The 144,179-nt window shown below is 38.6% G+C and overlaps 2 protein-coding genes and 1 non-coding gene across 5 annotated transcripts; all 3 read right to left on the bottom strand.

Annotated features, from left to right (window-relative positions):
* Positions 1-216: 216 nt before the first annotated feature.
* On the bottom strand, positions 217-288 carry Trnat-ggu. Its single transcript has one exon. It is a non-coding gene; the product is annotated as a tRNA-Thr (tRNA).
* Positions 289-46,949: 46,661 nt separating this feature from the next.
* On the bottom strand, positions 46,950-75,005 carry LOC125232513 (fatty acid synthase-like). 3 transcript variants are annotated; one of them, XM_048138214.1, is made up of 39 exons: positions 74,820-75,005; positions 73,299-73,491; positions 72,660-72,783; positions 71,576-71,779; positions 70,403-70,519; positions 69,861-70,024; positions 69,292-69,434; positions 68,518-68,721; positions 67,988-68,174; positions 67,355-67,517; positions 66,759-66,928; positions 66,366-66,517; positions 65,755-65,938; positions 64,690-64,838; positions 63,884-64,065; positions 63,006-63,125; positions 60,478-60,587; positions 59,762-59,952; positions 59,289-59,446; positions 58,672-58,917; positions 58,078-58,198; positions 57,761-57,880; positions 57,179-57,294; positions 56,765-56,912; positions 56,167-56,344; positions 55,457-55,566; positions 53,641-53,805; positions 52,920-53,092; positions 52,531-52,674; positions 51,891-52,106; positions 51,583-51,691; positions 51,089-51,230; positions 50,433-50,580; positions 49,995-50,139; positions 49,509-49,685; positions 49,043-49,145; positions 48,615-48,820; positions 47,893-48,036; positions 46,950-47,228 (listed from the first exon to the last, which is right to left on the bottom strand). In XM_048138214.1, exons 1-39 carry the CDS (start codon positions 74,982-74,984, stop codon positions 46,989-46,991), a joined length of 6,231 nt encoding a protein of 2,076 aa, XP_047994171.1. In that variant the 5' UTR covers positions 74,985-75,005; the 3' UTR covers positions 46,950-46,988. The 3 variants fall into 3 exon arrangements, with proteins under 3 accessions (XP_047994171.1, XP_047994172.1, XP_047994170.1); XM_048138215.1 differs by having other exon boundaries at positions 46,950-47,271; positions 47,936-48,036; XM_048138213.1 differs by lacking the exon at positions 46,950-47,228 and having other exon boundaries at positions 47,614-48,036.
* A 17,194-nt stretch (positions 75,006-92,199) lies between these two features.
* LOC125232687 lies at positions 92,200-140,033 on the bottom strand. The gene is made up of 2 exons (XM_048138442.1): positions 139,326-140,033; positions 92,200-93,276 (listed from the first exon to the last, which is right to left on the bottom strand). The coding sequence occupies exons 1-2, from the start codon at positions 140,031-140,033 to the stop codon at positions 92,200-92,202; spliced, it is 1,785 nt and encodes a 594-aa protein (XP_047994399.1).
* Positions 140,034-144,179: the final 4,146 nt, after the last annotated feature.

Raw genomic sequence — 144,179 nt, 5'->3', positions numbered from 1 at the left:
ATCGTGGTCGCGCCGTACAGAATTCTTCTTGGCATCCGTTGGCTTGTTGGTTGGACGACATCCGGAAAATTGCGAGTCACAACTGGATGAGACTAGCTCAGGATCGGGACAAGTGGCGTACTAGAAGCGAGGCCTATGCTCATCAGTAGGCGATAAGGGGCTGGTGAACATGAAATAAATGTTATATACAAAGAAAAAGTGACCAAGGCCTCCAAGTGTCCCGAGCTGGAATCGAACCAGCGTCCTCCGTTTACCGGACGGATGCCTCAACCTCTCGGCTATCGGGTCACGAATCACGAAGGCAAGGGTCGAAAATTCCAAGTATATGACATTTTCGAAGGCTTGTATATGACATCTATTTCATGTTTATGAAGTATAATAGTAGTGTGACTACTTAGAGTATGATGATGTTGGCTATACAGAGTAGGGCCTGCAACAAAGGCGAAGAATTGAACTGTAGGCTATTCGCCTTATACTGATCAACATTTGTTCAGTGACTTAAAAATTATGAAGTCTTTAAATTTTTAATTTTTCATACAAAATAAATATTACCTTCAATGTACGCCATTATTGTTGTCATTGACGTTTTCTGTCACACTTTAGACTTAACAGAATTCGCAATACATTACCTCTTAGAAAAAACTTTCAAGGGTGATAAAAATCAAAATACAAGTTATTTTTAAAAGTCGCCGACCAAATGTTAATCAGTATAAGGAGAATAGCTTAGAGTTCAATTCTTCGCCTTTGTTATAGGCCCCACTCTGTATAGCCAGTTCGACTTGCAGTCTTTAAGCAGTTGGAATGACAAACCTCTACAGAACTTAGTCATGCGCGATTTAGGTCGACAAATGAGCAAAGTTGCCCGTTTTGTCAGCGGTCAGCTAGTAAAAACTAACGACGGGGTTGCCATGGGCTTTTTGAGTTGTTCTGAGACCTAAAACTGTGATCGTTGTAATAAAATGTTTAGTTTACTTTCAAAACTTATCTCCAAACTCGACAACAATTGATAATCAACTTATCCTACTAAATCAAATTACCCCATAAATTTCCAATAATACTAGATCAACTCAAATATTGTATTTATCTATAGCAGTTCGTAGCCGAATGCATTTCTCCGACGTCGAAAGCGATACGCCGCTGGCTCTTTCGATAAGATAGATATCTACAGCGCTTCGTTTCACGTTTTTTTCTGCCAGTTCGGGCAGTTCACCAACTGGGTCATTTTTTTTTCAAAGTTTCCATCCCATGTTGCAATTTTTATGTGGTTTCCACTCAGAATCGCGAGCTCTTTCAATCGTAATAGGGATAAAAAAGTGTCCCAAGGTTTTTTCCTCCATTCCGTTACCATTTTTCCATACATTTTGTATGGTGGTAATGGAATGGAAGATTTGAAAAATGTATCGAAATCTTGGGACATTTTTTTCCTATCAGGATCGAAAGAGCTCGCGATTCAGAGTATGTATCGGTAAAAAAACCCTCGCTTTGATTCATGTATTCAACAATTGGAACCACTCTACAACCGTGGGGTGGACCACTGATTAGTAACGTCACCAAAAAATGGCCCCAATTCTGACGTACAAAGATTCTCAAAGGGAAGCAAATGATATCAGAACCTCTTCAGGTAAATGCGACAGAAAGTTGAAAGAAACCTTAGGTACATCCAGCAAGTTGGTTGCTGGTGTCGTTGCCGAATATCAACCGAAACATCGAAACGCAAGTAATCTGGCTCTGTCGCACCAATACGCAGACGTACGTTTGTGATTCGGCACAAAAATAAGACGGACAAAAATCAATAATAATATCAGTTACATAACATGGGTCAAATTGTCCAAAATGATATTCCGAAAGTTTTAACAGGGAAGCTGTCAGCATGGCCCTTGCCCCGGCTGCTGACGGCACCCTGTTACTAGTCCTACCGTATTTTCTATTGTTTTGTAACTAATTTTATCATCATCGTTCTTGCGTTATACTAGCATTTTGCCACGGCTCATGGGAGCCTGGGATCCGATGTGACAACTAATCCCAAGATTTGGCGTAGGCACTGGTTTTACGAAAGCGACTGCCATCTGACCTTCCAACCTGGGTTCGAATCCGAATTATTTGTGTGATGAGTCATGTATGTTTTCTATGTATATAAAAGTATGTATTTATCTATTTATGTATATCGTCGCTTAGCACACATAGTAAAAGCTTTGCTTAGTTTGGGACTAAGTTGATCTGTGTAAGGTGTACCCAATATTTATTTATTTTATTTTATAACCCAAAGGGTAACAAGGCCCTATTGGAATTAGTTCGGTTTCCTCACGATGTTTTCCTTCACCGAAAAGCGACTGGCAAATATTATTAAAATTATGACATTTCGTACATAAGTTCCAAAAAATTCATCGATACGAATCGGGGTTCGGGCCAAAGACCTCCGGATTGAAAGTCGCACATTCTTTCCGCCAGGCCATTATATTTTACTTGTATATCTATTTATCCCATAGCGAAACCAGGTGGTTTTGACTTGCCACGAAAACTCTGGTGTCGAGTGAACAGACTGAGGACTGGTCACGGGCGCTGTAATTACTTCCGCCATAAGTGGGGTTGGCGGGACTCTGCGCTCTGCGAATGTGGTGAAGAGGCTCAAACCATTGAGCACATTATACAGCGCTGCCCTCTGCATGCTTACAGCTGACGCAATCTCGTGGCTTGGGACCCTGAATGTGGACTTATAATTCTAGCTACATATTGTTTGAAAGTTATGTAAATGCGCCATACGAATAAATAAATAAATCTATTTATAGCTTACCAAGCCTAAGAAGAAAGAAAAATAAAGATAATATCAGAAAGAGGAGTAAAGCTTCAGAATTTAATTCGATTAAAAGCTAAGATAACATTGGCTAAGCGCAACCAAGCCTGAATATTACCCAAGTAATATTGTGAAAGTTCAACAAGTCTGAATAAAAGGCCATAGATATATCTAGCACGAGCGAAGTACGAACATCGCACAAAGAACTTTCAATATTTTCCGGCCTAAAGCGGAAAAGCGTTTTAACCTAGCCGGTGTGGTTCAATTCATGAGCGGAGCGGGTTTGAAACTATTTTGTTTGCCAGAACATTTTGTAAAACGAGGTTTGTACGTCATTCGCACTATGTGAGTGCACTATTATTTTTTAATTAAGTATATCTAGCCATTCCCATTACCGAACAATGATGTTTCAGACTTTAGGAATGTTGCAAAAAGTCGAATGAAATGTACACGAATCAGTGCCGTCCTTGCCTATTGACATCAACACAACACCTTCCAAATTTTACATCATTGGGAAATGATCATAATTATATTCGCTATGTTTGTTTGTTTATATTGTTTTGTTTCGAATATTCATCGAACAATCATTTTATTTTGTTTCGTTTCGAATATCGAACGTTTTAAAATTGAACCGATTGACAATCACTTGTTTATTATATTCTGTACAATATTGCAGAAAACGTAGGTATTACATGGAAGTAAATAACTAAAGTATAGTTAGCGCAACTAAATCACAACAAGGGTTCGGCTAACCGGGGTGGCTTTAGGAAATTTTGGGGTCACATTGATGGTATTTGAATGGCCTTCAAATGAACATTATTCATTATTTGATGAATTTGTTCGTGTAACTAGTTAGATCAATAAATATTCCTGTCAATCTACCATAGAAATCGAATTAACTTGCAGTATGACTTTAAAACTCACTTTCCATCAGGTGCGACTAAGGTCAATCACTGGCCAGTTTATAATAATAAAAAAAAAACCCATCAAATCTAGGAAGAACAGGCATTTTCTGGGCGAGCTCACTCCATCGTGGGCCACGTCTTAGTCTTTGGCAAAGCCGGGGCCAAGAGTAAGCCAATTTATAATAGTAATAATTAAAAAAAAAAATCTAACGCGGCCTCGCGCTTTAAAGCCACTCCGATGCGATCATTCCATATATTACACATGTTATCTTTAAGATTACCTTGTACATATCACCATTATCAACAAAGAATTTTATTCTGACGATTTCGCTTCATCTCATCACTCGCGCCCCGCACAAGTGTGGAAAGAGTTCCCGTATAATGGCGGCCGGAGCGAGTCGGGTGATAACACTGCGCGAGCTGCTACCCGAAGAGCTTGGCTGATGTCGACCCTTTCAGCTCAAGGAGAACTTCTTACAAGGTTATATAGGGTGTTACCAAATTAGTTACGGATATTTTAAGGGACGTTCATGAAAATGAAATGAAAATGAAAAATCGTTTATTGGTCACAGATATTGTGTTACAAAGTAAGAAAAGGTTGGGACCTCCTATTAAGTACATATCGTCGCTGCGCGTGAAAATTTCGCTATACTGTGTTTTTAACCTACTTTACAGGAGACACAAAAAACTGTTTATTTCGGCAATTATTGAACATAAATAAATCAATATTTTTATGGCATAAGTATTTTCACTTTTGCATACATTAAGAAATAACTTGAAATTATATTTCAGTTATTATAAGGTTAAAAAAATATTATATCAATACTTGTAGCAGGAAACCCCGCTCTTCCAGCGGCAAGGTAAGGGTTCGATGAAATCAAAACAATTAACTTTCACTAGAAATCAAAACAAAAAAAAACAAGTGTTTTTTTTTTGTTTTCATTTCCTTAACAATTTTTTTTTACTAAATAGCCATGCTCTATAATGTAATCCTGTCAGGATAGGATGTTTAACACTGTCTCTCATGTCACGTTAACAGTGTCTAGAGAGATCTCATTTAAATATTTTATTAACAATGTGTTAATGGAAATTGAGGACAAGGAAGGCCGACCCCAAGTAAATGGGAACAGGTCTAGCAGGAAGAAGAAGAGTGTTTTAACATAACACATTTTATTTCCGTGACTAATAATTAATTATAATAATACATACTTTATACATAAACTGGCAGTGGAAAACATACTATATACATACCCATATAACCATAATCGGTCGCCGTTCCTACGCAAATCCTCCTATTTTGTGTACACACAGGTCTTCGGGTCTCAATGCTTAGTCGCAGTACGACGTTTAGTCGCGGCGACCCAAATGGGGACGATTGGTAACAGGCACAAATGGTCACAGAAGTGACAGAAGTGCACTACGCGTGCACACATTGTTACCGTTTGGCGACTACTTTCCCAAAATCATTCGTTCATTTCATTCTTTTCAAATGGCGACTGTCAGAGACGTCAAAGTAAAAAAAGAAATAAAATCATTTGACATTAAAATGTAATGGCGTAAGAATTTGTTAAAGATAAATATTGTTTGCATTTGTAATATAATGTGGGCTAATTACCATGGCTCGAGTGATTTCATAAAATAAGTCTAAATTTATCAACGCGCCATCAATTTACCTCAGTTTAACCAGTAATAATATTATTGACTACTCGGTGTTTGCGTGTTATGTATATTGATTGGTGAAGTTTTAGTGCTCCGGTGCATATACTATACTGAAATAATAAAAATAATGCCTAGAAAACCAATAAAGTTGTTAAAATATGGATTAAGACGGTAATATTCCATGTAAAAAACAGTCGCCAAACGGTCACCAAACGGTCGACAAACGGTCGCAAAATGGTCGCTGCGTACACGCGTGACCGAAAGCAGTGAATATTTATTATATTTTCAAAATGGCTTCTTGTACCTATTAATTTTTTCCAGGTATCCTCAAACTTTATAAACAATTAAATATGCCGTCGTACTCAGTTGCCCTCACTAAAGAAGATTAAAAAAATTGTAACGTGCGTACCGAGCTGCTGGGTTGTAAAGGATCGGGGATCATATTATTATGGTCTTCTATAGAGCAACTGCAGGCATTGCATTTTGCGGCATTTCACAATTGACACTTGTTAAAGTAGTCGTCATTAATATTACTATCAACATTAATTTCAGCGATCTGTACTTCTTTTGTCAAGATTTTTGTATAGATAAGTGTCTACAAATTTGTAATGTTAAAGAGACATAAATAAAATGTAGTAAGTAACTCTACTTACACAACAACTTACTTACTTATCTACAAGTATTTTGTTTGGGTTACAAAAAAAACACATCATTTACTCAAATGATGTGTTTTTTTTGTAACCCAAACAAAATACTTGTAGATACGAGTGCGGAAAAGAGGAAAATCGATACGAGTAGCGATAAATTAATACACGAACGAAGGGAGTGTTTTAAATCGACACGAGTTGTGAATGTCCTTTTCGCACGTGTATCGTACGACGATTTTCAGTACCTAAATCTAAGCTAAGAGTTTCGACCAGACAAGAAATGAATCATTGCTTGATTTGCTCGCACTACTGCGTTAAAAAAAGCAGCATCTGTACTGAAAAAAACTATCATTGCGCAACAGAAATTCTATTAATATCACAGTAAATACTCTATTTCATTTGATTCCTACTTTTGTTGTGTAAAGCAACACTACACTTCATTTTTATCAATAAGAATTAAAAATTATATATTTAATACATTAAGTAACTATAAAGTGCTTATCTATTTGTATTATCATTCTGCACTTTTCTTACTTTCCCACATTTCTATAAAATGTCGAAGAGTGCTTAAATGGTCGTCGTCGTTTATTATTATTTAATTCGCTCATATTTAAATGATTCAAAGCAACCAGTCCACAACTTCACAAGACAGTTTGAGAAACCTTCGTATTTCAGATTGTCATTTGCGGATACAGTGGTTTAGGAGCAGTTCGGTAATCAGACCTACACATGTGTGTACAAATTCTGTCAATGTCACTGTCAGAAACCGTTCTGACAGTGACAATGACAGCCACAAATTCGTCCACATGTGTTACCGTTATGTGTGCAAACGTCGACTAATAAAGTGTCGTTAAAAGTCATTCTGACAGTGACATTGACAGCCACAAATTCGTACACATTTTGTTACCGTAACGAGTGCACACGACGACTACATTTTGTTATTGTATCAATACGGTCGCATTGTTTGCACGACGTTACCACGCGTTATGTCACATTTGACAGTTAGTTACTGATTTGAAGATTTTGCGACTGAAATGGTTGTATGGGTAGAGTCCATCCCTTCAACTATCTCCACTTAAAAAATCACGTCAAATTGGTCGCACTGTTTTGCCGTGAAAGACGGATAAACAAACAGACATACACAGTTTCCCATTTATAATATTCAAAATATATGGATTTACACAATGCTATGAAATAAATAAAATTGTTTACTCCCGCATAACATCATTTCTCCAGAGACAAAAACTCGAACAAAAAACGAAATCTACATAACATTAAAATAAATGTTAGAAAGATCAAAATAGAATTCTAGGATACTTTGACTGGGAACCAGGGGAATTGTATTTTCTTTGGCGACAAGAAAATCGAGAAACTGAGAGATCCCGGGTGGTCAGAATAAGGAATGTCTTCAGAAAATACGGAATAACGTACATGTTAGATGATATATCCGTCAAGAAAAAACGGAATAAAGTATTTATAAAATATATCAGAGGACACCTTACACAGAACACCTTACCTAAAGTAAAATTCATAATCCTACGGACTAAATTGACAAATGACTGACAGGTAAAATGATACCAGGAACAGCAAAATTAAAATAGGGAAGGGTATATGTCGATAACAATATATCGACAAGTTGTAAAGTACATACAACAGACAAGTTTAAATCAAGAATAAGTATATTAGTTTCAAATAAGAGGTACACATTTTGGTTTGTTCTATGTATCTTCGAGGTAGTGGATCCATCCACTACCTCGAAGATGCATTTTTGAACCATGCATTTTTACCCACTAGTTTATAACATAAAACGGTTTCCGAGCCTGTAGGTAAAAAATAAACTACCATGTTCGACGATAATACTGTCACGCTATGGCAAGTATATCATAAATACAAAAAATAAATATTATAGAGACATCGTCACTTTCCATCACACAGAACAGAATACACAGAACACACACATCATTCTTATACAGAATTATATAGATAAATATCTATATAATTTTTGAATAATATTACTGCTGCTTCGAAATAAAAAAAAATATCTCTAATTAGCGATCTACAGACCTTTTGATCTGTCGAAATCACAGAAAAAGTTGGTATATTGATTAGCCGATCAAATTGCCAATTTCGTTGTCCCGTCTGGGTACACCTTAAATCTACGATGTAATAATAATTTTAATATCGATAAGAACGACACTGGCCAAACTGTGGCAACATTCGTTCACACTTACTTGTCAATTTGGTCCGTAGGATTATGGATTTTACTTTAGCACCAAACTAAGCAATGCTTGTACTACAATATCCCTATACACATAGAAGACATCCATGACTCAGGAATATGTTCATCACAGAAATGAATGCCCTGACCGGGAGTCGAACCCAGGACCATCGGCAAAGGCAGGGCAGGCAGGGGTCGGTAGTGATACACAGATAGAAAAGATATTTTAATTTAAGACGGAAAACTCTCTCAAACACTGTTATTTAAAAGGAATAATATAATTCTTCATCTAATAACATGGTCTTAACCTAAAGGGATATTCCTTTTTCAAAGAAGAATCAAAATTGTTCAGTCGTAACTTTATATACATTTGGTACAAATAGGACAGATTTGAATCAAAGAAGTATTTATTTGCAACAAAATATTACACCGTTTTAGTATGAATATGCTAGTTCTTAAAAAACGTCTTTGGTTCAAGTAACCTTTATCAAAGCAAAAATAAAAACCTGTTAAAAGAAGATTCACCACAATTTAACTACAAGAATTCTGCGTTTTTAATAGGAAATCATAATTTCTTAATTTAACTTTTACGTTCTACAGTCAAGACATAAAAGTTTAAATAAAAAAAATACACGGTTTTACGTCAAGATTTAGTTCAATCTTGGCTTGATTTTAATAGTTCTTGATTTGATGCTTTGCAACTCCATTCAAAGTTCCAGAATAACTTAAAACAAAAATAAACACAGATTTATGTCAAGATTTATTAAGTTCTTGGCTTTGTGTCACAAATTCTTGATTTAATGTCTACAAGCTCCATTTGAGAATCAACAAGTTCAAATCAAAAAATATCAAGGTTTTACTTCAAGATTTAGAACAATCTTGGCTTGATTATAATAATTCATGGTTTGATGCTTATAGACTTCATTCATAATTCGAGCAGGTTTTAAATAAAAAATCAACACGGACTTAGGTCAAGATTTATTACATTCTTGGCTTCATATCACAAATTCTTGATTTAATGCCTACAAGTTCCATTTGAGAATCAACACGTTTAGATCGAAAAATAATAAAGTTTTGCTTCAAGATTTAGTTCGCGCGCCGAGCGGCGACACCGGTTTAGTTACCAAAAAACCCGCTAGATGGCGCTGAACCCAGCCCATAGAATTCGTACATCGCGGTGTTAAGATTTTTCCCGATTTGGTTAGGCTCGCCGGTTGGAACTTGATATGTATCGAATCATAGGAATACAAATTCCGACATAATAGCCCCCTGCTTCCCTCTGGGAACTACGCGCTATTATTGAGGACTATCCTAAACGTGCTTCCGCTCCAGTTCTCTCTCTCTCTAACTGGCTGGGGAACTCGTCTTCGTTCTGAGTTATAAGCTTGTAACGTACGGGTTATTGAAAATAATACACACCTCTCACGTCATTTCGGCTTTCCCTTCTCTCCCCGCGCGCACCCCCGCTACAAACATTATTTACTCAATCTAAGAAATATAAAATTTTATTTCAAGAAATTATATATTTTAAATGAAATAAGATAAATTACATCCAAGAAGTAAGTATATTTGGTTTAAGATACTTACTGTTTCACCCCAAGAAACATTAAATCTAACTTCAAACATGTAAATCTTCATCTAATACCGTCAGAACTTTTAAAATGAAAAATGTATATATTTGGTGTAAGTAACTAATTGTTTCACCCCAAGAAACATTAACTTTTACTTTAATTATGCATAACTCTTAACCGAAAACCGTCATAACTCTTAATACAACAATTTTATTACTTAGAACCAAGAAATATTATACTTGTTTTTAAGAACTTGCTGATTTGCTTCTGAGTAATAATTATCACTGAACAAAACGTTTACGCTCTTGGAATAAATGATTAAGTTTTTAAAAAAAGATTGTTTTGCTAATCATGTTAAGATATAAAATGGTTAGTGCAAGTAATAAACATCGAGACATTTTATGTTTTATATCAAGTAATTAAAATCTTCCTGATATGGGAAACTGGATATCTCTTGGTTCAAATAGGTTTCTTTGGTTGAAGAGATATTTTCTATCTGTGTACCGACTACGCCAGACCGATGGTCAATAATAGGCTACTAGACTCATATCTAATTTGGCACAATAAATGATTGTCTTCTGTAATATTTGACATAAGAAACCAATATCTAATGATTTTGGGTATTAAATGTATTTTTAATTCAAAAATGAGAATATTTTTTTTTTAAATTTGGCCGCCGAAAACGCTGTCGGCCGTGTAGTGACATCATAGAATTCATGTCAAATCAATCACTGACGTAATGACTTTTGCCTTGTACTTAAAGTGTCAGAAAGTGTTGTTTTCGCACTGAATGACTTCATTCACAGAAAATCTATAGATGACATGGCTGATGTTGTTTTTGCCTGATTACGTAAAAATATTCTTTAACAATATTTTTTGCGGTTTATAAGTCATAACAAAATATAGTGATATTATTTTAGGTTAATTGGACAGTAAGTAATAAGACAAACTTTAAAAAAGGGTCAAGTAGCCTATACCCGTACGAAGGATAATCGATTGATTGATTGATGGAATATTAGGTATATCATAGGTATACATATTATACATAAAATTCTTCCTATAAATTGAAACATGAAGATCCTTCTGTCAAGATGAGCCAAATATAGGTCACCTTATTCACGATGACGACGATGATGACGACTTGACGACCGGTCTGGCACAGTCGGTATTGACCCTGCCTGCTACGCCGCAGTCCCGGGTTCGAATCCCGGTAAGGGCACAGATATTTGTTCCTGAGTCATGAATGTTTTCTATGTACATAAGTATTTCTATATTATATATATTGTTGTCTGAGTACCCACAACACAAACCCTCTTGAGCTTACCGCGGGACTCAGTCAATCTACTTATGTAAGAATGTCCTATAATATTTATTTAATTTGAGATGACGTACGAATTTGACAATACCTAAGAATATGGAAGTAATAACATTAGTACTTAGTCAAGTTGATTTGACTGACATCTCTCGATGGAAAGATATGGGTCAAATTATCAAAAATGAGGTTCAATTTTTTTATAACTTTGTATGGTTTTAAACATACATTTAATAAGGTACGCAAGCAAATGGGATTTCATTGTTCAAGGACATTAAAAACCAAATTTCATTATTGAATCTGCACCGTGTCCCAGATTTAACATTGGCATTTTACTAAAATACTTACATCACACCGTCACTTTCAAAATTTCATCAAAAATCCGTAGTGGGTCAGTGATTCGGAAAATGTCAACGCAGGGATGCGCTATGCACCGCGAGTGTGTGGAGTACAGTGTTCCATAACTCCGGGACATGGACTAGAAGTACTGGAAATGACATGAAATAAGTAGGCGAAAATTTAAATTGAAAAATTTGGGGGAAAGAGCCTGAAAGAGCTGTAAATAGGCCAAAAAAGACAAATGTATAAAAATTGGTTGGTAAACCAAACCCGTATGGTTATTTGAAAATGTCAACGCAGGGATGCACTATGCACCGCGAATGTGTGGAGTACAATCAGTTATTAATACCTTATTGAGATGAATATTCCTACATACCTATTTGTATTTGGACTTGACAGTCCAGCCCGCGCGACCATATTCCGGTCAACCGTCCGGGTTTTTAAGCGACGCGCGCAGCGCGCTGCGCATTCACAACTTTTTACAAAAATGTCTGTATCTTCTAAACTACACAAGGTATAGTTCAAAAAAAAATACTTCGGTATAAATGAACGTACAGTACTTGAAATAAAATTATAGTGATAGTAAAATATGTATGATTATATACTATAAATCAAGGTTAAACTTATGTAATCGAAAAAAAATGAAGAATTTTTTTATTTGACTATTACTTAAATAACAGTGACAAGAACAGTACCTATAGTTGTTGTAAGTTTGCAAGTTTTAATTGCAAGTCGGTAAAACGTTCTATAAATGGAGTAAGGGAATTGTGCCGTACTTGTGATGTGATTGCGCTACAGGAAATATGGTTGACAGAGGAGGAGATTCCTTATCTAAGCACCATAGATAGCTTATTTGGATACACAGGAACATCGGCAATGGACACGTCATCGGGAATCCTAAGAGGCAGGCCGTATGGCGGTGTGGCTTTGCTATGGAGAAATAGTGTGTTTACCAACGTATCAGTGATAAACTGTCATAGTAAAAGAGTATGTGCGATTAAGGTGTCAGTGAAAGATAGTCCCATAGTTATTATGAGTGTGTATATGCCTACGAATTCAACTATTAATCTGCCGGAATTCACCGACTGTCTGGGTACGGTAAGTGCTATTATAGAAGAATACGACGTAGATTCTGTGTATATTTTAGGAGATTTTAATGCGACCCCGGGGGAGCTCTTTTATACAGAACTAATGCATTTTTGCGGTGAACAAAATTGGTCTTGTATTGACATTGATACTCTAGGTTTAACATCAAGTACCTACACTTTTATTAGTGAAGCGCACGGGACGCCTAGCTGGCTCGACCACTGTATACTGACCCAGGCGGCGGTGAATTCTGTGCGTAATGTATATGTTAAATACGATTGTTTCTGGTCAGATCATTTTCCTTTAATTGTTGAGTGTGATTTGCGAATTGTGTCACCTAAACAATCAAATGTAACCGTGACGGATAAAAAGGTTGTGTGGGGTGAAAGAAATGAGAAGCAGATAGCATTATATTGTAAAGAGGTACATATTAGACTAAGATGTATAGACTTTGATAGGGAATTTACTAAATGTGCAGATTGTTATTGTAACGACATCGCTCATACACGTGCCTTAGACAAAATGTATAACAATATTGTGACAGCATTATGTGAGGCAGCGGTCTGTGGGAGGGGTAGCAGATGTAGGGGGTAAAGGTCCACGTGTGGTGGGATGGAATAAACACGTGGCCGATGCTCATCGGGTGGCTAGGTTGAGTTTCATAGAATGGGTTTCTTGCGGAAGGCCTAGATCTGGCACAGTATATAAGGAGATGTGTGACAGTCGTAAGGTGTTTAAATCAAGACTGAAATGGTGTCAAAACCACGAAGATCAACTTAAAATGAACGCCTTAGCGGAACAGCACTCTAAAGGAAATTTTCGTGGTTTTTGGAAAAACACTAAAAAGATGAACGTGCGGCCTGGCCTCCCGATGAGTGTTGACGGGGTGAGTGACTCGAAAGGCATAGCAGAAGTTTTCAAGGATCACTTTCATGTACAATCACCGTTGGGACTGTCGTGTATTAAACCCGGTGCTCCGACCATCAATGACGCAGTAGGGATAAGATTTACAGCCAAAAATGTGGCTAATGCTATTAAATCGATCTCAAGAGGTAAATCTCCCGGTCATGATGGTCTGAGCATTGAGCATCTTCAGCATGCTGGTCCACACATATCACGAGTCCTAGCAATGTTCTATAATTTGTGTATGAGTCATTCATATCTGCCACCAAGCATGCTGAAAACAATAGTGGTGCCGATAGTGAAAAATAAAACTGGTAATTTGTCAGATAAGAGTAACTATCGGCCCATTTCTCTTGCGACAGTCATTGCAAAAGTTTTTGACGCTATGCTTAATACACAGTTAGGCAAATACTTAAAGCTACATGATAACCAGTTTGGATTTCGACCTCAATTGTCTACAGAAAGTGCCATACTGAGTCTTAAACATACTGTCAAGTATTATACTGACCGAGAGACCCCGGTATTTGCGTGCTTCCTTGACCTCTCCAGGGCTTTTGACCTGGTGTCCTACGAAGTGCTATGGAAAAAGTTGGAGTCGATTAACTTGCCGCTAGAACTAATTAATATCCTTAAGTACTGGTATGGACATCAGGTAAATGCTGTCAGGTGGGCAGGAGCAGTGTCTGACGAGTATGGGTTGGAATGCGGGGTGAGGCAGGGCGGTCTAACTTCTCCCGCACTGTTCAACCTGTATATGAACGACTTAATTGAGGCGCTCAGCAGTCAACATGCAGGATGTCAGGTAGACGGGGTCTGCGTTAATAATTTGAGCTACGCAGATGACATGGTGCTGTTGAGCGCATCAGTCTGTGGTCTCAGGCGGTTGTTAAAAATATGTGAAGCGTACGCAGTCAGTCACGGCTTGAGGTACAATGTGGCAAAAAGTAAATACATGGTCTTTGAGGCCCGCAATAGCGATGTTTCAAATGTACCTGCCGTTAGGCTTAACGGAACCCTTTTAGACAGAGTTCAGAGTTTTAAGTACTTAGGGCACATTGTCACTGCGGACCTCAAGGACGATGTTGATATGGAACGGGAGCGGAGAGCGTTGTGCGTCAGGGCGAACATGTTGGCTCGCAGGTTTGCTCGATGTAGTAGTGAGGTGAAGGTAACGCTTTTTAAAGCGTACTGCACCTCGCTGTACACGTGCGGCCTGTGGGCGGACTACACGCAGAAGGCGTACAATGCTCTCCGCGTCCAGTATAATAACGCGTTCAGGGCGGTGTTGGGGTTACCCCGATACTGTAGCGCCTCGGGAATGTTTGCGGAGGCCCGCACGGCCTGTTTCCACACCACCATGCGATTGCGCGCCGCTGCGATGGTGCAGCGCGTGAGGGCCAGCTCTAACACTGTCTTGGCAATGATTGCTGACCGTCTTGACTGCCCGTACATAGTCCACTGTTGTAACAGGCATGTACGGACTGGGGTCGGTTAATATTTTTTTTTTGATGTAAATATAAATGTAAATTGTTTTCATTTTAATTTAATTTAATGTTAATTAGTAAATTTAATTTAATGTAATTTAATTATAAGTTTTTAATTTAATTTATTTATAATATAATATAGTATGGAATCAACCTGTATGAGCAATAATTGGCTTGAAATAAATGAATTTTATTTTTTTATTTATTATTTATTTAAATTACAGGAAATTTTGAGCGATGACCCCCTTTTTTATTACGTATTAGAGAAATATACTATTTTACCTTTATAATGATACCACAACCAACACATACAGTTCTCATGAAGATATCCAAAAAAAATTAAACAAATTCAAAATCAAACACAAACACGCGGAGTTTGACAAGGCACTGCCGAATTTATTTTTTCATTCACTAAGTAACGAGCGTACACTGCCATCTATACTTTTTGTAACAAACTATGTAGTTAGGCTACGATATTGTATCAAGAGAATAAGTAAATAATGCCGCAATATTTCGCTAGATGTCACTTTAATCAACTGTGTCTCCATCCCCTCTTTTGGATAGTAAGGTATCGTAGGACTGTCTACCGGAATTTTTTTTTTGGATACTATGCTATCGTAGGACTGTCAAGTGGTTAAGAAGAATCTTAAGCTAAACTAAACCAAATACAAATAGGCCGATATGTACCTAATGAAAATTAATTTCTTTAAATCTATCTATTGCAAATAAAACTTCGGTGTTACCTGTTTCATGTCATTTCCAGTACTTGTAGTTCCACTCACCGGAGTTATGGAAAACTCAATACTCAATACTCAAAGCTTTATTGCCAATAAGGACAAATCCATGCAGTAGTGGATACACAGTATCAATAGAAATTGATTCGGCGTCTATAATTTTTAAGCCACTTCTTTCTTCTTTACATCCGTGTCGGCATGCCACAGCTTGGCAAAATGCCAACGGCTTTAACCCCCACTATCTCATGTTGGGTCATTTATTCTACGATAACATAGGCACAAATTAACCAAATTACTGCTACCCGCCGTCACATGACTGTTGAGCGCTGATGAGGTACGGTGTCAAGAACTTCGTATAGGTGAAAAACTTAAGAAAGTCACCTGTTGTGTGTGTGAGTGACGTGTTCGAATAGGCGTTTGTTTTGTTTGTGTTACTAATTTTAAATATGTGTTCTCTATTCGAACACGTCACTCACACATACAACAGGTGGCTTTCTTAAGTTAGTGTTTATGGTTTTTCATTTAGTAAACTAACAATAAAATCAAAAAGTTTGTATAAAAATTAACGAAAAAGTTATTTTTTTTATTCCTATTTTGTTACCAATTTTTTTTTGATGAATTGAGATTTTGGTAAGTTTTATTTTTTCATTAAGGTTTTCTAGTATCCATATTTTCTTAATTATACCAATTATCCTGTATATATATGTTACGAAAGTCGACTTATATTACTAAATGTTGGTAACATAACCACAAAATTAAAATTTTGAAAAAACCCCCGACCGCGACATAGTGGACCGATTTTCATGAAACATGGCTAAGAACACTCCCGACCAACTCAGCTTTCAGACAAAAAAAACTAAACCTAAATCGGGTCATCCGTTCGAGAGCTACGATGCCACAGACCGACACACACACAGACAGACAAACAGACAGACAGACAGACAGACGGATGGACAGACAGACAGACAGACACGTCAAACTTATAACACCCCTCCGTTTTTGCGTCGGGGGTTAAAAATAGGATCAATTAAAATTTGCTGACGTGGCTATGTACAAACTTTTTGAGAACTGGAATAAGGTAATTACATATTACCAGACCGCAGCTTTAGCATAGGTTTAGTGTACTAATACGATTCGAATCGGGCAAGCTAATTCTTTTGTATGTCTAAATTTTCGCAATTCTTAACCGATTCTTGTGAATGGTCTGACCGAATTCTATAAGTATATGCTTGTCGATGTCGTTGCGAACTATCTTTACTTTAGTTACTTTATTAACAAATAAGTCTAAGTAAAATTTACTGCAACATTATGCTGAGTCGCGGCCCTTTTTAATATCCACATGTTTGATCCAATTATTTTAATTTTAACATTGTAATAATATGAGTTTTCAATGATTCACGGTTATTTTCATTAGACTTATATTGACCGGGATATAGACCGTGATTACCTTTTTAACCGTCGCCTCATATCTCAAGAAGGACGGTTATCAAGTAGTCTGTATGTTTTTTTTTTTTATTTTTTATGTTTGTTCCTCGATATCTCCGTCGTTACTGGACCGATTTTGAAAATTTTTTTTTTGATTGAATGTATATGCATACAGATTGGTCCCATTTTTCTCAGAACCCAGTTCTGATGATGGAATCCTGGAGAAATCGAGGGAACTCCTCAAATCTGAAAGGCATACATATGGTGATTTTTGTGTTTTTAAAGGAACAGCATGCATTTAGGTACGGAACAGTGACATTTAGTGCAGTGGAACTGCTGATGATGGCCAGAACGGAACTCTTCAAATCTGAACGGCACGCTTATAGTGACTTTGGTATTTTTATACGAACAGCATGCACTTTCGTCCAGAACAGTGACATTTGGTGCTGTGGAATTTCTGATGATGGTCAGAACAGAACTCCTCAAATCTGAACGGCACGCTTATAGTGACTTTGGTATTTTTATAAGAACAGCATGCACTTTCGTCCAGAACAGTGACATTTGGTGCAGTGGAACTGCTGATGATGGCCAGAACCAAACTCCTCAAATCTGAACGGCACGCTTATAGTAACTTTGCCATTTTTATAAGAACAGCATGCACTTTCGTCCAGAACAGTGACATTTGGTGCAGTGGAATTTCTGATGATGGTCAGAACCGAATTCCTCAAATCTGAACGGCACGCTTATAGTGACTTTGGTATTTTTATAAGAACAGCATGCACTTTCATCCAGAACAGTGACATTTGGTGCAGTGGAACTGCTGATGATGGCCAGAACCAAACTCCTCAAACCTGAACGTCACACTCATAGTCAAGTGACTTTGGTATTTTTGTAAGAAAAGCATGCATTTAAGTTCAGAACAGTGACATTTATTTAGTTATGTTTGTTAAGCATAAGTTTTGAAGTCAAAGTTTGTCAAGCTTCGATTTCTTATAATATAATCGGATTCATGAGGAATTGAGGAAACTCCTCAAACCTTAACGTTATACGTATATTCATTTGTGTTGCCATCTAATAATTAAAGCATTAAAAGCAGTTTTAAAAAATACTTACACATTTCTACATAATCCAACATTCGCCAGTAGCTTTCACCAGAACCCGAAAGGCGACGGTTTTTTTTTTTCTTAAAAATTATTAATTTTTGTCGAGCTCCCGATATTTCGACGCAGTTGCATGCATCATGATCACGGAAAACTGACGGAGGCGGGTGGATGTTAAAGTTGCATAGACATGATCATGATGCATGCAACTGCGTCGACATATCGGGAGCTCGACAAAAATCAAAAAGGTAATCCCAGTCAATATAAGTCCAATTGTAATAATATGATATTAAATAAAGCCTTTCTATGACTATGTCTAAATGACTGTGTCCGATTGAAAATAGTTCAAAATACAATAAATACAATCTTAATTGTGTTCCTATATTATGTAAAGGCATTGGTACGATTTCATACAGTAAATATACTGTAGATGACATCGTTATTCACTTTTACACAGTTCCCAAAAACATTGTACATAGCCGCTTCAGCAAATTTTAATTGATCCTATTTTGTTACCAACATTTAGTAATATAAGTTGACTTTCATAAGATATAATATATGTACACAAGATAATTGCAGTTATAATTAAGAAAATATAGATACAAGAGAACCTTAATGTCGAAATAAAACAGAAAAAAATTCAATACTTACATCAAATAAATCTTGGTAACAAAATAGGAATAAAAACAAATGATCTAACTTTTTCCTTAATTTTTGTACAGACTGAAATAAAACTATGAAAACGGATTATATCGCGTATACTGAATTTACAATTCATCCCGACGTTTCGAACACTTTACAGCATTCGTGGAGGAAAAATTACAATTTCCTCAGTCACCCGTTGACAAATGCTGTAAAGTGTTCGAAACGTCGAGATGAATTGCAAATTCATTATACGCGATATAATCCGTTTCCATTGTTTTATTTCATGAGTGACTATCGCGGTAACCGAAGACAATATTTTGTACAAACTTTTTGAGAACTGCTGTTTTACACTTTACCTACTGCTTTGGAAAAAGATTCGTCATCACATCATAATATAGCCTAAAGAAAGACCGTTACAAGAATTATCAATTTGTCTCCAAGTCCGGTCATAATAACTATATTCATAGCTACATTTCATAACTTCGCAGATAGTGCCAACATATATTAATGTTATATTATGATCATAAACATATTCGTGACAAATAACGCTGTAGCCAGTAGATTGTAGAAACCCTTAGATGGTATGTGTATGTGACGTCATCATGGCACCATTTTTCTATTACGACAATATTATGACTGATAGCCAGTTGGTCACCAAAAGTTAATATAATTTTCTTAAAGTTAGAGTGAGAAAACGGTACCACTGTACTAAAGATCGAGTGCAGTTGCTATGTATTTGTCTCTTTCCGTATAAAGTATGCTTTATGAAGGTGCGTTTTCACTTAGTGTTGAGGTGCCGTAGCCGAATGGCATTTCTGCGACGCGAAACGCCACCAAAACGTCGCAGAAATGTAGTCTGGCTCTGTCGCGCCAATACGCAAGAGCGATAGAGATAGATAGCTACGGAAGAGATATTATCGTGAGCGTTTCGTGAGCGTTTGTACATTCGACTACGCACACAGAATACTTCAGCAATTCCCGAAAAGTTTGTACATTTGGATCACGTCTCCGATTTTGATAAAAATTGGTAGGCTGATAGAGTCCATGATGCTGAGCAAGATCCACTAGGTTTCCCAAAATGTCCTAGGTTGTTTGTATGAAACTTTCCTTTTTTGTTACCGAAAATATATAGAAATCTGGTAACAAAAAAGGAAAGTTTCATACAAACAACCTAGGACATTTTGGGAAACCTAGTGGATCTTGCTCAGCATCATGGACTCTATCAGCCTACCAATTTTTATCAAAATCGGAGACGTGATCGAAATGTACAAACTTTTCGGGAATTGCTCACTTAGAGTTGACATAAGTTTACTTCGTTCCGTATTTTTTTCTACGTCTATGGTAGCCACCATGACTTACTCGTGTGGGTTATAAATTAGCACGCTGTTCGGGAAAATGCTTTGAAAATATTGTTTTTCTCATATATTCTTTGCCGCTGGATGGTTGCTGCGTTCTAAGGAATAACAATAGCTAAAAATGAGCGTTTTTTAAACCCCGACGCAAAAACGACGGGGTGTTATAAGTTTGACGTGTCTGTCTGTGTGTGTGTCTGTCAGTCTGTCTGTCTGTGTGTGTGTCTGTCTGTGGCATCGTAGCTCCCGAACGGATGAACCGATTTCGATTTAGTTTTTTTTTTGTTTGAAAGCTGAGTTAGTCGGGAGTGTTCTTAGCCATGTTTTATGAAAATCGATCCACTATGTCGCAGTCGGGGGTTTTCCAAAATTTTAATTTTGTGGTTAGGTTATTTAACTGCCTTGTTTAATGGAACATAAACGTTAAATGTGTGTGATTACTTACTTTGTTTGGATTATAATATTTTCGTCTGAACCACTGTCATCATTTTGAAGTGAATCTTATAATGCGACTTCAAACTGACAGCCTAATGCCCCCGTTTCATATTTGCCGAATATTTTTATTTTATTTTGTACTACTATTGATCATGTCACATATTACTTAGTAGTATCAACAAAGACATAAATATGTAACTTTGTATAGACAGATAAAGTCTAAGAAAAAAACGTACCTCAAAACCATACAGAAAAAGGTACGGTGGCCTAGATGGCGATACACCTTTAGGGGACGCTCGGCTAGACGGCGCTAATATTAATATTTGACCTAATTGTCAAAACTGAGGTTCAAAAGTTTTAAGCCTGTGTCGAGAGATGGCAGTCTATTCACTGTGATTACATATATTATTTTACTTTGACAGTAACTCTCTATAATACTCGATCCGCTTTCAGTTTTTATTGTGTTGAAGATAGAGTCACGTACTTTATTTTGTGAGACGCCTCTTTGCCGTGACCTAACCGCTAAGTGACACTTTGTTGTAGGTATACTCTTTTTAGTTTTCCTGAGTGTTTCAGGTTCTGCGATATTTAATCCCTTTTTAGATACATTTGTACATTGTGTCGAAAAAAAAGGGCTGCCGTAATATCTATTACATGAAAACTAAGGTCAATTTACAGAAGGGTAAGTTGAAACAACGTCAATATTGAGACATCTTGTTGGTACTGTGTGCTTAAATGAAGCTGCTAGCTTTTGCGAGTTGCTAGTGGATGTGCCTGTATGTAGCAATTCGTTCCTATTATGGACATTACATCCATTGGTATACCTACATATAATTAGAGTCAATCTGATTTTATATTCAATTGTAATAATGTTTCCAGTATAAATCCAGTGATATTCCGCTTTGTGTGGCACAGCACAGCGGATATCATCTCGCTCGAATCTAAAGCATAACCCAACTGGGGAAGTACCTCCGCCTTACAGAAGACCGCAGTCAAATACCACTAGACCCTACTCATAGTGTTGTGTTCCTGCCGGTGAGTAAGGCTGCCAGAGCTCAACGAGGGTGCGGTGTGCTGGTGACGGAAGGATCAACGGAACTAATTTGTTCCGTCTATTGTCCTTTGAGTCGTAGGCAACCCGAACCCTCCTTGGAACTTGTACACTCTTTTTTCCTGTGTACTTAACACAGCAAAAGGGAGTGTACAAGCTTCTAATGGGTTGGCAACGCGCATGTGACACTCCTTGAGTTGCAAGCGTTCATAGGTTACGGCGACCGCTTTCCATCAGGCGGACCGTGTGCTTGTTTGCCACCAACGTAGTATAAAAGAAAACTTTAGCGAGTTGCTAATGATTATGGATGTGCCTATATGTAGAAATTTGTTCCTATATGTATATCCATTGGTATACCTACATATAATTAGTGTCAATTAATCAGATTTTATATTCAATTGTTATAATTTTTCCAGTATAAATGCTTTGGCTCCGGCTGTAAATTTAAGTATATTGTAGTTATGTTGAATAAATTAATAAATGTTATCAGACAGTAAAAAAAATGTTTCAACTTACCTCTTACTTAAAAAATACAAGTGAGTTAAAATTCTCATTATTTTCATTTTGCCTTATGAAAACATATATTTAAGGTATATAAAAAAAAGATATTGTCCTATTAAGATTCACCTACTTTTATCAATTTTAAAAAAGTGCACTTTTTTTAAAGGACAAAACACGTGTTTCCCTCCTAGCTAGCAGGAAGTATTTAAATTAAAACCTTCACTGAAATTCTGCTTAAGCCAGGCATCTGCCAAACATGCAAAATCGTTGCCTTAATATTAACATCTCACTTCATCCTCATGCAAGCTTAAGGACTCTTTACACGCCACGATATCGGTACGATACATCATAAAAAATAAGAGTTACTTAGTTCAATAATTCTACAAATGATAATGATGACGATGTGATCATGTTATCCCTCACTAGGGGCATAGGGGTTCTTAGAAGAATCTTTCACGATCCTGGGCGGCTAATTCCAAACCTTCCCAGCCTAGTCCACTTGCGCTAGCCTCCTTCTCCACTGACCGCCTCCTCGTGGTACAAGGCCATCCCGACCGTCTACTGCCAGGTGATTGCCAGCAGAGACCCTGCTTGGACAGGTGGTTGTCTGCTCTGCGTAGCATGTGCCCTATCCATCGCTATTTCCGTGCGCATATTTCCTGGCCTACCTATGGGTTTTTGTCCCGTCCCATTATACAAATGAGGAACGTATAAACTTTGCAATTGTCCTTAAGATTATTAGTGAATCTGGATTGTGTATTTAGCTGCCTTCACTGAGTCATTAATTATCAATATATACCCTGTAAATATGTAAATAGCAATTTTGTGAAGGGAACTACCATAACAATAAATTCGAAATTTATGAAAAATCGCTTGAGTCGGGAGAATCATACATTGCCAAAAAGATCATCCGTTATTCTGATTGTACATTAGAGAAAATGAACCTTATCGTAACCCTTTCAATCTGCCTAAAATACGGCTCGTATCACACGGTTACACCATACACACTAACTGAGCTTTTCAAAAACAAAGGAAAAACGAAATCAAAATCGGTTCATCCGTTCAGGAAAACTACCATAACCATAGACGAAATATAAGAAGATCATACCATCCCATACATTAAAATGCGACCGGCTAAGAACGCGTATACACTACACCACACATAGATGACACCACAAAAAAATGTCTTATAGCCTTCGATTATACTTGTAGATGGCTTTATTTAAATGTCATTTCTGACACAGATTTATTGCTCGAAAGTAACGCCAATCTAGAAATAGTCGACTGCAACAAGGCATAATTTGAAGCTTTATCACTTACTTATCCATACAAAATTGGGTACCAAATGGGACCGCTAGGCAATAATTTATAACCGAGAGAAACTTAGCCCTTAACATATCGTACCAGGTAAGTGTAAAGAGCCCTGTTTGCACGTTAAGTATGAAATGCGATTAGACCTAACTTCGGCTACGCGTTACCTCCCCCGATTGTTCTAAGCCACAAGCCATATTACCTTATCTCGTATGTTATATATAATTCTAGTTAGAGTTCAAAACCTCTACCAGGAGTTTTTCACAGTTTATAACACTTTCCCCGCGTAAGTTATTTTAGGGGGAGGAAATATCTTTGTTAAAAATTTCACCACCAGCCCCCTTTTCTCCCGTGAGTGTTGTAGAAGTGAGATAAATTGTGATATGAGCAATGGGCTGGCAACCAGTCACTGCAATTTCACAGTTTAGTTTTCTTTTAATACCATTATTACCTAGAGTGGCGTTGAAACTTGAACAATTTTATAAATATTTACATGTAATTTTTGATTTTAATAAGTAACAGTTTGGGGGCACTGTAATTTTATTGAGTAAAATCTACCACATGAAAAATTCATGGTAAGGGTCAGTGAACCACAAGTGCCCTACTTTACGAGTAGTAAAATGAATGCTATAGGTAGTAGGAATGCATATTGCATAGTTTGCTCATGATTTTGGTAAGCCTGAAGTATGTTGATGTTTCTCCAGTCCGATAGACATAGATAGCTACGAAACAGAGTTCGCAGCCGAATGGCACAAATGCTCACGAAACGAAAAGCTCGTAGAAATCTATCTCTATCGCTCGTGCGTGTTGGCGCGACAAGCCAGACTACCTTCCGCGGCGTTTCGTCTTCGTTTCTCGTCGCAGAAATGCCATTCGGCTACGGCACCAGATATTATCGTAAGCCTCTGTGCATTTGACTACCTTGGTCTGGATATCGTATTTTTTTCTGTATGTCTGTATGTCATAAAAGAGATTAGTTTTGCAAAAAAAAATGCGTACCTAATATTGGGTTGGTAATAGGGATTGCAATCCGGTATGATTTCCAATCCGGCCGTATCCGGCCGGATTTCGACCCCAATCCGGCGGATCCGGCCGGATCCGGCCGGATTGGCCTTGAGGACTAAAGGTACCCAAATATTACATGTTTTCACCATAATATGACAAGTATGATGGATTTTGCATCACGATTAATAAACCAACAGTTTAAAGGCTTAGAAATAGAATAGAATAGAATAGAATAGAATAAACGTTTATTCGTGAACACAGGTAAGACAAAATAACATAATAACAACAAGACAGAAAGGAATGAAGTGCCAAATCAACTTGTTTACCAGTTAACAAGTAAATTTTACTATAATAATCAGTCGCAAATCAAATTATTTCGTTCTTTTGAAACTTTGATAGGATAACAAAATTATTATTAGTGTAACGTTTTACAGTAATAGGTACCTATAGAGCTTTTAAGATACGATAAAGAGCGGACATTATAACATACCTACAAACATACATGTGTTATGAGATCAGTATTTAAAAAAAAACCTGTATTGTGTTATTTTACAGGTAACTTTACTCACATGAAAAGAAGAACAAAAAAAGTATCACAATCATATTAAGTAAGCATAACTATTAAAAGTCAGCGTTAACCTTTTCTCAGTCTGTATATAAATATCCAGTATCGGTTAAGAAAAACTACAGTAACTAAATTAAAGCCAGCAAGAATAATTGACCTTAGTAAGTATTATTTGCTATTGCTGAATCAACAATCTTACTGGTTACCTTTTAAAAATGTTCATTTTTAAGCTTTTAATTTTATTATTCTCGTAGCAATATGCTCTCATACTTCTCATATTATGCTGAAAACATGTTGTTGATCTTGAAGTCCTACGTCACCACAGAGGTGCAAAGGGCCTTCACGAGCTCGCGCCACGCTTTCCTATCTTCAGCTACCCTCGTGGTCTCGCTCCAGCTCGACCCGGTCGCTCGTAGTCCATCCTCAACGGACCGTTTCCATGAGTTTCCAGGGCGCTCGGAGCTACGACTTGCATTTTGCGGTTTTCAGCCGAAAGCAATGGTTGCGTTATTTCGTTCCCCTCTTTGAATAGTGTGCCATCCATGTTCCTTTTTGTGTCGCGGTTAGCTGCTATATACTCCCATAGGTCTCGATTTCGGATAGTGTCTGGCCAGAAAACGCGAAGGATCGACCTCAGACCATGGTTATTTGTCACTCCACATTATGCATCCCAACAAACAATCCCACAGATTCAACTACGGATTACGAAACGGAAAGTGTAACGCGTTGCTTGAGCACATTATTTGACTTCCAAACGGCCTTCTAATGCAAAGAACATACGTACTAAAATATTTTTTGATTGGAAATCAGACCGGATTGCAATCACCTGTTGAGCGACGTTCAAATGTTGCCGTAAAATTATTTCTTTTTGCACTATTTTAACATAATTATCGTGTTACATTACCGGATCCGGTACCGGATCCGGCGAATTTCACCGGATCCGGTGGCATGAAAAAAGCACCGGATCCGGCCGGATTACCGGATCCGCCGGACCGGATTGCAATCCCTAGTTGGTAAGAAAGTAATGAGCGATCGATTGAATTCCACATAAAATTTTTGAGAGAGTCTTCTTTCTTTGATAGAATCTTCTATGTTCGAAAGTATATAAAGGGCGAGTCGCACAGTTTCTCGTCAGTCATTCACTAGCTGTCGCCGAGCTAATATAAGGAAGAAAATGGACGAATTAAAAGTGCATGTAAGGCATTGCTTACTATATGAAATTTCAGTCTGGCCATTCATCCGCCGAAGCAGTGCGTAATATATGTCAGCGTGTTTCTCCTGAAGTTGTGTCTGAGGCCACGGCGAAACGATGGTTCCAGCGGTTTCGTAGTGGCGACTTTTCATTATCAGATCAACCTAAGTCTGGTCGACCGGTGAAGATTGATGTAGCCAAATTAAAAACCTTAATTGAAGGAGATCCGAGGCTAACGAGTCGTACTCTTGCTACCGAGTTAGGCTGCTCTCATGTCACCATAGAAACACATTTACACGAGTTGGGAAAAAACTACAGATACAGTGTTTGGATACCGCACGAACTTGATAGAAATCAACTAAACCGCCGTGCCGATATCTGCATACAACTTCTGTCTTTTCGCCGCACATTCAACTGGTTGGACCATCTTAATCACTGGAGATGAAAAATGGGTCTTATATATAAATCACACACGCAAACGCCAGTGGCTAGCTCCTAACGAAAAAGGAATAGAGGCACCAAAAACAGAGCCTCACCCGAAAAAAGTTATGCTGTCCGTTTGGTGGGATATTCATGGTATTATTCACTGGGAACTCCTACCAAGTGGAATGACTGTTACCGCATCAGTATACTGTAATCAGCTTGAAAATTTAAACCAAAAAATCTGTCAGAATCGTCCACAGCATGCTAAAGTTTTTTTCTTACACGACAATGCTCGCCCACACATTGCAAAAGTGACTCGGCTAAATCTATTGGAGCTAGGTTGGAAAGTGATACCTCATCCACCGTACTCTCCAGACTTGGCACCTACGGATAGAGATGGATCGTGGGTAAATACCCAATCTACCCACCCAGGTATTTACCCGGTAAATACCTATCTACCCGGTATTTACCCGTATCTACCCAAATTGACGGGTAGATTCATTTCATGTTGGACATGCTGATTTGTGTTAAAATGGAGATAAATACTAAGTTAGTGGTTGTAATTTTTATACACAATTTAAAACAAAACTGTTCAGTCAAATAGACAATTAAGTTAACAGAAGTTTTAATGTATATTTTTAAAAATAATTAAAAAAAATATGTTTTATGTGTGCTTTTTAGATTGTATTAATTAGTCGTATTTATACGATAAAGATAAACTTCCTAGTACTGGTTGGAGGGGGTTATGGTGGGGTTAGGGAGGGTAAAATGTATTTTTTTCATATTTCATGGAAACTGTCATTAATATCGTATGAGCTTGAAAAATATTTTTTTTTATATTTTTATTCACATATGTTTATTTACAGTTTTAATTTATCAAACTTATAATTTATACTAAAAGCATTTGAAATTATTTCCTTATGTCAGAGAATGATATTACACGATTTTTATAGTTGGAGTGATACACTAAAATCACATTTTATCTCATAGCAACCTATTCGTTCCCAATTTGAATAAACATTATGTGTACAATTACAAAGACTGACTTAAATTAATCTATTTTAACCCAAACACCATTTAAAAACGTCAAATTTGGAAGAAAAATGAAAATACCCGCGTATTTACCCGCGGGTAGGTAAATATCGGGTATTTACCCGGTAAATACCCACCGTCGGGTATTTACCTGGGTAGTTACCCATCTCTACCTACGGATTACGCATTGTTCAGATCGCTAAGCAATGCCTTGAATGAAAAAAAGTTTGATGATCAAGCCCATCTACGACAGTACATAGCTGAGTTTTTTGAATCTAAACCTAAGAACCCGAATATTTTACGACATCCACACTGATGCGCTCATTACTTTCTTACCAACCCAATTTTTGTATGCGTTTTTTATTTTTTTTTTTTTGGGATAGGACGCAAACGAGCAGAAAGGTCGCCTGATGGTAAGGGATCACCGCCGCCCATGGTCATCCGAAACACCAGAGGTGTTGGAGGTGCGTTGCCGGCCTTTAAGATGGGTGTACGCTCTTTTCTTGAAGATTTGAAGGTCGTATCGGTCCGGAAATACCGCAGGCGACAATTCATTCCACAGTTTAGCTGTGCGGGGCAGGAAGTTTCTGGAGAAACGCACAGTTGAGGACTGTCAGCCATCTAAATGATGACGATGGAAATGTTGTCGCGTAGGGCGATGGCGGAAAGAAGCGGTAGGGATTAATCCGAACAATTCCTCGGAGCACGTTATACATGCCGATAGAAAATGCAGAGCGAGGCCACATCTCTATTTGGTCTTATAAGAATAGCTTCTTATAATGTTCTCGTGTTCATTATGTAACTCCTTGTTTGTCAATTTCCATTATAAACATTTGCGTTCGTGTCTGTTTGTTCAGCAAAATGTTCGTCAACAACTCTAAACAAACGTGCATACTCGCAAATTGAAGATAGATATTTCTGTAGCAAATTTTACTTGTATCTCTCTTGTTCGGTAGCTTTACCACGAGTTTAAAACCTAACAACAAAATTAAAATTTTGAAAAAACCCCGACATAGTGGACCGATTTTCATGAAACGGGCCATTTTTTTCAAAGTTGTCCACCCCATTTTTTTGTAACATGGGTATTTTTTACGCGATTCATACTCAGAATCGAGAGCTCTTTCGATCCTGATAGGACAAAAAAATGTCCCAAGATTTACATAAATTTTTTCGAACCTTCCATTCCGTTACCGCCATACAAAATGTATGAAAAAATGGTAACGGAATGGGAAAAAAACCTCGAGACACTTTTTTCTCCTATTAGGATTGAAAGAGCTCGCGATTCTGAGTGGAAACCACATAAACATTTCCAAATCAAAAAAAGATGGGGTGGACAACTTTGAAAAAAATGGCTCAAACATGGCTAAGAACACTAACTGAGCTTTTAAACAAAAAAAAAACGATCAAAATCGGTTCATCCGTTTGTAACAGACCGACCTCTACAGTCAATAATTTAACGTTTTAATTCAGTTAGATAATTTAACTTGTCAATATTGAATTTCGCGCGTTATCTTGGGATTGTAGACGTGACGCTCAATTGAACGCCATCTATGAATGGTGTAGGGAACTATTAGGTCGATTCGTTTTGATTCATTATTTGCTACCCTGCGGAATTTACGTAAACATTTAAAATAAATTATTTAATCTAATCTTTGTTCAACAAAATAATTACTGATCTGAAAATATTGGACATTTCTGTTTTACCGACCTTCTTATTAAAGTTATGCCGGGAGATCGATTAAAATGCGCGGGAACTATAACCACCAATCATATGTTAGCGTCGAAGATATTAACCAATCAGGACGCGGTATTTTGATAGGACCTATTAGGAATTGGTAGGAACTACGGGGAGCAACCGAGGTGATAAGATGGATGACACGGGGGAGTTAGGGGCTTTTTCCGTCGGCAGAGCGTCGAGACAGTAGGGAATTCTGTGAGTGTTAGTTTGTAAGGAAAACGTGTAATAAGCTTGTTCACAGATACGAGGTCTAGCATCCGCCATCAGAAGATTCAAAGGATGAAGAAAACCAACGGCTGTGATGGGCGAGACATTGCATGCGGCATGTCGTGGCAAACTGAGCGTTGGCGCGAAAGACAGCATCATGCCGCCATGAGGTTTCAAAAGAGCTACGTTTCACTGGTTCCGCCGGGGTTACTGTGAGTGTTCAGGTTCCTTATCTATTTCCTTTACAGCACACCATCTGTAAGATCTGGGTCACTGTTGAATAGTCTGCAGCCATGTCGGTTGAAATGTAAGTTACATAGTTAACTATGGGCGTAAATATCTACGTGCTACCTATTATCTTCGTGAGGAATTCCAAAGACAGCGTGGCTATCGAGGCAGCTTCCACAACGACTACTTATCATTAGCGTCATGATTACTGTGAGTATTCAGTATTATTAAACCTGAAGGCATGCTGACCGAGACACGTCATATAGTCCTAACATGGGCGCGAGTATCTAATTGCTATCGCCTTGTGAGGGAGACTAGGACAGAGCTTGTGTCAAAGATAGACGGCACATGGTTGGGGCTTCTACATTCACGTGGGCGAGTGGAGCCACGTAAGTCTACCTACTTCGAGGTGGACGTGACATTGGATAACACTGGCATGGTACGTTAATTTAAATATTGAGTTGTTGGTTGTTAATCAACTTTGTGCACATCCATAGGTTATAATGACCGCGTATTTATTAGTAGGATTGTATTTGGTTTGATATAGTTCGTCATAGCATAAACAAAACATAATGGGCGTAGTGAAAACAGAACGTAATATTTGTCTTGAATGAATGGCGGGTAGTTCCATAGGTCACGTTAGCTTATACCTTGTATTTTGCAATAAATTAAATCTTGTTGATTGTTTTAGTTTGCCAGCTATGCTATAACGTTCGAAGTGAATATTCTCAGTTTAGTTTGATTTTTTAACAGTGTAACGGATACTTGTTTGTGTTTTGACGATTTATAAATAATATACGTGGGTCGGAGTTCGGGAACGATTATGAAGAGTGAACGTATTATTGGGTTAGTGCGTACAATCGGAGTTGAAAGTAAGTCTCAAAGTCATCATTATCCTCCTTGCGTTATCTCGGCATTTGCCACGGCTCATGGGAGCTTGGGGTCCGCTTTGACAACTAATCCCAAGATTTGGCGTAGGCACTAGTTTCACGGAAGTAAGTTTCAACGTCATCATTATCCTCTTTGCGTTATCTCGGCATTTGCCACGGCTCATGGGAGCTTGGGGTCCGCTTTGACAACTAATCCCAAGATTTGGCGTAGTCACTAGTTTCACGGAAGTAAGTTTCAACGTCTTCATTATCCTCTTTGCGTTATCTCGGCATTTGCCACGGCTCATGGGAGCTTGGAGTCCGCTTTGACAACTAATCCCAAGATTTAGCGTAGGCACTAGTTTCACGGAGTAAGTTTAAACGTCATCATTATCCTCCTTGCGTTATCTCGGCATTTGCTACGGCTCATGGGAACTTGGGGTCCGCTTTGACAACTAATCCCAAGATTTGGCGTAGGCACTGGTTTCACGGAAGTAAGTCTCAAAGTATGTATGTTTATAGTAATCTGTCCCTTATACGCGTAGAAGCTGTAGAGGAATAGTACTATCATAAAAACCGGTCATGTATTTGCAACCTTTTTAGTATTACTAGCGATATGATTACCCGCGTGATTTTGTAATATTTACCAGGGTTTGTAGAAGTAAATTGCAATCATGTGTGTGTTATATTTGGTAATATGTTGTAGAGTAGGTGTCTATATAGTTACGTGTACAGATATGGTAGAAGTAGATAGTCTATAAATAGCGGCAGTATGCTTGCAGCCTTCTGGTGCTACTAGTGATTTGTTTATCTGCGTGATTTTTATAATGGTTACGACATAATTATTACATTCAATTTGATTATAGAACTGAGTAGTGTATGTATGGTTTTCGGTGGTTTACTTAAATTGTAGATGTGTCCGATAAAGTTTTAGGTAGCGTTAAGTTGTTTCATTCAAACGTCCATAAATTTATCAAGTAGTTACTTTAATCGTAATATCACCTAATATAAATAAACGTAAATAAATAGTACCTATAGGATTTGAAATAAACGGACGTTGTAGGTAATTGCAATCCTTTATTTACTATATTATTTAAATTGTTTATTTCTCAAATTCTCGGTCCATGGGCGAGGAGAATCGACGAGCACATCTGTCAGCGGATTACAAGTTCTCCATTCTACCAGTGTATCGAGAGGCCTTGAGGACCCTTCTACATGGACATGCGAGTCTACATGGATGTTCCTGGGTGCTCCAGCCTGCGTCACGTTATCGTCCTCTTGGGCCGACTACAAAATACATCAGGCCAAGGTGCTCCCCGTCGGCATCTAGCCAAGGCGCCGTGACTAGGACGTGTAAATGCAAAATGGAGTATTACCGAAGACAATACAAACGGTGCGTTGGTTCTGAATTGATATTTCTCTTAATCATGATTGATTGATTTCATATTTTGTGTAAAATTTGACATACTCCCCTAGGTCGTCATACTGAGCATAATCTAAGCCTGGATCGTGCTGTAAACGGTAATTTATTATTTATTTAATTAAGAGAAGTAATTTAATATTGATGTCCCATTTATGGTATGATTATAATTTATAATTAAATATCGAAATGATGATCACTCTAGGGTGTAAAGGTAATGCCCATATTCTTAACCATCTTATTACATTGTGCAGTATTTATAGGTTTCACGTTTTATTTTAATCGGAACTATCAAACTAAACTAATAAAATAAAATAAATAAATAGATATTATGGTACACTTTTACAGATTAGTCCTGCTAGGTCGAAGGATTGTCTTGTGGGAACTCAGACAATGACTTATATATAAAATATAAATACTTACATACATAGAAAATATCCCTGACTCAGGAACAAATATTTAGATATGTTATAAACACAATTTTATTTCTATTTCCGGTTCACGAGCGGTTGCGGGTGCGAGCCTGATGCCATCGGCGACATGCAGAGCTTTACTACGGCGCTACGATAGGCCTCCTCTGCCACGACGGGCGTCAGACGCAAGTTTCTTTACAACGAGCTACGCGTGAGCCACTCCGTCTTCATCGTCATGAACCGTGAGATCTTCGGACAGCGGCCGTCAACCCTGACGCTATAGTCTATGCGGCGACCTAGATGATTTACTTGCGTAGAATGTAACTATACCGCGTGTTCCGAGATTTTAGGCGGGGTAGTTTTGACGTTAGGTACGTTTTATTTACTTAAATGATTAGATTGATTGCGGCATATTTGTTTAAGATTAAGACACGTGTTAAGCATATTTGTATATTTCCATTATTGCGGTTCAGCCACACACGTATTTATTAATGATAATTATTGATTTACATGTCTAGTCATTGACTGTGAAAGTAGACGTTTCTCATGACAAATGAAGTTATTCCTGACTCTATTATTGATATTGCGAGACCCTTTGATTATCTGGTAAAGCCATCTGTTTGATAATTAATAATATTTGACACCTACTTAATGATCATGATAACGTATTCATTTTAGATGTAAGATGTTAGGTACCATATAGTTATGTAGGCGTTTATCCAATATATTTCGTATCCAAGTTCTAATATAGCAATTCACATTTATTTCACTATAAGAACAATATTCAAATACACACGAGTACATACATAGCTTCAAGCTATCCATATATCTATATTTCGCACACGTTAATTCAGCTTTGGCTGGTTGCGAATCATGAATCATTTGCAGTGCATTACAATGACATTGCTAAGGTGTAATGTTATATTTATTATTAACGCATCATTCATTAAACAGATTGGCATAGATATTTATGGTCTTACGTAAAATTCAATTTCGAGTCAGCATGATTCGCAAACAGCTATTATGCTATGAAATTCAGGAGTCATGAAATGCTATTGTGGGTGTGATATTCGATCATTCGAATTTTATACGTACCCAATTCACGTGTCATATTGAATCGTCATTTGACTGAGACTATATTTAATACATATTTAATATAATTTTAGTACGCCCGATACGTCCATTCGAAAAGTATATTATATTTATTTACTAACTAATTTGTAGTTGTTGAAACCGGTCACAGTGGCTTTATTAAACACGTGGCTGTTTTAACAATGAGGTATTTTAGTCGTTATTGGAATTGTCCTTAAGTTGATTTATTCCAGCAATGACAAGGTTTTGAGATTACCCATATTTAATTATTTGAATGTCGCTAAGCAACGGTTTTCATCCACGTTGATGGAATACGTCATGTGTTTTATTATAGGGCCCGTCCTAGATGTCTAATAAATGGTCAAACCTTTGGTCTGTCCTCACAGGTATATCCTGTGTATGTGTGTGTTATTAGGGGTGTCAAGTACATTGTTTGTGTAAATTTAATATTCATACAAAACGTATACATGGCGCTCCCCTCTAGGGACATGTTCCCGCTGAGGGACATGCTACGAGTGTCAGTATTGCTGCTCATCGGAATGTGGCGAGATCCGTATTAATGACGGCTATGTCTTTCCAGATCCTTCTGAGACGTTTATTGTCCTCACAGGACGAGAAGTTTGGGTATTTCATTTGCTGGTATAAGCTAGCTTGTATTGGAGTCAATGTAATACTCAAATGATTGGTGGTCTGTTTATCTTAAATTTTATTAGACAACTAAACGACATTGAGGATTGCTTCGGTATGACTCGGTGTTGGGGACAACCAACCGTGTTTTATTTAGTATGATTCAATATGGATTTAAACCGTATTTTACACACTTAGCTTTTCTTATTTTAATGGGTAAAGGTAACAGATTCTTATTCAACTGGCATAATTTAATAAACAGTTATATTGCGCGATGTTACAGTTGATAACATAATGAAATGGCTGATCTCATGATATCAAGGGCAACGCTTATATTATTGTCTTGTTTATGATCGTTCATGGGTGCTCATGTCACATACTTACTTACTTATTTGGTCCCGGTTTCAGTACTTGATAGTCTGGACCTTACGTGACGTATTCCATGTAGGCGACGGGTCTACGGTATTGCAGACGGTGCGGGTCCAAGTGACTATAATACCATACGTATGGATACTTTCACGTAGGGACTTGCGGCTCCGACATATTAACAGCACCCATAGTAACGATATATGCATGATAATTTTATGAGATCTCAAGGTTTGCTTAAAGTTGACTGCAACCAGCTATTTTATATAACGATATAAGTTTATTTTAATATAGTCGTGATAAGCCAGATTTATCCATCGATTTTATGGATTTTATGACATATTTGTGTTATTGATACTTCAATCAAAATAAACACTAATCTATTTTATATATTAGCTGAAGAATATTTCAGTGCAATATATTTTAGAAGTATATAAATCTGAGTCCATCTGGTTTTAATTAAGTTATACTTTCATTCGCGTAATGTTTCAATGATACCATAATGAAATGGCTGATCTCATGATATCAAGGGCAACGCTTATATCATTGTCTTGTTTATGAACGTTCATGGGCACTCATGTCATATATCATACTTTTATGTCCCGGTTTCAGTACTTGATAGTCTGAACCTTGCGTGAAGTATTCCATGTAGGCGACGGGTCTACGGTATTGCAGACGGTGCGAGTCCGAGTGACTATAATACCATGCGTATGGATACGTTCACGCTAGGGACTTGCGGCTAGACATATTCGTAATGCCCATGAACGACTTATGCATGATAATTTTATGAGATTTCAAAGCTTGCCTTAACGTTGACTGCAACCAGCTATTTTATTTTAAGATATAAATATTCGTTGGCCTAATCGTGATGAGCCAGATTTATTCGTCGATCGTATCGACATTATAACATACTTATATGTTATTCAACTTAAACTCAACAATGCTAACATATTTTATGTATTATCTGCATAATTTTACCTAATTTAATTGAATTATTTCCCAGTTGGTCTTCCCAGGTTAATCATTTAATATCTTCATGGTTTTCTTATCATAATATCTCCCACAATAGCATTTTATAAGATTTTAGTTTCGTTGATTATGCCATATAGTTAGGAGTATAGAATTATACATTTGTCTGTAATTAATAATTAATTAAGTCACCTCTAGGATACGTATAATGCTTGTTAGAACATATCACTGTTTATATCGCTAGCATGTCTCACACCTCAGGAGCTTTGGTTACTAGTTGCCATAACGTAGTCCATATTACCCTAGATGATTTTGCCATATATTGTTTGTGTATTTTAATATGCTTTACTTCTTTATCCGTAACATATTTTATTATGCTTGTGTACAGGTTAAACTTGGGCAGTCAGGTTTTTGTTTCCGTCTACTTTTCCTGACGTAGGTACTTGGCCCTAGTAATGAAGGCGGTGTATTCAAATAGGTCCTAATCAGACTAAATTGAATACAGAGTTATAGTAATTATTTTCTGACAAAAATATAAATGATTATAAATACAATAAATCGAAATGTTTTAGTATCCAATCTTTTGTTTATTTTATACTCCATCCTCGTAGCTTTCACCCTCGTAGCTTATATACCTAATTAATATAATTTTAACTTTGAATTAATGGTAAGTATTAAAGGTTGAGTAGAGTCAATAATTTTATTGAAGTAGCTTTCTATTAGTTCTTTGAGCTTACCCTGGGTAAGACGTTACACGTTCAGGAGCTACAATGCTATCATGCCACAGACAGACACACACACAGACAGATAGACAAACAGACAGACAGACAGACACGTCAAACTTATAACACCCCGTCGTTTTTGCGTCGGGGTTTAAAAATAATCGTGAATCATTCAAAACTCTCTGTGTCAGTACGTCTTCTACTGATCAAGACTACTTACTGAAATAGCATGACCATGTTCGTACGTTTCCGTCAAAATACGAAGGAAATTCTTTTCGCACTACATCTGTAACTGGGACATTTTTTTTAAAGTTGTCCACTCCACTTGTTTTGTAACATGGGTATTTTTTACGCGATTCATACTCAGAATCGCGAGGTCTTTCGATCCTGTTTGGAGAAAAAAATGTCCCAAGATTTTCATACATTTTTCAAACCTTCCATTCCGTTACCGCCATACAAAATGTATGAAAAAATGGTAACGGAATGGGAAAAAACCTTGGGACACTTTTTTCTCCTATTAAGATTGAAAGAGCTCGCGATTTTGAGTGGAAACCACATAAAAATTTCCACATAAAAAATCCAAAAAATAAGTGGGATGGACAACTTTGAAAAAAATAATTTTTAAGAAAAAAAACCGTCGCCTTTCGGGTTCTGGTGAAAGCTACTTGCGAATGTTCGATTATGTAGAAATGTGTAAGTATTTTTTAAAACAGCTTTTAATGCTTTAACTATTAGATGGCAACACAAATGAATATACGTATAACGTTAAGCCTGTGTGGTGACGGGTTAAGAATTTCACCACCCCTTTTCTTCCCGTGGGTGTCGTAGAAGGCGACTATGGGATATGGGTTAAATTGTGGCGTAGGCGAGAGGCTGGCAACCTGTCACAGCAATGTCACAGTTTCGTTTTCTTTCAACCCATTATTTGCCAAGAGTGGCACTGAAGCTTTAGTAGTTTCATGTGTTCTGCCTACCCCTTTATGGGATACAGGCGTGATTGTATGTATGTAGGTATGTATGTATGTTAAGGTTTGAGGAGTTTCCTCAATTCATCATGAATTTGATTATATTATAAGAAATCGAAGCTTGACAAACTTTGACTTGAAAACTCAATATGCTTAACAAACATAATATGTAAATAAATGTCACTGTTCTGAACTTAAATGCATGCTTTTCTTACAAAAATACCAAAGTCACTATGAGTATGCCGTTCAGATTTGAGGAGTTCGGTTCTGACTATCATCAGTAGTTCCACTGCACCAAATGGCACTGTTGTGGGCGTAAGTGCATGCTGCTCTTATAAAAATACCAAAGTCACTATATAAGCGTGCCGTTCAGATTCAGGTTCTGACCATCATCAGCAGTTCCACTGTACCAAATGTCACTGTTCTAGTGTTCTTATAAAAATGGCAAAGTCACTATAAGCGTGCCGTTCAGATTTGAGGAGTTTAGTTCCACTGCACCAAATGTCACTGTTCTGGACGAAAGTCCATGCTGTTCTTATAAAAATACCAAAGTCACTATAAGCGTGCCGTTCAGATTTGAGGAGTTCGGTTCTGACCATCATCAGCAATTCCACTGCACCAAGTGTCACTGTTCTGGATGAAAGTGCATGCTGTTCTTATAAAAATACCAAAGTCACTATAAGCGTGCCGTTCAGATTTCAAGAGTTCCGTTCTAGCCATCATCAGCAGTTCCACTGCACCAAATATCACTGTTCCGTACCTAAATGCATGCTGTTCCTTTAAAAACACAAAAATCACCATATGTATGCCTTTCAGATTCGAGGAGTTCCCTCGATTTCTCCAGGATTCCATCATCAGAACTAGGTTCTGAGAAAAATAGGACCAATCTGTATGCATATACATTCAATCAAAAAAAAATTTTTCAAAATCGGTCCAGTAACGACGGAGATATCGAGGAACAAACATTAAAAAAAAAACCATACAGACGACTTGATAACCGTCCTTCTTGAGATATGAGGCGACGTTTAAAAATGGCCCAATTCTCCTAGAATACTATAAACGTACAACCATAGCAACTATTGACAGTAAAATTAATATCAATAATTATTTCCATCCCCGTATCTCTGAACTTGATTTAATTTCCAACAAATTTGTTATATTACAAAATTGAGATAACAGCCCGGAAAAGCCCTTGATTGTACTCCCCTTTATTCCCCTTCGCGAAAATTTAATTAAGTCGCAAGGTTTGTTTTTAATCAGAAGTTTATAAGGTCGAGTTTTGAGTGATCGAATTAGTCGTCCCGTGTCTGCAAACGATCACATCTCAAGAAATAATTTCTTTGGGGAGAGGGATTTGGAGGAATTCAGCCCTGTGCGATTGCGGCGAGGAAGACCAGACCATGGAACACATTATCCAGCGCTGCCCCCTTCGTTCATATCGAGGGCTGCCAGAAGACAGGCTGCATGTCACACCCGATGCAGCTGACTGGCTCCCTGAATATTGACATTTAAGACGCTAACAACACCCAATGGCCTTGTCGCTAGCGTACGAGTACACTGTTATTCGTATGGGAGTAACGCCGTGGCTTGCGTGGGCGACGGTCGCGCGATGGTCGCGCGACGGCGATGCGACGCATACGAAATCAAACCTTATCAATATGGAAGTATGAGACATGACGGCGACGGTCGCGCGACGGTCGGGCGACCGTCGCCCACGCAAGACACGGCGTCAGTGAGAGCGCAATGTCACTAAAAGATGCACTAGGGATGCATTATTTGTGCAATATGTTTCGTTAGTGTTTTAGTTATGTATATTTTTGCTATTATAATTTTAATTAAAGACAACTAAGTGAATAATTGTACGCCATAGAATCGTTTAATGACAAATTCGAGACCAATCTTTGCATTTTTTTTTCTATCGAGCCGATTTCATTAAATCGTGTATCGAGTACGGCTTTGTTCGTTGAAATATTATGAATAATAACATATAATTTACTTGCCTTACTAAAACTAACAGTTTGTCTTAAAAAACTGCGCAAGTAACATAAATTTTGCGCAATTGGGTGTTGTCAGCCCCTTAAAATGTAGAAATAATTGCCTATTTTTAAATTGATGCCATACATTTCTTTGAGAAATCGCGTGTCAAAGTTTCGACACATCATCATCCTCCTTGCGTTATCCAGACATTTGCCACGGCTCATGGGAGCCTGGGGTCCGCTTTGACAACTAATCCCAAGATTTGGCGTAGTTTCGACACAGAAAAAAAAGTGCGTCAGTAAAATAGCTCTAACTGGGTTACCTACTCATTTAATATTTGGGCTTGGCTTGTTCCTCAAAATAAACTACTTCAATTTCGAGTAACATAGTGACCTATGGTTGATTGGTAGACAATGCCTTAAGACATTAAGCCATTTGTACTTTATTTTTTAATTGTGCAATAAAGTTTAAATAAATAAATAATAAATAATGAAATTCCATTAGTATAGGAAATTTTTCTATATGATAATTGGATCACATTTACCCTTAAACTATAAGATAATATAGGATAAGATAAGTTAACAACTCAAAAAGTTTGTCAAAATTTTGTGCAATATGTCCACAATTTAAAAATAATTATTAAAGGTTTAAAACGAGATATTTGGATTTGTCGCTGCATTGCAGGAAAGACGTGTATCTTTCAAAAAAGCTTTCAAGGGTATTTTTTCATTTTTTTCCGAATTAAGATCATAATTTGAATGATTCTGAACCCGAGTCTACAATAATCTCAAAAATGTAAAATTTTGAGATGTGGCCGTCTGACGAGCACGGAACGTAGTGTTCTGCGACAAACTGAAGAGAACTTGAGAAGTGATATTCGAATTTTAACTTTAAAGGTGAGTGTGGTTTTAGTTAGTAAGAGGAATTGCTATGAAGTTTTGAAGTTGTCACTTATTTGATTGACTTTATACTGCCGTAAGTTTTGTTACCTAACGAAACGAAGTCGGAGCATTACAGGAGCACACACACACACACACACATTTCTCTGGTTTAATTTTTGCTACTAAATTGTTCGTGATATTTTGGGCTGTCGCTATAACGCCGTGTCTTGCGTGGGCGACGGTCGCGCGACCGTCGCCGTCGCGTCTCATACTTCCATATCGATAAGGTTTGATTTCGTATGCGTCGCATCGCCCTCGCGCGACCATCGCGCGACCATCGCGCGACCGTCGCCCACGCAAGCCACGGCGTAATAGATTTTTATTGATGGTACTAATTTTTTTGACGTTCGACATTTTTGTAATTTTACTAGCATGCATGTAGCCGGGCTTGAACCAAAAGTATATATAGCTTTACCAAAGAAAATTGTTATTTACTGTTTAATGTAGACATTTGTGTTATTTTTTTTGTATGTTCGCGATAAACTCAAAACGACTGATTTAATCGAAAACGCAGTCCAAACCATTTCAAATACAACAACGGGTCAGTATAACTAAAAAATTAGTCTTTTGTGATAAACAAGGTTCAACTACCTAAAATAAGACCCCCATTTCTCATTCCTTACCCTAAATAACAATAATCTATTGTTTTCCCATAAACGACAACGCTATTATCAAAACTAGCCAATAAAACATTCTCTAAAACATCGACGGAACCAGAAACAATACGCATTAGGTCGCCAGTAAGTCTACTGGAAAATAGGCATTTGTAATAAATCTTCTGCACATAGACATAGGAAGAAATATAGACAGAAGGCTTTATTTAATCTAAAGAATCTGTCCATCGTGCGTAGACGAATGCACTAACGTTAAACGAAACGCTCACGAAACGAAATGCTCGTAGATTATCTCTAACGCTCTTGCGGATTGGCGCGACAGAGCCATGCTACCTTTCGCGGCGTTTCATTTTCCAATGCTATTCGGCTACGGGGCCTGCCTAGCCGAAATGACAATTGTTCACGCTAGACGCCTATCGAACCGCAGTCTTACTCTGTCACGCCAATATGAAAGAGCTATTTTGAAATAGCTACGATAACGATATCGTAGCAATGTGCATTTTGGGTACGTACACTTTCATGAAGCAAACCATTTACTGAAAGAGACAGATATCTTCACTCTACTCGATTTTCAATATTGTGGTACCGCTTTATTTCCCGTAACCAAACATAAGTAGGTATATTGAAAATTATTAGAATGTTTGTTTGATTAACATGCAGAAATGTATATAGAGATAAAGACCAGCTGGCTATCATTATTCAGTCATTGTCGTAATGGAAATGTGGTGCCATGATGACGACCCGTCTAAAGGTTTCTACAATAATATATATGTCTAAACAGATGTCCTCACTCGCTTGATAATAGATTTTTGTCTAGTGTGAACCAAACTAGACTGTGTGTGTCGTAGATACAATACAATATCGAATGAAACGTTTGAAGTGGAGATATTTTGTACTACTTTTTTCATAGCCGGACTAATGAAGAGTCTCGTGTCATTGAAAGACTTTTTTGCTTGGAGTTTTAGTTTATTGCGGAACTACTAGCAATGAACACTAATAGAGGTTTACAGAAAGTTCTCGATTTTCCAAGAATTTCAAAACGATTATAATGAGGAGGCACGCTGACATTTTATCCCGCCAGGCGGCGCCTGTGCAAGTGCCTAGGCATGTCACTGTCATTCATATGTGAGAGAGAGAAAAAAACATTTCTTCTTAATCTCACGTATGAAATTCTTTATTTGTGCAATGGACTAAGGGTGGTGGCATAACCTTTGAGTGTGCCTCCTCATTTAGTAATGAAGCTAGAACAATTACATGTACCCTGCCTACCTCATTTGGGAATACAGGAGTAAGTTCATGTATAAATAAATGAATGTTATATGATATTCTTACACAGATTGTTTGAGTGCCATGGTAAGCTCGAGAAGGCTTTTATTGTGGTTAGGGTACACGTATATTTTGAATCTAATTATAAGACGATAGCTCTCACAAATAGTTTATTGTACGAGGAAAGTTCAAAGGAATCCTTTTAAAGAGTACAGCGACAAATACTTCACGTTGAAGTAAAACTGTACAGGGTGGCCCAAAATTAAATTGACAACGAATAGGGAAATAAACCAAAATATCGAAGTTACTGAAAATATTTTTAGGCCTATACAACGTGTTTCCGGTATCACTCAAAACCTCAGACACCCCAACTGATTTTTATTTTTTTAAACTCATCTAGAGTATTCATCTTTTAATCTGATGGTTACTTTTTTTTTTAAATTGAATTTTTAATTTTCTGTACAACTCTACTTGACTTTTAGCTCTACACTCAATAAAATAATTGCTAACTACCATCATAAACCATTAAACTATTTATTTGTGTACGTTACTGCAATGACATAAGGTTTACCAATCGATTCTACTCTCGATTCTGAACAAACGGTTTTCAGGTTTTTAGTGTTAAGTATGCAATATATATGTCACCGTAAAATTTTAAAAACCGTTATTTTATAATTTCACTAGCGAGATTATGAACTAACGAAATATTGTGAACCATAACGTACAGTTCACAATTTGACGGATTATTTTTACGTTAGATTATAATCTAACGAAGCGAAACCGTCAAATTGTAAACTGTCATGGCGTCGGAACGAAGCTAGCGCTCTGATTGGTCGGTTTTATAGTAGTTCGTTCTGTGGCCATAGAGTGACTGACACAAATAGACTCTGCAATCACAGATGTCAGTCAAAAACCTCATTAAACTTTTATCATCAAAATTCGATATATGTTTAAGGAAACGGTCGAACTTGCCAAAGAAACAAAATTGTCAGTTACTTTACTTGTTATGTGGCGGCTTGTGATTTAATATTCAGTTTTCGAAAAAAAAACCGTTAGTTTATAATCTTACTAGTGAGATTATGGACTGACGAGTTATGGTGAACCATAACGTTCACAATTTAACGGATTATATTTCGTTAGATTATAATCTAACGGAGAGACAGCGTCAAATTGTAAAGTATCATATGCGTCAGGAGCTAGCGCTCTGAATGGTCAGTTTTTTGTTAAATCGTTTTGTGCCCATAGAGTACCTAACATAAATAGACACTACAATCACAGACGTCAATTAATATATCAAAATTGTATATTTTAGTACACATGGTGCAGTTTTATGGCACTATTGCGAAATGTGGTTAATTATGTGCCTATATCGAAACTTTAAAGGGCCATATGGCCCTTTAAAGTTTCGATATAGGCATATATATATATATGTATGGACTGAAAAACGTCGAACGATACAAGTGCGAAAAAGAGGAAGTTTGAAACGAGTGTCGATAAATCAAAACACGACTGAAAGAAGAGTAACGTACTATTAATGGACATCTATGATTGTAGTGTCTATTTATGTTAGGTACTCTATGGGCCCAGAAAGATCTAACAAAAAACTGACCATTCAGAGCACTAGCTTCTGGCGCATATGACGATTTACAATTTATCGGTTTCTCTCCATTATATTATAATCTAACAAAAAATAATCCGTTAAATTGTGAACGTTACGGTTCACCATAACTCGTCAGTCCATAATCTCACTAGTAAGATTATAAACTAACTGTTTTTTTTTAGAAAACTGAATATTAAATCACAAGAATTATACGAATTAAGCCGCCACATAACAAGCAAAGTAACTGACAATTTTGTTTTTCTGGCAACTTCGACCGTTTCCTTAAACATAATATCGAATTTTGATGATAAAAGTTTAATGAGGTTTTTGACTGACATCTGTGATTGAAGTGTCTATTTGTGTCAGTCACTCTATGGCCACAGAACGATCTACTATAAAACCGACCAATCAGAGTGCTAGCTTCGTTCTGACGCCATGACAGTTTACAATTTGACGGTTTCGCATCGTTAGATTATAATCTAACGTAAAAACAATCCGTCAAATTGTGAACTGTACGTTACGGTTCACAATATTTCGTTAGTTCATAATCTCGCTAGTGAAATTATAAACTAACGGTTTTTACAATTTTACGGTGACATATACACCGTGTTTCACTTATTTTTACATTCACCATGGACAGCAGTGATATCTATTTCGCAAGGTTTGCAATGTAGACCAATTTTATTGTGTAAAGACATTTTTTCCGGATTCATAAGCTCGATACGTTTCAGCCTACTTACGTAAATTCACCTAACTTACATACAACATACATACATACATACAATCACGCCTGTATCCCATAAAGGGGTAGGCAGAACACATGAAACTACTAAAGTTTCAGTGCCACTCTTGGCAAATAAGGGGTTGAAAGAAAACGAAACCACCTAACTTAAAACTATAAATTACTAGCTTTTGCACGAAAATTGGAATATTACATACAAACTTCCACTCCCACATTTTAGGGAAGTGGGGGGTAAGAAAGGGACAAAAAGTAGCCTATGTCACTGTCCATCTTTTAAACTATCTTCACTTCAAAAATCACGTCAATTCTTAGCTCAGTTTAGCCGTGGAAGACGGACAAACAAACGGACACACACACTTTCCCATTTATAATATTAATATGGATAGTTTGTAAAATTCTTAAAACCTTAGCCCGTTTATTGATTACAAAAATTAGGATATTTTACAAGCTATACGTGCAATAAGTTAGACGAAAGTTATACTAGAGGTGCAGCGGCATATCGTTATTTTTTTGTTCTAATATTTGCGTTTGTACTATAAAGCCAAAGGAGGATATTTAGAAGACGATTCGATTTATTTGGTCAAAAATTATTAAGGTTTGACAGAAAAATTATTATACAAACATTTGTCAACGTATTTTTGGGCCACCCTGTATATTGGACGAGGCTTCTTTTTGTAACGAACGTACACTTTTTGTAACGAACTGAAAACGAGCTCTAGTTACACCTTGAATTCTAGCTACACTTTGAAATCTGAATATTAAAAATGCTTTGTTTGTTGTTAACTTTACCGCCTGGTCACGACTCTGCGCGACCTACTTCGGCGGCGACTATAGCCTAGAAGGTCTTACGGCTCAGCCACGACATTGGTCTAAGCGCGACAGCGGTAAGCGGCAGCCATACATTGGAGCGAGACACAGCGATGGGACTTTTCATTCGTACGTATGGCTGCCGCTCACCGCTGTCGCGCTTAGACCAATGTCGTGGCTGGGCCGTTAGTGTGGACGCTCGGAGCGAAGCGATTGGCGGGGCGAACCTTATTGCTATCATGATAGTTGCTTTTTAACTACACTGAGACTTTAGCACGTGCTGTGGAAACGGGAGCTAACCGCGGCGAATAATAGAAACAATGGCCTTTGTTTAGCAGATTAGGGCAAAACAAGGCAAGTTCATCTCAGAAAATTCATACTATAAATGAATTTGCACTAATTTGCACACATTAATTTGCACAAGTCAAGTTCAAGTAGCAGAACAGGCGAGCAGCATCGTGTGATTTTACACGACCCATTTCGAGCCACTTTTGACCCCCTCATAACTACTGAAATCAATAACAAATGACTTATTATATAAGTAAGTGCAAGTTAGCTCAGTCAGGTCACACCTACACAGGATACTTACCAATACCTATAAGAAACGAACAACAAACTTGGACAGTTTTATGTTCGCATTCCGAACATCCTTTACGAGTCTTTTTAAGTTGTTGCTCTGCAATTCCATTTGAAATACTACTGCTTTTCAACAATTCGTTTTTACACTTTTTCAGTGTTTTTGAAAATAGAGAATTGTTGGCCCAGTGCGAAATAAAAGGACAAGTGACAAAATTGCTACAGGAAATGCGACTGAAAGTGACCTGGGGGTTGCCATGAAGTACCTACTAAATCCGCTCTTTTTACGCAGAGAGAAAGGACACAGCTATACCACACAGTTACATAGTTCCATCCTACTCTCTTAACCTAAACTGGTCGACTTTAGTACAAACAACTCTGATATCAATTGCACCCAAGTGACGACCAGAATGTAACTCAAAAATGGCTAATAAATATAGCTTAACATAAAGAAAAAATCATTTGATCGATAAAACAAACTATATTCCATAAAGCTACACACTATTCACTCTTCCTGAAATAAGATTCCGAGCTCATCAAATAGGTTTGGCACAGCGTCTTTTTACTGAACGCCTGCTGCGTCTCTTCGTCAAGGTATTGGTTTATGATGGCAGCGGAGCGCAGGTCTTCCGCGGCGTGGGAGAGCGGGGCGTGGAGGTCGTGTACCGCGAGGGGCTCACGCGTGTGACGCTGCAGGTCTAAGGCGTCGAGGTGGGAGGGCGAGGGGGAGCGGAGGACGACCACGCGTGACTGAAGGGCGCGTAGCTCGGGTTTGATGTAGTTCCTCGCTTATGAGGCGCGCGTAAATTCCATTACGAACATTCTTTACGAGTCTTAGTACTAAGTTAATGCTTGCTCTGCAATTTTATTTGAATCTTTACGCACTGCTTTTAAGAAAATAGTTTTTTTAATTTTTTTATTGAAAATAGAGAATCGTCGGCTCAGAGCAAAATAATCAGTCTAGCGACATAATTGCTACAGAAAAGAGGGAAATTCTAGTGAAAGCATATTCTGATGTCAACTGAAAGCAAACGACGACTTTCTAGATAATTCAAAAATACAATATTATCCCAACAAGGCTTACTAAATAAATATGCTTAATGTAGTAAATAAAAATCATTTCATCGTGTTAAAAACAATTGTATTTTAGAAAGCTACAGACACTATTCACTCTTCCTGAAATAAGATTCCGAGCTCATCAAATAGGTCTGGCACAGCGTCTTTTTACTGAACGCCTGCTGCGTCTCTGCGTCAAGGTATTGGTTTATGATGGCAGCGGAGCGCAGGTCTTCCGCGGCGTGGGAGAGCGGCGCGTGGAGGTCGTGTACCGCGAGGGGCTCACGCGTGTGACGCTGCAGGTCTAAGGCGTCGAGGTGGGAGGGCGAGGGGGAGCGGAGGACGACCACGCGTGACTGGAGGGCGCGTGGCTCGGGTTTGATGTAGTTCCTCGCTTTTGTGATTCGCGCGTAAATTCCATTACGAACATTCTTTACGAGTCTTAGTACTAAGTTAATGCTTGCTCTGCAATTGTATTTGAATCTTTACGCACTGCTTTTAAGAAAATAGTTTTTTTAATTTTTTTATTGAAAATAGAGAATCGTCGGCTCAGAGCAAAATAATCAGTCTAGCGACATAATTGCTACAGAAAAGAGGGAAATTCTAGTGAAAGCATATTCTGATGTCAACTGAAAGCAAACGACGACTTTCTAGATAATTCAAAAATACAATATTATCCCAACAAGGCTTACTAAATAAATATGCTTAATGTAGTAAATAAAAATCATTTTATCGTGTTAAAAACAATTGTATTTTAGAAAGCTACAGACACTATTCACTCTTCCTGAAATAAGATTCCGAGCTCATCAAATAGGTCTGGCACAGCGTCTTTTTACTGAACGCCTGCTGCGTCTCTGCGTCAAGGTATTGGTTTATGATGGCAGCGGAGCGCAGGTCTTCCGCGGCGTGGGAGAGCGGCGCGTGGAGGTCGTGTACCGCGAGGGGCTCACGCGTGTGACGCTGCAGGTCTAAGGCGTCGAGGTGGGAGGGCGAGGGGGAGCGGAGGACGACCACGCGTGACTGGAGGGCGCGTGGCTCGGGTTTGATGTAGTTCCTCGCTTTTGTGATTCGCGCGTAAACCGCCTGTATGAGCAGGCGCGCGTACTGCATCGAGTGAGGTACGCGTCCGCGTAGTGCCCTCACGCTTTCTTCCACCTGTTGAATAAAACAAATTGTATATTAGATAAAGTTGAATGTTGTTGCACTGCGTGCGTAGCCGAACGCAGAAACGCTCACGAAACGAAACGCTCGTAAATATCTATCTCTATCGCTCTTGCGTATTGGCGTGAAGGAGCCAGACTACCTTTTGCGGCGTTTCGTTTTCGTTTCGCGTCGTAGAAATTCCATTCGGCTACAGGGCCTGATTACATCTGACTCTTTTAAATACTCTAATCTTAACCCTATTTTTAAAAGGATATAAAAGTTACTTCATGCCGCGTCTTAGCATACCCTAACAACAGGTTCATCCATAAATATCTCTAGTGTGTGAAATTATAGTTTGACTGATTATTACTCACAAAGTACATCTGAATGTCTGAAAAGTTACACCAGTTTGACAGGATTGGCTTATCAAAGGCCTCGAAGAAAGTTTTTCATCTGGTGCAAATATTTACACATCCAAATGACTTTTGAAAACAAAATATATCAGATCTTGAAGAATTTACCTGGCTATTTGTATCAATTATTTACTTTCTAAAGCAACCTAGATTGCCGAAAATTAAGTTACAAATTACCTTTTCCGACCACGTCGGTGCGTCGCGTAAAGCAGCATGTAGCTGCGTCGATGAATACCCCATGAGTCCACACATGTGCCTCGCCACTGCCTCTTGCAGTGCTGACTCCGATTCGTCTCCTGAACACGCCACATACATCTGACGCTTCAGCTCGGCCATTAATTCATCTGGCCCGCCACCGAGACAGAATACTGTACCCGTCATGCCTGAGGAAGAAAAATTTTCATTTTTAACCGTAGTACAAGGTCGCGGATATTAGTGGCCCAGCAGGAGGTACAATAAACAGCTGTCGCTCTTATCCAAAACAGATTTATATAAGTTACATTTTGTCCAAGCCACGGACCGCACAAAACAGCACGTAGGTAAGACTTAACATATAAACAACAGTAAACCATTTCCCAAATCCATAAGTAATGAAAAATATGTACCTTGATCTTCCAGCGCTGCTGCGATTTCAAAAACGGACAGTACTCCAAGTTCGTGACCCACCAGGTAAAACTTTTTATTCTCGCCTTTTTTCTTCAGGATCATCTAAAAAAATACAATAATACATTAATTATTATATTGCAATCGATGTATCTTATACTCGTATTCGGAAACCCACAATACCGATTACTGTCAACGGAGAGTCAACGCGAAACGTCAAATTGGTCGTGTCGAATTACCCCCCTGTTCTGCTTTCTTATTAGGAGCAGAGCACTTAGTGCCTTTTCTCCTTCCACAAAAACTTTAATGGTCAAGACCACGTTTCAAGTATATGCGTTAGGAATTTCAAAAATTAAAAAGTTGTAAAGTCAGGATTAGGAGTCGGGTTTTAATGTAGCAGCATCTGGTAGCAGCTCTCACTGACACATTATCAAAATACCTTAAAAAAGCCACTTAGTTATTTCTTACCGTGGTATATCTCTTCGTCATGTCTTCCAGCGACTCGTCAGGTTTATCCAGACCGGGCTGCAACACGACTGCTGCCAGCTTCAGTCGTTCGCATAGATTAAGGTACCGTTGATGTAGACCTTGTAGACCTGGGACTATGTACAGGCATGATTCGGATGCGTCGAACTCGTCGACTCTCTAAAAGAGAGTTGAAACAATTTTATAAACTATACACATACGAGATTACATAAAATAATATCGAAACAAATCTTTTTGTTATTTAGAGAATTCTGATATTCCGTCTGCTTGTTTTTATTATCTTTACAGTCCGAATTCTTATGGCGACCCTGCCATTTTCAATAAATCTAAACATTCTGTACAAAATTCATGTTATTAAGAGTTTCTTAACCGATTCTCGTAAAAGTTTGTGAGAATCCTTAGTAGGTATAATATATGGGAGATGGTTTTACTCCTTAACAATTTTTATATGATTTTTTTTGTACAAACCATATCCATGCCTTGTGTGAGTGTGTGCATCACTACAACATTGATAGTAGCATTGAGTTCATCAGTATCGATGAAAGGAATAAGAGCAGTCAGGCCTTCAACTGGTGTATTTGACACTTTTAATGTTTCCTCCATTTCTCGTATTCTAAAAAAAAAACAATGATATTATAGGAAAAGAGACAAAAAATTTAACGTCCAGTCAATTAATGCAAAAATGTTTCTAAAAAAAAGATAATAAAGGAAAAGAGATAAAAACAAATGGATGCTGATACGCAATAATGAGTTATCCCACATGATTTTTGCAATAAAATGTCAACTTTAATCGTCAAATTTTTGAGTTGACATCTTATTGCGAAATGCATGTGGGACAGATAACACATTATTGCGTTTCAGCATCAAAATAACATCCAGCAATTAATGCAAAAATAATGTACCCACTTTTCTACACTGAGTAACGGAATGTCGTCTTCAGGGATATTGATATTTTGCTTGTCTCTCAGATACACCCAAAGTTTTTGAGTTGAGTCTTTGGTAACACCCAAGTCTAGTAAAGTTTTGTTACCATCATGTCCAGTTATTGTGATATCTGTAACAGATTTATAAAATTGAAATTCTAGCTGAAAATAATACTCATTATAATGACGCTGAATCAAATATTTTTCGGAAAGACAAAACTTTAATATGAATAAATGGGATTTAACTGTAAACTTTCCTTGATCTCATCGAAATTATATCTCTTTATATTAGTTTATATGTATATTTGTATAACCTGCCTTTCAGAAAAATAACTACTTATCTATAAAAAACATTCGATAAAAGTTGTTAATATTTCTACGAATTGGAAAATTCTGTATAGATAAATTCTAACGATTATTTGTGTCGCTTAACTTTAAAACTGGGTAAATCCATTCTGCTATAAGGTTGATTATCTTTCAGTTCATATTCTATTTTTTATATATTCAACCTTAAAGCAGAATGGATTTACCCAGATTTGTAGTTAAGCGATACATTTTCACGTCGGAACGTTATCCAGAACCAATTTTCCAATGCATTTACTTCGATATAATTTTTATTTTCTTTGATTAATTACGTACCAATTACGTTTTCTATTTGTTGTGTTAGAGATTCTTCGGAAGCAGGAGGATACTGAGCAAAGATGATTGGCTGTTTAGTCTGTAACCCGCGCTCCGTTGCATTGACTATATCACTGTAACTGGCCGGTATACTACCTTGAATCTGTAATAAATGAATAAAGAAATAACCAGAACATACTACATATTCATATTCATAAATTAATGAAAACACGATCAAGTCTATCGGAAGCTGGGGATTGAACTCGGCTAACTTATTCACTATACCGTCATCATGTAGTATATCATCATAATCGAAATTTCTCCAGTCTATTTAGGCGCCTTTGAACAATTCAAAGAGCGAGCAAGTTGTAGGTATACAGTGCCAAAATTTCTAAGTACATTTTAAACAGATAGGTATATTTTGGTTTATATCACGAAACCGGATATCTACACAGATAAATGTAATAAATACACTTATAGTAAAAAACATACTTTTTATATTATGTTGACTGTACCTTTGTGTCTATAGATACGGAAAGCATCATAGCTGGGAATCCGTCTGCTGCTCTTGATACACAAACTTTGTCTCCTACAGAATTATTGATGCCAATGACTACGAAGTATCTGCAAAGTATTAAAACAATGTAAGGTCATCACTTCATGATAATCTGAAGAATCATAGAAATATGAAATCAAGGTCATTACAACTTCTCTGAAAGTCTTCTCTTTAGCGACAAGGTCGCATGTTGTTTGTCTCTACACATTATCAACATTTTTTTAGCTACATAGTTTACTAAGGTGTGCAATTAAAAAGTATACTTACTTGATAGATGACATTTTTCTAGTCTCTGCGTCCAAATTATCCAGCAATGCTTTATAAATTTCTCGCGTCCGATCATTGATCTGTTCAGAAATTACTACAAAGACACCTTCAACTGGACCTAGACTTAAGCTTTGCTTGACTAGATTGGAAGCGCAGTCTTTGTGAGCAAGGTCTTCTGAGGTCGTTTTGATGTTTACACCTATTTTTTTCCACTCCCTGTTAAAATGTAAGGTTAATTGATTTCTGAGGTTAATTATCACAGCTTTCACCTAAAAAAAGTAGCTCTAAAGACACGGATAATAAAAAAAGTACTCGAACTAACAGTCACTTGAATTGTTTTCTGTTGATCGTGTTTTTGCTTTTTATGCACATGATACTTTTTAAAAATTCAACGAACAGTGGCCCGTTTCTCGAAAGGTACAAGTCTTATATAAGTATTACAAATGCCTTCAGCAATCTTACGCAAACAACTTAATTAATGTAAAATGTCTGCGAAGCGCGATTTTAGTAGTGAAACTTCTTGTTATTGGATTTGGTTTTATAAGCTCATCGTTACAAGCAATTTACGGAGCCACTATTTTATGACATTGGTTTGTTGTGAAAATTCGTTTTCTAAAGGGGTTTCCTTTGAAATACTTACTGTACTTGTCGTGCTAGCCGGTCAGTCTCGTTCAACTGAACATGGATGTTTCGCGCACCACGTTTGACTAAGTGAGCGGCGAGGCGTGTTACAAGCGACGAGTCACCTATCATCAGCTGGCTGCGTGTTCCGGAGCATACGAGACTGTGAAAACAATGAATGAGATATAACGTTTCGGAAGTTTGTTCAGTTATTATAATTATCCTTAGGAATCTCTAGAATAGGCTTTAGGAATTTTATATATTCTACACGAGAGGTCGCCTCATGTATGCAACAGCACTCTCCCAGACGCCCCAAACCCAGGGTGGCTGGACCCCGGACTCAACCAGCACTGATGCCCGCTACTACTAGATGTTACAGCATCTGTTTAAGAGTAATGTATACTATACCCAGTGTCTAAACGAGATGTCGCCTCATGTACGCGTAACAGCACTCTCCCTAGATGCGCCCCACGCGCTAGGGTACGGAACGCGCGCTTGGCGTCTTGAGGCGCGTACGTCACGCGTGACAACGGCTGAACCCAACCGGCACTGATCCCCTCAGCTACTAGACGTTGCAGCGTCTGTTTACGATAATGTTAGACCAATTAGTGAATAAATACAGTAATTATTTTTTGTAGATATTGAGCAATACATTTCAACAGGAAATTGATATGTTTATGGTTTTTAGCAACGCAACTTCGTGATTAGACAGAAAAGAAACCAGACACAATTCAATTAAAAACAAATCATCAAATATTTTCTATAAATAGTCACAATAAATAGATAATAAACTGAAATAGACATCAAACAGAAAAGAAAACGTAAATGGGTTGTAGTGGTAAAGACGTTAGCCGCGTAAGGTTAGCTGGGTTTGAGTTTTAGAAGACTAGGTCATTTTTTCCTTGGTGTATACCTATTTCAGTTTTTTCACGTATGACGCTAATACGTAGCAGTGTTTCTTTAAGATAAGACTAATTGTTTGACTAACTTTTAATGCATCAAATTGCTTCTATGCCTTTTTGTAACTTTAGCTGTAAGTTTTCCTAATAATAAAAAAACCGAATTAAATAAATATGAGATTCTTGTTACATTCCCATTATTTACTTCAAAATTTAAATGTCAAATGTACCTGGAAAGTTTCGACATCATTATGCTCAAATAGGGAAGAAAAATCCACGCGGAAATAACTCCTTTCATGAGTCAGTGAGAACATTTTGAAGGAGAAGTTTTCATTTCTTTTCACTTGATGGATGTCCAGCGTAAGTCCCAGTGGCCCACAGCACTGTATGTAGGCCTGAAAGTCGAAATAGTATATTTACAAAGTTCGAATACCACTTTTAGCAATTAAGTGATGGGTTGATCACAACTGAACTCATACCTCAAAGTCAACTTTTACAACACGCACGGTAGAAAAGGAGGTCGGGTATTTTTAATCCGTCACCACCTCAGAGGAAAAAATTCTATAGAGAGGACAAGCCGCGCGCGGCCTGGTCGCAGATGTAGGCCCATTGGGCCTACACCGCCGCCAGTTCGCCGTCCGCTGTCATCGCGTGTACACGCGCGCTGTTCACCGACGAAAAACGAGTTTCATCCAAAATGCCGAAGTGTGCAATAATAACTTGCAAACATCGCAGTGACCTGAATAATTTCCAAGCCGATAGGATAACATTTCATAGGTAAATACTATTTATTTCCTTTTATTTCACATAAAACACGAATTAAACGTAATACTCCGAGTTGTACCATGTAACCTTACGTTTGCTTGTGCTTTAAAACGTTAATTATACATTGCGGCTACACAAGGAACATATTGTAAACAGTGTAGTGTTTTGCGCCGCAATGAACGGTGTACAAAACGATTCACTCAGTGAGACATTTTTCTCGGAAACGAGGCGAGGCGTTCCCGCTATTTATCGTTGTGTGCGTGCGCGATCGCGCTCGCTTATCGTTCGCATGTACACAACCATTGAAATGATGCGCGTGTATTGTGCAATAAAAGCGTCCAGCTACAAGTGTGTGTGGATTAGGTGTGTGCGTGCATTATCTTTACAATTACTGGTGCTTTGTGTGGGTTGCGCAGACCTTGCGACAGGCGTATTCTATACAAATCGCCCGGCATGACCTATCTCCCGAAATCTGTGGTCACCACACAGTTACAATTTCATATATTATAATATGCATGGCGGGAATACGGCAGACCACGTCAGCGTGCAGGATAACCTGGACATTTTGAATGGCTTTGCCAGAGGATGAAACAGAGACGAATGGAAAAAGGGGGAAGAGGTCTTTGCCCAGTTAAGTAGTGGGTCACAGTGGGCTCCGAATAATTATAATGGCTAACATTGTGGGATGTTGATTTTAAAATCGTTGTCCCGATAGTCGTTTTTAACGAACGGTCTTACAGCGAAGTGTTGCCAAGATCTTGAGAAACTCTTGCAGAGTGGTTAGATTAAGGGTCAGATGCAGAAGGCGGTTCCTATCACTACAGCCCTAATCACCGGCAGCTTGGACACTGCTGTATGGTTTTATGTATTGTTTTTTTTTTTTGTATTGTTTATTACGTGTTTTTATATTTTACTTTTAAAGGCATGCATATTTTCAAAGACCAAGCCGCTTGCTCGGCCACCTGCACAGAATAGGAGATGATCGTGGTGTGAGAAAAGCATATGTGGGACACCCGGGTGGAAAAAGTCTGCGTGCCGTCCCCGATATCACTGGTGCGAGGAAGTCCTAAAAGACGCTGCGTGGTCAGCCCCAAATGGCATGAAGTGGCGCAGGACATAGCAGAAGGGGGATGGCGGGTGGGGGGGCTTGTGTTGGAGGCCAAGATCCTTTTTGGGTCGCTGAGCCAACATCTTGAAGACATCTTGAAGTAAGTAAGCCGAAGAAAAGTGAATAAATGGAATAATGGCTAATAGCTATAACGTGTTTGCCATCGAACTTACATCCTTGTATTGCCCCCTACTGCATATGACAATGTCACAGCCCATGCCGTTCGTCTCAGATAATACTCGGTTAACAAACGCATCGTCTCGGCAGCAAATGATGTCATCAGCTGAAATTTTACAGATTAAGTTTAACCTAATAAATTGAATACAGCAAATATGTTGCCAAACTCAATAAAATTAAAATAGACAGTGTATAAGTGAAAGTAAATAAACTGCCCTGCTCTTGCGCTTCGCTGGGCTTGTCTTGGCGGGGGCACTACCGTGCCCCCAGATACGAAAACATAAAGGTAAAGAATCGACTGGTGACAAATTTCAACTTCATTATTTTTCTATGTTTCATAATTTTTACATTATTAAATACGGCGTCGATTGGTCACATATCGTCACTACTTTTAAAGAAACTTGTATCTTCGTCTGTCAATGAAAAGAAAATTGTAGTAAGTATGTATGGAATGCATATAGACTTACTGCGTTTTAACTTTGAGGAACAGCGTGAGATACGAGATTTTTTAAAAGTAGTGACGATATGGCATGCCTGTTCCTAGCCCATCACCAACACCATAGTTGAAAGTGTTGAAACCATATCCCACAATAAAGGGGTGGTCAAATTCTTAAATCATCACCACACGAGGAAAATAGGAAAGTAATTATCAAAGTTCAGGATTCTTCCTTGTCTGTCTCCTCCACTTCATCCACGCCGTACATACCGTTTAACTTAGGGAACACTTTTAACAGGAAGTTCTTCTTCAATACACTGCTGACAACCACGAAGACCCGGCACTGAACGTGCAGAGCCAACGCAATAATGGCCTGTCCCGTCGCGCCGGACCCGTCGCTCACCAACACGGTCATATTTCGATATATTTTCTCTGACGTTTTAATGGTCTGGGAAAACGAAAATCATGAGATATTTTATACTGAGATAAGATCCATTTATTCACAAAATGAAAAAACACATGAACTGCTCAAGTTCCAGTTCCACTTTTAGCAACTAAGGAGTTGGAAGCTATCGAAATTGTGATATATTGCAATGACAGGAATCCATAACCCGAAGGTGGGTGGGCTTCATTATTCACGTGAACTTCTTCATTGTTCACATAGAAATGAAAGCTTAAATCTAAAATAAGCCCTTGAGACATTATACCAAGGATTCCGGAGACTCGCTTAGCAATGATAATACGTTGTGCGAAGAAGTCGGGCAAATAACACAGTTGAAGGCGTTTATGACTGTTTACCATCAGGTAAGCCATAAGCAAGCAAGCAAGTTGCAAAAAAATGTTACAGTGCATAAAGAATTTCACTTACAAGGCAGTAGAGAGCGTGCGCATAAGCAAATGGCACTGTAGCGGCGTCCTCAAGACTCCAGTGCGCTGGGACCGGCCACAGAAGATGTGGTAACGCGCGAGCTTGCTCACGCGCCGCGCCGCGCATCAGACCCATTACTCGCGTACCACTGTTGAGACAATTTTACATTTTATTATTTTGGCCTATTACTATGTATTATAAAACTGAGCAGTGAGTAACTACCTTCGATCTGAAGATAAGGGTAGAAACACATCTATCAGCACCGAACCGCATGACTAATCGCTCGTTAATATGAAGACGCTACGCGTTACTTTAATAGTGTTGTGTTATACTTCGCTTAATTTTCAAATACGAAATTAACGTCAATTTTGTTGTAAAGCCATACTATGGTAATATTGAAGAAATAAGACTTACTCTTCAAGAGTTCCGCTGAAATCCATCCCATAAACACCATCACTAGACTCATGTTGATCAACGGCCGGTTCTTTGACTTTCAATATATCGGAAGCATTCAGACCAGCAAAGTGGACCTGTATGAGTAAATAAAAAGATTTAAGTTCATCATTATCCTTCAAATCAAGAGTGAACAGGCATCTTCTGGGCGAGCTCACTCCATCGTAGGCCACGTCTTTGCCTTTGGCTAGTCTGTGGTCAAGAGTAAGCCCATTTATAATAATAATAAAAAAAAAACATCGGATTAGCAGGCACTAGGCTAGACTGGTCGACTAATTTGAAGCAAACATGAAATAAGAGCATTTTTTATAGCTGAGTGGATCATTAATACAATTTAAATATTTTCGTATACGTCAAATAAATGGAAGTCGTGACACTCGTGACATTACACTTCATTTTCATAAAATAAATATGTTCTTGCAAAACATTAAACGATTTATAATCTGGATTAGCTAACAATGTTTTGTGTTCATCTGTTATATTGACTTAATGCAATTTGTGAGAAAGGGATAAAACATATTTAAGGGGATAGATCTTTTGTACCTTTACTGGAATGCCAGGACCTTCTGAAGCGGGTGCTTCTACCCAATGTAGAGATTCCAAATCTCCAACTGCACTGCTTCTCAATACTTTTCCAGTTCTGGATCTTTCACCATTTTCAACCTGTATAAAAACAGTTGAATCGAAATCCATTAACTTGTAACATTATTTACGAGTGTAATGTACTGATAATGACCGAATGTTTGTCTGGAGGATATTATTTTAAAGCGATAAGCGTATTATTGACTTCTACGTCTTTTGTTGTCTTATTTTGATTTTTTGGTTTAGGTATGCAATAAATGATTTACAAAATAACTTACATTTACAGCGTCTTTGAGTTGATATTTCTGGTCAAACTTAGATGTATCAAAAACCAGAGCATCTTGGTCAGATTTTACAATATTACGGAAGTTTATGCCTTTCAATGTAACTCCACCGCATCTAAAAAAAAGAAATTTATAATATTTTGGAAACACAGGTAGCAAAAAGAGACTTAGTAGAAAATATAACTATTCTGAAATCTAACAATTGACAATGACTGCAAAAAAAACTAGATAACTAACGCTAAGAACAATAATTTCAAAGATAAGATGTTTATTTTGAACGAAACTACAATGATGCTACCCTCGTTTTAAACTGACACTAAATTGAAACTTTCCATAAACGATACCGAACTTTTTGAATTGAATTACTACCAAACGTGATAGGTTTGCACAAAATTGTTACACAAACAAGAAAAATCATAGAACTACCTGCAGGGTTAGCATAATGGTTGCCGCGAGAGTACGTCGCCGCGAGATAGACTACCCGACCTTATGTCATTAATAAGGTTAGATGAAGACGTGTCATCTATCTCGCGGCGACATACTCTCGTGGCAATCATGTGCTAGGCCTACTGTCTTGCCAAAAATTACCTGGTATAATCGTGAACCGTAGACACTTCAACCTTCAAATCTGTGTCTATTTCCACAGTTTTAGTATGAATATCTGTCTTTATGGTAATCTCCCTGATGAACGCCGGCTGTGAGATGTGGTCATGCGGCTGGCGAAGAGCGTTGAGCTGCAGCAGAGAGTCCAAGAAGGTCTCCCAGCGTCCGTACCAGGGCACACGGGCCGCAGTCAATGAGGAGTTTACTCCGCGGATCCCACGGAATTCGCCCCTGGTCGAAATATTTTTTTTTAACATTCAGATATACCAATGAAGAACACCTTATGAGCTTCATAATTCATAATGCAAGAATCGATATGGAGAAATTTTTTAGATCGAAATATTGTGCAGGAGAGATCGTTTATAATCAAAAAACCAAAAATTTTTGTCTCGCTGAAGAAGAGGATCTTTCTGCAGCAGAAAGTTCTACTTTAGAAAGTAGAATAGCTTTCTACGTTAGTTAGGTATGTATTCATACAATGGAGTAAGAAGTGGCGAAAGTATTTACATACTTTATAGTTAAGAGTGTTTTAGATTAACGGTATTGTAGATTTAACAAAAAAAACCTTTGACAAACTGTTTTTAAATAATTTTCATACTCACTGATACAAGTAACCTCGCTCATTAAGAATGTTGTATATTTCATCGCGCCCTAGTACAATATCTGCCGTGTCTTCAGAATCTTCAATAGCAACTTCCTCTTTCTTGGTTTCTTCCAAAACTATATAACCTGAAGCTACTTTTGAGATTCCGTCTTCAATCTGTTAAAAACACACGCTTAATTAGTTACATGTCAACATTTACACTATCAAAATTTGTCCGCTTGTTATATGCTTCTACCATTATCCAATTGTTATTTTTATAGGTACTAAAGATTACCAACAAAAAGTATTCTGTCATAGGCGTGCTATCGATGGCGTTTCTGTATGAGTAAATTTCCATGAAACATCGAATGATTTGTAGAATTATACTACTCTGGAGTGACCACGATCTCTGCAGTACTGGCGCGAAATAGGGCAGAGTGGCACCCTCTTGTGTCACAGATATTATTTTTTGTGTGAGTCTATATAAATCACCTCGAAATGTCCAGACCCCCGCTGCAAGGCCACCGTGAGCCGCAGCAGCCGCGAGTTGTGAAGCACGGGTTGAGCATGAAGTATGACGTCACGGAACGTGGCGGATGTCTCGCGGAGCGGCGCACGCGCAACCATGGCCAGTGTGTCCCAGGCACAGATTAGGGCGGAGGCAAATGGGAACAGCGTCTTGCCTGTTGATTATAACAAAGTTGTGTTAGTTAGGTTTAAAATTTGCACCATTCGCAATTTTTGCAATATTTCCATTAGACATAATCACGATTTATCGGGTTGTACGGTCAACCAAGAAAGTGGTTTACCACTTTTTGACTCTATTTGAAACACATAAGGTCGAAAAATGGTAAACCACTTTTTTGGCTGACTGTACTAATATCATCATACGTTTGCCCTTATACCATTAATTTGGGGTCGACGCAGCATGACAATTGTCTTCCACTTCTTTTTTTTTAGTAAAAATATGATCGATTATCAAATCGAGGATGAAGTCCAACCAAAGGGTGCCACAACTTTGGTTGAATTTGATTCTCGAAATTAGATGGAGGAAATGATTATTAGTTAACAAATTTAACAGACACTAATGAGTTGAATTCTCAAAATATGGTTTCCAAAAGTTTCATCCTGTGTCGAAATAATAAATTGAATCATATACACTGGCACTACAAAATATTCCTATAATTATAATAATTTGTATTGCATACCTTCAATTTGATGACCATGTAAATAAAGATGTTCAGCGTCGTGGAGGGATATTTTAAAAATACACGTAGAAGATGCAAGTCTCTCTGGACTAGCATATGATGGGGACAACCTGTAAAATAATAAATATATCAATACACACAATATTACAAGAAACTATAAACATAATTAATATAATATTATGTCGGAGAATGCAGACGTTATAAAGCAATTTTATATATTACTAGTTAGTTTATCTATTTGAATAATATATAACGTTTATGGGAAGAGTTTGTATAATTTAATTTACAACCAGAATTTTGTTTCTCGAAGGCGTATCCGTTACGTTCCATTGAGAAATATTGTTTCTCGGTGGATTAAAAAGTAACTCAGTGGAGCGATAAAGCCGCGTTATAAGTACACATTTATATTTTCACATCATGTACATGAAAAAAAAATGTATCGTCACTTTTTTATATGGAAGTTTAATTATTTTCATGAATGTGATGCAATATACAAAGAAAACAAATTACTAAATTAAGGGCCTCAATTTTCATACGTGAGGCGTAAAATGAGTCCAAAAAGTAAATATTTTGAAGACACTGAATATGTACACTTTTTCCGAAAAAGGCTCAGTTAATTAAATTTTTTTTTATTTGAGATATTAACATCCACGTAAAAACAGTTTGCTTAATTGTTGGACGTAGTTAAATTAGCTCCATGTTAATCGCACCCTTAGTTTTATGTTACGTTCCACTGAGAAATTGTCCTAGCAATTTCTTAGATGTAAATTTAAATTTTTATAAGATTTTGTTAACCTTACCTACCTGTGAGTATGATATTATATAAATCAAATTTCAAATTTCAAATTCATATTATTTATTTATAAGGTACAGACAGACATTTACAAAGTTTTGTGCTTAACCTAAGAATATGTACTATCAGCTGCAAAAGTGCATGGAGAAGTTATGAATGAATTCATTGATAAATTCGCCAGGCACTTTTGCAGCTGATAGTACATTTAACAAAAACAAATGCAGGTACCTCAGGTAGGAAATTTACAGATCAGGTTACTCTGGTTCCTACACTAGGCTCAGCCTGTCTCGTAGGTAGCCAGACTCCAATGAGTTAATGTCAAAATTTTCGAATTTACAGAACTTAGCAGCGAGGCATCCTACAATTAATTAAAGTTAAACTAAATTAAACTAATCAAGACAGCTAACAAAATATAATCTAATTTTAATTTTAATCTAGTGTGCACATGTTGTGTATATGTGTGTCGGTGTGTGTGTTTGTGTGTGGGTTGAAAAGTGTAGAAAAAGGTTATTTGTCAACTTTTAGAAGCTTCTCCATATCTTCATAAGAAAGTGAACTGAGCCATGTGGTCACTTTTTTCTGAACTTCCCTAACGGTCAGTTTTTTTATGGGGATTTGATTACTGACTTTGTTGTAAACAAATGGATGGATGAAGTTAGGTAGACGTTGGGCGAAAACTGATGCAGTTGGGGGGACTGGGACTTTGAAAGTGCGTTTTTGTAGCATGCAGTTGTAGTTGGGAGACAACAACACTGCTGCGTGAACCTTGGACACCACACGCAGGATAAAAATTCCCCGAACGCTGAGGACTTCCAGGTCTTTGTATACTTGCTGGGTAGGGTATCTTATTGGTTTTCGAAGGGAAACCTTGATAATAGCTCTTTGGGCCCTTTCCAGCATGAGCATAGAAGTTTTGCAAGCCCCATTTAAAAAGCAATGTAGACTAGGGTGGTTCACGAATGTATGAAAAAAAAGAGGTTTTTTATTTTCGCTCCACAGGTTTTTTCTTGTTCTATTATGATCAAAAATTGATATGTTATGATTTGCAAGTCCCATTAGTATGGAAGTCGAAAATGTTCAAATTGTAAAATCAGCAAATATGACCAGCGCAATACAAACAAGACTCATTTTGGAATTCGTATTCCGGTGTATGTACGTACCATGTCACATTTAGTGTTTTTAGACATCAAAATGCTAAAAAATGCACAAAAATTGGCTAAAAACAGTTCATTGTTGACTTTTAAGGCTACAGGCTCTAACTAGTCCATCAACATCGCACAAAAAATAAAGTCCAATAATTATGTTATCATCGAAGATAAAATGCCTATTTTCTAAAAGCTCAAAATTTTTTACTATTTTGTACCAAAAATGTTGAAATTTTATATGAAACCTGAAAAATCGTCAAATCATAGCGACCCCTAAACACTACTTTATCTCGCTGAAATTTTCTATACAGACATTTGGGATCAACTCGAGTAAAAAAAGCCCTGTGGAAGAAAAAAAATTAAAAAACATATTTTTTGAACCACCCTAATGTAGTAGACGTTAACGGGCCGAAAGGCGAGCGGTGCGGGCAGTGCACTGAGTCTAACCGCCGTGAGCACTCATGCCTGCTGATGACGGGTCTCCTAAATGACCAATTATATCGCAACAATCGCAATATAATAAAATGAGTAAGTATATCCGTTTATTTAAATCTTAAATTTGGCGTGTTATTGTTTTACCAATGTCTTACCATTTTTCCTGATGAGCCCATTCAACCAAGTGCGAAAGGTGAGGTGTTCCCGTGGAGACAGGGAACTCGACCTTTGGATACAACTGGCGAATATCAGGGTAAAATCCCTCCATGAACAACCTGAAAACAACAAATACATCATTAATGACAAAATTTTTTTTAGAAAAAAGAAGAATAAGATTTTTAGAAAACAAAAATCTAAAATTCTTCAAAATTTTGAGATTCTAGTGGGTCAGTACACCTTATCGAGTCGATGCGTCCCTATCGCATTTACAAATAGTGCGAAAAAGACGGCCTGATATGATAGACTTCATCACGCGACCGCTAGGTCTTAGACATTAGTTCACAACTTACTATACTGAATACCGAATTTGATGGCAGCAAATCACAAACACGTGGCATAAAACTTTTCAGCCACAAACTGAATAACAATCAATTAGGTACCTGTACCTACTATGTGTATAATTATAATTATGACCTTCTTATGTACCGGACTGTCCGAGATAAAGTCTAGTACCTACCTAAGTTAAATTCATGACTAGTTAAATATAAAACAATATACTCCCAGTAAAACACCAAGTTCCTCATCAAAAACATCAGTTCTGATTAAAAGAAAATTGGAGAACAAAAACTGTGGCAAAAGACTTACTGTACAAGTCTCACTGTACCTTCAGCAAGAATCTCGCACTATCCACATGTCCTCGGCGAGTCAGCGGCACGTTTGCACACGATGCCAGCGACCGCTTGAGGATCGCTTGCAGCAGCAGACCGTGTGGAGCCACCTCCACCAGCACTGCGTTCTTTGGGATCAGTCCTGATGTCTCTTCGAAGAGTACTGAACTCTGTAGTATTCAGATGACAAGCATATAAAAACTCACTGTCCAATAGCCTCCAGCAAGAATCTCGCACTATCTACATGTCCTCGTCTAGTCAGCGGCACGTTGGCACACGATGACAGCGACCGCTTGAGGATCGCTTGCAGCAGACCGTGTGGAGCCACCTCCACCAGCACTGCATTCTTTGGGATCAGTCGTGACGTCTCTTCGAAGAGTACTGGTTTCTGTGACATTCAGTTAAGCGTTAAGAAGAGTAGCTGCTTGAAATAGTTTCACAGGTATTACGATATCGATTAATCGGAAAGAACAAGAGATCAAAAGCAGAAAGTAAAGCCTGACCAGGAATATAATGAGCATTGTCAAAAGGGCGCTGTTTATCTCATGTATATTATGGTGACAGTTCAATATACTATGAAAATAATAGTTCTTTTGAAATTCCGGAACATGGCGAGTAGTCATATATTTCTGGTCTGGTCGGGCTTTTAACCTGTTGGAACCAGCACCTTGCATAGAAGTTGTCTGTGCTTAAAAATGAAAAGTTGCAAAGCATCCCTAAGGGTTTTCAGATATACCAAGGCGCCTTGAAGATGCCCAACAATAAGAGACATCATCATATTGGCGTGCCTTCTTAGGCTTTTTGATTAACCCTTAAATGCATGACCTTGACAAAGATTTATTCAAATTTGAATTTTGACATGCTGTCAATAGAGTCAAAAATGCATGATGCACCTAAACATCACTATACATTTAAGGGTTAATAGATTTGTAAATAGATGAAGCCTAAATATCCACGAAACCTTTCTTTAAACCAGTTTTCTAATTAGTGTAAGTATTGCTATAGTATTCACCAATAGATTGTTAGTGTGGTACTCAGCCGATGAATATTTGGCAAGATCTTCCTCCCATCTATCCTGTGGTACTGATGTCGAAACCCATCGCTCGCTTCGGAGCTTTGGTGTCGTAATAACCTCCTTCAAGTACTTGAGCAGTCCAGGTCCTAATACAAAAAAAAGTGTATTCAAAATGCAATAAAAGGAGGATAGGCAGTTTTGTATGGACACTGGCCTAAAAACCAATAATGACAAGTCATATGTCATTTGAAAGGTTTTTTCATATTCTACAAATTTTTGTATGGCGGGAAATCTTAAATCGCTGTGTGAAACAAGTTATGGCAAAATAAAAACATTCCATCAATAAGTATTTTTTTACTGTTATAGGGTTTTTGTTCTGTGCAACGGTTTTTAAACGTGTTATCATATAAATAAACATAAGAAAACAACTAAATATCGATATGCCATCAAATAATGACCACTATTTTTCAAGCAAAAGGTTCATCAATTATAAGCCGTGTTAAGTGCCCAGCTGGAGGAATAAATAGTTCGTGTCTTCCTGCACCAAGGTACCAAAGATAACTTTTTTCACACAAAGATTTGGGATTACCTGTCATAGTAAAAGTTTTAGAACTTAGAATAAGCTATCCAGTGACATATCGCATGTCCTTATTGGTCAATAGGCCAATTAGCCCACCCTCCTTTGTGACATATTGATCAAGTTTTGCTATGGGACTAATGAGACCAACCCATAAACCGCAAAAAATGTTTAACCCATAGAAAATGTCAAATTCGGATAGCCAAAATAAAATATGAAACAGTCACTTTGTTTCTTGACTACTTCGAGTTTGATCCAAAAAAAAGCTTTAAGCAAAGTCCATTATAATTATGTAATCAATAATTAATAATAACGCACCAACTGATGCAAGATGTATACCATGTCTATCGCAGTTAGATTAATCAGATTAATCTCGTAAACCCTTGAATTTTACTAAATGAAATACCAGGAATAACGTTTGGAAAATTAATTCCAGCAACTAGGAGTAAATCTGTGGATTATTCCAATTAAAATTCTCTAATCACCTGCTTCAGCAATGTATCTTGAATGATAGGCGATGTTGGAACAAGGGACCTCCTTGGCAAAGAAGCTCTTGGCTGTCAGATCGGCAACGAACTGTGTCATGACGTCAGCCGGGCCTGAGATGGTACTGGACTCGGGGGAATTGTGGCAAGCCACCTCGATCTCTGGCGGGACCATCTTGGACACCTGTTCAACATTTCGTAATAAAAAAATATGAGTAAAGACATTTGTGACAGACACAAGTGGTAATTACAGGAATTAGCTATAACTTCAATGCCAAATTTTTATCACAATTGCTCAAATAATGTGTTACTACATCCTGTGCTGAAAAGTACCCTGTACCTGTACAATTCGCGATACTTTTCATATAATTAACAGTAACAGGACATAGTCGCGCATATTTAAGTAAGTTTTAAAACTCTTGACGTTTCGAGGATGGCATTGTTTCCGTAGTCAAGAATTAGAACAACGGTACTGAATATTTTAAAAAGCTATTATTTCCAACAGAGTATACTTATGTAACTTTTTATACAAACTAATATCGTTAAATAATTTGTTGAGTCATTTGTTTTTCACTTTACTTATTGTTGATTTTATGTAACATGATACAAACCTCCTCGAACCCTATGCCGACAGCAGCCATAGATCCTTTTATGAAGGGAGTTTGAACAGATACGAGACCGCGACTGTAAGCTGACAGAATCATCTCCTCGGCCGTCAGACAGCCATCGGCGTACGCGCACCCTAGCTCGCCGACACTGTGCCCTGTAAAATTCATTAAGTCATCATCGTAGCCTCTCCAACGCTTTCCGTAAAGCAACTAACAACAATGTAAGGTAAAGAAACGAGTGCTTGACACACTAATTCCCAATAGATGACACCCCACTGTCATATTATTTATTGACAATTGCTTAAGATTGAATGTGATATCTAATGGGACACATTCGGGCACTGGTACTTTTACTTTAACAGGCTATTACATGGAGTACTAAAACTTGGAACTCACCTATAATTTTGTCCGGTACTAAACCCAATTCAAGGAGTATATCGGTCAGACCAATTTGGACAGCAGCAATCCCCACGAAGGAATGCAAAATATTGTCGAAGATAGTTTTGTCAGTCGAAGTTATTATGTGCAGAATATCGATTCCTTTAGGTTGTAATGCTCGTTGGCATCTGTAAATAAAACGATTCTTAATTTATTTTGAACAATAGCTACTGATGACGCATCGCGTGTATGACAATGACGATGGCGAATAATTAAAAAAAACTACTCTATTACTTTTTCCTGGCATTAAAATTAATCAAATACAAATGTAAACATCTAAATAACTAAAAATCTATGAAATAATATTCAAAATGAGAAGGTTAGCGCAGTATGCAATGAATCTCAATAGGCGAAACAATGTTAGTGAATGTTAATGGATACCGAGGGAGGGGTAAAGTCAAACAACGATGCATAGATTATCTGAAAGAGGATATGAAAAAGAAAGATGAGAGTGCTAAGATGAAAGAAAGAAGATAATGGAAGAGGAACAACCGACCCCACAAAATGTGGGGTAAAGGTAGGAGCAAGACGAATAGCTAAAAAGAAAGATTTACTTCTCAATAGCGGCCGCGAAGATAGGTATGCGCATGAGTTGTGCGCCCATTCCCACCCATTGGGAACCCATACCGCTGTACACGAACCAAAGAGGACGGTCTCCGCTGTCGAAATATGTCGCCTTCTCGCACAAACTCACGGTTTTTGATTCATTGTCTGTATCTATTAACAAACAAGAATAATATGAAGTTAATTCGCAAAAGTACATGAAAAGAAAAGTAAACGTTGATACAATTAAAATAAAAGTTAAGAGTTGTGACGTAGAGCGATGGCTTGGCTTGGCTTGGTATGCCAAGCTAGATGGTAGCGATTTTGACATCCCAGCCGCGCCAGTGCAAATTATATCATAATTATAATATCTAGAGATAAATATTTTACCTCAAACTTCTATAAAATTATGTCATTTATTCAAGCCATGGGTAAGACGGGGCTTTGAAAATTGTTGCATACTTAGCTTTGCCTCTGACTCTGTCAAATAGTCAAAGATAGGGGCAAGGTAGACAAAGACAGAGAAAATATACTATTGACCAGATATTACCTCTTATGTTCATAATCATGAGATTAAAATAGATAGTATGCTTTAAGGCAGTCGATAACTTACTAACTAACCTATCAATGTATACATTTATTACCTAAAATGGTGAATCCTCTGCCCAAATGACCATTTAATCTAGAAGAGTGAATATTCTGAATCAACGCCAGCTCCTCGGGGTCGATAGGTTTTGATTTCAGAGCTTCTATCACTTTCGTCACAGCAGAGTCTGTCCGGCTAGATATTAAAACCAGGCGTGGAATGTTGCACTGGTATTTAGACAAGTCCTAGAAAATTAAGAAAAAAAAACAATATGCACATTAAACAAATTGTATTATTAAAACTCTGGCCCAGGATTTGAAGGAGGCATTTGGAAAAGGATTGACAATGACCCGAAGCACAGTAATAAAATGATGTACAGCTGTACAGAGCCCTCTTTCGCCAAATCAGGTCATTAAGTTGCTCAACACAATACATGTGTTCAAGAATCGTTCAGCAGCATTCACTGATCTGGTTTTAATTGTAATTTAAAAGTTAAAAATTAAAAATTCATTTAAATACCGTTTTTATAAAAATATGTTTTACTTGTGATATGTAAGAAGTTAATTTTTTTCTGGCAGAAATATATACCTTAGGCTTGTAATGTCCATGTAAAAGTACATGGGAGTTGATGCCAGTGACAGAGAGACCGTTGACAGCAATGTAAGACCTCGCTGTCGGTTTGTGGTCTCTCAGGATCTGCAGGCGACCCTCTCGTAAGGCAGCCACGTCGTCTCTCGGCTGTTCGCAATGCAAGTTGCCTGCTAGTTGACCGGTGTGGTAGCCAAGGAGCACCTGATACAATTAATGATCCGATATATAGATTAAAATACTAGAGTCAGACTATTTGCAACGAATTTGGAAGGCCTTCCTGTAAAGGGCTACAAGGGTTATAATTTTTAACATAATTATTAACATTTCATCGAAGTCTAATTTTTAAAATTTCAACACTTACACCAGCAAAACTGTCAACATAGTTACCAAATTATCTTGAAATGATTCTGTAGTCGAATGTAGTGTGACATTTTTAAAAGTTTATTTATTTATTTTACACAAAAAAAGTACAATTGGCGGACTTAATGTAACTTTGTATATGGTCTTGATTGATGTTTCGAGTCGTATGCGCAGAGACACGTAGTTGTAGCCTTCTAAATAAATATCGGGGGACACCTTAGCTATTACCATTGTAACCGGTATCTAAATATTGAAAATATAAGTGACAAAAGTAATTAACGAGAAATTTCGATAAAAGCAGAGAGTAGCGACTCTTATAACACACCTACCTGTCAATGTTGTTGTCACGCATGATATGCTTTATGACAAAGATATAACTGTTATATCAACAGCAGGAAAAAAATCTCAAACCTTTGTGATCCCAGCAATACCCGAAGCAGATTCCAAGTAGCCCACATTTGACATTACACTGCCGACGTAGAGAGGATCACTGCGTCCTTTGCAGAACACATTATCTATTGCTTCCAACTCTGTCTTGTCAACATCAGCGTCACCTAAAATAACGCGAGTATATTTAAAAAATATATAGACAAGGACACTATTTAAAGTATTACAACAATGTGAAATAAAGTTTTAAATGAGTAATTTTAAGTTATCGTTATTTTTGCTTGGCAAACTATTTAATATATCGATAGCCTGGTGACAAGCAATCACAGCAGTGACACGCAAAATAAGAGGAAGGTTATAAATAAATTTAATACAGTGATTATTTAAGAGGCGATTCTACCAGCCAATACTAAAAATGTAGCAGATCAAAAGCTCATTTTAAAGTACCTACTAAGAAAGTATTTAAGATCTTATTGGTTTTATTTGCAGTAAAGGTCTCAGGATTTGAGGTGTAATTCCAGATGTAAATGACTTTATCGCATATGAAGCACACAAATTCGTCACGCATAAGCCACATTGTATTCAACTTATACCTGCTCCAAAACCTTCCACATATTCAACTTCACTAGGAGAAACTTTGATTTCATCATAAAATTCCTTGAGGAATTCGGTGACTTCTTCCGTTGTTCGCTTCCAACTTCCAGGATGTGTTTTAGCGATGTACTTGACTTTGGAGTAAACTACGTCAGCATAGATTCTGTAATTGTCAATAAAATTCATTTTCTCGGTACCGGTTCGAAGTCCAGAAGTCCTGTCTATGAGCTTTTTTGATATTATAAATAGGTTTACTCCTGGCCACAGACTAGCCGAGGCGAAGAGTTTGTCCAGAAGGTGCCTGTTAACCCGGGATTTGAAGGTTGAGCTAGATTTTATAAGCTTGGAAAAGACGCTGGCAAGAAATTCCATTCCTTGGAAGTTCGTATAGGAAAAGAAGAAGTAAATCGCTTTGTGTAATTTAGAGGAAGATCTACCAAGTGTAGCAAAAACCAGGAAAAAAAAGGACGATTCATGTTAAAACGGTCAGTCAGGACCTTATTCTATCTAATATTTATATGAAAAGTAATAATGAACATACCTCAGAGCGTCTTTAGCCTTTTGTAAGAAGAGTACATTAATGCCTTCAGATCTAACACATCCATCTGCTGATTTGTCGTAGGATTTATTTTTACCATCCTGGGATAGAGAAATGGATCTGAAAATGAAATGTTTGTTCATATTAACGTAACTAATCAAATTTAATATGCGTGAAAAACAGTCAACCAACGAGAAACTACCTCTATTTGTTACCAGATTATTTCAACTTTAAGTATGGTTAGAAATTTTTAGTAAGATAGCTTTAAAAATCTTTTGAATTCGCTAATTAGGTGTAGATCGTCATCATTCATCATTCTCTTGCCCTTATTCCAATCACTTGGGGTCAGCGCAGCATGTCTTCCATACTTCTCTCTATCACGCGTCACCTCATTATTAACTTGTTTTAGTTCCATATCATGTCTCACTCATTCCATCCACCTCTTCCTAGGTTTTCCTCTCCCGTTACTTCTACCACCTTCCACATTCATGCGTGATATCTTTCTCGTAACACGCCTTTCATCCCTCCGCATTATCTACTGTCTACTATCGGTGCTACTTTCAGGCTTCCTCTGATATACTCATTCTTTATCTTATCCGTTATTGTCACGCCACACATCTATCTTAACATTTTCATCTCTGTTACATGCAATATCTTTTCATCCGTCACTTTTAGGGCCCAACACTCTGATCCATACATGACGACAGGTCTGATGACTTATACATTTTGCCCTTCAGTCGAAGTGACCATCATATGAGGTATCTCCTGCTACCTTTTACGTAAAGTAACCTTGACGATCTCTTTATGTGTGCATATTTTTGTTAGTTTTTAATTAAAAATAAGTATGGATATTGAGAAATAAATAAATCTGAACCTGAATCTGAATCTAACTCATTAACATTTAGAATTATTCATTAACACTTAAAATGGCTATTGACGAAGATTTTGACGTCAAGACATTTGTAATTAAAATAAGTTCTGTTCCACTGTGCCACTCATGATAATTAACGGGCTGAACGTGAAAAGTGATAGTTGCTAGGCTGCCAGTCCATTGCCCATATCCCAGCAGGAGTATGGGTTTAATCCTACAATTAACTTTGACGACACTCACGGGAGAAAGTCGGTGGGGATCTTCTTAACCGTCGCCACACGGAGCTCATGTTCTTTTATATTTACCTGCCAAAATGAATGGAAGTCTGCGGATGCAGGCATATGTTACAGCCGCCCACTACAGCCGCCTCGCAGTCACCCCGAGTGAGCGCCTGATAGGCCTGCTCCAAGGCAACTGCGGAGCTGCAGCAGCCACCGTCGATGGCCAGCGACGGGCCTTTTGCGTTTAGCCAGTAGGACACGCGGTTGGCAAACATTGATTTATTGCACCTGATTACAAAAAAAAAAAAATAAACCCATAAAAAAATGAGCACATAAAACTGCAACTCTTAGCAATTGAAGTAATAAAAAAACTAAATTGGAAAAATGCTCTGACAGATTGCTAACACTTTTACAAATATATGACTATTGTCAAGAGGGCGCTGTTATTCTGATGTAAGCACTGACAGTTCAGTAGTAGGTAGTAGTACGAAAAACATAGTTCCAATAAGTTCCGCAACATGGCGCATCATAGTCATATATTTCTGGTGGGGCTTTAACCCCATGTTGAACATAAAAAAATTATAGTACATTACTACAGAGGCCGGGACAAAGGGGGTTGCCGGCCGAAGACATATAGACAGACGGATAGGTCTGAGGCGGGCAACCCCATTTCCCGCCGAGGTATGTATAGTGCTTTTCTCAAACATGGTATGAAATAAATAAAGTCTACTGAAAATAGTAACTCCTAAACGGTGCGTCGTAGCGCAAAAATAATCGAATTTTCGTTCCCCTTTGATACCCCGTATACGCTTATAAAAAAACAAAAAGTTAAAAAAAAATTCAAAAAAAAAACGAAAAAATTTTTTTTTGTATGAAAACGCACCCAAAATCAAAAATATTGTCTAGGGCTCGTACCAGTTGCAGTTGGCACGTCTATAAAGCCCCTTATAGTTTTTTTTTTAATTGGCTAAATACCTGGATGTTATGTCACAATTATCTGTGTTTGGAAATTAAAAAAGAAGACTTTGCCGGCCTTGGCCTGCAAGGTTTGTATGAAATTTCATTATCTATCAATCGTCCTAGCCGCACCTGCAACGTCATACTTCGCTGCCAATTATAAGGCACATAACATCAATATTTCATACCATGTTTGAGAAAAAAATATTACCCAGCAATCCCTAAACCGGTTTTGCCTTCAAACCCGCTGTAAAAAACGACTTTTTCAGTTTCCGATAAGCAAGTTCCGACGTAAACGCCGATCTTTTTCCCTGATAGCTGCTCGGGATTTACACCTGAAATTATAAGAATCTTGGAAATAAACGCAAAAATAAAATACATACACACTTATGAAAATGAACACCAGTTACAATTTTAACAAGAGTAGACAATTAAAAAAGTGGCAACAATTTTTACTGCGTAGGTATGATTTTTTTTCTTGACAGTAGTCAGAAATGGTAGCCAATTTTTAAATTGTACAAGGAAAGAGTTGTTTCCCCAAAATAAATTATAATTTGCACCTTTTCTACTGACAAAATAAGTGTTTCAGAGTATACCTCTAGTATCAACACTAGGAGATGGTGGAGTTTCTAAATCACAAATTTAAAAATGGATATCCTTATTTAGATACCTATACAGTGTATTTGGCACATGACTCGAAAAAAAAAATATTTGGGGGTTTGTGGTGTGTTCTTCTTCATTTTTGTTCTTATAACCTTGGTCCCGGGAGCGACGGTTTTAGAGATAAGATTTTTTTCCTTATTCATCAAAAATCTGATATATCTTCTGAAAAATTCTGTATCTAACATACCTGCATCATATATAGCCTGGTACACTTGTTCCAGCAGTTTCCTAGACATGGGGTCCATGTTGATTCCCATACGGTAAGCCACTCTAAAGAACTGGCCGTCAAAGAGATCTAGAGCAGGTAATATACCGACGTGGTTTGGCACCTCGGGGTGGTTGTAGTCCCAACGCGGTTTGCTATCTGCTATAGGGTCCACCTGAATTATCATAAAATATTCATCATCATCCAAGTGGGAAAGGGGATATGAGAAAGAAAGAAGTGAAGTGAGATCACAGTCGCAATTGAATGGTTAAATTCGCAGTCATGGACGGATGGTCGGCTGGCGCAATTGGTAACGCATTGGACCGGTAATTCAAGGATGTGGGTTCGAGTCTCACGTAGGCCAGTGTCGATCACTGTTGATTTTTTCATTGCGATTGATATCTGCATTTATAATTTGCGAAAGAAGAGAGTGTTGAGATGACGCAAGATGGAGGAGAATGGAAGAGGAAGACATGTTGTACCGACCCTATCATCATCATCCAAAAATCGCTGTTGGCCTAGCGGTATGAGCGACGAGCGTGCGACTTTCAATCCGGAGATCGCGAGTTCGAATCCCGTCATTTGATTATTTGCCAGTCGCTTTTTGGTCAAAGAAATAGTGAGGTAACTGGACTAATCCCGATGAGACCTGGTTACCCTTCGGGTTGGAAGGTCAGGTGGCAGTCAAATCAAGTCAAATCTTGGAATTAGTTGCAGAGCGGATTCTAGACTCCAATGAACCATAGCAAATGCCGGGATAACGCAAGGAGGGTAATGATGATTCACCGCCTGTTGTCTGCGTCTATTTATAATCATTTGTTTTGTCTCCACTGTATCTTTTGCTGAGGTGTGCCAATAAAGAGTATTCTATTTATCTATCTATCTATCATTGTTATCCAAGTTAACCGATTAGATACAAAGCAGTGTCAGAGGGAGCCACAACGTTTTTCACTAAACTAACAACTCTGAGAAGTTTAGTGCGTATAAAATTCAAGTTATTAAAGTCGGATCTCAAGTCGGAGAGAACATTTGTGAGTGTACACGGAAAAACGTCCCACTTTATCAATGGCTATAAAGCCGCTTTGTCAGTTTATTCATATAAAGATACAAGTAAATCTCGCCTTAATGGTAACCCACTTTGCCGGTTTTACTAAGCACACTCACATTGTTTTTACTTTTGAATCATGTTAAACTTAAGTAGCTTCGTTAACAGACGATTTTTCTTGTTAAAAAAGTAATTGTAATATTATTATTAATAAAACACCAGTTTTTAGCACGGGAGGAAAAGCATTGAAAAGGATAACTAAATTAAATATTAGAAACTACGGCTTCGCTCGCGTTAGAAAGAGACAAAAAGTAGCCTATGTCACTCTCCATCCCTTCAACTATCTCCACTTAAAAAATCACGTCAATTTGTCGCTCCGTTTTGCCGTGAAGGACGGACAAACAAACAGACACACACACTTTCCCATTTATAATATTAGTATGGATAAACTAGCTAACCTTATTATACAGGACATCAGCGAGATCCTTAACATGAAGCGATCGCGGATACGATCCTGACATCCCTGAGATGACGACGCGTTTGTCATCCTGATTGGCATCTTCGCTAGGCACACGATTCTCCTCAATGTTAACTTGCGGTATTTCGTGTGGCGTCGGAGCCATTTTGCAAACACTTTTAATGACCGAGAACTATGGGGTAGTGAGTAGTCTAATTAGAATCTGGTCTTTTATATGGGTAAACAAATTGTAGTGACAAGGCCGATTGAATAGAATAATAAGTTATACAGCTTGTTACTTTTTTTACTTAAAAATCAAACGAAGAAAACTGATATTTCGGCTCAGCCTTCGGTTTTAGACACTTTTACACTTGCCCTTTGGGCACTGTCATCCTGGACACTTCGAGCCTTTGCGGAATTCAGCCTTCGGTCTTCGCATTTGTAGACATACTGTTGTTCTGTATTCGAGCATTGACTTCTTGGACCATTCGGAGCTTCGGCATAGGGTTGCAAAAAAACTGTTTTTTTTTCTGGCTTGAAAAAAGAAACATGAAAAAAAAAACCGTAAAAAAAATTGGTTTTTTTTCTAGAGTATGTTTTTTTTTCTAATGGTCAAATTTCAAAATTTGCAGAACAGTTAATACTTTTATACTTTATGTTAACCATTAAACAAATTTAATTTAATAACTTTAATTTCTGGTTTTATAAAACTAACATTTACACAATCTGTAGTTAGTAGTTATCGCTATTTATCGCTATTTATTAGTTTTAAGTGTTTGTAACCCATAACTTTACATGCATGCCTGGATTCTCTGTAAATGTAAGTTGGTTAAATAAATAATAATAATATCCCAACTGAGGGGGGACTGAAATCTTCTCGAGGCTGAGGCGTAGGGTTAAGCCGGCGTAGCTTTAGTTGACGTTCATATGCGCAAATAATGAAAAATAAATATTTCATTTTCATTTTTTTTTTTTTTTCATTTACTGTTGGCAACACCACCGCCTCTCCACGCTCCACGCCGCATCGGGGAGACCCCAATAAACGTTTCTATACTGAATGTTTCTACTCTGCCTGCTAAGTTCGAATCCCGGTAAGGGTATTTATTTGTGTGATGAGCACAGATGTTCCTGAGTCATGGGTGTTTTCTATAAATATTGGGTTGGCACAAAAGTAATGTAATGAGACACTTGGTTAACGTTTTATATTTTTTATTACTATTACAATACAAAAAGCTTAGTCGATGATATAATCACCATTAGCATCTATGACTTCTTGCCAACGATCCGGCAAAATTTGGATGCCTTTCGCCCAGAACTCTGATGGCTGTGCCTCGAAAAATTGTTGAACTCCACCTGTACATCATAGAAATCATTGAATTGTTTACCCCGCAAATGTCGTTTCAGGGATCTAAACAAATGAAAGTCTGATGGTGCGAGGTCTGGAGAATAAGGTGGGTGGGGTATCGTCTCCCAGCCCAAGTTCTGCAGCTGTTGGCGAACGGTAGATGCGACATGAGGTCGAGCGTTATCATGTAGTAAAATTACAGTGGCTCGTCTTCGTCGTTTTTTCTTGATAGCAGAAGATAGTTCGGTGAGCTGTGTTGAATATTTGTTAGCGTTTACAATTTAATTGTGTAATAGTTCATGAAACAGCATGCCTTGCGAGTCCCAGAAACAACAAAGCAAAACTTTTAAGCGGTTCTTTTGACTCAGCTTCGGTTGAGTTGGTGGCGTTTCTTCTCGAGGCAGCCAAAAAGCACGACGTGTATCGTTCTCATAATAAATCCATGATTCATCTCCCGTAACCACATCAGTCAAAAACTCTTTACGTCGGGGTCGCAGCAAAAGTGATTGACAGATAGCGACACGGACTGCACGACTGGCGTCGGTAAGGATGTGCGGTACCCATTGAGCCAAAACTTTTCGATACCCAAGTGCAGATGGATAAGTGCTTCCGCCAATTCACGAGTAGTATAGCATCAGGATTCGACTGTAATTCGCGGCGTAAATCGTCATCATTGAAAAACTGACTTTCAAGGCTCCGGTCTCCTGATTTAAAACGGTCAAACCATCTGGATACCGTGGCATGGCTTGTACTTCCAGCGCCCAATGCAGTGTTGATATTGTCAGCCGCAGCCCGCGCACTGTGGCCTAACAAGTACTCGTATAAGTAAAGTGTTCGAACTTGTCGCTCGTCCATTTTATTTCAATCTAACTAAACCAATCACGAGGGCGGCTTTATATACCCTCACATAAGAAGTACCTAGAATGTTCTACAACATACTAGAATATTTTCGAAAACAATTAACTTAAGAAACGAAATGTATAGAGTTTTGTAGAGTGTGTCATTACTTTTGTGCCAACCCAATATAAGTATGTATTTATCTATTTAAGTATGTATATCGTAGCTTAGCACCCATAGTACAAGTTTTGCTTAGTTTGGGGCTAAGTTGATCTGTGTAAGGTGTCCTCAATATTTATTTATTTAAACTATTTTTGTTACGTCCTGTATACGACACTCGATGTCTAAAAAACAACATACTAAAATAAATTACCTAACCACCAAATAAATCGGTTCATGCATTACTTATGACTAAATGTTCCAATTATGTTAATGATTACGTCTGTAACTGTTTGTTATTCTAAACCTTGAACAAGTTCAATTGTTTTTATATAATGTTACAGCATATTATGCTGGGAATCGTTTTCCTTGATGTAGGGAACAAATCAAATTATTTTATTAAATATTTTTTGATTTGTTTTTTTAAGTAGTAACACTACTATATATAAATTATAAACTGAAATAGATACCACACACTAAAGAAAAAGCGATCAAGCCCACTGGTGGCGAAGCCGGGAATCGAACCCGGTTCCGAACCGGGTTCTAACGCGGCTGACGTGCTAAAACCGTTACACCACCCCGACCGCCTCGTCGTTCGTCGTTTTCCTTGTTTTTCATTAATACAATGTTTACCTGCCTTTGGATTAATTGTATTAATGACCCATTTTGACATAATGTAACGTAGTGTGTATTATTAATATTCTCAGTATTTATTTTCTTTCTTAGGCTAGGCTATTTATAATATGAATATAAAAGTAAAATACAAAAACACATACAAAACAATATAAAACACATATAAACACATTATAAAAAACCTAACCTAGGGTGCCGCCAGCAGCGGGGCAGGGCCCAAGCTGCCGGTGGTTAGGGCTGCAGAGAGAGGAACCGTCGAACTATCCGCGCTGTGTCCAAGATCACCGCCTTCTGCATCTGGCCCTTGATCCAGCCACCTAGCGACAGTCTCTTAAGATGTTGGTCGAGACTCTTCGCTATGAGACCGTTCGCTGAAACGACTATCGGAACAATGATCGTTGATTCAACATCCCACATGGCGGTTATCTCGTGAGCCAAGTCTAGGTACTTACTGGACTTGTCCTTCTCGGCTTTCACGAGATTCTCATCATGGGGAATGGTGATGTCAACGAGCACTGCCCGGCGTTGCAGTCGATCTATTATCACAATGTCAGGCTTATTGGCTACAATAGTCCTGTCAGTGATAATAGATCGATCCCAATAGAGCGTGGCACGACCATTTTCGAGAACTGGCGCAGGTAAGTACTTATAGTACGGTACTTCGCGGTCCACAAGGCCGTATTGAAGAGCAAGTTGCTGGTGAATAATCCTGGCTACGAGATTATGTCTGTGCAAGTACTCGCCGTTAGCAAGATGAGAACAACAGGATTTGAAGTTTAAGTTTTCGTCAATAAGTAGACCGAGGTACTTGATAGTGTCAGCACGGCATATTACGTCACAAGAACATGATAAGTTATCAACATTTCTGCAATTATGAATTTTAATGTATTAGAGAACAAGAAAAGAACTCTCACTCACTCCACCTTATTTAAATAATTATACTTTTAAATCTATGAACAATGAACATTGACTACACGTGCTCGATAATGTATCCATACTAATATTATAAATAGGAAAGTGTGTGTGTCTGTTTGTTTTTCCGTCTTTCACGGCAAAACGGAGCGACGAATCGACGTGATTTTTTAGGTGGAGATAGTTGAAGGGATGGAGAGTGACATAGGCTACTTTATGTCTCTTTCTAACGCGAGCGAAGCCGCGAGCAAAAGCTAGTTGATTATAAACATACATACATAAACTCACGCTTGTGTCCCCAAAAATAATAGTAGTGAATAATAATAGAGTTATGAGGTTAGAGACATTTGGGCCATTTTTTCAAAGTTGTCCACCACACTTAATTTTGGAATGTTTTATGTGGTTTCCAGCACTTTCAATCCTAATAGGAGAAAAACAGTATCCCAAGGTTTTTTCCCATTCCGTTACCATTGTTTCATACATTTTGTATGGCGGTAGGTAACAGAATGGAAGATTTGAAAAATGTATGGAAATCTTGAGACATTTTTGTTCTTCTATCAGGATCTAAAGACCTCGCAATTTTGAGTATGAATCGCGTAAAAAATACCCATGTTACAAAAAAAGTGAGGCTAAATATAAATAAATTAGATATAGGCGCATTTCAAAGATCTTAGCTATACCGATCTCAGAAGAGGCAAAGGAGGATATCGTCACTACTTTGAAAAAAACTTGTATCTTCTTCTGTCAATGTATGTAATAAGTATGTATGGAATGCATATAGACTTACTGCGTTTTAACTTTGAGGTGCAGTGTGAGATACGAGATTTTTTCAAAGTAGTGACGGTATATTTCTTTATTGATAAATATTTAATTCAATATACTGTAAGCCCGTAGATGACTGTAATTTAGTTTAAGTTACGATGGAACTGGCTTAAATGTTAAGATTAAAATTCCCGAAATAAATAAAAGAAAAAAAAAAAAAAAAGTGAGGCCAACAACTTTGAAAAAAAATGGCCCATTTAATCAATATACGTATACGGTTGTACTCACGACTGTTGCGACATGTTTCGGGTCATTCAGGAGACCCGTCCTCAGGCATGAGTGCTCGCGGCAGCGGTAACACAACCGAAGGGAGTGTTTTAAATAGACACTTATAACGAATTATTTCTTTGCTATTATTTGTTTTCCAATTATTTCGAATTACGCAACTATGGGAACAAATCAAATTATTTTAACAAATATTTTGATTTGTGTTTTTTTATGTAGTCATACTACTATACATATATAAATTAAAAATCGAAATAAGATGTCATATATTAAAGAAAAAATGACGAGCACCACCAGTGGTGAAGGCCGGATTCGAACCGGCGTCTTTTAGCAATCCGGGCCAAACGCCATGAACCACTAGGCCACCTCGCCATAAATTAGCGGAAGCTGTCAAAATTTTTCTTCTATATGTCATCTTTGTAAGACTAGGCGTCTTTGACCAACTCTAAGGGCAAGAAGTAGGTGCTTGCACCTCCTATACGAAACCTTTACAGGTTTACGATATAGCTAGAGAGACTGGTGCTGCCATCTCTATACGCAACTAATGGAACAAATCAAATTATTTTAACAAATATTTTGATTTGTGTTTTTTATGTAGTCACACTACTATTATATAAATTAAAAATCGAAATCCGTCGAAGAAGCCGTCGAAATTTCTCTTCTATATGTCATCTTCCGCTCGACGGCTTCCGCTGTGGCGAGGTGGCCTAGGGGTTCATAGCGTTTGGCCCGGATTGCTAAAAGACGCCGGTTCGAATCCGGCCTTCAGTACTGGTGGTGCTCGTCATTTTTTCTGTAATTTATGACATCTTATTTTGATTTTTAATTTATATAATAGTAGTGTGACTACATTGAAAACACATATCAAAATATTTGTTAAAATAATTTGATTTGTTCCCATAGTTGCGTATAGATGGCAGCACCAGTCTCTCTAGTTATATCGTAAACCTGTAAAGGTTTCGTATAGGAGGTGCAAGCACCTACTGCTTGCCCTTAGAGTTGGTCAAAGACGCCTAGTCTTACAAAGATGACATATAGAAGAGAAATTTCGACGGGTTCCGCTGTGGCGAGGTGGCCTAGTGGTTCATGGCGTTTGGCCCGGATTGCTAAAAGACGCCGGTTCGAATCCGGCCTTCACCACTCGTGGTGCTCGTCATTTTTTCTTTAATATATGACATCTTATTTCGATTTTTATTTCGAATTATTTATTTGTTTTCCAGTTTATGTGTCTTTTTTAAGTTACGACCATTTCTCAAAACTGACAGTTACAAGTTACAAGCGGAAGTCTTTTCCAACTTGTCATAATATTATACATTGACTACTGCTTGTAAATTGTAACTTGTAGCTTCGAGAAATGGGCCCCTCATTAAGGTTCTAATTTGCGAACTACTGCGGAAAAACAAACTATATTTACCTACTGAACAACAATTTTTTGGTTGCCTTAAACATGCCGATGCCAATTTAAATAATATTAAAGAAAATGAAAAATATTTATTTCTTTAAAACATATATTGAGTCATTGACAATGATCTCCTAGCAGGTACCTATACAATACCTGTCAAGAGATCCTGTAATTTTAATCATGTAATTGAATATAATTTCAAAGATAAGTACTTATCTCCATTTTTTAGGGTTCCGTAGTCAACTAGGAACCCTTATAGTTTCGCCATGTCTATATATTGTTGGATAGGTATTTAAAAATGAATAAGGGTTTGCTAACATCGTTTTTTGATAATATTTATATTTTCGGAAATAATCGCTCCTAAAGGAAAAAAAAGTGCGTCCCCCCCCTCTAACTTTTGAACCATATGTTTAAAAAATATGAAAAAAATCACGAAAGTAGAACTTTATAAAGACTTTCTAGGAAAATTGTTTTGAACTTGATAGGTTCAGTAGTTTTTCAGAAAAATACGGAAAACTACGGAACCCTACACTGAGCGTGGCCCGACACGCTCTTGGCCGGTTTTTAATTTAGATTTTTAGCAGACGTTAGGACTAAAACGTAACGGAGTGCTATTTCATGAAAATGTGGGATAATAATACCGTCCCAGTTTAATGACCGGCAAAGCATACGTACATCATTAACTACTTTCAGTCTAGACGGTTCAGGTCAAATAGAGGTCAATCATTTCCGTGCCTAACAGTAGTTACAATAGACATTAAAATTACAAAAATCTAGAAGTTAGCATATTTTCTAATTAACTTTCCTGTAGAAAGGCCAGGGTACCTAGCCAATGTCAAACGCTTACGTTTCGTCATAGATTCAATATAACGTCCCCTTACTGCAAATACCGACTATGTGCAAAAAAGTGATTTTGAGATATTGCGATTTTAATATTTGAAGGTACGATTTCATATGATAACATGAAAAAAAATACTATTTGTATACAGCATTCTACAGCCCGTATTGTCTTGTTTAATACTTAATCGTAAAAAATATCCAGGCTGTATTTGATTGCCGATAAAACAACGATTTAAAAAAAATAGTAGCAAACTTAGTTGGTTTTTCCTGTAGAAATAAAAATGTGTATATTTATCTTATTTATACATATAAAGCAGTGTTTCCCTTTGATTAAGCTTTGCTTTTCATACATTTTACTTATGATTTGTAAAAAAATAAAAAATATACATAAGTTTTGAACTTATTTCAAAATATATTAAATATTCTCACAAACATAGGCGGTTTTAGCTGCAGGAAATATAGCTGCTCTAATTTTATGTTACAAAACTTCACTTATCATTGTTAATTAAAGTGGTACATTTGTAATAAAAAGTTTTTTAACATTACTAACCATTAATAATACTTTATTTGAGGTTTTGAAGGGTTATTCTCAAAAAAAATTTTTTGAAAAAAATCCTCTTCAACCGGTTTTAGGAGATTTTTCACAAAATACTTTAACCGATTTCAATAAAATTTAACAAAAAGTAACGCAATACCATTCGCTTGAAATCACAAAAAGAATTTTACAAATCGGTTAATGCGTTTTTGGGTAATAGCATAATATGCATAGGTACTTACTACATACTAGTTCACTGTCTCAGCAATCCGAAGTCCGCCATAATTTATGTTCAAAATTTCAGTATCTACACTGTTACATTTAATATAGGTAAATAGTTTTTGTACGCTCAATAACCTGAAAAGTAATAGTTTATTTAAAGTTTTGTAGTAATCATTTACGCCAAAGTCACTAAAATGTAGGCGTAGATGAGGTAATAAGTTAGAAAAAGTAATGTGTAACGGTAATTACATAGGTTTCTGGGGCGATTTAAAGCAATCAAGTTTGCAATATTCTTACGCCCCCAGTTACACGCAGTGTTTTTCATCACACTAGCAATAAAAAGAATAAAAAGTATTCACGGTAGTCCAAAATACAAATTTGAACACTCCTTTGGGAAAAATACGCCTCCTGATACGCCTGCGTGCGATTGCACACTTACTGCGCAAGAGTGATAAAGAGTTATTAAACGACATGTTCATCGCTGGTGGAATTAGATACAAACACATCTGTAACACGGCTGACAATGCTAGACAAACTATAACTGAACTTAAGCCTGGTGCCCACTAAGCTCGCCGAGTCGAATCTCATTAATTCGCCTTTTGCATTTCTTATGAAACTACGTCCATTAGCGACGCGTCGAATCGGTTTGATCGTTCATTGTAAATGTATGCAGGGCTAGATTCGACGCGGCTCGACTCCACCTAAGTGTCCTCAAGGCTTTATGCAGCCTTTGTGACAGAGATTTCATACCTAAAGAGTACCATGGGTGGTTTCAATCACTTAATACTGCAGTTGCTGAAGTGGTACACAGTTGTGACATCTGAAGTCTACTCGTACCGTAGGTATGCTAGTAAGTAAAGTAAAGTTTATTCTATGTTAACTGTGTACATAAGATGGTATGATATACAGAAAATACAGTATCAACAGTTGCCCATTTCATATCATCTACAATATCAATATCATCTAATTACGTCTACAATACAGTTACTTTGGCGCAGTGAATTTAGTTTCGTAGGCCAAAATATTCCACTTCGAGTTGTTAAAACAATGATACATGTTATGCGATTACTCACAGACGTCTGAACCGATTTGTATTATTTATCGTAATTCAAAGATTAATTTAAGGTTATTTGCCAACCAGCTTAGGTTACCAAATTAAAATTAGTATAAATTAACTTTGCACTAATGCAATCCACAAGATTTTGTGGATAAAATGCAACTCTCTCGTCCGTTTTTGAAGAACTAAGAGAGCCTTTACCAGTCGGTGAAGTGGCAAAAAAAGATTTGATTTAAATGTAACACTGTAATTAGTAACGGTCATCGAAGTTATGAAACATAAATTTAAACTAAATTCGATTCCTGTAGCTTAAACCGTTTGTGTTATTGTAATTTTAACCGACTTCAAAAAAAAGGAAGAGGTTCTCAACGCACGCTAATCACGAGAACATCATACGAAAAACGAAGCTTAATTTAACAGACAAACAATGGGTTATATGTATAAAGAAGAGAAATATACAAACATTTATTTCTACAGGAAAAACCAACTAAGTAGGTATTCGACTGTTTCATTAAATCGTATTTGATTGTCAACTAAATACATTCTGAATATATATACGACAAAGTAGTAAACAAAAAAATACAGGTTCTAAAATGCCATACACATAACGTACATTTCTTCATGTTTTCATATAAAACTTGCCTTCAAACTTTAATACCGCATTATCTCAAAATCGCCTATTTATACATAGTCGGTATTTGCAGTAATAGACCGTTATCCTTTCCTTCGTCACATTACATGCAAAACCAATTATAGTCCCTATAGAACTTTTTGGTAGAATGACATTGCTGATGTTTGTAAACAAACATCTTCTGGAAAAACATCTTAAAGACATTTGGTGTGTTTAGCCTGGCTTAAAATAAAGAATTTTGTTGATAGTTTTATTTGCAAAAATCAAATATGTACATATTAAACTTTTTTGTAGAACATAAGATGGCTACTTTAACAAAATGTTTAAATGCAAAAAAACACTATACACCATTAAAAGGTTCTACTTGGCGGATAAAGCATAAAAGTTTATATTAAATATTCATATTACATTCTGGCAGTTTATAATGCAACAAATTGACCATTAAGTAACTTTATGCGACAGCTATCTTTTGAATGCAGCGTCGTATCAATACATGGGTTTTAACATATTGTAGCCCTTGAAAACCTTATTCTATAGGTGCTAAAAACTCGATTTCGTCAAAAAGTCACTTAGTCGGTATTTGCATTAATGGGACGATAAGATCATACCATCCCATACATTAAAATGCGGACCGCCTAAGAAGAAGGCGCATATACTACACTACACATATCTTATACTTTTAAACGAGCAATTCTTGTATATTTATTTATTTATTTATTTATTTATTTATTTATATATATATATTTATTTACACTGACGATCTCGGAAACCGCTCTAACGATTTCGCAGAAATTTGTTATGTGGGGGTTTTTGGGGGTGAAAAATCGGTCTAACTTATCCTTAGGTCCCGGAAAACGCGAATTTTCGAGTTTTCATGCGTTTTTCTTCGCGCGCCATCTCGTGTGCAGTAGTTGTACTGTTAAGACAGAATTCTTTCGGTCGATGTAAGTACTATTTATTGCAAACACTAGATGGCGACACAGGTCAAGGCTGAAACGAATAGAAAATACACTATTTGAGTTTTTGTGGCGAAATGCGCGCCATCTCGTGTGGAGTAGTTGTGTTGTTAAGGCTGAGAATTCTTTCGCTCGATGTAGGTACTATTCATTTTTGAACTAGATGGCGACACATGTCAAGGATACGAAACAGAACCGAGCGAAGCTCGGTTGCCCAGATATTATATAATAAACGACGCAACGGAGCCACGCTGTGACGTCATCGCCCAAATCAATTGTTTAATATTATTTTTAAATTTGGTCTCTTTTTTGTTATCTAAGTTTCGTGACGCATTGGTTTTACTGTAATGTCATGTAAACATGTTTTTACTAATAAATAAATAAATAAATATATGGCGCCTCAAAAAATGCCCTGTTGCCATCGATTATTTTTAGATTGGCGTTAAGTGTCAGTTTCGAGCCACAAATCTATGTCAAAAGTGACACTTAACGCCATCTACAAGTATAATCGAAAGCAACAAGATATTTTTTTTGTGGCGCCATCTATGTGTGGTGTAGTGTATGCGCGTTCTTAGGCGGTCGCATTTTAATTATGGTTTCGTAAGCGAATAGTAGCATTAGTAGCTAGCCCTCCCTTCCCTATCGATCTTCTGTAGGGGCGCGAGCCAGAATGCATTTAGGATGCCTATCATGGAAATACATCATCATTGGCCTCAAAGTCTATAACAGACCAAGCAGTGTCAAGTGGGGCGACAGCGTTTTTCATGGCTATGTAAGCCAATACGGGAGCGACAAACACGACCACAACTCGGGCAGGTGAAGTGTGCACGTGGCGAACACGTATCGCGCTGATGACGCTTGGCGCGCTTACTTGCGAGTGTCGCAAACCAAGCATTGTCGTGGATTTCACGTCCGTCGAACACCAGTTTGCGCCATTTGTCCCTGTCCTCGGCAAGCTCTTCCCATGTGTGTGTGAATGGAAATACAGATGTAGTGCAAAATGCACTATTTTTACCATATTTAGTACATAAAGTAAAAAAAAACGTTGACTGAACTAGCATCATCATCCTGTCCTGGCCGGTTTCGACCTCGGCGACTGGGTTCGTACCGGTTAGTCAGAGCGACGACCGTGAGCTCTCAGGTGAGTGACATAGCCTATTTTTGCCGAGAATGTGCAACCACACTCATGGCAGGTCTCCAACGAAATTGTAATCTATGACCGCAGGATGCTCGGGCCTAAACGCCTCTGGGTACGTAGCCGAATGGCACAAACGCTCACGAAACGAAACGCTCGTAAATATCTATCTTTATCGCTCTTGCGTATTGGCGCGACAGAGCCAGACTACCTTTCGCGGCGTTTCGTTTTCGTTCCGCGTCGTAGAAATGCCATACGGCAAAAGCTTGCATTTTACCTCTCACTGTATACCTTCCACTTCGACCGATCTTGTGGTCTTCGGCTGAACTAGCATGACAAATATGAACGTTTAAGAACTACATAAGTACTTAATGTAAATTTATTATGCACTGCACCCTGTACAGGCGATTATGTTATACAGTTTCAAGTCACAGAATTAGATTTAGACAAGTTCTCATCTATTTGTATGGCCGCCAAGCGTGTCAGATTTTGTACTGAACAGAAGTTGATACGTGCCTGTGATTTTAAATACCCATGTCACAAGCCCTTGAGTGTTCATAACGTTTGTGTTGTTGCAATTAAATATCACGTAACGTTTTTAGGGTTCCGTAGTCAACTAGGAACCCTTATAGTTTCGCCATGTCTGTCTGTCCGTCCGTCCGTCCGTCCGTCCGTCCGTCCGTCCGTCCGCGGATAATCTCAGTAACCGTAAGCACTAGAAAGCTGAAATTTGGTACCAATAGGTATATCAATCACGCCAACAAAGTGCAAAAATAAAAAATGGGAAAAAATGTTTTATTAGGGTACCCCCCCTACATGCAAAGTGGGAGCTGATATTTTTTTTCATTCCAACCCCAACGTGTCATATATTATTGGATAGGTATTTAAAAATGAATAAGGGTTTACTAAAATCATTTTTTGATAATATTAATAGTTTCGGAAATAATGGCTCTTAAAGGAAAAAAAAGTGCGTCCCCCCCCTCTAACTTTTGAACCATACGTTTAAAAAATATGAAAAGAATCACCAAAGTACAACTTTGTAAAGACTTTCTAGGAAAATTGTTTTGAACTTGATAGGTTCAGTAGTTTTTGAGAAAAATACGAAAAACTACGGAACCCTACACTGAGCGTGGCCCGACACGCTCTTGGCCGGTTTTTATGTTTTTGTTGACTTCAACTTACAGAAATTGACGCCCGAAAACTGCAAGCTGCGATTAAAGACGGACAACTCGGCGGATTTTACTGAGTTCATTTGACACGCTAAGTAGATACGTTTGCTTGATCTATGAAATATTGTTGTGTTCTATTTTTAACTCCCGACGCAAAAACGACGGGGTGTTATAAGTTTGATGTGTCTGTCTGTCTGTGGTATCGTAGCTCCCGAACCGAATTTGATTTTGTTTTCTTTGTTTGAAAGCTGAGTTAGTTGGGAGTGTTCTTAGCCATGTTTCAGGAAAATCGGTCCACTATGTCGCGGTCGGGGGTTTTTTCAAAATTTTAATTTTGTGGTTATTGGCCATATGCCGAATTTTCTCTACATATTTTGATGATAAAATTTTTCAAAGCTCGTAATTTATTATAATTTATACTGTCACATTATTTGTTAATGAAAACGATGTAATTTCTTGAGGAAGATGGTGTTTTCATTTTGTTCTGTTGTACGCTTGTAATTAATACTGTTCAGGAATAATTCATCTTAAATTACTTGTAGCGTGGGATAATATGTAGACAACCGCGGAATTGTGTTACCTATAAATAACCAAGGACGATATACTGACAAAGCCCATTCAAAAAAGCGTTCCCATATAACTAGATGGCGCTGTTTCGCAGCCTGGAAGGCCAAAATCATATTTTCTTGACATGCTTCTTTATTTTTAATACCACGATATCACGTCAATACACATTTTGAAAGAAAAATCAATTTGTAGGCATCATCAGTGTAGACTAGTGTCGATAGTATTTAATAGATGGCGCTAAAAAATGGAGATACGATTCTTAATATGAAGATTGTAAATCCTATATAAATAATCCTTGCTTATCTGTATTCTATATGCCCATCTGTATTCTATGAGTGCAAAAGAGAAAGATTAAAAATGAAAAAACGGTACCATGTTTGACCTGGAACCCATTTCTCAAAACTGAAAGTTACAAGTTACAAGCGGAAGTCTCTTCCCAACTTGTCATATTATACATTGACAACCACTTGTAAATTGTAACTTGTAGCTTCGAGAAATAAGCTCCCGGACAGAGTCTTTGCACCAAAAACCGGCCAAGAGCGTGTCGGGCCACGCTCAGTGTAGGGTTCCGTAGTTTTCCGTATTTTTCTAAAAAACTACTAAACCTATCAAGTTCAAAACAATTTTCCTAGAAAGTATTTATAAAGTTCTACTTTTGTGATTTTTTTCATATTTTTTTAACATATGGTTCAAAAGTTAGAGGGGGGGGACGCACTTTTTTTTCCTTTAAGAGCGATTATTTCCGAAAATATTAATATTATCAAAAAACGATCTTAGTAAACCCTTATTCATTTTTAGATACCTATCCAACAATATATCACACGTTGGGGTTGGATTGAAAAAAAATATCAGCCCCCACTTTACATGTAGGGGGGGTACCCTAATAAAACATTTTTTTTCCATTTTTTATTTTTGCACTTTGTTGGCGTGATTGATTTACATATTGGTACCAAATTTCAGCTTTCTAGTGCTAACGGTTACTGAGATTATCCGCGGACGGACGGACGGACGGACAGACAGACATGGCGAAACTATAAGGGTTCCTAGTTGACTACGGAACCCTAAAAAGAAGAAGAAAATCGCCAGATTTATTTTTTATGATTCAATTTCAACATAAAAGGGTCAATTCTACCAGTCAGCTTTAGGCATCAAGTTAAAATTTGTACGAAATTACGTTGCACTCTCGTAGACAAAATGAAATTTTTCGTTTTTGAAGGACCAAGAGAGTCTTATCCAATCCAATATTAGGAATCTTTACCATGGGTGTAGTGAAATAGTACATTACATCAGAGGCCGGGAAAATGAGGATTTCCGGCCAAGTGGGTATATACGGCCGAGCGAGCGTGCGAGCGAGGCCGGATAGGGATACGAGGCCGGGAATCCATTTTCACGCCGAGGCATGTATAGTGCTTTTCTCAAACATACAATGAAATAAAAAAAAATGCTCTAAAGGACAATATTTTATAAAAAAAAGTTACTTTGCAGGCCTAGGCCTAAAAAATAATATGAAATCCCTTTACAGTCCTCTCGAGTTGTTGCACCCAAAAAGCGATACTTCCCAGCCCATTTTAAGGAACGTAAAGACAATATTTCATTGCATGTTTGAGAAATAGTTATTTGTTTTACAAGGGGGCAAAGTTGTTGTTTAACCGCACGTGCCAAGCGTAGCGACTTGTTCAAAAAGTGGAATCTTGAGCGTTGCGAGGGTTTCAAGGCACGAAGATTAAATAAACTTTGCCACCGAGTGAAACACAAAAATTTTCACCACACCAAGACCAACAAAATACTGACTATAAAATATCAAACTAAATCAAATCCTTTAAGTTCTCGCGCTTTGTACACATATTTAAAGTCACACACAGGTCGAACGCGATTAATTAACATTATTTTTACCTTTTTTCCAACGTTTCGGCCAGGTTGCACTGGCCGTGGTCGCGGAAGACTGACGTCCCAGCAAAGTGTCACCGGAGATGTAAACAACACAAAACTACCCGATATTAATTTATATAAATGTTCGGGGTAGACAAATAAATATAATCTACCCGCTTTTAGTTATTGTTTATTTCCCACCGCACGACACACAGCACTCACAACATCCGCGCACTGGTCCGAAGATAGATCTTTTGGTTTGAACATTTGAATCACTGGTCCCCATGTTGGCGATAATCTATACCCGTCTTCCCTGTTAAAGTTTTTAGGATATTTTTTAATTTCGATCGCCTCCCTCACAATCCGGGGATAATAGTGTCGCTCGGTGGAAAGAACTTTGGGTTTGTGTAGCTCAATCCAGTGATTCGTTTCCGCAGTAAGCAAGTGCTCGGCGATTGCAGATTTGTGTATATGGCGATTTTTAACTGCCGCTATGTGTTCCTTCACCCTCTCTTGAACGCTGCGCTTTGTTTGGCCAATATACGCACTTCCACAACTGCAATCTATCTTGTAGACACGTGCCATGACAAAACACTGTAACTCGAGTTACAGTGTTTTGTGGTAATACTGTCCAATAAGCTTATCTGGCCCTATTCTATATATACATGTTAAGAGTATACTGACTTTCTATCAAAAACATAGAAAACCTTCATTGTAATATGCACTGTAACTCTTAAAACCTAAAGTCGTCATTTGACAAAACACTGCATCTCTCGATACAGTGTTTTGTCAAAATAAAACTCCCCATTTCTTCAATCAGTGACTAAAGTTACAGTGTTTTGTCAAAATAATCCGACGAGAAATTTTGACTGAGTGTTTTGGTTTAGGTATTTTTTTAGTATAAATCAGGATTTCTTAAGTGCAGCCTGCACGTCGTTTTATTTAGTTTGTGTGGATATCAATAGACTATTAAAATGAGTATGTAAAGAACGGAATAAATTAAATTAAAACTTTCTAAACATTGCAACAGAGAGTGTCATTCAAATGTGTCATCGAATTTTGCCAGATTAAAAAGTTTTTTAGAAAATGAAAGTGATAAACTACCCCTGAACGCCAAAACTAATAAGAAAAGTATAGATGATTATGTTTTATCAAACAAAATAAACTGTTCTACTGATTATGCTGCTCAACAATAGCCGATGGAACAGGTAGGTATGGATATTGAGTACTCAATACCTTCGCCTTATCAAGTACATCCAGCAGTGACTCAATTAGACGTTAAAGCAACAGAAGCAGAAGCAGCATCCCTTGCTTGTTTGCTTTATTGATTTACCTACATATTTATAAACTGAAATAGATGTCACATACTAGTATAAAGTTACTTATTCATAAGAAGGTATATGACAACTATTTCAGTTTAATTTAATAGTGTACACATAGTACACACCTGGAATTCTCTTAGGAGTAATATGGTCTGCTTTGACAAAACAGTGTAATTCATGCGTTACAGTGTTTTGTCAATGCAACTCGCACATATTACTGATAAAGTATATTACGACATAACACGTTTATGCTCTAAAATGCATGAAAGAAGTATAAATATTGCATTATTTTTAAATGGTCACTACTAGTAACATATTATCTGTAAAATGTCCAAATTTCATTACAATCGGATGAAAAATAACGACTCTGTGGCCAATTAAAGAAAAAAAAGTTTTTTGCGATTTCTGGAAAATAGGTGTTTTTTAGATACAGTGTCTTGTCATCGCACGGCAGACCCGGACTTTGGTACGGAATGACATCCTTAGGACTGCGTAAGAGACTCGCTACTTTAGATAACGGTGTGTATACAGTCTTAATGGAGACTTTTCTTAGTACTGATCCAACTTTATCCGTTATCCCTTTCACATACGGCAAAAAGGCTGGTTGCCTGTCAACCTGCGGATGTCTCTCCCCCTTCTTAGTCTTGCGCGGGATTGTCTGCAAATACCCATTTTTCCTCAGCACCTTCTGAACATGGGCTAACTCCTCGTCTAAGTGTTCAGAGTCACATAAGTCTCGAGCCCTAGCTGTTAACCAGGGATGTGACCACCGATTGCAGATGTCTCGGATGATGATGGGAAGAAGCTTGCAGGTACCTGTCAGTGTGGGTGGGCTTTCTGTATACGGAGTGTGCCAGGGTTCCATCTGGTTTAGCTTTCAACTTTACATCCAGGAAAGGTAGGGATCTGTCGCTCTTCATCTCGAAGGTAAACTTTACCTTTGGATGGATGGAGTTTAAATGGTCAACGAACCGTTCCACTGTATCGGAGCTGCCCCTCAAAATGCAGAACACGTCATCTACGTATCTCTTCCACAGTGTAATCACAGGCGGTCCGGAGCGTAATGCTAACTCTTCAAAATGCTCCATCCATATGTTAGCAATTACTGGGGCTACTGGACTGCCCATTGCTACTCCATCCACCTGCAGATAAAACTGTCCATGGTAGAGGAAATAATTCCCCTCCAGACAATGCTCCAACAGCGTGACGTACCCCTCAGGATGACCGTTCTCCACGAGTTTCGTCTTAACAATGCCCAGACACTCCCTTAATGGAACATTGGTGAATAACGACTCCACGTCGAAACTCACCATAATCTCCTCTGGTTCCAATTTTATGGTCTTCACAATGTCAATAAAATGACGAGAGTCCTTTACAAACGACGTAGTCTTCCCTACTAGCGTTTGCAATACACCCGCAACATGCTTCGCTAAGTGGTATGAAGGAGATCCAATCTGACTAACAATAGGCCTCAAGGGTATGCCAGACTTGTGCACCTTTGGTAGCCCATACAACTTCGGTGGTTGTACCACTTTTGGCCTATGAATATTGGTAAAGTCGTCCCCAGTAAACAACTCCTCGTGTTCTTTGATGAGCTTCCTCAGACGTGTTGTGACCCTGGCAGTAGGATTGTAGTTGACGGGTTTGTACACACTCCTATCAGCAAGAAGAGCCTGAATTTTGCTGTCATAGTCTAACCTATCCATGACTACAGTCGCGTTTCCTTTATCAGCTTTTAAAACGAGTAAATCCTCATTGTCCCGGAGGGCTTTTAAAGCATGACGCTCGGCTGTAGAAATGTTGCTTTTGGGCAGTCTGACCTTGCGAAGTAATACCGAAACATCTTGGCGTACAGTTTCCGCATCATTTGCCGGCACTTTGTTACGGATTAATGCCTCCTCTACGCTACATATGATGTTTTCGTAAGGAACTCGTTTTGGGGTAAGCGCAAAATTCATGCCCTTTGACAATATACCTATTGTAGGCTGATCCAGAGCTACCTTTGACAGATTAATTACAGTTTCGCTTTTCTCCACTGACGACTCATCCCGCTTGTCATCGCGTTCCCGTTTCTGTCTCGAGATCAATCTGTCAAATTTTCGCTCATGTGTATCCCCACACAACTTATATTTCTTTGCTGCCTGCAAATACGTTACCCGGTCGCATAACTGAAAATCCTCTGGTGTTTGGTAACTACTGCACTCCAGATGTAAATTATACAACTCACTTTGAACACAAAACAATTCTTGTCGGTGATTTTGTATCAATCTCCTTAGTAGTTTGACACTTGCGTTTCTGAGAATGTCTCCGGAACGTGCGATATCTCGACGAGGCGCTAATCGCACACACGCCGGTATTATGTTCCAATCGCGGCACTTCACTAGAAAGTCCAACGATGTTTCCAAGAAAGCACGTCTTTTTCGAAGTTTCTCAAGGCGTTTTAATTGAATTGCACTTTCCTGCCCGTAACGGTTTGCAATATAACACTTTAAGTTCTCGCGCTTTGTACACATATTTAAAGTCACACACAGGTCGAACGCGATTAATTAACATTATTTTTACCTTTTTTCCAACGTTTCGGCCAGGTTGCACTGGCCGTGGTCGCGGAAGACTGACGTCCCAGCAAAGTGTCACCGGAGATGTAAACAACACAAAACTACCCGATATTAATTTATATAAATGTTCGGGGTAGACAAATAAATATAATCTACCCGCTTTTAGTTATTGTTTATTTCCCACCGCACGACACACAGCACTCACAACATCCGCGCACTGGTCCGAAGATAGATCTTTTGGTTTGAACATTTGAATCACTGGTCCCCATGTTGGCGATAATCTATACCCGTCTTCCCTGTTAAAGTTTTTAGGATATTTTTTAATTTCGGTCGCCTCCCTCACAATCCGGGGATAATAGTGTCGCTCGGTGGAAAGAACTTTGGGTTTGTGTAGCTCAATCCAGTGATTCGTTTCCGCAGTAAGCAAGTGCTCGGCGATTGCAGATTTGTGTATATGGCGATTTTTAACTGCCGCTATGTGTTCTTTCACCCTCTCTTGAACGCTGCGCTTTGTTTGGCCAATATACGCACTTCCACAACTGCAATCTATCTTGTAGACACCCGGACTTTGGTACGGAATGACATCCTTACATTAGCATTACGCTCCGGACCGCCTGTGATTACACTGTGGAAGAGATACGTAGATGACGTGTTCTGCATTTTGAGGGGCAGCTCCGATACAGTGGAACGGTTCGTTGACCATTTAAACTCCATCCATCCAAAGGTAAAGTTTACCTTCGAGATGGAGAGCGACAGATCCCTACCTTTCCTGGATGTAAAGTTGAAAGCTAAACCAGATGGAACCCTGGCACACTCCGTATACAGAAAGCCCACCCACACTGACAGGTACCTGCAAGCTTCTTCCCATCATCATCCGAGACATCTGCAATCGGTGGTCACATCCCTGGTTAACAGGGCTCGAGACTTATGTGACTCTGAACACTTAGACGAGGAGTTAGCCCATGTTCAGAAGGTGCTGAGGAAAAATGGGTATTTGCAGACAATCCCGCGCAAGACTAAGAAGGGGGAGAGACATCCGCAGGTTGACAGACAACCAGCCTTTTTGCCGTATGTGAAAGGGATAACGGATAAAGTTGGATCAGTACTAAGAAAAGTCTCCATTAAGACTGTATACACACCGTTATCTAAAGTAGCGAGTCTCTTACGCAGTCCTAAGGATGTCATTCCGTACCAAAGTCCGGGTGTCTACAAGATAGATTGCAGTTGTGGAAGTGCGTATATTGGCCAAACAAAGCGCAGCGTTCAAGAGAGGGTGAAGGAACACATAGCGGCAGTTAAAAATCGCCATATACACAAATCTGCAATCGCTGAGCACTTGCTTACTGCGGAAACGAATCACTGGATTGAGCTACACAAACCCAAAGTTCTTTCCACCGAGCGACACTATTATCCCCGGATTGTGAGGGAGGCGATCGAAATTAAAAAATATCCTAAAAACTTTAACAGGGAAGACGGGTATAGATTATCGCCAACATGGGGACCAGTGATTCAAATGTTCAAACCAAAAGATCTATCTTCGGACCAGTGCGCGGATGTTGTGAGTGCTGTGTGTCGTGCGGTGGGAAATAAACAATAACTAAAAGCGGGTAGATTATATTTATTTGTCTACCCCGAACATTTATATAAATTAAATTAATATCGGGTAGTTTTGTGTTGTTTACATCTCCGGTGACACTTTGCTGGGACGTCAGTCTTCCGCGACCACGGCCGGTGCAACCTGGCCGAAACGTTGGAAAAAAGGTAAAAATAATGTTAATTAATCGCGTTCGACCTGTGTGTGACTTTAAATATAAATCAAATCCATCAATTTATTTAATATTTACGAGTACGATTCAAAATCGTTATTTATAAGTAAATTCTACCAGCCAGCTAAAGATATCAAGTTAAAATTTGTATGAAGTTACTTTGTACTCTTGTGTCTAAAATGCAAATTTGCTATCCGTTTTCGCATAGCCAAATTGATCTTTACCAGTAGGGTAGGGAAAATAAATAAAACGCTTTCATCTATAGCCTGGGCCGCAGTCGACCAACGCGCGGCATACATGGGTGCGGAACAAACGACTTCCAAACGCCTTTCAATATGAGCCTGTCATTTTAAGGTAAAACCTGCGGTGTTTACCACAATTTAATGTCGGAGAAACAACCCATTTCGTGACACAACCTTATTAGTTAGTTACTTGCCAGTATAAATGGCATACAGGTATTTTTTTTAAGTCCCACTTTCACTAAAAACATTTACTTTTTAAGTGAAAATATTTTTAAATTAAAAACCAAACAATTCATCAAATAATACAACAAAAAAACGAAATATACACCGTAAATAAATTAAATATACACCGTATTTTTATTGAATTCCGTTAACTTCGGTCCATTATAGGAAACTGAATTACATAATGAGTACAAAATTTTCTTAATTCGTATTTTTTTTCCAAAAAAAGCATATACCTGCGAAAGACGTTACATCCATTTCTGTTTAAAAAAATTACATCAGAACCATCAAGAAAAACGTATGATAAACTAGATGGCGCTACTCCTTTAGCTAATTCTCGCCTAGACGGTGCTAATCTGACCATTTTAACACATATCACGGTCAGATTATGGGCCATATTGTCAAAACTGAAGTTCAATAGTTTTAATCCTGTGTCGAGAGATGGCAGGTTTATACACTGTGACTACACATTTCACTTTGACGGTAATTCATATATATATTACTCGGTCCAGGGGCCCATTTCTCGAAGCTACAAGCAGGCCTACGTCACTCGCTCGCGGTCGCGCGTTAAGTACCTACCTACACGCTAGCCGTTCATTCGAATAAACAAGTGGTCCGTAGAGATCGAAGGTTTAATTTGGTCTCGACGGGTGGCGTCGCATCGCCGTCGCGCGACCGTCGTTCGCGCAAACCACGGCGTTACGCCGTGTCTTGCGTGGGCGACGGTCGCGCGACCGTCGCCGTCGCGTCTCATACTTCCATATCGATAAGGTTTGATTTCGTATGCGTCGCATCGCCGTCGCGCGACCATCGCGCGACCGTCGCCCACGCAAGACACGGCGTTAGAAACAATATCCGATAAATTTAGAAAAACTCAATTCCGTTCCAAAATTACTTCTTCCCCATATTGCATTCATATCTCACCAAAATTTAAACAAAACCGAAAACAAAGAGACACATAAATACTAAACAGTATCCAAACTCAATTTCTCGCAAAATAAGCACTCGAGGAGCGTAGCAAGCTTGCCAAAACCGTAAACGCAGAGAAAAGAATCAAACAATAAACAAGGGGTCCGTTTCCGAACGCAACTCGAAGAATATGAAATAATGATATTGCCTTTGGCATGCGCGACTCCATAGTCTCGAAGATGTCTCTGCCAGTTATGGATTAAAAAAATAGCGCCAAGTGGAACGTACGGGCGATTGGGTTTTGTGGAGGAAATATACTAAAATGTTTTTTTTTTGTACGGCCGTTCTTTTATTTGTCATTAATGTGTCATTACAAGGTCGTGTACATATCTTAAAAACTGGCTAGTCTGAGGCTAAGAGTAAGCCCATTTAATTTTATAATAATAAAAAAAAATATTAAAAACTTTAACTGTCTATTAATTTTTTGACACTTCGACTCGGTGTTTTTTTTACGCACTAGTGCGAGAAGTGGTTCATTATATGCCAGGTCGAAACTTCGGATGGCCATCTGTACTGAAAAACGTCGTACAATACACGTGCGAAAAGGAAATTCGTAACTCGTGTCGATTTAAAACACTTCCTTCGGTCGTGTTTTAATTTATCACCACTCGTTTCGAACTTCCTTTTTTTCGCACTTGTATCGTAGTGTACTATTTATTTATTTATTTATTTAAACTTTATTGCACATAAATAAAAAAAAATTACAAATGGCGGACTTAATGCCTAATGGCATTCTCTAATAAAATACATTGATACCAACTTAACCAAAAACTGAATTCCCATAATTCACGCACCTACGAAAAAAATATATTCAAGGGGACGTTGTTAAACAATGCCCAATAACTTTGATTGAAACTTGAAACTTGAATTGAAACTGTGATTAGCGTAATTATTTTTAATTTAAGATTGCCCTTGTAATATGTAAAAATTTGTGTTTTGAACTAATAAAGTTGTAATTTATTAAAGTCTCACTTGTCAAGTAAAAAAAAAAAAAACCGGCCAAGAGCGTGTTGGGCCACGCTCAGTGTAGGGTTCCGTAGTTTTCCTTATTTTTCTCAAAAACTACTAAACCTATCAAGTTCAAAACAATTTTCTTAGAAAGTCTTTATAGAGTTCTACTTTTGTGATTTTTTTCATAATTTTTAAATATATGGTTCAAAAGTTAGAGGGGGGGGACGCACTTTTTTTTCCTTTAGGAGCGATTATTTCCGAAACTATTAATATTATCAAAAAACGATCTTAGTAAACCCTTCTTCATTTTTCAATACCTATCCAACAATATATCACACCTTGGGGTTGGAATGAAAAAAAATATCAGCCCCCACTTTACATGTAGGGGGGGTACCCTAATAAAACATTTTTTTCTATTTTTTATTTTTCACTTTGTTGGCGTGATTGATATACATATTGGTACCAAATTTCAGCTTTCTAGTGCTAACGGTTACTGAGATTATCCGCGGACGGACGGACGGACGGACGGACGGACAGACAGACATGGCGAAACTATAAGGGTTCCTAGTTGACTACGGAACCCTAAAAACTGAAAACAAGTAAAGAAGAAATTAAAATACTTTCATAGAAAATATTTTAATTTGTGGTAATTATGTCATACACTAGAACATTTCCACCCTTGCACCGTGACCAGTTGGCCGAGTGGTTTCAGGCATCCGTGGCTATAACGGAGCGCGCTGGTTTGAATCCAGCATTGAACACTTGGAGGCCTTGGTCATTCTTTCTTTGTGTAAAACATTTATTTCAGTTTAAATTAATTTGTATTTATTTTTGTATTTGTATTATATTCTGTGTCTTGGGAACCTCGGTAAAAGGATCTTCTCTAGAATAACACAGAATTCCAAATTCAAATAAACATCTCCAGGTTAGCTACCGCTATCAATTTGGCGTACTCACTACCCATCTATTTTTAGAAATAAATATCCCGAAAAATGCTTACCTTTTTATTAAATATTTCCTCAATGGAATTTGTGCGAACTCAAAGAGATCGGAAAATCTTTATTTATACTGCTAGTAAACTAATAATAATTCCAATTTGGTATGAGAATTGAAGTAGGGAAGTGACTGATTGAACTGGTTTTATCAGTGCAATGTAGATTAAATAATATCTAAACGGACTAGTTTTGAATGATTCACGCGTTATTTTCATTAGACTTAAATTGTCCGGAATATATAACATCGGGAGCTCGGCAAAAATCAAAAGGGTAATCACGGTCTATATCCCGGTCAATAGAAGTCTAAGTAATGGACTAGTCTAATAATTATTATGCTACAAAAAATGTCTTAATGATGTTGACGGTGACGTAGTACGTATATGTATAGAAATGCGCCATTTATGAAATTGTCTGTCACGCTTATACCAACCTAAACACACAATTAAAATTTTGAAAATCCTCCGACATAGCGGACCAATTTTCATGAAACATGGATAAGAATACTCCCGACTAACTCAGCTTTCAAACAAAAAAAAACGAAATCTAAATCGGTTCACCCGTTCGGGAGCTACGATGCCACAGATAGACACACACACACACACACACAGACAGACACGTCAAACTTATAACACCCCGTCGTTTTTGCGTCGGGGGTTAAAAACTAACGACGGACCTTAAAAGTTTGCTAAATATCAAAATACAAGCGATTTTCAAGCCGTTATCTATAAACTTTAAGAGGATACGGTAGCGAAAATGCTAAAATGGAAAGGAGCCCCCCTTTCAACTTGGGAATTTTAGTTAAATATACAAGTGTTACTAACTAGATTTATCGAAAAAAAATTGTCCATTTAGAACAACTCAGTCAAAAGATATTTCAAAAAAATCTTTAAAATCGAGGTTCCGCTCTCGACTCTTTCCTCCTTCAAAACTTAATCAATCGGAACGAAATTTGACAATCTGAATAACAATGAAATAATCTATGTCGGACCGTTTAGCTTTTTTGGTTAATTGTTACCAATCTTGAGTATCATATCTTTTTTTGCGCCACAATGAAAAAGGCCGTTTTTGGAAATTTTTGATTGGCTCTAGAGTCTTTAAAAAGCAGAATATCAAAAAAATCAAAACGGTCCGACACAGATAAAAATAATAACAATCTGTGTTGAAAAAAATCATTGCTCTACCTTCAAAAACCAGGGAGGAAATAGTCGAGAGCGTTTGTATGGAGATTGATCCCTACCGTATCGTCTTAACTAGTTTGAAAGTATCCTAAAGTTTAATTTTACGTTTCACACACACAAAAATCCTTACCTTTTCCTTTCTTTTTGCTCAAATAAGTATATTTTATACCCTTTTCACCTTCCAAAAACGCATGCTCCTTCAAAGCGCTTACTTATTTCAATTTTAAAACAGCTCCATGCGTTCTTCAAAAGGAATGGCGGCATCTTGAAACTTTTAATCCCGATTTTCTCTTTGAGCCTTCCCTTTTAACTTTCGGATTTGACGCAGTTCTCGTATGCTGAATTCTTTATTTGGTGTTATGTAAACTAGTATTTTTTTAAAGATTGCCCATTATTAAGAACGTAATTTTTAACACTTTAAGTTCTCGCGCTTTGTACACATATTTAAAGTCACACACAGGTCGAACGCGATTAATTACCATTATTTTTACCTTTTTTCCCAACGTTTCGGCCAGGTTGCACTGGCCGTGGTCGCGGAAGACTGACATCCCAGCAAAACCGTCCCTGGCCGAAACGTTGGGAAAAAAGGTAAAAATAATGTTAATTAATCGCGTTCGACCTGTGTGTGACTTTAAATAAACGTAATTTTTGTTTCAATCGCTATATTGTTTTTGATCCCTTCGGTCGACGTAAGTTAACGTGCAATATTTCGTCACTACTTTTAAAAAAACTTGTATCTTCGTCTGTCAATGAAAAGAAAATTATAGTAAGTATGTTTGGAATGCATATAGACTTACTGCGTTTTAACTTTGAGGAGAAGCCTGAGATACGAGATTTTTTAAAAGTAGTGACGATTTCCATCATATCAAGATTCCAAAATCACCATTTTTTCCATCATATCAAGATTCCCCTTTCAAAATTACCCCAGCATTTCTGTTATTCGAAATTACCTTAATGCACCTTACAAGATAAGATATAAATCCCTATTATATCGACTCCGAAGTTTCGATAAGGTTTTAAGGTTTCCACTCACAAAGGTACCTATGGACTTTATCTCTACAGCAAAAACTGTAAAAAGTATTTGTATGTCTTTCCCATCACGGAACAATGGTATTCCGGACCTTTGGGAGGCGTGCGCGGGGCCGAAGCCAACGCGTAGAGGCCCTTTTGATACTTTAATGAAATGTAAGGGGTATACCAAGCGGATGTTGCCCCGTATCATGGGACACACGCAGAGGCAGCAACCGCCAGGGTGTAAGGACAATAGTCCAAATATGAGAGTTAATGGAATCTAAAATGAACTGGGCTGTTGGATGAAAGTGATGGACTAAATACTGGGCTATGGGATAAAAAACCGGACGGCTGCCTAAAGTGCCTAATAAAACTGTATCCAATTTTTAAGTATGTGTACCTATATTATTATCTTCAGCGATATTTATGTAAATTACGTCAATTACGGTTTTATTTAATTTATATGAAAGACACGGATATTTTTTACTAACTAATGGATCTTTTAAATGTAAATAAGTACGTACATGCTTATATGTAAAAAATATCGTTGACCCATATTACTTGGGTAAGTTGATCTGAATAAGTTTTCCTCCAAAATGTGTTTATAATTTCAGAATAGAATACACCTATTAATCACTAGTGATTTATACAGGGTGCATCGCTTTATGTACAAAGTCGCTTAAGCGCTCCGTTGACTTATCAATCGATTTAAGACGAAAAGGAGAGGACCGCTACGAGACGGTTTTTGTATAAGTAAACGTAAGCTTTGTTTTTCCTCGCTGTAAAAAGATGATTGGAAATAGTTTTAAACATTTTACATACATACATACAATCACGCCTGTATCCCATAAAGGGGTAGGCAGAGCACATGAAACTACTAAAGCTTCAGTGCCACTCTTGGCAAGTAAGGGGTTGAAAGAAAATGAAACTGTGACATTGCAGTGACAGGTTGCCAGCTTCTCGCCTACGCCACAATTTAACCCATATTCCACAGTCGCCTTCTACGACACCCACGGGAAGAAAGGGGGTGGTGAAATTCGTAACCCGTCACCACACAGGCATTAACCTGCCGAATCCTACACCGGGGCAAACGACCGGAGCCACGCTGTTACGTCATCGCCCAAATCAATTGTTTAGTTGTAAACTTTTATTGTTTGTTTTTCTTCATGTTCTTATTTACTGTTTTTTTTAATTTAAGTTTCATGACGCATTGGATTTATCTGTAATGTCATTGAAATAGGTTTTCAAATAAATAAATAAATAAATTTAACATTTTAATGTGTTTTTAACATAGATATACTATAATGCTTTATTTTTCATTGGGAGCGTAAGGAGGATGATGACACTTTTTAAATGCTTCTTATTCTCATAATAATTTAAAAAAAAGTCCTCGTCCATTCATCCATTTCTCGTCATTACAATATTTCCTGCACCTATTAAGCTCTTATAGATCTCTGTTTGGCCCAAACGTTAAGATGGTAGAGAATGACTTCTGGCATTGAGTTCGCCTTTGGAATTTTGTTTTAAATGTGCAATAAAGTTTAAATAAATAAAAATATAGTCATAAGTGAGCGTACGATGATTGGTTTGCCATACAATATACATTACGTCAAAGTGTGTATGAATTGATAGGTATCTCACTTCCAAATCTGCCAACGCACCTAGAAAGTCAAGTTTCGTGAGCAGTTCTAATTACATATCATCAGACGATCCATCTATTCGTTTGTCTCATATCTCTTTAAAAATAAATAAGTAAATATTATTATAGGACATTCTTAGACAGTTTGACTAAATCCCACGGTAAGCTCAAGAATGTGTTGTGGGTACTGAGTACTACTCAGACAACGAAATGAATGTATCAAGACGTTCAATAATATGAATAGAGGAAAATGAGGACAAATGTATATGAACAGGCGATATCGAGGGATTCTTCTTTCCCCTTAAGCGCTCCGTGGACTCATCAATGGAATTAAGTGTATATTAATTGCGCAATCAGGAAGACGGATTGGCAACAAAGGTTGAAGGCGTCGCGACGTCGACACAAGAGATAACAATTTTGTAGATACGGCAATGTCGGCAATTTCAAAGATCATCATCCTCATCCTCCTTGCCTATTCTCGGCATGGGAGACTGGGGTCCGCTGTGACAATTAATCCCAAAATTCGTCATAGACACTAGTTTTACGATAGCGACTGCCATCTGACCTTCCAACCCAAAGGGTAACTAGGCATTATTGGATTAGTCCGATTTCCTCACGATGTTTTCCTTCACCGAAAAGTGACTGGCAAATATCAAATGACATTTCGCACATAAGTTCCGAAAAACTCATTGGTACGAGCCGGGGTTCGAACTCGCGACCTCCAGATTTAGTCTCACGCTTTAACGCTAGGAAGGTCCGTCCAAACTTTTACATAGGGACTTTTGAGGTTATAATGAACAACTTTCACAATGAGATCAATACTGAAATCGAAAAAACAAATGGATGTTCCATAGAAATGAGCGGCATCATGACAGTCGAAGACATGACATGTATTTATTATAGTTATTTAGTATCTTAAATAGTTAGGTAAATATATTTATATAAGTCCCTATTTTTTCTATAGCGTAGTCCAATAAAATCAAGTCTTTAGTGTTCTTTACATATCCCGCACCTTTTTTGGTCTTCTCTGTTTGGCCTAAAGGTTGACTGGTAGAGAATGCCATGTAGCATTAAGTCCGCCTTTTGTTACTGTATATTTTTACTGTGCAATAAAGTTTAAATAAATAAATAAATAAATAAGCATAGATTAAATATATAAGAAGATCATACCATCCCATACATTAAAATGCGACCCCGTAAGAACGCGCATACACTACATCACACATAGATGGCGCCACAAAAAAATGTCTTGTAGCTTTCGATTTTACTTGTAGGTGGCGTTAAGTGTCACTTTTGACATAGATTAATGGCTCGTAAGTGACACTTAACGCCAATCTACAAATACTCAGTGGCAACAAGCTTTTATTAGGAAGTATAATATTACAATACAATACAATACATGTTTGTTTCCAACCTACTTGTAGTAAAACTTGACTCCAAAATCACGACCCGAACCTCATCATTATATCACTAAACGGTACATGGAAATAGGATCAATGAAACTCAAACCCTCTTAATTATTTAAGGGCTGCCCTTGAGAATATACACTACACGTGTCTCAGATTCTCTAAGTTCCACACTACGGCAAATTCGGGGAGTAACAAGCAGGGGAAACCAGGGTTAGTTATCACAGATATAGGATGTCACAAACGGCAATGGTTCCTAAACCAAGAATGTTATGGTAACGTTTGAAAGAAATGATTTCTTATGGTTTAATGCCACTTGTCACCTTCTTACGTTAGTTCTTCTTACTTACAACAAACATTGCCGTTTGAGACAACCTACCACTGTGACAACCAGCCCCGGTCTCCCCTAACGTGAGTGGAATAATGTTACAGATTGTTTTACAAAATCTGGCAGGAATGGAAAGAACAAAACTTTATGAGTGACACCTGGTCCCGTAGCCGAATGGCATTTCTGCGACGCGAAACGAAATCGAAACGCCGCAGAAAGGTAGTCTGGCTCTGTCGCGCCAATACACAAGAGCGATAAAGATAGATAACTACGAAAGAGATATTAACGTGAGCGTTTCGTTAGCGTTTGTGCATTCGGCTACGCACAGTTAAGATGGACGGCTGTCTATCATTTGTCACCATGTCTGTCACGTTTTAACAAGTGTGTAAGTGCGAAAGTGATGCATGATATGATAAGTAACAAAAACACTGCCACTGTAACGATATACAGTCGTAACTGTCAAGAGCCACGGAATGTATGGGCGTTTCCGGCGTTTATCCCGGAATTTGCCACGGCTCATGAGATCCTGGGGTCCCCTTTGACAACTAATCCCAAGACTTGGCGTAGGCTCTAGTTTTTACGAAAGCGACTGCCATCTGTCCTTCCAACCCAAAGGGAATAATCTAGACCTTATTTGAATTAGTCCGGTTTCCTCACGATGTTTTCCTTCACCGAAAAGCGACTGGCAAATATGACATGACATTTTTTATTTATTTATAACAAGAAACTTACAACTATATTAAATAAAACAATTCCGCCAAACTGAGGACAGTCGCACATAAATTCCGAAAAACTCATTGGTGCGAACGTGCCAGGGTTCGAACTCGCGACCTCCGGAACGAAAGTCGCACGTACTTACCGCTAGGCTACCAGCGCTTCTATCATCACCACAATCAAATATCGCAGTATCGTTATCGCATCGTGTGAATAGGCCCTTAAACTTGTGTTGTGGCAAATTTTCACCAGTAATCGCCTGTAAACGATGAACAGGGTACAATTATCTGCATGCCACTCTGGCACTTAGGCTATAAACCACAATGGCCATTTTTCCGTGATTACAAGCACTTTAAGCGAGCGTTTCTTCAAAGTTGATGTAATTGAGTTGCCGGTTAATTGCCGGTAGTTGTCGGTTTTGCAATAAACTTGGGGAGTATTCTTAAAGTGTTCTATATTTTTATCCGTTCTTAGACGCTTTTCGCATCAAAAACAGTGTTTTTAACAACTTGCAGCCAGCCTAGCCAAAGTGACAGTCGTTGACACACGTAGAGATCAAAACGCGTCATTGCCCTGCCGCGCTAACTACCAGGGAAGCGATAGGATAAGCTACCCAGGTACCCTACTAGAAAAAACCCACTGTCAAAAGTCTCTTCTTCTTATATGTCGTATTTTGGACGTGATGACTGTCGACACTCATCAGTGTATTCAAAACTTTTTTATTTATTTTTGTTCTAGTGCACGTTTTGTGTTGGCTAGATAAAAATATACAACGAGAGCCGATTTTTGAAATTCGACCGGTTGATTTCGTGAATTTTGTTTGATAATATCTCCACTACTTACCAATTCAAATTGTACTAATTGCAAACGAGTGGTAATTAGGTACCGGTGTACCTATTTCAAATTACTAGCGTTCGTTTTCTTCAAAAAATAGCATCGTTTTTCACAGCCTTTCTAATGGCGAGAAGGCGAGATCGACCGTTCGAAATTCAAAAATCAGTCCCCTGCCGGACTTGTGAAGTCTAGTTCTGTCGCGCCACTAGAAAAGTGCGAAGGGCGAAGGGCACACTTTATACTTCGGCCACACTATGCCCCTCACGCTGCTTCTCGCGCAGCCGCGATGTATCTCCAGTATCACACTGCCCTACTCGCACGATTAATCGTACTGAGTTGTTGCCGGCCTTTTGACTCGCGCCAAGTAGTCCGGCCACACACTCGACGAGCGGCGTGGGAAGTAGTCAGGGAAGTAGGCAGTGGCATAGTGTGGCCGCGCTACTCGTCATGCCGCTCGTCATGCCCACCGCTCCCTATTTTGTCTGTGGTATTGGGTAGGTGGCTAGGCAGGTAGGGGCGGATTTTTATTTTGTTGTAGCGTTTTGAAAAAATTGTGTTTTTATAAATGTTGTTAGTTTGAATGATAACAATTGTTTTTTCGTGTTCATTAGTCATTTATCTACATAAAATTCAATGAAATTAATAGCATTTTTGTAAGAACTGAGAAAAAAATTAACTTTCATCGGTGTTTCTGGAGCTGGGTGATCCACTGAGTTACAAACTTACTAATGTATAAAAATAACAAAAAAAGACAGATAAATGTGAAATCTTTTATTAATATTAGAAATCTTAACAAAATTAACTTAAATTTTTAAGAAACAGTAGAACAAAATCAAAATCAAAAATCAAAATCAAAATCAAAATAATTTATTCAGCAAATAGGCCACAGGGGCACTTTTACACGTCACATGTTCATATTTAGAAAATATTTAAAATTGAGTTGAAATTACAATTGATACTATTATATACTAATTCTAAGTTCTAACTAAAGTTAACTCTATACAATTAATTAGAGATGTAGAAGGTCTCTAAATGTCGAATTACAACCAAGAACTACACTAAATATAAAAAGTACAAATACAAAAAAAAAGTCTAAAATTACTTTAGAGGTGCAAATGACTCTAAATGTCACAACTAAAGATAAAATGTATATCTACTTAATCTAATTCTCCTTAGAGATGTATATGGTCTCCATGAGTCAAAATCATATATTTAAAATATTCACTAAAAGAAAGGAAACAAACGACAACCGAACAAAGTGTCCTAATTTAATAAAAATTAGAATTAAAGTTACTAAGTTATAACAGCCCCAGTAAGCTTAAACAGACCGGTCTTCACAGACGGCACCCATTCACGAGTATGACGCGTATCTCAGCCATCGCCTCCCTCAACCTTTATTCGGGAAGGTGGCGACCCGATCAACGACGCCACCGCAGCAAAGACTTTTAAGTGTGCATGACATGTTCAAGCTGCCAGGCTAAATTAAATATTCAAATAATAAAACATAGCTGTAAGACACTATATTCTGTGCTCGTATGTTACAAAGGAAGGAAATATAGATTTATACAATAAAATTAAAGTAAGATAAACATTAAACACATAATCTTGGAGATGTATAAGGTCTCCAAGTGTCCACAACTAAACTTAAATAAAAACAATATAATCAGACGAGAATATGTTCTCATACGTCAATTGAACACTAGTATGCTTAATTACACAATGCAGAGAAAATGAAAATATATATACGACTTCATTCCATCTATTGACAAGCAACCACCTTAAAGGCATCCCTATCATCTATAAAATCCTTCACAGTGTAGTACGCCTTACATAACAACAAACGCTTGATGCGTGCCTTGAATTTGTCAAATGGCAAATCCACAATATCGGTTGGTACTTTGTTATAAAAACGTGTACAGTTCCCGACGAAAGACGTACCAACCTTACGGAGACGGTGGGCGGTCACAGCAAGTTTATGTTTGTTCCTTGTGTTATAGTTATAGATGTCACTGTTAAGCTTGAATTCGTGGATGTTTTTCCGAACATACATAATATTTTCGAATATGTATTGAGAGGCAACGGTAAGAATGATCACGTCTTTGAATTTTTCTCTTAAAGATGCTCGACCGCCCAATCCGTAAATTGAACGGACAGCTCGTTTTTGCAGCACAAAAATAGCCTGAATGTGTGCAGCTTTTCCCCATAACAGGATCCCATATGACATAACACTGTGGAAGTAGCTAAAGTATACCAGCCTGGCCGTCTCTACGTTTGTTAGTTGTCTGATTCGCCTTACTGCGTAAGCTGCAGAACTAAGTTTGCCAGCTAAAGTCTCATCAACAGTGACCTCTCATGTCATCTCATCAACAGTGACCGAGTGGTTTTCTTCCTATCTTCAGGATCGTCATCAGGCGGTCAGGGCGGATGATGCTATCTCCGATTGGCGTGAACTGACTTCTGGCGTTCCTCAGGGCGGCATTCTGTCTCCTCTCCTTTTTTCTGTCTTCATAAATCTAATCACTTCTAGGATCCTCTGCTCTCATCATTTATACGCTGACGACCTACAAATATATACGCAAACTGATTTAACTCGTTTAAAACAAGCAGTGACGAAAATTAATAATGATTTGGCCAATATCTCTACCTGGTCTCTTAATTTCGGCATCAATGTTAATCCGGACAAATGTCAAGCCATCATATTCGGAAGTCCTCGCTTGCTTTCTTTAGTAAATGTCGATCAGTTGGCTCCGATCCTTTACGCGGGCAGTGTGGTTCCTTACGCGCCGGAAGTGAGAAACTTGGGTCTATTAATGGATAGTGGTCTGTCTTGGGCTCCGCAAGTCTCGGATGTTTGTCGCCGGGTAACGAATATGCTGCGGTCTTTTTACAGGCTTAAACACTTTTTGCCGGTTAGCACGAAAATGCTCCTTATTCAGGCGTTAGTATTGCCTGTAATAGATTATGGTGACGTATGTTATTCAAACATTACGCAGGAATTACTAAATAAATTGGATCGTTTGCTTAATAACTGCATCCGATTCATCTACGGGCTCAGAAAGTACGACCATATTTCCATCTTCCGCCGAAAACTAAACTGGCTCCCGATCCGCGAGCGTAGGTCGTCTAGAATACTTTGCATGCTCTATACTATCCTGTTTGATCCAGCTGCACCAGATTACCTTCGATCTAAATTTCAATTTATAACTCCTCGTCCCGATTGCGATCTTCGTAAGTCTCGGAGCCTTAAGCTCGCTATCCCCCTCTATCGCACCGGGTTCATGTCCAACTCCTTCGCTATGCAGGCAATTCGTCTTTGGAACGATCTCCCTCTCGCAATACGACAAGCACAGAGCAAGTTTTCCTTCAAACGTCAATTACGTAAACACTTCTCGCAGGTACACCAACGTTGTTAGACAGTAATGGTTAAATGGGTACTATATATATGTATATATATGTATATTATATATTTTAGTTAGTTTATGTATGTATATGATTGTACTTATTTATGTATGTATATTGATGATGCATATAGTATTTAGATAGTGACTTATATCTATTTAAATTTCTGTTTTATTTTCCGCACCAATTGTAAGTTTCTGTTTGGTCCAATGGTTGACTGGTAGAGAATGCCTTAAGGCATTAAGTTCGCCATTTGTACTTTATGTTGTGCAATAAAGGTTAAATAAATAAATAAATAAATAAAGTGGCTATATGTGCATGCCATTGCAGTTTTGAATCCAAAGTGACTCCAAGGAAAACCGTTTGATCTTCAAATTCCAGCGTTTCACCTTTCATTTGGATCTTACTGTTATTTACCTGCTTAACGTTCGGAAGCGCAAATCTGATGCACTTGGTTTTCTTGGCGTTTAAAAGTAAGTTATTCGCCGTAAACCAGTCTGTTATGCTAGACAGTGCATCGTTGATGTTATCAAAGCTGCTTTCCTTTCTGTCAACTTTGAATATAAGAGAAGTGTCGTCAGCAAATAACACTATATCATGTTTATCTTGCACAAGTTTCGGTAGATCATTAATGTATACTAAGAACAGGAAGGGACCGAGAATTGAACCTTGAGGCACTCCAAGTGCTACCGGTGAACCTGCTGATTGAGTCCCATTGATAACAACTCGCTGAGTTCTGTCGGAAAGGTACGATGAAACAAGGTCAAGGGCAGCAGCTTTAACCCCATAGTGGCTCAATTTTCTCTTTAAATTCTCGTGATCAACGCAATCAAAGGCCTTTGATAGATCACAGAAAATTCCAACAGCATCTTGAGCTCTTTCCCAGGCGTCAAAGATGTGTTTTAGAAGTACCACACCGGCATCAGTAGTTGAACGACCTCTGGTAAAACCAAATTGATTATTGTCAAGCAATCTATTTCTGTTAAAGTGAGATAACAGTTGATTAAGAATATAAGTTTCTCAAAGACCTTACTTAGCGCTGGTAATATTGAAATAGGTCTAAAGTTGGTCGGGTCTGATTTCGTTCCTGATTTAAACAGCGGGATAATTTTGCTGTGTTTCATAATATCAGGAAAAATGCCAGTTTCAATACATCTGTTGAAAATCTCAGCTAAATAGGGTGCGATTGATTCTACTATTGAGTGTAATACTTTAACTGACAAGCCCCATAGATCTTCAGTTTTCTTTAAATTTAAAGATCTGAACGTTTTAATAACTATGGTCGGAGTAACATAAGAAAATGTGAATATTTCTGAACATTCTTCTACATTAGCTTGCAGCATTTCTTCAGCGACATTTGGCGATGAGTTAAGAGACTTTGTTGTCTCTACCGGTATATTCGAGAAAAATCGCTCGAAGTGATCTGCCACTTCACGGTCGGAACTTACTAAAGTATCAGCAACTCGTAGGTTGTAGTGCCGTTCTTTTATTTTACGCTTTCCTGTTTCACTGCTGATCACTTGCCATGTAGTTTTAAGTTTATCGCTGGAATTTAAGATCTTTTTGGATAAATAATCAGCTTTAGCGGCGACACACATCCTTTTAAAAGATTTCGAGAAATTCTTTACGTACTCTATAAATTCCGGCCTTTTATCAGTTGTTCGCAGATCATACAAATCATAGAGCCGACGTCTCTTATCGTGAATATCCGGCGTAGCCCAGTCGCTAAATTTAACCTTGACCTTGCCCTGCATCTTCTTGGGGATGAAGCAGGCATCAAATTCCTTTTTAATACAGTTAAACAACTCAGAACTCAGACAGTCAGGGTTCTCTCGGTTACATGAAAGAAAAGGTAAGTTGTTCCTAATATTACGATTGAATGACTGTAAGCGCCTTTCGGAAATCAGTCTGCACACAGTGTCTTGTGGAATATCCTCTATCTTCCCGCCAAAAGAGGCTTTTAGTCCACAGTGGTCAGAACTCAAGGTGTTTATTACAGATTTACTAATCGCAATATCGTTACTGAAGATGTTGTCTATACATGTTGCACTGGTTGCCGTGATTCTAGTTGGTTCGCAAAATAAATTTACTAAATTAAAAGATTTAAAGGTATTTAGTAACCTTCCACACAAAGGCGAATTTTCTAGCAAATTAATATTAAAATCGCCACATACAACTATAGTTTTCTGACTTCTAAAAACACGACTAAGGACTTCATCTATAACCGATTCAAATACATTATAGTCCGCCGATGGGGGCCTGTACAACATAAAAGAACCCTCTAAAAATCACTTTTACATATCCACTGAGTGACATTGTGGTCAAAACACTTCAAAACTTTTTCATAAAAACATAAAAATCTGTAGAAAAATTGAATATTAACTCCTATTAAATGTAAAGAAGATATTAGATTTATATAATATCATACTCACAGGTAGGTAAGGCTAACAAAATCTTATAAAAAGTTAAATTTGCGTCTAAGAAATTGCTAGGACAATTTCTCAGTGGAACGTAACATAAAACTAAGGGTGCGATTAACATGGAGCTAATTTAACTACGTCAAACAATTACGCAAACTGTTTTTACGTGGATGTTAATATCGCAAATAAAAAAATAAAAAAATTTACTGAGCCTTTTTCAGAAAAAGTGTACATATTCAGTGTCTTCAAAATATTTACTTTTTGGACTCATTTTACGCCTCACGTATGAAAATTGAGGTCCTTAATTTAGTAATTTGTTTTATTTGTATATTGCATCATGAAAATAAACTTCCATATAAAAAAGTGACGATAATTTTTTTTTTCATGTATATGATGTGAATGTTAAAGCAAAAAGTAAAATGAGCCCATAATGTAAATAATTTGAAGAAATGTGTGAAACGTACACTTTTTCTTGAAAAGGAAACGAAACCAACCACAATAATTATATTATTTAAATAGAATTTCACCACCCCCTTTCTTCCCGTGGGTGTCGTAGAAGGCGACTATGGGATATGGGTTAAATTGTGGCGTAGGCGAGAGGCTGGCAACCTGTCACTGCAATGTCACAGTTTCGTTTTCTTTCAACCCCTTATTTGCCAAGAGTGGCACTGAAGCTTTAGTAGTTTCATGTGTTCTGCCTACCCCTTTATGGGATACAGGCGTGATTGTATGTATGTATGTATGTATTTAAATAGTAACAATATATTATATAAAAAAATTACTTATTCATTAAATATTCAAATTTAATTTCACACATGTATCGTAAAGTACTAAAGTATTGAGTAAGATGGAAACCGTAAAAATATAAATGTGTACTTATAACGCGGCTTTATCGTTCCACTGAGTTACTTTTTCATCCACTGAGAAACAATATTTCTCAACGGAACGTAACGGTTACGCCTTTGAGAAACAAAATTCTGGTTGTAAATTAAACTATACAGACTCTTCCCATAAACTTTATATATTATTAAAATAGATAAACTAACTAGTAATATGAACAGGTAGTTTCTTAATAAAATATACAACATACCTTCGAAAACGTAGTCACTAAGTATGTGGAACTCAGAAACGGACCTCTAAAACACGCTCTAACAAATCCTTCTTTCACGAGTTGTGGCTTGCGACTGACAACAAATAACCAATATGGCGTACACGGCAAGACATCATAATGTTGCCAGAATAAAAAATAACCTACCACATTAGTAGTAAAATAAGTTAATATTGACGAAATTGCTCCGTAACTCAGTAGGATTTTCCACAGAGCTACTTTTTGTGTTTTATGTTTGAAATGATTTTTTAGTAATCTAAAACTATTTATGATAGATAAAGCGTTATTTAAATTAGAAATTAATGTACAAAAAAATATTTAAGTAAATAAAAACATAATTATTGTTATGATACAAAAATAACATTTTAACGCATATGAAACATTTGTACTTCATGGTAGGACATGGGAAAAACAACACTTTTGTTGACTTCAAACAGAAGTTTTTATAAAAAATATGACTAATATTCATTCAAAACTAATAATTTCTGAAAGGCAATTTATGCATAAATATCAAACGCCTGTAAAAAAGTGATATAGAATTTGTGCAATCTTTGTACCAAACAACAAAAAAAAATTTGCCCGTAGACATTTCTCGAATGGTTTGGTAATAGCGACCACAACCCGTCTAGGGGTTGCATGATTGCGTTATAGCGACGGCTTCAATTTATTGTTTTTTACCTGCCATTTAAGGCACAAGCAGTTATAGCTATAAACTTTATGTAGTTATAGTTTAGCAGTTCGTATAAAAACGATGGAAAAAAACATTGAATATAACTTTGTATGTTGTTAACTAACCTAACCACAAAATTAAAATTTTGAAAAAACACCCGACCGCGACATAGTATGGACCGATTTTCATGAAACATGGCTAAAACACTCCCGATTAACTCGGTTATCCGTTCGGGAGCTACGATGCCACAGACAGACACACACACAGGCAGACAAACAGACAGACAAACACACAGACAGACACGTCAAACTTGTAACACCCCGTCGTTTTTGCGTCGGGGGTTAAAAATGGAATGAAGCATTTTTGAAGAAAATACTAGCAATCTTGTTTACCTTAGTACATAAAACGAATATCACTTCGCAGACTGTTCCCGTATTTTAATCCTAGTTTTGAACATGCTCTCGAAACTTGTATTAGAGTCGACGGGTACTTCAGTTCGCCAAGTGAAATTAGATCCAAAAGTTGCTCGGAGTCGTCAAATTGCCTGATACGACGCGGAGCTTTGTTCGAACTTCAAAAGTACAACTTGATTTGTTGATTTTTGACGACCGGTCTGGCCTAGCGGGTAGTGACCCTGCCTGCTAAGCCGCGGTCCCGGGTTCGAATCCCGGTAAGGGCATTCATTTGTGTGATGAACACAGATATTTGTTCCTCAGTCATAATGGATATTTTCTATGTATTTCTATATTGTATATATCGTTGTCCGAGTACCCACAACACAAGGCTTCTTGAGCTTACCGTGGGACTCAGTCAATCTGTGTAAGAATGTCCTATAATATTTATTTATTTATTTATTTGTAGACTTTATTTATTCCGCGTACCGGAAGACGCAGCGTGAGTAGGCAAGGTGGACTGGCCCCGTAGCCGAATGGCATTTGGCGACGCGAAACGAAAACGAAACACCGCGAAAGGTAGTCTGGCTCTGTCGCGCCAATACGCAAGAGCGATAGAGATAGATATCTATGAGCGTTTTGTGAGCGTTTGTGCCATTCGGCCCTTCACAGAGAATTCGTTCCATTCACAGATGACCTGGTGAAGGTCGCAGGAATCCGCTGGATGTGGGTGGCGCAGGACAGGTCATTGTGCCAATCTTTGGGGAGGCCTATATCCAGCAGTGGACGTCTTTAGGTTGATATGATGATGATGATGAGAATTTATTTTATACACAGATTTTAGTGACACATTGGAGTGACTGCTTGTGTACATTATACAGACAAACAAACTACTAATGGATGTTTTGCAGTAGGGATTTCTTCAAATATGAGAAGTATTTTTATCTTTACTAAAATAATGAGAAGGATTTTTTGTTTTTGACAAAACAGTGTAGTTTAAGTATTAAGCTTGCGAGGCAGTAATTAAACTAACCTAGATTATATTTTATGTATATGAAACAGAAAATATTTCAACATCAACTTACTAAATAAATTGTCAAAAATAAAAACACAAAGGATATTTTACAACAACAATACCGTTTGACAGAAAATGCTCAACGAAATAACGCGAATACTTGCACCACCGCAGTTTTAATTAGTGAGTTGACTCAAAACGGAAAATTAAAACTTTTTACCGGTTTCAGCAAAACAACCGGTTTTTAAGGAAAATAATGACAGCGCCGCTGACGGATATAATAAACTTTAGGCTTCATTAAAAATTTTCTTAATGACAAACGGAAACGCCTAGCAGGATATTCTAATTTGGAATTGTCAGAGTAAATTTTGCTAGAGCTGGTTCAAATGTTTTATTCCAATTACCTATTGCTATCACATTAGATATTGATGTCTCCTTATTTTGTGTCAAGTTCTTGAATCCATCCCATTCCATTTTTGTCACTCATTTGTCATTCGTTACTTTAGTATCTACGTATAAAGCAAAATCAGATTATAATTCATGAAATAAAACTATAGAAACGGATTAAATCGCGTATAATGAATTTACAATTCATCCCGACGTTTCGAACACTTTACAGCATTCGTGGTCAACGGGTAACTGAGGAAAAATTACAATGTGCAAAAGCTACCCACATGAAAGAAATATTAAGGAACCATGACCATAAATAATATAGATTTTTAAGGCAGGTTCACACACTATTAATAAAGCTAGTTATACAATATTCAAAAAAATTACCATTACTATGTTAAAAAATAGTTACCTAATCAATTAATCTACACAAAATTGACACAGATTATAATTATTTTGATGTTTTTTTGTCTTAAGTATTCTTACTTTAGGCTCGAATTCGTCTTATCCTCTTTTCTTCATTTTCTTTTGGTATTTCCACTGATCTCCGTTTTCTTAGTCGGGCCATATGAACTTAGAATAATATGGAATACAATGTAAGTAGATACTTATTAGAAAATATTGGAATACAAACGAGTTTGAGAATTCCTCTTTATCTAATCACTAAGTGTTTTAGTGTAACTAATAAATGAAAAACAGCGGAACTCTCATAACTTGCCTACCAATTTCCAATAGTTGCGTTATGAAACAAGGCGCTCTGTATGCATAACTTTGACGGGCTACAACAAAACAATAATAGTAAATAACGTTCAACGTTTATGTCTTACTTAGAAAAATGTTGCAAAGTTTAGTTTGTTTCAAATTGTATCTTTATTTCAGCACCCACGACGCAAAAACGAAGGGGTGTTATAAGTTTGGCGTGTCTGCCTGTGTGTATGTCTGTTTGTCTGTCTGTCTGTGTATGTGTGTATGTCTGTCTGTTTGTCTGTCTGTCTGTCTGTCTGTGTGTGTGTCTGTCTGTGGCATCGTAGCTCCCGAACGAATGAACCGATTTCGATTTAGTTTTTATTTTTTGAAAGTTGAGTTAGTCGGGAGTGTTCTTAGCCATATTTCATAAAAATCGGTCCACTGTGTCGCGGTCGGGGTTTTTTTCAAAATTTAAATTTTGTGGTTAAGTTATTTTATAGGGAAATTGAACAAGTATTTAAAAGATACTTAAGCTGCAAATTAAAGGTAAATCATTTTTTGGAAAATGGAATAGGTACTTGAATAGGTAGTTTTCTAGATATTAATAAAATTGTTACGCCGTGGCTTGCGTGGGCGACGGCGATGCGACGCATACGAAATCAAACCTTATCGATATGGAAGTATGAGACGCGACGGCGACGGTCGGGCGACCGTCGCCCACGCAAGACACGGCGTTACTCTTAAGTACCTAAATTCTCTTTTACGTCACTAATAAATATTGGGGACACCTATACACAGATCAACTTAGCCCCAAACTAAGCAAAGCTTGTGCTAAGGGTGCTAAGCGACGATACACATACTTAAATAGATAGAGACATACTTATATACATAGAAAACATCCATGACTCAGGAACAAGTATCTGTGCTCATCACATAAATAAATGCCCTTACCGGGATTCGAACCCAGGACCGCGGCTAAGCATGCAGGGTTACTACCGACTGAGCCAGACCGGTCGGTAGCCAGACCATTTTTTAGCGCCACCTATTAAATACTATCATAACTACACTGATGACGCCTACATCTTTTTTAAATGTGTATTGACGTGATATCATGATAAAATATAGAAGCATGCCATTTGTTGTTATAAAAAAATAAAAACACGTAAAAATATTTGGGGAAATATGATTTTGGTCACTTCCACGCCGCAAAACAGCGCCATCTAGTTTTAAACCTAAAAGGCCCATACATTTCGGGGGTACGATTTTTGTATGGGCTTAGTCTGTCACGGTATTATAATTATCGTTCTTGATTTTAGGTAAAACAGTGTCATGTTATCAAGTTCGATCCTTAATAGCAAAGAGGATCGAGTACTGTCAAAGTAAAAATGTGTAATCACAGTGCATAGACTGCCATCTCTCGACACAAGCTTAAAACTTTTGAACCTAAGTTTTGACAATTAGGTCCAATAAAGCTTGATATGTGTTAAAATGTAAAATATTAATATTAGCACCATTTAGCCGAGCATCCCCCAAAGGTGTAACACCATCTAGGCCACCGTACCTTTTTCTGTATGGTTCTGAGGTACGTTTTTTTCATAGACATTAACTGTCTATACGGAGTCACATATTCTTAATTATCCATACTAATATTATAAATAGGAAAGTGTGTGTGTCTGTTTGTTTGTCCGTCTTCCAGGGCAAAACGGAGCAACAAATTGACGTGATTTTTTTAAGTGGAGATAGTTGAAGGGATGGAGAGTGACACAGGCTACTTTTTGTCTCTTTCTAACGCGAGCGAAGTCGCGGGCAAAAGCTAGTATTATATAATATGTCTTTGGTAACTGACATTGATTATGTGTTTTTTATTTACGTGAGAACTTAAAGTTTTTTTTTTGCAAATAGTTACTAGACAGTCATTTAAATCCCATCAAGTTGAAAAGGACCAACTAGCACGTACAGTAATTTCAATGAGCATAGACACGATAAAAGTTCCTTTTATTTTCATTTTGCAGCAGCTTACCGTTGCCAATAGCTTTTTTTTGCAGTTCTTGCACGAATTGCACAATTTAATATGGCTACAGTCCAAATATTAGTGAGAATTTTATATTACATACCTGTAATTTAAGTAATTGAAAAAAATGTAAGAAATTAGACTTATATTGACTGGGATATAGACCGTGATTACCTTTTTGATTTTTTCCCCTCACTAGCTCGGAAACACGTGTTTTGTCATTTAATACCAGCGGGTAAAAACGCATTTTATCCACTAGTGGGTAAAGTAATTTGACCTTGAATAAAGTCAAATTAACTGCTTTAAAATTGATAAAAGTAGGTGAATCTAGTAATAAAGATGATTTACCACCTGTGGAACTACTGGAAGCAGTGATAAACGCATTTTTTGCGTTGTAGTTTCCTCGCTACAGTGAGGGGAAAAGTTTTGTGTTACACTCGGGTGCAAATGTATTTTACTTGTCGTGTGTTAAAAAACTCGCAAGTTCAGGATTCTATTTCAACTATAGAATCCTTAAAACTTGCTCGTTTTTCAATTCCACACTCGGCGTTAAAATACAACTTTGCCCCCTTGTATAACAAATAACTATTGTCGAGAATATCCGTGAATCATACAAAACTCTTAAAGTAAGAAATGTCTCAAATCACCCTGATCATGTAATAAGCAACTTGATTGTACTTAAAATAATAGTACATTACGATACAAGTGCGTAAAAAGGAAGTTCGAAACGAGTGGCGATTAATTAAAACACGACCGAAGGGAGTGTTTTAAATCGACACGAGTTACGAATTTCCTTTTCGCACGTGTATCGTACGACGTTTTTCAGTACAGATGAGCCTCCGAAGTTTCGACCCGCCATATAATGAACCACTTCTCGCACTAGTGCGTAAAAAAAACACCATCTGTACTGAAATAGTACATTTCGTTATAAGTGCGAGAAGTATGGAAGAATGACATTCTCGCACGTGTGATGAACGACGTTTTTTAATACAGTTGCGAAAAAACACTACTACTTACTTACAACGAAATAAAACAATCCGAACTATCAATTTTCCCATGGACATTGACGGATTATTTGACAATTCAAAGGCGTATTTTTGAAGCTTTTAAACTTGCGTGCATATTTTCGAGTTTGCTATTCATCTAACATAATTTATTTCATTGGGTGCCATAAAAACATAAACATTTACGATTTGGGACGATTGTTTAATGTACAACTACATTTTAATTTAATCGATCCATTTATGCCCCGACGTATTGCAAATAACGTAAAATAATTATGACAAATCGCGTAACATATTCCGCGTCTCGGCAAGCGTAGTGTAGGACGGCCTCAGGCAAGGTGGAGCGACGATTTGCGCGGGATGGCTGGCAGCAGCTGGATGCGAGCAGCCGAAGATCGGAAACGGTGGCGTGAAATTGGGGAGGCCTATGTCCAGCAGTGGACTGCGATAGGCTGATGATGATGATGATGATGATGCGTAACATATTGAGGTTTTTTGAACGTGCATTAAGTTAAAACATGGTAGACGCCTCTACTTTGACAGTAGAAGACGCGTTTCGTTCCAATCATGTTCTGTTTACACGACTCATTATGACCGATTTTTCAAAGTATAAACCATTTTATAAATTATATTTAGTATGACTAAAAGTAAACAATTACATATGAAATATTAACGTTTTAAATATTAATCACTTAATAGTATGTTTATAGTTTTATTCTGTCTTAGTAAACTAGACTAATATGAAAACAGCTCGGTAAGTAGTCGTAAAATGGAACGTATATACTTTTTACGCACTAGTTCGTAAAATACAACTTCTCGCACGCTAAACAGCCAAAAACGGGCACTTTTTGAGCAACTGTATTAAAAAATATTTTTTAATGCAGTTGCTCAAAAAGTAACCGTGTTTTGGCTGTTTAGCGTGCGAGAAGTTAGTTTTTACGCACTAGTGCGTAAAAAGTAAGCGTTTCATTTTACGACTACTTACCGAGTTGTTTTAATATTAGTCTAGTCTACTAAGACGGAATAAAACTATAAACATACTATTAAGGCATTAATATTTAAAACATTGATATTTCCTATGTAATATAGTTTACTTTTAGTCATATTAAACATAATTTATAAAATGGTTTATATTTAAAAAAATAGGTCACAATGAGTCTTGTAAACAGAATGGAACGAAACGCGTCTTCTGTCAAATTAGAGTCGTCTCTTAATGCAAGCACGTTCAAAAACCTTAATATGTTACGCGATTTGTCATAATTATTTAATGTTATTTGCAATATATCGAGGCATAAATTTGTTGATTGAATTAAATTATAAGTATACATTAAACAATCGTCCCAAATCGTAAATGTTTATGTTTTTATGGCACCCTATGAAATAAATTGTGTTGGATGAATAGCAAAATCGAAAATATGCACGCAAGTTTAAATGATTCAAAAATATGCCTTTGTATTGTCAAATAATGCGTCATGTCAATGCGAAAATTGAGAGTTCGTATTGTTTTATTCAGTTGTAGTAGTGTTTTTTCGCAACTGTATTAAAAAACGTCGTTCGTCACACGTGCGAGAATGTCATTCTTCACTCGTCCCGATATTTGTGTCCAAATGTCTCGGGACTCGTGAAGTAATGACATACTTCTCGCACTTATAACGAAATGTACTATTCTACCTTGCACGAAATAAAACATCAGATAATTAGACGAAAAACAGGGACAGAAGTTATTTATAACTCCAATTTATATTTTATAAATCAGAAAGAAATATATAAAGTAAATCAGTTGACCGTGACGTCACTCAATTCGATTTCATATTCATTCCTATTAGCAAGTCGTTCAAAATCGTTCTTAAAAAGAAGGCTGATTTGACTAGGAGGGAAGTAGCCTTTTGTCGATGGGAGGTCAACAAACATGAGATTTGAGGCTTTCTTATACCTAAATATTTATTTATCTTTTCGAGGAACCAGGAAGCGGTGACTAAGCGGAAATTTGACGCTTTCCGGCCGGAGAAATGAAAAGGACTTTTTAAAAACCGACCAAGTGCGAGTCTGACTTGCACACCTAAGCCATCCCATACAACCATTTCAGTCGCAAAATCTTCAAATCAGTAACTAACTGTCAAATGTGACATAACGCGTGGTAACGTCGTGCAAACAATGCGACCGTATTGATACAATAACAAAATGTAGTCGTCGTGTGCACTCGTTACGGTAACAAAATGTGTACGAATTTGTGGCTGTCAATGTCACTGTCAGAATGACTTTTAACGACACTTTATTAGTCGACGTTTGCACACATAACGGTAACAACATGTGGACGAATTTGTGGCTGTCATTGTCACTGTCAGAACGGTTTCTGACAGTGACATTGACAGAATTTGTACACACATGTGTAGGTCTGATTACCGAACTGCTCCTAAACCACTGTATCCGCAAATGACAATCTGAAATACGAAGGTTTCTCAAACTGTCTTGTGAAGTTGTGGACTGGTTGCTTTGAATCATTTAAATATGAGCGAATTAAATAAAAATAAACGACGACGACCATTTAAGCACTCTTCGACATTTTATAGAAATGTGGGAAAGTTGAGAAAAGTGCAGAATGATAATACAAATAGATAAGCACTTTATAGTTACTTAATGTATTAAATATATAATTTTTAATTCTTATTGATAAAAATGAAGTGTAGTGTTGCTTTACACAATAAAAGTAGGAATCAAATGTATTAGAGTATTTACTGTGATATTAATAGAACTAGTTTTTTAAAGGTGCGCGGGGCCCGAGGGCCCCGCGGTCTTTCTTGTTGCTTTTTGTTTTTTTGCTTTGCTTGTTTGTTTTTTTGCTTTGCTTATTTGTTTTATTGCTTTGCTTGTTTGCTTTAGCCTTTGCGTGCCTGGGAGCACTCTCTGCCCGCAGCTCGGCCTACGGCCTCGCGTGATTGGGAGCCTGTCAGACACGCTCCGGGCCTTCGGCCCTACGCGTAGTTACTGTGGGGGTTGTAGGGAAGTTGGTGCTTAAACACGACCCAATAGTAAAAGTGTCTTGAGAAGCTCACGACGGGCCTGCGGCCTGCGGCCTCCGGCCCGTCGTTTCGCTTCTCTAAGACACTTTTACAATTGGGTCGTGTTTAAACTCAAACTTCCAGGACCGCCGGCGAGTCGATCAGGGACGCTCCGGGCCTTAGGCCCTACGCGGAGCTCGGCCTTCGGCCGCTACGCTTATTATGACACTTTTAATTATTGTTCTGCTTGGGAGCACAGTCTGTACGCAGCTCGGCCTACGGCCTTCGCGTGCTTGGGAGCACTCTGCCCGCAGCTCGGCCTGCGGCCTTCGCGTGCTTGGGAGTCTCTCAGACACGCTCCGGGCCTTCGGCCCTCCGCGTAGTTACTGGGGGCTGTAGGTAAGTTGGCGCCCCTCCCAGGGACGCTCCGGGCCTTCGACCCTACGCGGAGCTCGGCCTTCGGCCTTCGCTTGGTTTCGAAGCTCCGCGTCGGGCCTCCGGCCCGCCGCGTCGCTTTTTAGACACTTTCATTATTGTTCTGCTTGGGAGCATTCTCTGCCCGCAGCTCGGCCTGCGGCCTTCGCGTGCTTGATGGGAGCCTTCAGACACGCTCCGGGCCTTCGGCCCTCCGCATAGTTACTGTGGGGGTTGTAGGGAAGTTGGCGCCCCTTCAGGGACGCTCCGGGCCTTCGGTCCTACGCGGAGCTCGGCCTTCGGCCTTCGCTTGGTTTCGAAGCTCCGCGTCGGGCCTCCGCGGCACTTTACTTATATTTTTAGACACTTTTACTTATATTTTTTTGCTTGGGAGCACTGTCTGTACGCAGCTCGGACGTCGGACCGGAGCAATGACCGTTGGACTGTGGAAAGCTCCCTCAGGCTGATAGGGAAATTTGACTTTGTCCCCTCTCGCCGCCGTTTTTGACTTTTCCAAAAAATTTTTTTTCTCATTTCTATTTTTGGCCCCCGTTCTTACCACGTGCCAAATTTGAACGCGCTCGGAACGAAAAAAAAAAAAAAAATTCAAAGTCGGCCATTTTGAAATTTTGTAAATGCCATTCGATGGACCTCAAATAACTGTACAACATTAGTTTAAGCACTATTAACCTTTTTCCTACTGTTACGGAGCTATGGGGATTTAAAAAAAAAAACCTCCATACAAACTGGTAGGGAAATTTGACTTTGTCCCCTCTCGCCACCGTTTTTGACTTTTCCAAATTTTTTTTTTCTCATTTCTATTTTTGGCCCCCGTTCTTACCACGTGCCAAATTTGAACGCGCTCGGACCGAAAATAAAAAAAAAAATTTCAAAGTCGGCCATTTTGAAATTTTGTAAATGCCATTCGATGGACCTCAGAGAACTGTACAACATTAGTTTAAGCACTTTTAACCTTTTTCCTACCGTTACGGAGCTATGGGGATTAAAAAAAAAGACCTCCATACAAATTTCAATTGGCCTTCAAAGGGCGCCATTTTGAATTTTTCAAAATTTTCTTTTTGTATACTAATCTAAGGGCGGCTGTCGACACGTGTGCAAAATTTCAGCGCGCTCGGACCGTTTTGAAATTTTTCAAAAAAAAAAGTCGGCCATTTTGATTTTTTTTAAATGCCATGCGATGGACCTCGGGTGACGGTATAACATTTGTTCGAGCACTTTTCACTTCTTTGTACCGTTACGGAGCTATGGTAATTAAAAGAAAAACCTCAACTCAAATTTCAATTGGCCCTCAAAAGCCGCCATTTTGAATTTTTCAAAATTTTCTTTTTGAATATAAATCTTGGGGCCACCTTCCACCCGTGTGCCAAATCTCAGCGCGCTAGGGCCATTTTGAAATTTTTCAAAAAAAAAAGTCGGCCATTTTGAATTTTTTTTTAATGCAACTTTTTTCTACTCGGATACCTGTATGACATTTGGTCGAGCACCCCCCGGCTATCTCTTACGGTTTAAAAGTTGCCATACAAAATAAAAGTGGCCAGTTTTCCCACATTTGTAGCATTTTTCAATTTTTTTCTATTTCATTCGAATCAAGGCCGCTTGGAGATTCTATGACCAAAATTTGAGATCTCTGCGACAAACTTGAAAAATCGTCAAAAAAAAAAGTCGGCCATTTTGAAAAAAAAATGGCGGCGTCAAAAACTACCCAGGGTCCTCTGTGACATTTGGTCGAACACTCCCCGGCTAACTCCAGCCGTTTGGCCAGGCCATCCAACATTTTTTTACCCGGAACCGGTAGACCGACGGTCTGATCTATCCGGGGTCGCAGGACCAAACTCTATACGACCACACCAAACACTGCCACCTGCAAAAACTCCTTCTGCCCATTTTTTGAAAAATGTCAGTCGGGTTGTAGCTTTTTATTCTGTTGCGCAATGATAGTTTTTTTTCAGTACAGATGCTGCTTTTTCTAACGCAGTAGTGCGAGCAAATCAAGCAATGATTCATTTCTTGTCTGGTCGAAACTCTTAGCTTAGATTTAGGTACTGAAAATCGTCGTACGATACACGTGCGAAAAGGACATTCACAACTCGTGTCGATTTAAAACACTCCCTTCGTTCGTGTATTAAATAATTTATCGCTACTCGTATCGATTTTCCTCTTTTCCGCACTCGTATCTACAAGTATTTTGTTTGGGTTACAAAAAAAACACATTATTTACTCTACTACGTTTTATTTATGTCTCTTTAACATTACAAATTTGTAGACACTTATCTATACAAAAATCTTGACAAAAGAAGTACAGATCGCTGAAATTAATGTTGATAGTAATATTAATGACGACTACTTCAACAAGTGTCAATTGTGAAATGCCGCAAAATACTAGTTGCTCTATAGAAGACCATAATAATATGATCCCCGATCCTTTACAACCCAGCAGCTCGGTACGCACGTTACAATTTTTTTTAATCTTCTTTAGTGAGGGCAACTGAGTACGACGGCATATTTAATTGTTTATAAAGTTTGAGGATACCTGGAAAGAATTAATACAAGAAGCCATTTTGAAAATATAATAAATATTCACTGCTTTCGGTCACGCGTGTATAATGGTCGGCGGTAGGAGTGGTAAAATAATACTCTTGTTTCCAGTTAAGTAATGAGCGTAATGAACATTTATTTGAAGATGGTTAGGCTTATATAGTTGATGCCTACGTGCGTGACATTTAGGCTGACCTTTAAGTATTGTTTTAATATAATATTAATTATGGTTCATTTAGGTCAAGCCTTTACAATGATAAATAAGCTACGTCACGACTACACTACACCTTCCCTCTTTTTGGAAAAAAAAAATTTTTTTTGACATTTTTTTTTGTTTATATACAGATATCGTAATGGTTACTGGTTAAAAAAAAATTTTTTCCTAAACAATCTAGATCTTAAAAACAAAAATATATGGTTAATGCTATCTGTAGTTATACATAATCTATTTATAACATTTCATTCATAATGATTAATTACATTGTTGCATGACAGGTGTTTACTTAAGCTGGGATGTGTAATATGATATGTAATTGCTGCGCTTTAGCGATTCCTTATTTGGATGGCGTCATCTGATCATATGTTTTAATTACTAGGTAGTGACATTATTCATAAACGCTTTATAAATCTCAATTAGATAATAACATTTTGCTTTTCTTGTCTATCATATTGACTTATGTATTTGTTATGAAAGGTAGGTAAACACAATAGGTAAGTGTGCAGTCTAAGTGCATCACTAACGATACGGGTACACAACGCATATTCATTTGTGGCTGTTACTCAGCTTAATTCATATTTATTTGCTCAGGATACAAGAAAAAAATATCGCTCACACTGGCGATTACAATATACTCTAGTATATGTATTTCATAAATTCAGGCATTGCTTTAAACGAATCACACTATTTCGTGTGTCCAAGGGTCTCCACGATTGATTCTCGATCGAAATCATGGTCAGCCGTCAAGGATATCGTACCTGCTTGTATCCTGGCGTACCCTGGCTATGCCATATGTGCTACTGAAGATGCGATAGACATAACTATTTTTAGTTATTTTTCTTCATAATTACCTTTCCCAAACAAATACCTAATACAAAAATATCTTTAAGTGTACAAGATTTCAGGAACTCAAAGTTGATCAAGCTAAGCGTTCTTTAAAATCCTATATGTTTTAGTTTAGTAATATAGTGCCATCCAATTAAACAAAATAACAAGACATAAATTCCAATTTAAAACAATTCTGAACAATACTACATTTTATCCTAAAAAAGATTTTCCGTAATATTTATAGTAATTATTGAACGACTTATCCGATGTACACATCTCATTGAAATTACACAAAGAGTTTTAAAATTAAATTAGTTTTCTTTAAAACATGTAACTGAATATACTTAAATGACACTTACTTAGAACTTTAAGGTATTAAAAAAAATAGATTAGAAACATATTAAGATAAAAAAAACACTAATGTTAATAGTACGCTGGCTAAATAATTATAGGTTTTATATTATACCATGGTTAGCTAATTGCGCGCTGGGCTGTGGGGCGGGTGCGGTGTGTTGTGCTGCGGTGCGCGACATGGTGCTGCGGTGCGGAGCCGCTGGTGGACGATGATGCAGCGGTCGGGCTGGCTCCGACTACCGATTGGCACTTGATCTTCTTCATGGGCCAGTGGAGCTGGCTGCTGGAGCGGCGAAGCTTAGCGTGGCTGGGGTGACTTTGCACGCATGGTCGGCTGGGGCGACGTAGTAACTGGGTGATACCGTTTCAGAGCGTTCGGCGTGGAGGCTGAGCTGGCGCGGTTGTAGTCCGGGATGAGCGGGCGGGGTGGGCTGCCTCGAGCAAGTGGCTAGTGCTCGAGCAGCCCGACTGGCAGGGTCGCCATATAATGGTCGGCGGTAGGAGTGGTAAAATAATACTCTTGTTTCCAGTTAAGTAATGAGCGTAATGAACATTTATTTGAAGATGGTTAGGCTTATATAGTTGATGCCTACGTGCGTGACATTTAGGCTGACCTTTAAGTATTGTTTTAATATAATATTAATTATGGTTCATTTAGGTCAAGCCTTTACAATGATAAATAAGCTACGTCACGACTACACTACACGTGTACGCTGCGACCATTTTGCGACAGTTTGTCGACCGTTTGGTGACCGTTTGGCGACTGTTTTTTACATGGAATATTACCGTCTTAATCCATATTTTAACAACTTTATTGGTTTTCTAGGCATTATTTTTATTATTTCAGTATAGTATATGCACCGGAGCACTAAAACTTCACCAATCAATATACATAACACGCAAACACCGAGTAGTCAATAATATTATTACTTAAAAATATTTTAAGCGGGTTACTCACGTATTAAGTCGATATAGCGTTCGACATGTTTCGGCTCAATTTCGAGAGCCTTTCTCAAGAGTAGCGACACCCCGCCTTTACATGTCGAGAGCGCGACGCATACTGCGGGCGCTTGCTCGGTGCGCGCGGCTGCTGACGACTTAATACGTGAGTAACCCGCTTAAAATATTTTTAAATATGTATGAGTCTCACGGGAGTTTTATAGTTAATATTATTACTGGTTAAACTGAGGTAAATTGATGGCGCGTTGATGAATTTAGACTTATTTTATGAAATCACTCGAGCAATTTAATTGGCCATGGTAATTAGCCCACATTATATTACAAATGCAAACAATATTTATCTTTAACAAATTCTTACGCCATTATATTTTAATGTCAAATGATTTTATTTCTTTTTTACTTTGACGTCTCTGACAGTCGCCATTTGAAAAGAATGAAATGAACGAATGATTTTGGGAAAGTAGTCGCCAAACGGTAACAATGTGTGCACGCGTAGTGCACACTTCTGTCACTTCTGTGACCATTTGTGCCTGTTACCAATCGTCCCCATTTGGGTCGCCGCGACTAAACGTCGACCGTACTGCGACTAAGCATTGAGACCCGAAGACCTGTGTGTACACAAAATAGGAGGATTTGCGTAGGAACGGCGACCGATTATGGTTATATGGGATACCACTATCTGTAAAAACGGCAAAAAAATATCATTATTATGCTTTTACTATGTATTGTTATAGCGGCAATATAAATACATCACCTGTAAAAATTTCAAATTTCTTCTTATCACGGTTCATGAGATACAGCTTGTTGACAGATGGACAGACCAATTGACCATTATTACGAAGTAGGTATAAAGGCATAAATCTACCATTCTGTAAGTGCATCTTAAAACTGGGTAATAGCTTTCGAAGCTATAAAAAGCCGTCCATTTATACATTTTCCTTAAAAAATATCCACAACAAAAAAATATAAAAAATGGTTTATATTTGTTCAATTTGCGCTCTTTATAACGATACCCCCCTTGACCTAGTTACTTGAAATTTACAGTTTGACACCCTTTCATTTAGGCCATTTTCTACAATTAAAATTAATAAATTAAAAAAATATATACTTTCTATTTGTAGAGGTCCACAATGTTCACAACTATTCTAAATTTTTCAAATTGAAAGCATTAGGGCCACTTGCACCAACGAAAAAGGAGGGGAGGGTTAACCCACCATTTTATATGGAATTTGACAGCTGACAGCCCACTAACCCTGAGTTAAGTGGTTGGTGCAAGTGGAGCTTAGTCTATAGTTCTCGAGATATTTAGTAATGTGACAGACGGACAGAGTCGCACCATAAGGGTTCCTGTTGTACCTTTTTGGTACGGAACCCTAAAAAGACAGTGTAAACTGAAATTTTATCTTTCATACGTCTCGAGATGTTCCACATTTTTTAAGACTCAAATAAAAGACAGAATTTTCATGTTCAAAACGACTGAACTAGATCTGTTATATTAGAAAAAATATACTTTTCTCAACGGGGAGAAATATTCTGTAAAATAAACACCAAGTCATCTTGTCCGCATTTGTCAATGGGACAGTCTACAACAAGTAGGTCCTTTCAAAACCGTTATGAAAAAGGCACGAAATTAACTACTACTCACTACTTAGGTACAAAATGGCTACGAGGTCTTTTATCCTGTCGCCTCAAAAGCACCCACCTGAAAGGTTCATTTTCTAAAACCGTTGGTGACGCGTTGAAAGACCTAAAATAAGCGATGCCAACGTTCCGCGCGATAACTTTCGAAACTTCGTATCTTTTTAAATTATCGTTTCGAAATTATCCTAGTGCATTAGAAAATACAGTCTAGTTTTGAATTTACTAAGTTTAAGAGTTACTTGATTTGAAAAGTGAAGAGTTAAGGTTTTCTTTAATGCAGTCTGCTTTTCAAATTCTTTCCATATAAGAAAATTTCGTAGATTCTGTGAATATAATATGAGATAGTAATTGCTCACACATGTTATTTATCTAAATAAATATTCAGTAAATAAATCTAGGACATGATTGGCGCGATTTTATCTCGCCGTGCGATAGATCCGACTACCCGTCCTTAAGTAAATAAACAATAAAATTAGAAAAAGACTCGTGATCTATTCTATATCCCGGCAAGATACTGTCGCGTCAATCATGTGCTAGCCCTGCTGGCAGCCAGGCTAAGCAGTCAATTTGTTTTAGCAACATTTTCTTAAACTTATTTGTGTGGAGGATATCCTACAGATCTAACACTATTCGGCAGAGATCTATAGCACAAGGAAACCAAGAAAGTGTATAAGTACTAGGAATTTATTCAATGTTTACATGAGAACTGTTATTGACCGAATAAACAAATATATTAGTCATCGGTTGCTATACCAAATACAAAATATGACAGTATTCCGTCTACAGCCAGTACTGGTGGCCTCTTAGGCACAACTCGGTTCTATCGAATATCACATTATCATTATATTCAATAATTTAACATTTTATCCTTCCTTTGGCGTTGATGCTGACTTGTAAATGTACCTACCATTTATAAATAAAGCATTCATTTATTCATTCATTACTTACAAACGCGTATACTTAAATGTATTTGGATTCCTCATGTTACCCCTTGTATCAATTCAATTCAATTCAATTCAATTATTTATTCATAATAAACAATTACACTTATACAATACAATTAATGCGCCAAACGGGAATAACCAGTTTGTTGGCGCTGCGCTCAGTTCTAACTTTAATCCTTACTGGTTGATAGGTAACTGTTTACATGTTGTGTCTTATGTGAATACTATTGTTAGTTGAGATAAAGCATGCAAATATGTTAGGACAATATTATGAACTAAAGTGTTTATAGCTACTAATACCTACAAACCAACAATACAAAACAACAACTACAATATTTTCTTACAAACCGCAAAAATATTTGTCAGTTATATAAACCATTCCATATTGAACATTGCACTACAATTTGCAGCGCAATTCCAGAAAATTCTTCGTTCACCCTTTTCCTCGGTAACATCTAAATATTCAAATAGGAACGGAGTTCGGAAACAATTATCTGATAGTGCGGCGTGTGTTTATCGTATTAATTTATTGTTGCCTAGGGGAAAGAAAAACATTGTGGAAATTAAAATGTGCCTTACAGAAGACCACGACCAAATAAATAAATAAATAAAATATTAGGGAGACACCTTACACAGATCAACCTTGCCCCAAACTAAGCAAAGCTTGTACTATGGGTGCTAGGCGACGATATACTTACTTATACTACATAGACTCAGGAACAAATATCTGTGCTCATCACACAAATAAATACCCTTACCGGGATTCGAACCCGGGACCGCGGCTTAGCAGGCAGGGTCACTAGCCAAACCGCTCGCGCTCGCCGATCCTATACTGAACTAAATGAGCAAAGACCGATTCTCAGACCACGGAAAGATTCAGTTCATTTCGGTCATTGATGGGATTTTATTCCTAACAGTTCATAGTTCGTGAACGACACAAGCCTACAATGCTGTACGTTGTGCGAGCAAATCCCCAGCTCTTAGGTCACCAGTTACGTGCCCGTCTGATATAGCTACGTTCAAATTGCATTTACCGCGCCCGCACTGCATTTGACACTTGAGTTGTACAGCCCAGCAAGAACTATCTTCCGATGTGTGCAAAATCTTACTATATTCAGGCCATAGAGGAATAAGTAAGGGAAGAGTTCTGTTGTAACTCTATACATAAAGGCATAAATTAAATATAACAAGATCATACCATCCCATACATTAAAATGCGACCGCCTAAGACCGCGCTTACACTCCACCACACATAGATGGCGCCACAAAAAAAATGTCTTGTAGCTTTCGATTATACTTGTAGATGGCGTTAAGTGTCACTTTTGACATAGCTTTACGGCTCTGAATTGACACTTAATGCCAATCTACAAATAATCGGTGGCAACAAGGCATTTTTTGTGGCGCCATCTATGTGTGGTGGAGTGTAAGCGCGTTCGTAGGCGGTCGCATTTTAATGTATGGGATGGTATGATCTTGTTATATTTAATTTATGGTAAAGGCGAGTTATTTGTATAGGTATAGTTAAGTGACATCTAGCGACAATCACGCGTCAACTAGCGCAAATTATCAGTACTGCTACTTGTCAATAGATGTCGCGAGGAACGAAGTCTAATGCTCAACAATTTTTAGCTAATATTACAATAGTATTAATCAGTATTTGTTTTCAATTCCTTCTGCTTGTAATATAAGTTGTAAACTGTTCTAATATTAATTTTTTGGCCGACGAGACACTGCTATCACCTAGTATCGAGTAGTGGTACTGATAATTCACGCTATTGGCGCGTGATTGTCGCTAGATGTCACTTAACTATGCCTATACAAATAACCCGCATTTACTGATGTATAGAGTTACAACTCTTCCGGTACTTCTCTATGATTCAGGCAGATGATCACTGGAGGCTTTAGAACACAGCATAAGCTCTGACTTGAGATCTACCTTGAATTGATTTGATTTCAATTTGGAGTATGTTTCGGTCGTTCAGTTATTTTTGAGTCAAAACTAAATGTTATAAATACCGAAAAATTATACAAACTTATTATTAAGTATCTAAGGTACAGGCATTGTAAAAATAAACAGATTAGTTACAATTGCCCCCCAGTAGAGATTTGCCTCGCTTTACCTTACTTTGGAACATTTCATGAAATACATTTGTCCCGTTCAAACGTGAATTTTCTGCAAGTTGGCTGATGTAAGAGCATCATTTTCTCAATCAATCATTTGTTTTTTATTTGCAGATAAAACATAATACAGTGCATGCAAACATATTTTTATCGAACATTACATCACTGGTAATGTCAAAAAAAAAGTGCAGAATTATGCACAGAAAAATAATCGCTTGCTTTTTTATGACCAAAGAATTGCAACATACGAATACGTGTTTGTACTATCAACTGCAAAAGTGCATAGAGAAATTATGAATGAATTAATTGATAAATTCGCTGTTGCAGACCGCGTCCGCAAAGCTTCCTATCGACGGCTCGAAGTGGAGAGAATGTGCTGGAGCTCGTGCGACTCACTCTTTCGTCCCGGGCCTGTACCTTGAGCTTCGATGTCGTCCTCAGCAATCAACCGTACCGATTATGATTTTGGAATACACTAACTAAAAAACGAATCAAATCAAATGGTTTATATTTACAATAATCAACGACTCTAATTTTAACGCGGTTATAAAAATACTCCTAAGCTAATATCCTAACGAAACGCTCGGTACGGACGATACGTCGCGATGCTGTCGTTTTCTGCTGCTGCCGCTACCCGTCGTGGAGGGTGGCTGGCTGCTGGCTGTAGGCTGCTAGCTGCTGGCTGTAGGCTGCTGGCTGCTGGCTGTAGGCTGCTTGTAGTAGGCTGCTGGCTGCTGGTTTTCCTTGGAGGCTGCTGGTTCTTCTTGTTCCGGTCGAATTCGAATGTCCCATACCGAGCGATCGTTCCTTTTATACCCCTTTTCAGAATGCGCCTACGCTTCACGGAAAGAAACATTTCAATTTATTCGCCCAATCACGACTCGGCTGAGCGCGAGGCTCCGTGCGATAGAGAGGTAAATAATTGCGCCCGATAGGCGACGGATGGCGCGTCGTGATTGGTCGAACGCGTTACGGCGCTCGATTACGTGAATTTAACGCTATCATTTTTCGTTCAAATCCTAATTACTTATAAACTAATTAGGCTATCGCTTCGAAATTACGTAACAATGCACCTGACACTAGGGTCATTCACCTCGAGTGGAATGCACCTGCGTTTGTTTACGTTTTTACACAATAGAAGAGGTGATTAGCCGTCCGGGCCATACAATAGACTGGTTTCTCAGCTTGCCTTGAGCTCCATTGTTATCGATAACGGCATATTACTATGGAAATGTAGGTTATCGTGTTACGTAAGTTCCCAGCTACGTTTTAAAACTATTTACATCTTCATATGTCTTATAGTTATCGAGTTATTGGCTTGGATTCGAGTAATCCTAAGGCAATTTTCGGGTGAAAGGAAAATGATTTCGGAACTTTAAGGAAATATTTTTAGCCAATCAGAGGAGAGTTCGGTTTTCTCGCTCTAAGCCTCTCACGTTAGTGCTTATTGGCTATTAATCGTAGTCCAATGGACAGTCTGAGTTTAGATTGAACTTTGGACTCGGTTTCCGCGACTTGGGAAGGAAGGAATATGGGAATTGCCTGCTATCGAATACATCACATATGAGTCTTATTATCATACTTAATAATCGGAATTGACAAAATTAACTTAACTAACGCAGTTCTACCCGTTTCCTACCTACGAAATAATCTTTATTGCGAATACAGTCTTAATCGAATTCTTATGCTATTTTACATATATTTCGACGCGTCGCTAACATTTTGTCCCCGCAGTCGAAGACTCCTGGTGCATGGGTTGCGACGCGATGACCGCCAGCCTGCAGCTGGGCCTGCGTAGCGTCCCGTGTCTCGTTCTGATGTCAGCGGAGCGGACCCGTCCATCGGGTCCCGGGTAGGTAGTCTCGACGACGCCTCGGGGCCACACGCTGCGTGGACCATTGGGTTCAGCGACGATGACCACATCGCCTGGTTGAAGTTGCCGCCCTCCGTCGTGGGACGACTTCCTCGGTGCCAGTAGAGGAAAGTACTCTTTGGTCCAGCGCCGCCAAAAGTGGTCGGCAAGCGCTTGGGCCATCTTCCATTGCTTCTTCTCGTTCTCGTCGTAAACGCCAATCATCGGTAGGTTAGCGTTATGAAGAAGTAGAAAGTGTGCTGGAGTCAAACTTTCTTCGGAGTCTGGATCGACGTTGACATGTGTAAGTGGTCGTCGGTTGACGATATTCTCTATCTCGGCGAGTAGAGTTTCGAAAACTTCGGGTTTCGGTGCTCGTTCGTTGAAAGTGTAGGACATCGCTATCTTAACTGTCCTTATCATTCGCTCCCACGCGCCCCCGGCCGAAGGATTGCCAGGTGGGATGAATTTCCACTCCATTCGGTTCTGAGTGGCGTAAGTTTGCAGTACAGGCAGCCATTGCCGGTACGCCTCACGTAGTTCCGTCGCCGCCGCCCTGAAGCACGTCGCGTTATCGCTGTACATCGTCCTGGGCCATCCTCTTCTCGCGGCGAATCTTCGTAGTGATAGTAGCGCGCTGTCGGTTGAAAGACTGTGCACGCTTTCAAGGTGAATAGCGCGCGTCACTAGGCACGTGTATAGACACACCCAGCGTTTTTCTCTGCGCCGTCCGATCGTGACGAACATCGGTCCCATGTAGTCTTGTGCGGTGTGAGTGAAGGGACGTTGATACGCCTGTAGTCGCTCGGGCGGGAGATCGCCTAAGGGCTGCGCTCTCGGTGTTGCTCGTCGTAGTGTGCATAGCGCGCAGTTTCGAGCTACAGACTTCACGGTCGGCCGCAGATGTAGTATCCAATATTCTTGTCGCAGTTCGTTGATTACTGCTTCGTTGTGAATGTGCGCTGATCGTCGGTGAGCTCGCAGGATGAGTAGACGGGTGAACGGCTCGCGGCCATCCAGTATTATCGGTTGTAGCGCGGTGTACAATACTGGAGCGCTGCCCAGCCTCGTCTTCATGCGTAACACGCCGTCATCGCCTAGCTCGGGTGCCAGGTCGTATAATCGCGATTTGCGATCGATGAGCCTATTCTGGCTTAAGGCTCGAAGCTCTTCGGGAAAGCTTCGTCGTTGACTGTATTGCAACCACATGTGTTCTGCCTTTCTCAAATGTCTGACTTGTAGCTGCAAGGCTTTATTCTTCGTTCTCATTTTCTCGATGAATAGCAAGACGTTCGCTGTCGCGTTCAACAGTCTGTCGTAACTGCTAAACCGTCTCACGTCTGGCAGTACGCTCGAAGGGTCTGGCTTCGCTGAGATGATCGCCAGTGATGTCTCGGTTGACGGCCTCGCCTTCCTCTCAGGCAGAGTCGTCTGTTCGATTCGATGTGTGACTAGGCCATGATGTCTCGGGTCCATAGAGAAAGCGCGGTCCTTCGTACCACTCGTCCTCGATGCGCACGCTCTGCGCTGGTTGACATCTCGTCGCTCGATCTGCGGGGTTCTGAGCGGTTGGTACATACCTCCACGCGTCTCTATCTGTTTTCTCGGCGATCTCCGCAAGTCGGTGTGACACGTACGGACGATAGTTTCGCGCGTCATCGCGAACCCATCCGAGAACAACCATGGAATCTGTCCAATACGTCACCTTTGTCACAGGATAACGCTGCTCGCGTAAAATTGTCTCCGCCAGCCGCACGCCGACGACTGCTGCGGTTAATTCGAGCCTGGGAACTGTCATTACCTTTAGCGGGCAAACTCGGCTTTTCGCTATAGCTAAGCTCACTTGCGTTTCCTCCTCGTCGTTCGATACTCGCCAATAGGCCGCCGCGCTGTAGGCCTCGGTCGATGCATCACTGAAAATATGCAGTTCTCTTCTAACTGCACCGGTGGGCGTGGCGTATCGTCGGGGTATTCGCAGCGCGGACACGTCGCTCAGTGCCCTCAGCCACCGGAAAAAGTCCTCCGCTTCCTCCGCCGGCAGCCGCTCGTCCCAGTCCGTGCCCTTTGTCCACACACGTTGGAATATGATCTTAGCGCTTATCATATACTGCGCTATGAGGCCTAATGGGTCGTAAACTGACATTACGGCACTCAAAAGTTCCCTTTTAGTGGGCGATCGCTCGTACCTTTTCACGTCGTCTGGCACTCGTAGCATTTTCGTGTTGTACCCCAGCGTATCCGTCTCTGGGTCCCACGTCATTCCGAGGACGGTCTGTTGCTTTTCTCCGAGATGAGAAGGTCCCGTCGCTCGCTCCTCCGGATCGATGTTTCGCATTAACAACTCGCTGTTGCTAGCGTAGCTGCGCAGCCGAAAGCTAGCCTCCGCGTGTGCTAGTCTCACCTGTGTCGCTGTTGATATGAGTTCCCGTTCTGTCTCATATGATGCCACATAATCGTCCATGTAGTGATTATTATGGATATCGTAGACCGCGTCCGGATAGCGATCCTTGTTGTCCGTCGCATTCCTATTCCGCACCGAGTGTGCGAGAAAAGGAGAAGAGATGTTACCGAAACATACCCGGTTTAGCTGGTACGTCCACGGTGTCACGTCACGCCGCGATCCCCTCCAGATGAAGAGCTGACTATGCCGATCCTCTCTTCGCAGCTGTATTTGAAGGAACATTTCCTGTATGTCCGCGGTGACGGCGAATTCCCACTCACGGAATCGAAGTAGTATCCCCAGCAGGCTCTGTAGTAAATCCGGTCCCGCGAGGATGAAATCGTTCAATGCACATCCCTGACTTTTCGCGGCGCAATCGAATACAGCGCGATACTTTCCTTTATTTAGATTGTAGACGCTGAAATGGGGCAGAAACCACATCCGATCTGACTGCGGTGGTTCCATGATGCGCTCTGCGTACCCCTTTTCCAGAAGCTTGTGTATCTGTGCTTGATACTCGTTGGCGAAGTCAGGATCTCTCGACATGCGGGCTTCTAGATTGCGTAATCTCGCCTTCGCCATGTTGAAACTCGGTGGCAGCTTTATGTCGTCGGCAGCCCATAGTTGGCCGACTTCGTATCTCTGTCCTACCTTTTTTACTGTTCGTTCGAATGTATCGATCGCTCGCTGGTCGTCGGGTCGAATGTTGTCCTTTGCCGTTATGCCAAGCGCCTCGACTGCCCAGTGTTTCTTGACCTGCTCCACGAGATCACTGTCGTCACTGTGGCAGTGCATCACGACCTGCTCGTTATTTGGTACATACCTCGGCATTCGCCCGAAGAAAACCCATCCTAACGAGGTTTTAACTGCGCACGGCTCGTCCTCGCCGCCCTGCCTCACCTCCGTCGGGTTTATAAGATGACTGAAGTCTCCGCCTATTAACATCTGCGGCACGCCCATGCCCGTGTAGCACTCGTCGCCCAAGTCCGCCAGATGTTCGTATTCCAATAGACGCTTCTTATTTAATGACTGCGAGCGTATCCCTAGTCCGTCTACCGTTTTTAGGGATATATCGTATGTCAAGCCGCCACGAGCGGGGCTTACTTTAGCCTTGACCGTCTGTGTCACTGAGCTAAGTTTCAACCGCTGAATACCTCTTATGCATAGCGGCTCGTCTTGACCGACCGCGCCGATCTCGTCCGCGACGTCCTGGTCGATCATTGACAAGGTGGATCCATCGTCAAGGAAAGCGAAGATATGCGCCGTTCCCTTTGGACCTGATACGGTTACGGGTAGTACCTTTAGCAGCACGCTGTAGTCCGGTGTTGACGACACGTACACGCGGGCGTCGTTCTCGTCGTCCGCAGCTCGCGGCTCCGTCGTGTCCGCTGGCTCGGCCGATGACGTCACTGCTGACGATGTAGGTACTGACCTGATTTCTTGTGTTAGCACCATAGCCGTATCCTCACGCACTTCCTGCGGCGAGTCCGCATGAAGCAGTCGATGGTGTACGTGAGGACAGCCTGCAACGCCGCACGCTTTGGCCTTGCATTGTGTTTTCATATGCTTCGCGTCGATACAGCGATAGCATATACGATTTAATTTCGCCCACTCCCATCTAGCGCCCACGGATTGGGCGGCTAACTTGCGGCAGTCCGGCGTCAGGTGACCGCCACCGCAGAACAGGCACGTCGTCGAACGGGATGTTGTGGCTTGACGTGTCGCGTACGTCACTTTCTGCACCTCGTGTTGACGTCCTGTGGGAGCTCTCGGCGGGTTGTGCGTTGCGGATATTTTCACGCGAGCGCCGGCTGCGCGCGCGTGCGGCACTGATAACGGCGCCTGCGCTCGCCTCGGGGCGGCGCGGGCGTGACAGAAGGACATCTCCTGTTCGCTCTCCTCCATGAGGAAATCCGCCAACTGCAGAATCTCCGGGTCCTTGCTGTCTCGATGTTTCTTCGCGTAGTCGCACCATCTGCTTCGAAGATGCGGCGACAACCTGTCCGTAACCTCTCTGATGAGCATGGGGTTATCGGCATAGTGCCTTCGATCGATATCCATAACTGTAGATACCACGTTCATTATTTTTATCGCGAAAGTGTTGAGGTCGTTCGCGGTAGGCCCCAACTGCGGCAACTTTCGCAGGTCGTCAATCGCCTTGTCTAACAATACCTCGCTGCGTCCAAACTGCTTTTTCAGTATTCTCACGATCATATCGGGTCTGGTGGCTGTCGATAACACGTGAGACACACACGTCTTTGCGTCCCCGCGTAAAGCCATCCTGAGCCGCGCCACGTTCTCGTAGTCAGTAAACTTATACCGCTTCGATGTCTCTGCGTAGGTATTGTAGAAACTTCTCCACTCGCTGACGTCTCCGTAGAAATGCGGCAGCTCGAATATATCCTTCGGGGCTGGACGGGCCGCCATCTGCATCCTCTCGAACAGGTGCAGCATGGACTCTGCTACAGTACCTTCGGTGGCGCGCGTGTGCGCCGTGTGCGGAGTACGCGCGTCCAGCTGTGGCGACGTCGATCGCTCGCGACGCGCCGGCGGCGTCGTCGATCGCCTGCGTCGCTCCGGTGGCGATATCGATCGCCTACGCGACTCCGACGGTGGCGATATCGATCGCCGATATACCTGGCGGTCCGGTGAGAGGCCTCGAATATGCCGCTCCGCCTGCGCAGGTCGTCTCGGAGTCTCGTACTTGGGTAGAGGTTCGTCGGTTAACCTCTTACAAATGGGTTTTGACGTCGCGTCTCGCGAGTTCTCTAGCCATTCGTCTAATCGATCTTGATTCGAATTCCGCACGCTACCAGCAGATTCGTGCTCGTCTGCGCTATCCGCATTAGCGCGGATCTGCAGTTTTCTGGCGTCTAGCCGTTTACGTACCATGTCCGCTTCTAGCTGCAACTCCCTCCGGGATATCTCCGCTAGCCGTTCGCTGGCCTCGAGCTCCGCCTGAGACAGCTGCGCTTCTATCACAGTGCGACTGCTCGCATGTGATCTGACGGACTGAGCTTTAATAATTGGTTTATTTACCTCCTTGGTAGTTTCCTGCAGCGACTTTCGTTTCTCGGTAGTTCTGTCTATGACGGCAGCCTTGGGATGTCTAGCTGGGATCGGCGTGGGTCTGGAACGACGCCGTAACCGCTTGGCTAAATCCCTTCGCCATAGCAATGTCGTGTCGTAGGACGGTGACCTCGGTGTCTCTACGGTTAATCCATACCTGAGCGTGCTGTTAGCTGTCGCCGCGCCCATCGGTTGCGCGCCGGCGACGCTAAGCCCTTCCGTTACGCCAGCGGGTCCGGAGGGAGGTGAGGGAGGGCGCGCCGCGTCGGCGCCCATCGCCCTCTCAGCGCTTGCGCGTGCGGCCTCTCGTTCGCGGGCCGCCGACGCGCCTTCGTCGAGTAGTTGCTGCCTCTCCTCTTCGCTCGTCACTGACGCAGCTCGGTTGGACCTGGACCTCGTCCTTACCATCCTGTCGTCGCTCATGACAGGTACGTCGCTGTAGACCCGTAGTCCGCACGAAGATCCGGCTCGAAGGACCAGAAACTGTTGCAGACCGCGTCCGCAAAGCTTCCTATCGACGGCTCGAAGTGGAGAGAATGTGCTGGAGCTCGTGCGACTCACTCTTTCGTCCCGGGCCTGTACCTTGAGCTTCGATGTCGTCCTCAGCAATCAACCGTACCGATTATGATTTTGGAATACACTAACTAAAAAACGAATCAAATCAAATGGTTTATATTTACAATAATCAACGACTCTAATTTTAACGCGGTTATAAAAATACTCCTAAGCTAATATCCTAACGAAACGCTCGGTACGGACGATACGTCGCGATGCTGTCGTTTTCTGCTGCTGCCGCTACCCGTCGTGGAGGGTGGCTGGCTGCTGGCTGTAGGCTGCTAGCTGCTGGCTGTAGGCTGCTGGCTGCTGGCTGTAGGCTGCTTGTAGTAGGCTGCTGGCTGCTGGTTTTCCTTGGAGGCTGCTGGTTCTTCTTGTTCCGGTCGAATTCGAATGTCCCATACCGAGCGATCGTTCCTTTTATACCCCTTTTCAGAATGCGCCTACGCTTCACGGAAAGAAACATTTCAATTTATTCGCCCAATCACGACTCGGCTGAGCGCGAGGCTCCGTGCGATAGAGAGGTAAATAATTGCGCCCGATAGGCGACGGATGGCGCGTCGTGATTGGTCGAACGCGTTACGGCGCTCGATTACGTGAATTTAACGCTATCATTTTTCGTTCAAATCCTAATTACTTATAAACTAATTAGGCTATCGCTTCGAAATTACGTAACAATGCACCTGACACTAGGGTCATTCACCTCGAGTGGAATGCACCTGCGTTTGTTTACGTTTTTACACAATAGAAGAGGTGATTAGCCGTCCGGGCCATACAATAGACTGGTTTCTCAGCTTGCCTTGAGCTCCATTGTTATCGATAACGGCATATTACTATGGAAATGTAGGTTATCGTGTTACGTAAGTTCCCAGCTACGTTTTAAAACTATTTACATCTTCATATGTCTTATAGTTATCGAGTTATTGGCTTGGATTCGAGTAATCCTAAGGCAATTTTCGGGTGAAAGGAAAATGATTTCGGAACTTTAAGGAAATATTTTTAGCCAATCAGAGGAGAGTTCGGTTTTCTCGCTCTAAGCCTCTCACGTTAGTGCTTATTGGCTATTAATCGTAGTCCAATGGACAGTCTGAGTTTAGATTGAACTTTGGACTCGGTTTCCGCGACTTGGGAAGGAAGGAATATGGGAATTGCCTGCTATCGAATACATCACATATGAGTCTTATTATCATACTTAATAATCGGAATTGACAAAATTAACTTAACTAACGCAGTTCTACCCGTTTCCTACCTACGAAATAATCTTTATTGCGAATACAGTCTTAATCGAATTCTTATGCTATTTTACATATATTTCGACGCGTCGCTAACATTTGCCCGGTTTTCGGCATCCTGAGGTGATAGATTGTTCTCTTCCAACCTAAACTTTTGAATTACATTAAATATTTCACGTCAATAGTATCACTGTTTATTTATTTAAGTATTTAAACTTTATTTCACAATTTTAAAAAGTACAAATGGCGGATCAATGCCGTAAAGCATTATCTACCAGTCAACCATAGGGCAAAACAGAAATACTCGAATGTGGGTGCAGTGAGAAAATTAATTCAGAAATCATGAAAACTATAAGCAATTTACGACAACTATTAATAATATTATTTACAATCAATATAATACATATATAATACGTTCATATCATTAGACATAAGAGCTATTACAGTGTAAAAGATTTCTTCTTTGAAGATATAGAGATAGAATAAATAGTAGTTATTAATTTAAGATTTTGTATTCTAGTACAACCTGTATAGTACAAATAGCAGAATAAGCAGCAGCAGCCTGTTTAATTGAAATAATAAAAAAAAAAAATAAATGAAATAAAAATCATTTATTTCAGAATATCGTCAAGTCCTAGTTTGCCAGCAATATACCTAATTAAAAAAATCCCAATTGTTATTAGTAAGTATAGTGTGTTTATAATAATGTCTATGAAAGAATCTATGATAAGGTATAGTGAACAATAAATAAGTTGGTGTATGATTGAAATGTTAGGTAAGTAATACAAAATAACAGCTCTGAAGATAAATCCGATATCTCTTGCAACTTGTAACATTTTCCACCTAAAATTGGACTTAAAATCCAAATAGCTACGTCAGTATTCAGATAGAAGAGATATCTCTGAAATAGATATTCATACGCAATATCGCATTGAATAATACGTCTTGAGAGATTATCCCATAGGTAGGTAGGTCGTGGAAAAGTTTTAAAGAATTGTATATTTTAAATCACAATGTGCCCAAGACAATATTTAAAATCATATTATTGTGAACGGGGCCTTGCATATCACCGTATAACTGAGTCATTAAAATTACCTTCAGACTTTTCAAGGACGGCGTTGACCCCGTGGTTTTGGAGAATTATGTAAAATTGCTAAATTAGTTCTCAAGTTTTTATTCTAACAAAGTCAAATCGATACAAGCGACAAAAAAAAAATAGTTGTATCAAAATTATCATCTCTCACTGACACATTTTCTATTCTTCAATACAAATTTACGTTTGACTCATTGATTACATGGCACAAGTTAGCTAATCACATGTTTTATCCATTTTAAGTTAGAATACACATCGGAGTAAAAAGTTGTACATTGTTTTCTTTTACATTTTCTTCTAGAAATGATTCCCACCAGTCCACTTTCCACCATTAATGGTCCTCCTGAGTCTCCGTGGCTTCCCCAAATATTTCCAAAAGTGCAAATAATCTCCTTTTTCCTTTCAATAACTACTTCTCCTTCGCTTGGTCCTAAATTATATTTTGTTTCTCCAAAACCTGCTATAATTGCTTTTTCACCAATTCCTGGAAGATCCTCAGCAAGTTTCATAAAATTCTCGATTATAACTTCAAAATTGATTAAAGCGATATCGTGTTTAGCTGAATTAATGGTTCCATCTTCGTCATACTTTGGATGCACTTTAATGTTAGCAAGTTTAACATTTCCAATTGTTTCAAACTTGCCATCTTCAAATCGTTTTATAACAACTCTTTTAATATTTTTATATCTAAAACAATGCGCTGCACTTATAACCCAATTTTCATTAATAACAGAACCAGTGCAAATTTTACTGTCTTTGCTTAGTAGATCAACTCTTATTAGGACTAAACTTATATTTGATTCTTCTGTAAGATTTGTTCCACCATATACGCGCATATGTGAAGTATTAACATTATGTATTAAAAAAAAAAGTACAAAGCGAGCTATGTAGACCATGGTGAAGATCAAACTAATAGAAATACTGAAATGAACAGATATTTTAATGATATGCGGGTATTCATAGACATGGCTTATCTTCACAACTAATTATTTACTTACGCAACTATAGGAACAAATCAAATTATTTTTAACAAATATTTTGATTTGTGTTTTTAAGTAGTGACACTACTATATATGTTGAAAATCGAAATAAGATGCCATATATTAGAGAAAAAATCAAGGACACCACCAGTGGCGAAGGCCGGATTCAAACCGGCGCGTTTAGCAATAACTAACGCCATGAACCCCTAGGCCATCCCGTGACAGCGGAAGCCGTCGAAATTTCTCTTCTATATGTCATCTTTCTAAGACTAGGCGTCTTTGACAAAGCCTAGGATACCGCCTTTCAAGACCACGACCAGTCGATCTGTCTTAACGGTAGGTAACTCTGTCTTAGGTACGTGTTTGCCTACACGAGCTTAGGTTGTAGGAACGCGTTTCTTTCATATATTTGATCGCAAGTGTCCGAGGTATTTCGCCAGTGTCCTAGGTCAGAAACGCTTACGCTTCGTAAGCGTATCGTAGCTCGCCTATCGCTCTTCTTTAGTGGCGCGACAGAGACAGACTGACTTTCGGTCGCTACGTAGCGTCAACAATCTTCACT

This window comes from Leguminivora glycinivorella, chromosome 13 (genome assembly GCF_023078275.1).
Source record: "Leguminivora glycinivorella isolate SPB_JAAS2020 chromosome 13, LegGlyc_1.1, whole genome shotgun sequence".
NCBI lineage: Eukaryota > Metazoa > Arthropoda > Insecta > Lepidoptera > Tortricidae > Leguminivora > Leguminivora glycinivorella.
This window is presented reverse-complemented; position numbering and strand designations above follow the sequence as displayed.

Excerpts from the sequence above, each read along its gene's own strand:
- LOC125232513 (XM_048138214.1), bottom strand. The coding sequence starts at position 74,984 with ATGGCTCCGACGCCACACGAAATACCGCAAGTTAACATTGAGGAGAAT. Across the intron at positions 57,295-57,760 it reads GTCCTGGCATTCCAGTAAAG|GTCCACTTTGCTGGTCTGAA; the intron begins GTACAAAAGATC and ends TTACTCATACAG. Across the intron at positions 56,913-57,178 it reads TTCAGCGGAACTCTTGAAGA|TGGTACGCGAGTAATGGGTC; the intron begins GTAAGTCTTATT and ends TTGTCTCAACAG.
- LOC125232687 (XM_048138442.1), bottom strand. The coding sequence starts at position 140,033 with ATGGGCGCCGACGCGGCGCGCCCTCCCTCACCTCCCTCCGGACCCGCT. Across the intron at positions 93,277-139,325 it reads GCCTCTCACCGGACCGCCAG|GTCAGACTGCCCAAAAGCAA; the intron begins GTATATCGGCGA and ends TTACTTCGCAAG.